The sequence below is a fragment of the Talpa europaea genome (genome assembly GCF_964194135.1).
Source record: "Talpa europaea genome assembly, chromosome: 9".
Classification (NCBI taxonomy): Eukaryota; Metazoa; Chordata; class Mammalia; order Eulipotyphla; family Talpidae; genus Talpa; species Talpa europaea.
Window position 1 is genome coordinate 99,515,707 of NC_140076.1, and position 144,179 is coordinate 99,659,885.

Here is a 144,179-nt window from a genome sequence, read left to right on the forward strand (position 1 = left end):
ACTGGAGACCCCCAGGTAGGACAGGGCATACTCAGGTCTCTTAATGCTCCTAGTTAATCTTCTATTTTAAAATAACTATTTTTAGCTTTTAGTCTTTGTTGCCAAATTTCAGTTGAGGTTGTTTTCTGTAATGGTGCTAAGCAATAATAACGCTATCATCTAGTGACTTTGTAGGCAAGGGAATTAATCCCATACAATTAACTTAGAGGATATAATTCAGGTTATATATTAACACTGATAATTAATAGGTGATTATTGTTTATAAACTCATATGACTATGATTTTTATAATTCAATATACAATTTTCTACTTTGTATAACACTGAATGTGTTAACTACTCTGCATTTAAACAAAATTCCTAAAATGTTTATAAATGTGGCAAGCACCTCAGGATCTCTTAATGCAAACTCTTGATTATTTGACTAATGACTTCTAAAAATTTTGATATAGTCACAAACAAGTATATGGCAGGCATCTTCGCAAGCAATTGATCATTGGACTCATTAATTACTATATAAGAAGACAGAAATAAGTAAAATGAGTTAATAAGTTATTTCAATATTTTAATAAGTAGGGAGATGTAACTGAATATTATATTTTGTAACATACAGGTATTTTAATAAGAAAAATATGTTATAAAAAGTATAAAATTTTGTTGAAAAGCATATAAATAATAAAGGCAGAAAGGTGATTTTCCAATAATTGATCTAATAGTCTTAAGCATCAACCCTTTCCAAATGTATGCACATTTAGTGTAATTAAATTACATTTGATGTAATCCTTAACAAATTTTTTGAACTGGACAAAATCATTCTAAAATTCATGGAAAAGAATAGTTATATGTGGGAATTTTCAAGGAAATTGCCTTATCAGAGAATAAATCTCAGTGAGAAATAATGGTGATCAAAAAAATACTAGTGAGCAAAAACCACAAAGAAACATGAGTGAAAGAGAACAGGAGTCTTAAAATTAGCAAACAATGATAACTTCACAAAGAAATGTGGGGCCTCCCCGGTGGCGCAGCGGTTGAGCACTGGGTTGCGAAGCTGCCTCTGCAGCGCTGGTTCGATCCCCGGCTGCTCCCCGGCCACCGGAGGAGGATCCTACGCGGCGCGCAGACCTCTCCTGCCGCCCGCTGCTCCCCTCAGCAGTGTACTTCGGTCCTTCTGCCTGCTCTGCTCCCCACTCTGGCTCTGGTGAATTCTCTCACCCTCCCGTGCTTCTGACTGTACCCAGTGCATGTATAAACAAAATAAATAAATAAATAAATAAACATGCCTCTATTAAAAAAAAAAACAAAAACAAAGAAATGTGGACTTAAGTTCATTGGTTAGTTATAGAGCAGTTCTTATGTGAAGAAGTATGCAGAAGCTTTTCTTCAAATAACAGAAGTTTTGAATTTCTATTGGTGGATCCTTCACCTCCAGGTAGCCCCCTCCTCTGTATTTGTTCCTCATAAGGGTTAGTGGATAAGCCTCCAGGACATGCTGTGTCTGTAATAGCAAGTCTCAGAGAAAAGTTTAGATAACTTTTCTTACCTTTGTACAATTTAACCATTTACCCCGAGGTTCACTAAGAGTGGATTCAAGAATATGTTTAAAAAATGAAATATGAAGAGTAAAAGAAAGAGCTGCTATTTTAGAACAATTGGTTCTCACTTTAAAAGAAAATGTATAACTATTCTACACCACACATAAAAATAAATTCCAAATTTAGTAAAGGTAAAAAAATAGAGACTAAAGTAATCAGGTATGAAAAATAGTATAGGCAAGTATATTTATAACCTTGAGTAAAGAAGATCTTCCTAAGAATTAAAGGAAATAATGAGCCATAAAGAAAAGTAATTCCTGATTTGAATATATAAAAATGAAGATGTATGTGTGATGAGATCATTACCAAAGTTTAAAAAGTAGGAAGAATGAATGGATGAAAGAGGTAAAGAGTTAATATTCCTAAAATAAATTTTAATGTGCAACAGAATAAAAATGAGCAATGATTATAAAAAGGCACTTGGCAAGCTAGGAAGTATAAGTGGTCATCAACCTGAAAAATGCCCTATTAGTAAGTATTCAGAGAAGGAAAACAGAAACCACTCTGCAATTTTAACAGGAAGGATTTATTAAGAAAATGAGGACTTACACAGTCATTGAAATAGCTGTGGGGGAAAGTCAGGAAAGGCCGCTGTGGCTCAAGTTGCCACTAGCTTCAGAGAACGGGGGTTGCTACTGTAACTCTGGTCAGGAGCTGTGGTCACCTGTCCCTGGTTGTCACAGGCAGGGGTGGCAAATTTGTGCAGGTTGCTGCAAATTTGCATTTTAGCTAAACCCCATGCTTTTGCTTAACATTGCGAGAAGAACAACTTCTGCTTATCTTCCACCTCCCAAATATGTATGAGGTTTCTAAATGACTGGAATGCCTTTTAATTTAATTAAGCTGGAATGTGTCTGGCAAGGGTTTCTGGAAAAGATTCAGAATTCCAGCCCAGTCTTATGGGAAGAAAATAGATGGAGGAATGGTACTAAGTACCAACATTCATTTTGTCTGACAGAGATGCTCAACCTTATAAATGCAAAATAAAACAAACCACATACTATTTTTTATCAGATCAATAAACATTTGAAAGATGAATAAACCCAGTACCAGCATATAATCTCAAACACAATTAGTGAGAGAGCCAATTTGTTAAAAAAAATAATAATTATTATTTGTAAAATAATTTGGCAACAAACACGTCGAAAACTTAGTGTATTTACTCTAGCAAGTTCTCCCTAAGAAATTCTCCATTCAAAAACTATTAAAATTATATGTAAGTAAGCCTAAGTATTTATTGTAATTGTATGCATATGATAAAAAAGATAAGCAATTCAACTCTTTTTTTTTTTTAAGATTTATTTATTTATTTATTTATACAAGCACAGGGTACAGTCAGAAGCACAGGAGGATGAGAGGATTCACCAGATCCAGAGCGGGGAACAAAACAGGCATACTGATGAAATAAACTGCTGAGGGGAGCAGTGGGCACAACAGGAGAGGTCTGTGTGCCATGTGGTATCCTCGCCAGTGGCCGGGGATCGAACTGGCGCTGCAGAGGCTGCGGGCAGCTTTGCAGCCCAGTGCTCAACCGCTGAGCCACTAGGGAAGGCCCAGCAATTCAACTCTTAAGAAGAAAGTAGTGCATATACTATGGAACATTCATTCTGTAAAATAGCATTCAGCTATTAAAAGCAATTAAATGGATATATAAATGACCTGTAAAGACAGACATATTTAGTTAAATGATCACTTTATACCATGTGTGTATAAACATATATATATATATATATATATATATATATATATATATATATATATCAATACATACCAGGGAAAACTTGAAAAGGTTGTATATCAAGTTGTCACCAGCAGTTACTTACACATGGATGAAACTATATGGCAAAATGGGTAAACTATTTCAATTATTACTCTGTAAATTCTTTTTAAAAGCCTATTGGGATTTCAGTGACTGGTTTGATTTATGGTGTAATGTGGTACTTTTACTATAACACAGACCCAGACTGATAGCATAATCAAAGAAAAAGCAAGCAAAATACTTTCAAGGTAACACTTTTCCTTATATGGCCTTCTTGATAATGATGAAGGGCATACATAGATTAAAGTCATGCTCCTTAAAATCTTCTTTTTCACTTCCTCAGAAGCAGATGACACCATTTTTCTTTCTTTCAAACTAACTGGAACCAAGCCAGTAGGCAAAAACCTTGAGCTTTTTACTCAAACAGCCACCCTCCCCGAATGAAAATTCTGTATAACCCAAACCCCAAATTATTAATCTTGCAAGTGTGGCTTGACTAAATGTAGGCTATTTATAAAATTTCCAAAATATTTACTTTACCCAACAGTTGCATGGAGGGATGTATTTTCTTGACATATTAACATTGTAGTTGGTTATGTGACTTTTTTGGCTAATGGAATAAGTGATGTCTTAAGTCTTGAGAACTATCCCCATGTTTCCACTTGTCCTTCTGAGTACTTCTGTCCTTGACTGTAACAAAAGCATCCCTGTAACAAGTGCTGTTCCTCAGTCTGGATCCCAATCCATCCACTGACTTGCTATGTTGTAGGTATTGTCCTAATTGCTTTACATGAGTTAAGCAAATTCTATTCTTGTAATATTCTTTGAGGTAGGTGAAATCATTACCTGATTTTACAGAGAGGAAGGTGAAACAAAAAGTACCTAAGTACTAGCAATTCATAGATTTAAATATAATCTACTGCCCTTCAACCACATGACATCTTTATTTAATAATGATTTCCTTTTCCCAAATGTTAAAAATGATCATTCTTTTGAATTTTTTTTTTCACTCAATGTTAACTTTTGCAGTCATCTCAGAAAAATGTGTATGGTGTGATGTAGACTTTTCTATTAACATGGAATGCTAATAAACCTCTCTCAGTGACTGGTACTTTGTTTTTCCATAGGAGACAATTTATTTAAATATTTGGAGAGGGCCTCCCCTGGTGATGCAGGCAGTTGAGCACTGTGCTGTGAGACTGTCCGCAACCTCTGCAGCACAGGTTCAATCCCAGCTGGCCGGCGAGATACCCACATGGCACTGCAGACCTCTCTGTTTGGCCCGCTACTCCCCTCAGCAGTGTAGTTCAGTATTTCTGCCTCTTCTGCTTCCCACTCTGTCTCTGGTGAGTCCTCTCACCCTCTGACTCATCTGGCCTTTACCCCAGTTCTTGTATAAATGAATAAATCTTAAATTAATTAATTAATTAATTAATTAATATTTGCAGAAGCAAAATTATTTTTCTTTTGCTGTTTCAGTTTATTCTTTTTTAGGATCATCATTTATAATTTAAACTAAAGCACATTGGCAGCTGCCTCCCCTTGATCCTGGGCCTCCATTCTCTTAATATGCACCCACATAAGAATAATATTTATAATAGAGAAACAGAAACATATTTACACCTGCTGAGGGGAGCAGTGGGCAAAACGAGAGGTCTGCTCTGCCATATGTGGGTTGTTCTTCTCTCAATGATAGGCAAAAACATGAGATTTAGCTAAAATGCAAATTTGCAGCAATCTTCACCAATTTGCCACCTCTGTCTGTGACAACCAGGGACAGGTGACCACAGTTCCTCTTAGCAGTGTGTTTCAGTAGACCTGCCTGTTCTGCTCCCCACTCTGGTGAAATCGCTTACCCCCTGCACCTCTTCCTACACCCCCAGTTCTTCTTGCAAAAATAAATAATTTTTTTAAAAAACGGTAACTAAAATTGCTGACTTTATCAGTGTGCTTTGTAAAACCCAATTACTAAAAGTTTGTATTCACCTATTTTATTTTTGGATGACAATATAAAAGATACAAAAGTATTATATGTAATAGAGCAGAATGAATTAATTCATTTATCACAGTCTTAAAAATATATAAAACAAGATTATAATATATGAAAAAACAGATGATCTTTTATTCTTTTGAAACTGAAAAGATTAGCTGAAATATAATTTAGCTAATTTTTAAAATCTTTATGAAGTGCTTTATATGCAACAAATCAGTGATATTTATTGTGTCCACTATATATCAATGATTAATGGGATTATTCATGGACTATTCAAGGCTTGAGGGAACACAGCTTTCAATGGAAGTATAAACTCAATATACTTTATGGATTATTTATTGTTCTCAGCTTTTCATAGCATTTTTCTAAAGTTGTATATTTTAGACACTATGCAATTGCTTCTAAATTTTGGTTCATCACTTACCAATGATCTGTCTCCATTTGATTGGAAGGAAATGTGGAGCTGAGATAAAATTAAGTGCTTTAGCTTCTTATTCAAAATTAGGAATGTGATAACTTTATTATTTTTAGCCTAAACCAAATTAAGAATGCCTGTCACTGAATTATAATTACTGAAATATATTGTGCTTCTTCTATTTGATTCTGGGTGTTTCTAACATTGGCATAGCATGTTGTCAAATGAAAATCTTATTTTAGTAAGAATATGTTAATAAATGAAGGTCAAATTATGCCTCTAAATTGTGTGTGTGTGTGTGTGTCTGTCCACCACCTATCACCCAAGGATTCTTAGGCTTGTTCAGCCATTAGTAGTACCTTTCCTAATATGACTACATTTTCTAGAACATAATGCAGGATATAATAACACATCATCTACTCTTTCTAATGATTGCTTCCTGGAAAGTGTAGTCTCCCGATGGGTGTACAACTAGCCTGGATGCTGGTGCAATAAGAGAGTAAAAGAAAGATAAAGATGAGATGTTGGTGTGGCAAAGGATTAAAGATGAGGGAAAGGCACTAACAGTGGTCTTTGCCTGGTGTTCTGATGGAATGACCTCTGCAGACAGTTAGATGCTATCTTTAGAGGTTATTCAGTCTTTTAAAGAGTTATATTATGTTTTCTATTGACCAATAATCCTAAAAACTGTAAACCGTAACCACTACTATTTTATTCTTATAAAAAATCCCTAATTATAATGCTGGTAGTGAAAAATTTCGAGTCTATTTTTACTCTTTCTTTTCAAGCACACATGCAGGGGTGTGTGTGTGTGTGTATGTGTGTGTGTGTACCTTCTCAGGATTTTTTTTTTGAAGATTTTATTTATTTATTTTTGCATAGAATAACTGAGGTGCAGGCCAGAGATGTGGGGTGGTGGGGAGAGGATTTACCAAAGACAGGAGGATTTACTAAAATACACTACTAAAGGTAGCAGCTGGCAAGACAGGAGAGGTCTGCTGCACCATATGTGGGTTAGCTCCCTGGCTGGGGATCGAACTCAGGCCATAGTGGTAACAGCACTGAGAGTTAAACCCCTAGCACAAGAGGGAGGCCCCTTTCTCAGGATATTTTATGGAGAGTTAAAGAAAGAGTTACAGGCAGCAAATCTACTGTTCAAATAATCCCTGTCCCCTAGGTTTTTGGCATTAGAAAGTGAGCTAAAAATGATATGTGAATATTCACCTAATTTCAGGGTCTGGGCTTTAGAAGGTAAAGTATGTCGGTGAACAATGTAAGGGTTATAAGAAATTGCATCTGTGTTGTCTGACAGCAAATGTAAGACCTACATAGATCTCTACTCTTTGAAAATCAGTAATGAGGAAACAACAGTAACGATTGGGGGCTTTGAAAACATTTTCCTGCCAAAGGAAAAGAAATCACTGAAGAAAAAAATGATCATTTTTAAAAACAATCATTTTCTTTAACATAGGAAAGTAAAATGTTATAAACATTTCATATCTTCTATAAACTCAATAGGCATATCTACCATGCTCCACAATCAAGGAATATTTGAAAATTAAGGCAGAAATTAAAAGGAATATGACTAAATGAAAAGATAATGCAAGGAAATGATAATGAATTAACAGAGATAGGTCTGTACGTAAAAAAGCAAAAACACACTGAACCTCTCCTAGTGGAGCAAGCGGTTGAGCACCACGCTGTGAAGCTGTTCTCAGCCTCTGCAGCACTGGTTTGATCCCAGCTGGCTAGCAAGAATCCCACATGGTGCGGCAGACCTCTCCTGTCTCGCCCACTGCTCCCCTCAGCAGTATATTTCATCAGTCTGCCGGTTCTGTTCCCCGCTCTGTCTCTGGTGAATCCTCTCACCCTCCAGAGCATCTCGCCTGTACCCCTGTTCTTGTATAAATAAATAAATCTTTTTAAAAAACACTATAAAAATAAATCATTGATACCAGGCAGATAAGGTACTGAGATAGTTGAGACAATACAAGGAACTACCAACTTCACAGAAATGAACTAGCAGAATGGGCAGGTGGAAATGAAATCATATGTGGCAGGAAAACTCGCTGCCTACCTTTCTGTCTCTGAAAGACTCAAGGCCAAATAGTCTAAAGCAAAAATACTTATACCAGATTTACCTGTGAGCTAGAGCTCCACCCACAGCAAATAAGGAGGGAAAATGCTCCCTTTGTTATTGTCCAAACCCAGCTTAACATAAGAAATCCAAAGATGAATAGTACCATTGAATATCATTGCTAAATAAAAGAATTGCAAATAGAATGAAAAGTATTTGTTAGCTATGATAAAACAGACTCTATGATAAAATAGTAGAAGAATGATTTAAAATAAACTGATTTTATTATGATCCACCATTTAGTAAGTCTAGAGAAAAGGGGAATTATTATCTTCATAGAGGAAAAGGTACCAGATAAAATTCAGAACATTTGTTCAAAAGATTCCCATTAAAGTAGGAACAGAGGTATCTCCTTATTCTGATCAATAAATATATATAGGTATTTGTATATAATGTAAAGCATTAAATGTCATTTGTGTGTATATATCAGTCCAAAGCTAATAGCTAAGTGAAGGTTCAGCCGTAGAAACATGCATATAAAAACCAGTTAAAAAAATCATCTTATTGCTATAATTAGTCTAGCAGATATAGCAAAGGTAAAGAGAAAGAAATAAGAGACATAAACATTTAAAAGAAGAATGCAGTATTTTTATTAATTCAGTTAGAGAGCCATTATTATATACCTAAAGATTCAAGAGAATAGTTTATTTAATTATTAAACCCTGCAAAAAAAGAAAATTCAGTAAAATATGCCAGATACATAAAAATTTATTGCATTTCTGTATACAGATAGTAACCTGGTAGAAAACTTGATGGAAACAAAAGTCAAATTTAAAAAGTTTCTATATAAGACACTCAAGGAAAAACTTAATGAGAAAGGTTGCATATTTATATAATAAAAAAATTACTTTTTTTTTAAAGATTTATTTGTACAAGAACTGGGCTACAGGCCAGAGGTGCGGGAGGGTGAGAGAATTCACCAGACAGAGCAGGGAGCAGAACAGGCAGATCGACTGAAGACACTGCTGAGGGGAGCAGCAGGAGAGGCAGGAGAGGTCTGCTGAGCCATGTGGGTATCTCCCTGGCCAGCCGGGAATCGAACCCATGCTGCAGAGGCTGCAGATAGCTTCACACCTGCTGGGCCACCGGGGAGGCCCTATAATAAAAAATTTTAAATACTACTAAAAGAAAAGAAAAATGATTTGAATAAATTCCAAAATGTATTGGCTTTTGGGATAAAAGAAGTCAGTTTTGTAAACATGACAGTTCTCTAGATTTTAAGGTAGGCAATTTACTCCTAAAGCGTATGTGGAAAAACAGATTAGTGTAAATAGCCAGCCAGTTTTGAAAAAGAAAAATCCTACCAGATGTTAGGTCACAGGAATTAAAGCTACACTGATCCAAAAGCATTTATGATAAAGATGGCAAAGTATGAGTAGATGAAAATAATCATACTGCATTCATCTTATCAAATTTATTGTATCAAATTAAGTTTGAAATAGCAATCATTTAATATTTATTTTCTCAATAATCTTAGAATTGGAAATGCTTTCTAAGACAAAAAACCCAGAAACCAGAAGGAAAAGATTAATGAATTTGACAATATAAAAAAATTAAAATATTTGCATAAAAACAAGGTTGAAAAATAAATTTCACAAATGACTTATTTAATCTGTGTCGAGGCATTTCAAATCAATAAGACAAACACTGGCAATAAAAAAAGGATAGAGGACAGTTCCAGAAAATGAAGAACAATAGGTGATAAAGTGTTTTTTAAAGGTTGCTTTATCTTATAAAGATATGCTAAATAAAATAAGTATATCACTTCTTAACCTATCATTTTAAGAAACAAGCAAAAAAAAATTGAAAGATCACACTGTGAGAAAAGGTGCCCTCAAATTCCTAAAATAGGAGTGCAAATTGTACAAAGGTTTTAGAGATCAATCTGGCAATTTCTGTAAGTCAGGAATCTAGACACTGATCTAGATATAACACTGTTAGCTGTAACAATTCAACTTTGAGTAATACAGGGTATACTGGCAGATTTTCCAAATGACATCTGTACACACTTATTTATTGAAGTTTTGTTATTAATACAAAAGTTTGGATCATATAAATGACCATCAAAAAATAAATAAGTGACCACCAATGATTTCTTAGTTCAGGTTGTGATAACCAAATACCATTTATGAGAGAGCTTAAATAGCAAACATTTATTTATTATTCTGGAGGCTGGAAAGGCCCAAAATCAGGATGCCCATTTGAATGGGTTCAGGTGAGGGCCCTGCTCCTAGTTTCCTCAAATGGCAAAGAGAGAGCTCTGGTCTCTTCATCCCTTTATAAGGGAACAGGTCTGATTATGGGTCCTTTACTTCCGCGTGTGTGAGCCTGTCCAAGCTTAATTACCTATCAATGGTTCCACCTCCAAATAACACCACAGTAGGGATAAAGGCTTCAGCATAAGAAGGCATGGGTGGGAGTGGTGCAAGGAGACACAAACATTTAGTCCTTAACAAGACTGAATTTATTTATGATTTCTCATACAATGACATGGTTTGTAGTAATGAAATTTTTTTTTCATCATTTTTATGTAGTATTTGCCTTGACTTACAGAACTAATTTTAATATCTGGTTTGCATGAATCTTTGACTAAAGAATTCTGGTTTACCCAAAATACATCAACTTCATCTTCATTTTTGAAAATTAATTTCATTGGTCAGCAATGGGATTCTTTTAGCACTTTAATACTCAGTTTCTTCCTTTGATTTCTAATCTTTGCCTTTGAAAGGAGTTGTAGCTCCTATTTTTCTATTTAGCATACAGCATGGTAACTATAACTCATTGCATATTTGAAAGTTGCTAAAGAATAAATTTTAAAAGTCCTCATCACAGGGCCTCCCCTGGTGGCACAGGATGCTGAGCACAGCACTGTGAAGCTGTCCGCAGCTTCGATCCCGGTCTGCCAGGCAAGGGTCCCGCATGGCGCAGCAGACTTCTCCTGTCTCGCTCGCTGCTCCCCTCAGCAGTGTATTTCGTCAGTCTGCCTGTTCTGATCGATACTCTGTATCTGGTGAATCATCTCACCCTCCCGCGAATCTGGCCTGTACCCCGTTTCTTGTATAAATAAATAAATAAATCTTTAAAAAAAAGTCCTCATCACAGAAAAATAAAGACAAAAATTGTAACTACAGTGATGGGTGTTAACTAGCTTATTGATGGTCATTTAGCAATATATACATATATTGAATCATCATGTTGTACATCTGAAACTAAATGATGTTACATGTTAATTAGACTACAATTTTAAAAATCCATCTATTGAGTCATTAATTTTAATTATTTTATTTGTCCATTCTAGGATATACAGTTTACTCTGCTTGTAGAGTTTAGTTATCTACTAAAAGTACAGATTTTGTCACCATTTAAAAATATATCAGTTATTTTAAAATCTAAATCTAGTAACTTCAATATATGTATCACCTGTGGGTCTATTTATATTATCTATTTTTCTCTTGCTTTCAATTATTTAATACTGAGTCCCCTTTATGGGAATTGGTCTTGTTTTATTATTAATGCCAGATAATGTATATGTACACATTGAGGCTAAAATAAGACTCTGGAGGACATCCTTTTTTTTCAGAGAATATTTAATTTGTTCTTGGCTATCAACCTGATATCGGAGTACATGACCTTACTCCAGTATGCATTAGACTGCGGAAAACTGGGTTTCTGTCTTTGTGAGGAATAATCTATTTTTTGTTTAATCCTTATTCTTAGAATATGACCTTTCAGGAATCCCAACTTAATGTCTAGAGTAATTTCCAGAGCCCTTATCCTTGGCAGGTCCTAAAATGAATTTTGTCTTCCTCACACCACAAGAGTGTTAAAATTCCTGCTATCTTTCTCACATTTTTAACTTCTACTTTCTGCTTGATTTTCAGACTCTTCTCTGCAACTTACAAACAACAAGCACTTTAAGGGGAATAGTGACACCAAATGTTAGACTAAGCTCAATGCATTTTTCTTTTTTCTTTTTTTAAAGATTTATTTATTTATGCATACAAGAACTGGGGCACAGGCCAGAGGTGTGGGAGGTGAGAAGATTCACCATAGACAGAATGGGGAACAGAACAGGCAGACTGACTGAAGTACACTGCTAAAGGGAGCAGCAGGCGAGACAGGAGAGTTCTGCTGCACCATGTGGGTAGCTCCCTGGTGGGGGAGCTGCAGTGGCTGTGAATAGTTTCATAGGCTGCATCTTAACCCCTTGTGCCCCCAGGGAGGCCCTCAATACATTTTTCTTATTTCAGACATCCTGGTCTCTCAAGTTCTGAAAGTTTTGGCTATTCCTTAATATTATGAACAGTTTTAATTTTTTTTATCTATAAAGCTTTTCAGTTGTTCATTGTGAGAACATGTCTGATATAAATTCTCTTATTGGCCCAAAATGGGAAGTCAGAAGTACTTATTTCCAAGATACTGGAATACTTATTACTATAATAATCACAAAATCAATAAATTCAGCTTATTTCACATATGTCTACTATACAAAATTCATTCCAGTTTTAGATATAAAAAGAATACATTTGTAGGTGACTTAAAAGAAAGACAGGAATAGAAGTCAAACAAAGAAAATGTGGAATAATGAAAGTCAGGGAGTATTATTGAAGAACTGTAAAAAAGACAAATTCATTGAGTGATACTAGGAGAAGATGAAGAAAAATGAGTGAAAATAGAAATATTCATTTCAGTTTTGACATGAGCCAGTAAGTTACAAATTTTTATGTGTGGTAAAAAGGTCAGATATATCAATTGAATAAAATAAAATGTCCATAAACACACAAAATTTATATAACAATAAAGGTTATTAATATGCTATAAATGCTGTGCTTTGAGTCAGTGAATAAAGAATGATTCATTAAATAAATATCATTACAACTCCTAAACATATTTAGAGGGGGAAAAGTTACATCTTAAATTCACACTTTATATCAAAACAAATTCCAGAAATATCAAAGATAGAAACCATATAAAATACCATATGGGAATAGAGAGGAATAGGCTTCAATTATTTTCTTACTTAACAATGAACAAATTTCACAAATACTCAGAAAGACTTTTTTTTAGTTTTATGAAGACTCTTTAGAAAAAATGCTTTAAAAGTGAATTAAGATTACAACATATATATTAAAATTAAGAATCAGGAAAACACTGAAATTACTGATTATTAAAAAGTATATTGATTTTGTATATTATATTTTATATATTTGTATATTCATTTTGGTTTTTAATTTATTATACTTATTTTTTTCCTGATCTCTTTTTTGGCTCCCCTATATTCCTCTTATAAGTGAAACCATCAATATTTTTTCTTTTTCCTTCTGGCTTATTTCACTGAGCATAATCCCTTCCAGCTTTATCCATGTTGCTGTGAATGGCATGAGTTTATCATCTTTGATTGCTGAGTAATATTCCATAGTGTATATGTACCACATCTTCTTGATACAGTCATCTATTTTTGGACATTTGGGTTGCTTCCATATCTTACCAATTATAAATAGTGCTGCAATAAACATACAATTACAGGTATCTTTTTGGATTAATGGTTTTGTGTACTCTGGATAGATTTTCAGGAGTGGAATTGCTGGGTCATATGGTAGCTCCATTTGTAGTTGTTTGAGGAACCTCCACACCTCTTCCCATAGAGATTTGGACCAGTTTGCATTCCCACCAGCAGTGTAGGAGAGTTCCTTTTTCTCAACATCCTCGCCAACATTCTCTGATGCCTATTTTTTTAATATGTACCATTCTCACTGTTGAAATGAGTAATTGAATAAATAACCCATAGTGCTTGAAACTATTAAAATTTCTTTTAAATATAATTTTACAATCAGTAAAATATTTTTGTTATATTAAGGAAATAGTTTTTAATCCATATTAAAGTATTTTAAAAGTTAAAAATGATTTTTGAATAATTTGGGTACCTGTTTAGTCAATATATATTGATTATAGAAAATTACTTTAAAATTGGATTGCAGAATTTCTTTTAAAAATAACTTAAGACAGTATTGAAAATCAATGTTACCTCAATAAAAATAAATAAATATTAAAAGTATGTGGCTATAAACTGGTATAAGATGGTTTTGATTTGCATTTCCCTGATTATAAGTGATGTTGAACATTTTTTTCATATATCTATTGGCCATTTGAAAAAGAAATAGTTGTCTATGAAGAAATTAAAAAATAATTGACACAGAAAGATCTCTACTAAATACACTATTGAGGAGAATTTGGGGGGAAAGTAATATATATATATATATAAATAACTGATCAAAAGGTTTTGGACCACATAGCTTTGTGGATGTGGGATTTCACATTTTTAAGAACAGATATTGCTGGTTCTTGAATATATTACTCTATTTTGAGAAAATTTATTAAAAAAAAAACCTGCCCCATTAATTTGATGGATCTAGGATGATTCTAAACTAAATCAATAAAGGATACAGAAAATAATTATGTAGACAATTTTATTAGCATAAAAATCCACATACTTTTAATATTTATTTATTTTTATTGAGGTAACATTGGTTTTCAAAACTGTCTTAAGTTATTTTTAAAGGAAATTCTGCAATCCAATTTTAAAGTAATTTTCTATAATCAATATATTTTGACTAAACAGGTACTCAAAATTATTCAAAAATCATTTTTAACTTTTAAAATACTTTAAAATGGATTAAAAACTATTTCCTTAATATAACAAAAATATTTTACTGATTGTAAAATTATATTTAAAAGTAATTTTAATAGTTTCAAGCACTATGGGTCATTTATTCAATTACTCATTTCAACAATGCTAGAAGGCAAGTTATTTAATTGATTTAAATTTTTTCTACTTTATACAAATGAAAAATGGAGGAATTAGGATGGTTAGCCTCCTAAATATTATAATGAAACAATTTATTGTATACAAAAAGAGTATTGCTTTATAAATGATAATCATCTCACAACAAAGAACACCAAAAGCAATAATGAATCATCAATGCATTGTGGGGGGGCGGATCTTGCAACTCATCAGATAGAAAATGGATTAATATCATTAAATAAAGTCAGGAATTTTACTTTTTAGTTTTTTTTTTTTTAATAGCTATTAACTCGAATCTTTACTTTGGATGCTATAACTGTTTCTCCCAGATAACAGTTTTAAATTTCTCTTCTTCCCTAAGTTCATTGTCTTTTCTGGAGAGGGAGAAAGAATAAACATTATAGAAATTTTTCATAGAAATCACTCTGTATTTAACTTCTATTAAAATGCATTATCTTGATGATTCAACCCACTTTGATTTAAAGGTACTTTAAAAATATTCCTGGCCTTCATTGTAAAACATTACCACCTTTGCATTTTTTCGCTTTTCCATACAAGCAATTAGGTTTTCTCACTTCCGTATTGATTTCATTCTTAACCTGAATATGTCCTAACTATATATTTCAGATTTTTTTCTTGAGTCATTGAAAATGTTTAATTTGCTTTGATAAGCTAACCAGCTCAAACAACTTCATCAAGAGATTAAATTTTAATTAACAAGGAGATGCTTTAGAACCAAAAATAAAAGTTGCTAAAATATAATAAAAGTTTAATTCAAAATATTATCCATTTTTAGTCATTTATGATTAAAATTCTGAGCACTTATCAGGTGTGAGACATTAACCACATTTTCATTTTTTACAGTCTTTGCCCACATCATTTATATCACACGAATTATTAGATAGAATTAAACTGTGCTTAATTTTTCAAGGAGATGTTCCTATATTATTTTCATTCTCGTTTTATGAAAATTAAATGTGAAATACCCAAACAGAAGTTTAAGGATTTCATGAAACAGTAGATCAATTTAACTTCTCTGTTCTCTCATCTCTTTAGATATAATCAAATACCTTGCAGTGGGCTGTCAGTTAGTTTTGTTTTTCTTTTTAATAGCTGTTAACTCGAATCTTTACTTTGGATATTATAACTATTTCTCCCAGATAACAGTTATAAATTTCTCTTCTTCCCTAAGTTCATTGTCTTTTCTGGAGAGGGAGAAAGAATATCCCTTCAGTTCTACCTGCAGCCTCAATGTCAAAAGAACTTTTTCTCATGGTCACTTAAAATTTGCTCTTGTGTTCTTTCTTCCTATGCCAGGCATTTGAAATTTAATGTCAAATGACTGTCCAGAAACACCATACCAGTTGACTGACATTGGTGATTATCATCTCCTAAGCAATTATATTATGGAAAAAAAAAATGTGTTATTTGAGCTCCTGAAGTTTCTGCCTGGGATTCCACAACTACTTCTTTTGCTGACTGCTCCCCTACATATTTAATGGTAAACTATAATCCTGTAGCCTCTCAGAGCTTATCACCATCTATATCATTTGTGTTCTGAATGATCCTTCATTTATTCCTTTGTTATTCAAGTATTTATTGAGTATTCACTAAGTGCCTGACTGACATTACATAAATTATTAGGGTTATATGAAAAAAATAAGGCATGATCCCCTGCCCGTATCTCTACACTTATCACTTCTCCCTTATTAGGTTGTACTTTATGCTCTGTTTTTATTTTAAGATTTATTTTTATTTATGCATACAAGAGCTGGGGCAAGGCCAGAGGTGTGGAGGGTGAGAGAACTCACCAGAGACAGAGTGGAGAACCTAACAAGTAGACTGACCAAAGTACACTGCTGAGGGGAGCTGCGGGCAAGCCAGGAGAGATTTGCTGTGCCATGTGGGCTGCTCCCTGGCCGGGGATCGAACCCATGCTGCAGTGGCTGTGGACAGCTCCATAGGTTTCATCTTAACCCCTTGTGCCACCAGGGAGGCCACTGCACTTTATGCTCTAATAAAACCACACTGCTCAGACTATTCACCTCTGCACTTCTCCTTATCTTTCAAGACTAAATTCAAGTCCCATGCAAGCATCCTTTTCTTGTGTCTTTTTATTATTCTGCCCTGCCAGAGGCTTGGCTAATTGCTTCCCTTCTGGGTCTTGTTTTGTTTGCTTCCTTTTATTGAAAAATGTCAGCTAATGACCCAAGATGATAAGAACAAAAATGCATCCTATTCATGTTTCTATCACTATCACCTGACTGGTTTGAATATAACAACCAGTCTTTATCCACGGAGATCCTGTAAACTGTACTGAACTGAGTCTAGTAAGTAATATATCCATATAGAGATACAATATGTGAAAAAAAATAGTAACTAGGTAGGAACAAAGTATTGCAGAACTAGGATACAAAGAAACTAATTTTGTAGGTGAGCTAAACTAAAACTAATTTTGTAGGTGAGCTATTTAGATACTTTCAGCTCTGAAATCACTTTTATACCTTCTTTGAGACTAAAAATGGAATTGCAGTTTGTCACAAGAAAAAAAAAATAAAAGAAGTACGAATCCCTATGTTGTATACAGTGTTATAAAGCTGTATATTCTTATTTCAAAAATTAATACAATTTCAAAATAAAAAAAGAAGAAGAAGAAATTAAAAGGAGATTGAGAGCAAGCAGAGGATTTGAGAGGTTTGCTCCTTTGTGCTCTGGGAGCTGATATTGACTATTTCTCAATTGTCAAGTGTTCTCACAGCAGCAGTTGATTCCAGCTTCCAGATTCTTTCAAGGTGCCCAGAACCATCCTCCTCTTGGTCCTTCTTTGGAGCTGGTCATGGCTTCCTCTTTTTAGGCCTCCAGTTCAGCTCTTTGGGACTGCACCCCTGAGCTTCTGGGTTCTGATGACCCCCCAACCTCTTCCCTTTGTTTCCTCAGCCTTCTCTGGTAGATTTTTCCTGTAGGTTTCATTTCTTGGCTACCCATGTCCTGTATTTTTGTCAACACTCTAATATCTATGTAACTAGTTCTTCCTGTTAAATTCACTTTAAGTTATACCTTATTTGGGTGGATTTTTTTTTAATGACTCTCCCCTGTGACTAATCTATTTTTCTTACAGAAGAAATGGTATTGTAGCTAATTTTTAAAGAATGGATAGGAAAGCTAGAAAAAAACGTTAGGTACCTTAAACAAAAATAGCTAAACCAACTCATTTTAATCAAGTTGCTAATGACTTATAATTATCTACTTCTATTGACAGTTCACGTCTTGAATATGTCACTTGAAAAAGCAATTCTTAGCTTAAAAAATAAATTTGAGAAGCACTATCCTAACTCAAAGATATAAACCTGTAAGGAACCATTGTATTCAGTCCCATAGATGATAGCATTCTTTGTGGTTCATATATATGATCTGTTTTGAGCTTTAAATAACCACTATAAAGTAGCCTGGGTAGGGATTTTAAATGTATTCCCCTAACTTAAGTCTTCATAAAAGACAGATTCCATTAGAGTCTGTATTTTCTTTTTTTTTTTAATTTTTTAATTTTAATTTTTATTTTTATTTTTTTAAAGATTTATTTATTTATTTATACAAGCACTGGGTACAGTCAGAAGCGCGGGAGGGTGAGAGAATTCACCAGAGCCAGAGCGGGGAGCAGAGCAGACAGAAGGACCGAAGTACACTGCTGAGGGGAGCAGCGGGCAGCAGGAGAGGTCTGCGCGCCATGTGGGACCCTCCTCCGGTGGCCGGGGAGCAGCCGGGGATCGAACCGGCGCTGCAGAGGCTGCGGCTTCACAACCCAGTGTTCAACCGCTGCGCCACCGGGGAGGCCCGAGTCTGTATTTTCTAAAGTACAATTCAACGTATTTTTCCCAACACCATCCATATGGTCTTTAATTGCAGAGAGGGTTAATAGTTCTGACAGATCATACTGCACTCCCACAGGGCCTCTAAACATAAGCATGGCATTCTTTTTCCTAGTAATAGCTGGTGCTCCTTTGGTATTCACTGTTGGCAAGGCATTTTACTGTTTTCTTTTTTTTTTTTTTTTTTTAAGATTTATTTATGTATACAAGAACTCGGGTACAGGACAGAGGTATGGGGGCAGGGTGAGAGGATTCACCAGAGACAGAGTGGGGAACAGAACAGTCAAAGGGACTGAAATGCACTGCTGAAGGGAGCAGTGGGTGAGTCAGGAGAGGTCTGCTGCGCCATGTGGGTTGCTCCCTGGCCTACTGGGGATCGAACTCATGTTGCAGAGGCTTTGGATTGCTTTATAGTGCGGTGCTTAACCCCTTGCGCCACCAGGGAGGCCCTAATAATTGTTTTCTCATGGGTTATTTCATTCAATTCCAACAACTAGTGCTTGGAGATATTAAAACATTATCACTTAGTTGGTTAAGAACAAAGTCAGAATTTTATGACCACCATTCTGAATCTAAAACTCCACATTCAATCATTATACCCCACTCTCTCCTAGATGGTAGATTTTTAAATAATATTGTGAAGAAGAATGTTTTTATGCAAAACATCCAAATGAATAAGTAACATTTTTATATTACACCTCAAAATCGAATGAATATAGTCAAACACATAACACTATAATTTTGAGATTAAATGAATTTATTGTAATAAAATGTTTTAAAGTTGGAAGAAACAATTGAATTCTAATACTAAATGAAATTAACTTATTTCAACATAATATTACCAAGTTGAAAGTGTCTACATATTAATCACTAAAATAGATAAACTTTCACAATTATTCTGAATAGTGATTTCTTTTGTGAATTTAAAATGTGATGGATGTTCAAAAGTAAATTCTGTTGAAATGGCAGCTATTATTTTTTAAAGTTTTTGATATTATTATATATTTACATAGTAAAGTTTGTCCCACCCTAATGTTCCCTTTTTTCCCATTTAAAGATACCAGTGAAAAGGGAAAAGTCATTCACTCTCTCTCCCACAAGCTGTCCATAATATTTCAATCCTAAGCATTCACATCAAATACTTTTTAAAAGCTACTCAATTGTCAACGATACTGACAAATAAAATCAAGGTAAAATATGAGTCACTGTTTTTGTAGTCCAAATTGATTTTTAAAAACACTAAAAAAGAAAACCCTTATGGAACATTTCTCTTTGAAACCTCAATGAATGCTTAGTAATTGCCTCAAGTAACAATGTAAGTCACGAAAATGTGTTTGATAAAGGTTTTTTAAGTCACAATAAAAATTGTCATATTTGAAATATGTTTATGCAGACACTTTAAAAGTTGGTGTTCTAGGACATGAGTGAAAATTTATGTACTTTATCACTGTGTTGACTTTTAGGTCAACCCACCACATGCTTTTTGGGTACCTTGTCTTTTAAGCCCAATGGCAATGCAGCAGCACAACCTATTAGAGTTGGTCCCACAGACTAGTAGCATTTGGAAATTGTCATCACTGTTTCTGATTTAGAGTCTAAAGCTTAAGCAAGTACATTGGCCGGTTCACCTAAAAAGTCCTAAGTGATAATGGTACTGTCTTGCTGGATTCTTTTCCCCAGACTTCTTAGATGTCTCTTGTTTCTTCACCCAGAGCTATAGGAGTTCCTATTTAGTACTTCCATTTTTTGATTGGATTTGTTTTCCTTCTGTTGAGTTGTATGAGTTCATTGTAGATATTGAATATCAGCCCTTTTTTTTTAAAGATTTATTTATTTTTATACAAGAACCGGGGTACAGGCCAGATACGCGGGAAGGTGAGAGGGTTCACCAGAGACAGAGAGGGGAACAAACAGGCAGACTGACGAAATACACCGCTGAGGGGAGCAGCGGGCGAGACAGGAGAGGTCTGCCATGCCACGTGGGATTCTCGCCAGCTGGCCAGGATCGAACCCATGCTGCAGACAGAGGCTGCAGACAGCTTCACAGTGCGATGCTCAACCGCCTGTGCCACCAGGGAGGCCCTGAATATAAGCCCTTTGTCAGAGGTGTGATGTACAAATATTTTCTCCCATTGAGTAGGGTGTCTTTCTGTTTTAATGACAATTTCTTTTTCTGTGCAAAAGCTTTGTAGTCTAATGTAATCCCATTTGTTTATATTATTTCTTGTTTCTCTTGCTGTTGGAGGCAAATCCACAAATATTATCAGTGAAGCCAATGTCATGGATTGCTTTGAATGTTTCCTCTGTATTTTATGATTTCAGATCTCACATCCAAGTCTTTACTCCTTTTTGAGTCAATTTTTGATTGAACTACATTTGTGTCCCTGGAATAAACTCCACTTGATCATGATATATGATCCTTGTAATGAATTGTTGAATTTGGCTTGCTGAGATTTTGTTGAGGAATTTTGCATCTTTGTTCATCATGGATTTTGGTCTGTAGTTTTCTTTTTTTGTTATATCTTTGCCTGCTTTTGGTATCAGCATAATGTTGACCTCATAAAATTTGTTGGCAAGCATTCCCTCACACTCAATTTTTTTTCAAGTGTTTGAGAAAGGTAGTTTGGTATTACTTTGGTCCTGAGTTTTTGTTCTGGGGGAGACTTTTCACCCTTGATGACTGTTTCTATTTACTTTCTTTTTTAAGTTTTTTTTTAAGATTTATTTTATTTATACAAGAACCGGGATACAGGCCAGGTGTTCAGGAGAGTAAGAGGATTCACCAGAGACAGAGCAGGTAACAGAACAGGCAGAATGACTGAAATACGTTGCTGAGGGGAGCAGTGGGCGAGGCAGGAGAGGTCTACCATGCCATGTGAGTTGCTCCTCCGTAGCCAAAGGGGATCAAACCGGCACTGCAGAGACCGTGGACAGCTGCACAGCACTGCACTCAACCACCTGTGCCACCAGAGAGGCCCTCTATTTACTTTCTTGTATGGTCTGTTCAGGCTTTCTTAGTTCTTCCTTATTCAGTCTCAGAAGGTTGTATATTTCTAAGAATTTTCTCATTTCTTATACGTTATTAAACTCAGGCAAAAAGGGGCCTTCCTGGTGGCACAGGGGTTAAGTCTCAGCACTCTCAAACTGTTGCCAGCCACTGAGTCATGAGTTCCATCCCCAACCAGGGAGCCAAACCACATGGTGTAGCAGACTCTTCTGTCTTGCCCGCTGCTCCCTTAGCAGTGTATTTCAGTAGATCTGCCTGTTCTGTTCCCCAATGTGTCTCTGGAGAATCCACTCACCTCTCCTGCACCTCTGGCCTACACCCCAGTTCTTGTATGCATAAATAAATCTTTATAAAACAATACTTTGGCATCTCTGCATTGCCTATAAGACATAGTCAAAAGTTCTGAGGATGGATGCATGCCAGGCTCTTGACAATTTGATCACAACCACTTCCACATCTCTTCCTCTTGTGCACAAACCCTATGCTATACTCTGAAGAGGCTCCGCATTTACAAACCTCTGTGTCCCTGAGCTTTTTGTCTCTGCTTGGGTACCATCTCTTTTTCTTCTCTACTTCCAAAACTTGCTCATGTTTTAAGAATCAGCTGATAGATCCACTAGAAATTTCTCAAGTGCCATCAAACAATGCTGTCTACTAAGGCACTGGATAAGACATGGACTAATAGGGATTTAGTGCCAAGTACTGTTCTAGGAGATGAAGACATCAGCAAATCCCTGCCCCACCTCCCAGAAATTATAAGTGATGTGATTTTATTACTAATGTCATGTTTTACATCATGCTGTAAATCAATGTCTTTTTCAATAAATAGTTACTTCTTTGAAGTTCTACAATTTATTTGTTTTTATGACTACATTAGTGCAGAATGCATTCACAGAATAAATAATAAATGAAAAATGTTTTTGTCAAAGGCAAATGCAGATTAATTCAGTTTAATAAACATCTCAGAATATTTAAAATATTTCAGTCTGGTATGTATATTTGGGTATAATATTAACTTGGAGACTGGAAAAAAAAAATGAATGACAGACTTTATAAAAGGCCCTGAGTGATTTGATGACAGTGCAGCTACATCTGAGTATATGTTACATTATCTTGAAATCTTAAGAGAAGATGAAAAATAGGCTCAGCTCTCTAAAAAAAACCTTTTCCTAGCTCTGACATCAAAACACATGCCAATTCTACTTTCATTTCCTGGAATGAAAAGTTTCTAGTCGTCTTTGTAAGTGACAATCCAAACCAAATTGATTTTGTATGGGCCTGCAATTATGACTTCTTTTGTTGTTTCTACTATCACTCTGATAATAGTTCTAGATAAAATCAGAATGTAAAAACCTGAGTACCTGAAACTCTTCATATATGTCTCCTCAGAGAACATATTGAGTTGAAAAGTTAGAAAAACTCAAGTTTCTCTCAAAAGGAGAATTTAGAAGACTGGTTAATTTTTTTATTTAATATTAGCTTTCCTGACTTTTAGATTTATTTTACTTCAGACTGTATTTTATCTGAAAAACTTTTTCAAATTTGCCTTAAAACTACTTAGCACATTTATATTAACTTATCCCAAACAATCAGAATGTTTCTACTTTTACAGAAGCAAAGATATAGACTTAGAATACATTTCTTCTTTTATGAAACTAAAATACTTGTTTTTCTGCTCATTCCATAGCAAATATTGCATAATTTCACCATATGGATTATTTATCCTCACAGTGCATATCTGTGTCTGAAAATTGTAAATGTTTTTAAATTATTATCTCTTAGCTCACTTACGTTTTTTTCTCAGTTTCTTTTGCTAGTTTCCTTTCTTCTTCCCAAACTCTAAACATTAGAGCACCACAGCCTTAGTCTTCAGATTGTCTCTCTAGCCCTACATATTTGGTGTGCTCATTAAATCTCAGAGTTTTAATCTACATATTCATCTACATACTCATGACTCACATGTTTTACCTCCTGCCTAGATTTTTGCTGAAACTCCATTCACAATTGCTAATTGCCTACTCAACATATTTACTTGATACTAAAAGGCCTCTCAAAGTTAACATGTCTAAATTTGAAATTCTGCTTTTTACCCTTCCCCAAACCTAACCATTATGCAATTTTTCTCATCTCCATAGCAATACTATTTAAATCACTTATTCCAAAAATTGTGGGTTCATCCTTGGCCCCTAGTCTCTTCATAATTAAATTAAAGGAGATTGAGCTTTCTTATGGCAATCTTGTTTTCCTTCTGTCTGCCATTGTCTTAGACATGAATCCCTGGCTGAATCAATGTGGCCTAAGAAGGAGGATCATATGACTCAAGTCCTAAAATCTTAAGTAAATGGGATGTCCATTTGGTTAATCTTCAGGATTTGTCTAGTAATCAACCCTTTCTTCCCCAGTTTAAACCATAATCATGTGTTGCAATAACCTCACTATAGGCATCCTTGCTTTTACTATGTCCTCCTAAATTATGTTCTCCACATAGCAGCCAGAGTGATTTTTTTTCCAAATGTATGATTTGAAAAAATTCTGCACAAAAACATTTCTCAATGTTCTTCTGTCTTCCTCAAGTAAAAAAGCAAATCTTTGCAAGCACATGCAAAGGCATCAGTGATGTAGTTCCCACCAGTTTTTCTGACCTAACATTTATAACACTTCTCCTTGTTTATGTCTATGGTCATGCCAAGAATCAATGTTACCAAGGGTCTTTGCTTCTGCTCTTTGTTTCTTTTACTTTCAATGTTGTTCTCCAAATGTGTTATTTTCTCCCTTTCAGTAGATATCTGCTCAAATATTACCTTCCCTGACCATTCCATAAAACAGTAACTTTCCCAACTCTCACTTCCTTCTTTTTTTTCCACAGATTGACATATTTATTCAAAGTATAGTCAGTCTTCATTGTATAAAATTAATGTGTGCTACTTTCATGTTCTCATTAACCAAAAATAGAATTGTACACAACTTCTTAGTTTTTAATTTTTAACATTTTCACCTTCTCTTTTCTTGTATATAAAGAGAAATTTTCTCTTATCTCTCATAAAATTATGACACTCTCTGTGATTTTAATAGTTGATTCATAATTATTCTCAAGGCTTTATCATACATTTTATTTTATAAATAACACAGTTTCCCATGTATGAATGCATTATAAACAATTCAATGAGAAACAACATTTAGATTTATATTGTTTTTATAATCTGTTGTGACACAAATATAAATTAATTGTGTTAGTTAACTTTGCTTTTTAATATACTTTAAAATATCGTTTTTAAAGAATATGCATTAATTTTTCATTGTGGTAAAATACATATAACATAAATTTACCACCTCAAACATTAAAACATTTTATTGAAGTAACACTGTATTTTTTTTAATTTATGTAAAACCTGATTTTTTATTTTATTTTATGTTATTTTATTTTTTAAATAGAGCTTCCATATGATCCAGCAATTCCACTCCTAGGTATTTACCCAAAGGACACAGAAACATCAATTCCAAAGAGCACCTGCACCCCTATGTTTATAGCAGCACTGTTTACAATAGCTAAGCTTTGGAAACAACCCAAATGCCCAAAAATAGATGACTGGATCAAGAAGATGTGGTACATATACACCATGGAATATTACTCAGCAATCAAAAAAGATAAACACATGCAATTTGCAGCAACATGGATGGCGCTGGAAGGAATCATGCTCAGCGAAATAAGCCAGAAAGAAAAATAAAAATACCGGGTGGTCTCACTCATAGCAGGAATCTAGAAAACTTAAATAAGGGACCAGGAAAATAAATAACTGTAAGAAAGTAAAAATCAAAATCAACAAACAACTATGAACCAGAGACACTCTATGAGGGGTGGGGGCGGGGAGGGGAGGGATTGGGGTCAAAATAAGGGGGTTGCAATTGTATGGGGAATATAAAAATAAAATCTCACTTCCTTCTTAACCATATAAGAACATATAAGCATATACACAAAACTGTATTCCTTTGAATAGTGTGAAATAGATGAAAGTTGCTAAAGGTTTTGTTTTGTTTACTGTAAAAACCCTAGTACTATAACTTCAGCCTGTCAACTACTAGATACTCAAGAAGTGTTTGTTGAAATTAAATCAATTTAAAAACAAATAATACTGATTTTATTTTTAATATTTACTAATATAATGAATGTTATCAGCAATTAAAGTTTCAACACATTTTTGCACTAATCTCTGTATTACGGACAAATTACTCTTAGACTATAGTACTAAATATTTCATGACTCATTAAGTGTCTGTTACACCTAGAGTTTTCTAAAGAAAACAGCCACAAGCCATTCTTTCTAAACAAAAACGTCCTCTTTTGGGTCATATTATTTTGTTTCCCAAATTAAACTTTGGATGTAAAGGAGAATAGAATTGACATAAAGAAAGTCAGTCTGCTTTGCTTTACTTATCAAAAGACTATGTCTTGATATTAGAAAGTAGCAAACTGTCCCCAACAGTTTGTGAAATTGAGATCTACCTTGAATAAACAAGCAAAAACAAATATACGCACATTAAAAACTCCAGAAGAGAGTAGAGTTGAGAGCTATTGAGCTAATAAAACATTTGCTATTCCCAGGATGGCTATGAACCCTTGATACTATATTTCCTGAAGGTGTATCTGCTTTTTGTTAGAAGTACTAGGACCTGACTGCTAAGATGATTTCTTCTGCTCCCTCAGCTCCCCAAGTGCATTTCTTTTAGAGATTTATTTTTATTTATTTATGCGTACAAGAACTGGGGTGTAGGCCAGAGGTGCAGGGGGTGAGAGGATTCACCAGAGACAGAGTGGGGAGCAGAACAGGCAGACTGACTGAAATACACTGCTGAGCGGAGCAGTGGGCAAGACAGGAGAGGTCTGCTGTGCCATATTGGTTAGCTCCCTGGCCAGGGATGGAACTCATGCCACAGTGGTTGGCGATAGCTTAATGGTGCTGAGCCTTTAACCCCTGAGCTTCCCAAGCACATTTTTTTTTAAATATTTATTTATTTATTTATACAAGCACTGGGTACAGTCAGGCATGGGAGGGTGAGAGAATTCACCAGAGCCAGAGCAGAGAGTAGAACAGGCAGACTGACGAAGTACACTGCTGAGGGGAGCAGCGGGCGGCAGGAGACGTCTTCGCGCCATTTGGTACCCTCGCCTGGTGGCTGGAGGGGATCAAACCAGAGCTGCAGAGGCTGCGGGCAGCTTCACAACCCAGTGCTCAACCACTGTGCCACCGGGGAGGCCCCCTAGCGCATTTTTAACAGCAGTATTTCCGTAAGTATTGTTGAAAAAATTTAGAGAACCAATTGGTTTTATTAAATGATTCATGAATCTGGCAGCATCCCATCTAGTAAATTGAAAAGCCCTGCAAAGAACTATACAAAAAGCATAGATTTTTATAGTCAGAAAGAGGGTGGAACAAGATCATTAGCAAAAGAAAAGACAAATTACTTCAGGCAAAGCTGCCCTCCCTTAAGGGAGAGCAGGTAGGCCTTATCCTATAGATTATCTCACAAATGCTGACCTGGAAACTCCAGATTTTTCTATTTAAATTTTCACTTTTGGGAGCAGCTGAAACTGTAATTAGTTTAAGTGATAAGTCTTAGTGTTGTTAGCGGGGAGAGGATGTCCTGAGCTAATTCCATACAGGCTTTGTGGACTCCACCCCAACTCCAGACCAAAGTTATCAAGACACTGGGAAAGACAAATCCCATCACCACCAAGGGAAGGTTGCTGGGACCTGAGGGTGGAGTTAAGCAGCCAGGTTTGGTATAAAAACCAGACACATGGGCCTTGGGGTCTCTCTCTCCTCTTGGCTTCATGGCTCGTGGCTTGTGGCCAGCTCTCAGAGCGACAATGGGATTCCAGGGCAGCAGAAAGGGTAGGATGCATTTAAGACTCTATTTCCCTCTTTTCTCCCTGAGTTGTGCATTTCCTCATTTCCCCTTCCCTTGTAAATAAACCTTTTATTAACCTTTTGGTGTGCCTGTGGTAGAGTATTAATAAGTCCTTTTTAAGTGTGCGAGTGAGGACCCACAGTCAGGCAACCCGTTTTATATCGGGGCTGCCCTGTAACAGTGGGACTTGTCATGAACCCCCCTTTTTGGGCCTGTCTCTATTTTGCAGTCATTTCACAAGTGTTAGAAATAAACTGCCAATAAAGTGTTTAACAAACACTACAAATAAACTGTTTCCCCAAATATGTTGGAGAAAAATTCCAAAGTTAATATAATAAAATATAATTCTTTACTACCAAGTAAGGAGAAAATACAGCACATATATTAATTAAAAGCACAGAGTTTTGTGTTTTTTTAAAAATTTATTTATTTATGCATACAAGAGCTGGGTTACAGGCCAGAGATGCAGGGGGTGAGAGGATTCACCAGAGACAGAGTGGGGAGCAGAACAGGCAGACTGACTGAAATACACTGCTGAGGGGAGCAGCGGGCGAGACAGGAGAGGTCTGCGGTACCATGTGTGTTGCTCCCTGGCCTGCCGGGGATCGAACCCGAAAAGCACAGAGTTTTTGATCCATACTGCTCAGGAATGAACTCCTGACCCTGTTGCTTACTAGCTGTGTGATCTTGGACAGTTATTTAACTTTAGCCTGGTCAATCCCAGTTTTAAAATTCAAAACTTTCATAGAAATTATTCTGGACTGGGCCTCCCCGGTGGTGCAGCGGTGGAGCACTGGGTTGTGAAGCTGCCCGCAGCCTCTGCAGTGCCGGTTCGAACCCCGGCTGCTCCCCAGCCACCGGAGGAGTGTCCCTCATGGCGCACAGAACTCTCCTGCTGCCCGCTGCTCCCCTCAGCAGTGTACTTTGGTCCTTCTCCCTGCTCTGCTGCCTGCTCTAGCTCTGGTGAATTCTCTCACCCTCCCACGCTTCTGACTGTACCCAGTGCTTGTATAAATAAATAAATAAATCTTTAAAAAAAACATTATTCTGGACTTACTGCTTTCTTTCATTTTACTCCAGCTCCCTACCAGACAAGGTCCAGGATCCAGTCCACACACAGTCTCTCTTAACCTACATGGTCAGTTCACACCACTAAGGATGAAATTGCAAAAAATGAAACAAGGTAAGGAGAATGACACTGATGTATAAAGCAAGTAGGTTGGCATCGACACATCTTTTATTGAACGATGGTTAAGTTCCTATCAGGTAGTTTCAATTATTTTTGATAAAATAGGTACCAGTTACTAGTTTTTAAGTCAAGCATAAGGACAGACTGTCAGCAATGTAAATTTAAGAAGAAAGAGAAAACATGATTAGAATTGTAGGCGGCAGGTAGAGGTTTACTCAGGGAACACATAAAGGGGATTCCCAAACATGTGGGTTCTGGGAAGCCTTCCTGGAAGAAATAGCATCACCATTGTATCTTCCATACCAAGTATATTATATGGCTTATAGTATGCACTAAACCCATGGTTTTGGACTGATGGATACACAGACACACACACACACACACAATCATGCCCTAAGCAGAGCTTATCTTTTTAAAGAACTTATTGTACATTTTAAATTCCATCCTGGCACCATAATCATTTAGTTCACATGCCCATTACATAGGGAATGCAGTGATTGGGGAAAGGATGCAGACAGTCCTGGAGTCTATATTTTTGTCCATCTGATCATTAAGAATTTCCTCCCTGGTGGCGCAGGTAGTTAAGCGAAGCACTGTGAAGGTGTCCGCATCCTCAGCAGTGCCGGTTCCATCCGCACCTGCCACAGAGGAACGCACATGGCGAGCAGCCCTCTCCTGTCTCACCCACTGCTCCCCTCAGCAGTGTATTTAGTCAGTCTGCCTGTTCTGCTCCCTGCTCTGTCTCTGGTGAATCCTCTCACCCTCCTGCACATCTGTACCCCAGCTCTTGTATGCATAAATAAATAAATCCTAAAAAAATTAAAAATAAAAAAAAAGAATTTCCTCTGCAGTCATGGCCCATTGATGCACATTTCTTATTCACTAATATCTTCACAGTCTGTGTCCATCCTGAAAAGTCCATCAGCATACTTTTTCCTGAAGCTCCCTTTTCACCATTTTTCCAATGTTTCCTTCCAAGGCCTTGACCATCAAACCAAACCATTTGAAACTATCCATGAATTAATATAGTCATTTACTTCTGGCTATTTTCACACTCCAGACATAGTGGACAATCAAATGTCACACTCGAAGTTCTGACCATTTGGAGGATTTTCTGTCACCGCTGTTTTTGGGTTTGTCCTTGAGTGATGCTATAGAATCAGCTGCACTTTCAAGTGGTACTGTTGTAGAGCAACCCCGATACAAAACGGGGTGCCTGACTGTGGGTCCTCACCCGCGCGCTTAAAAGGACTTATCAATGCTCTACTGCAGGCACACGTGAAAGGTTAATAAAAGGTTTATTTACAAGGGAAGGGGAAATGAAGAAATGTACAGCTCTGGGAGAAAAGCGGGAGACAAAGTTTTAAATGAGTCCTACCCGATCCGCCGATCAGGAATCCCAAAATGGCGCTCTGAGAGCTGGCCGCCAGCCAGGAGCGGTGAAGCCGGGAGGCGAGCGATCGCGAGCCAGAGAGCCCAAGGCCCACGTGTTTGGTTTTTTTATCCAACCTGGCTGCCCAACTCCACCCTCAGGTCCCAGCCACCCTCCCTTGGTGGTGATGGGATTTGTCTTTCCCAGAGTCTTGATGGCTTTAGTCTGGAGTGGGGGTGGAGTCCACAAAGCCTGTATGGGATTAACTCAGGACATCACTTCCCCCTAACAGTACCAGCATATTATGAAAATTCATCTATAAGCCAGGCTCAAGGTTAGTCTTTTTCAGTCAGCTGGTTGTAAGGACATTCCCAGAATTCCATTTTATAGGTGTATGTGCTGGGATCATCACTGCTACCAATTCTATCATGTTTGAAGTTCAGTCAGGAGATAGAACCAAGGTCATTTGAATGGGGAATATTTATTAACTGAGGGCTGAAACAAGGAAGAATTACTTTGTGAGGATCAGAAAAACTATTCTAAATGATATGAAAATAAAAGGTATAAAATGTAAATACTATTTTTAAGACAGAGAAAGATTCCAAGGAAAAGCCTTTCCCTGTTATGGTTTAAATCCAGATGTCGGGGCTCTCCAGTGGTGCAAGGGGTTAAGCACCGCGCTATGAAGCACTCCACAGCCTCTGCAGCACCAGTTCGATCCCCAGCCAGACAGGGAGAAATCCACATGGTGAGGTAGACCTCTCCTGTCTTGCCCGCTGCTCCCCTCAACAGTGTATTTCAGTCAGTCTGCCTGTTCTGTTACCTGCTCTGTCTCTGGTGGATCTTCTCACCTCCCGCATCTCTAGCCTATACCCCAGCTCTTGTATGCATAAATAAATAAATCTTTTAAAATAAATAAATAAATCCAGATGTCTTTGGAGTGAGTACCACCTTAAGTTCCTGAATGGTGGAGAAATCAGTGAAGGACCTCATTGGTGACACCAGGAAATCTTTCCTCTGGGAGGTGCTCTAATTTAAAACTTATTAGGGCCTCCTTGGTGGTATAGGGGTTAGGTCTCAGCTGTATCACCTTGATAGCCTGAGTTCAATTCCCAGCCAGGGAGCTAGCCCACATATGGGGCAACAGACCTCTCTAGTTTCACCTGTTGCTCCCCATAACAATTTATGTCAGTAGATCTGCCTGTTCTGCTCCTCAATCTCTCTGTGGTTTTATATCATGGCCACACTCTCTGAAATGAGTTGAGACATTGTGTGTGGAGTTAGGGGGGGGCAGGCACTCACATGCACATGCACACATGTGTTGTGCCAGAGATTCCAGGTAAATATCACTAATTCAGGAAAACGTGCAGTATTTTGATTTATGACTTCCTGGACTATGTATAGGTTTTGGGGGGAATTTATCTTTCCCATATGGAGCCTTGTAACAGAGTAATTCTCATGGAAGGGGGGTTCAGGTTCCCTGCCACACCCTACAAAAGGGTAGAACTGAACAGGGAGGAGAAGCTCTAGAAGACTGGGAGAAGTAAGGAAGGAGATCAAGAAGAGGACCTAAAGGAGGCATGTGGCGAGAAGAGACATGTGAAGAAGCTGTGCTTGCTTGACCTTGGACTTGTACAAAGGACTTGGGGAACATGGAGGAGGCACTTGAAAGAGATGTAAGTGAGAGAATCATGGTGAGGCTGACAGTGGCAGCCTTTATCTTTATATGGTTTTTCATTTTTCTCCTTTCCTTCTAGATTTGCCTGGCTCCTGCTGCCCCTTTTCAATGGGTCTCCACCAGAAGGTGCCTTAGACTTCTGACAAGCTTTTGGGACTCAGTGGTCTTGCTTTGGGCCAACCCTGTTTTGTGGGAATTTATCCATGAACAGATGGGTAACTTTGGATGATTAATTGGAAACTATTTTAACTATATTCTTTCTCTCCTTTTTATTGCACACTAATTGCATTAAAATTATTTTCTACTAAAAGTCTTATGCACTAAAGTATGTTTTCTTGATGCAGTGAATGACAACACATTTAGAGCAGCAGTTTGGGAGCTCCCAGGGTACCCCTCCTTCTACCCTGTAACATCCTGATATAATTCAAAAGAGTTTTAGTGTTGAGTGAATATCTTACATTTTACACTTCTGTTATTCCTTCCTGATCATTCAAGCTTTTAGATTATTGAGGCCAAACCTTCCAGTCCACCCTGAGGGCAGTCAGAGTATCAGCTCAAATGTTTAGTCTCATTCTCTTAAAATTACTTTGTTTCTTGCACCTAGAAGTTAATTACTTTCTTTACAAGCTCAGTCAAACATTAAAAGGAGTGTTGTTATACTTGATGGGGGTTTATAATGGGAGGATTTTAGATTTATCTATTCTCCTAAATTCTAGTTATAAGAATTCCCAAATATCCTTATGAATCCTCTTTTTTAAAAGATAACATATAATACTTTTTTCAATGAGCAGTAAATTATTTACACTTACATTTAATTTGGGCAAGTTACTAAACATCTCTGCTTATCATTTTCCTCATCTATAATCTGGGAATGCTAAAAATAGCAGCTACATCATAAGGTGTTTGCAAGATGTAAATGAGTGAACACATAAAATATACTTATGAAATTATCTGACTCAAATTCACCACCAATTAGCTATTCCCAATAATATTATTGATGAGTCAGTGGAAATAATGATGTTCTCTGGGGCCTATGACAAATTCTGAAACATTAAAAAGTTTTAAAGCAGGGGCCTCTCTGTTGGCGCAAGGGGTTAAGCACCACACTATGAAGCAATCCACCGCCTCTGCAGCACGAGTACGATCCCCGGCCAGGGAGCAACCCATATGGCGTAGCAGACCTCTCCTGCCTCACCCACTGCACCCCTCAGCAGTGTGTTTCAGTCAGTCTGCCAGTTCTTTTTCCCACTCTGTCTCTGGTGAATCCTCTCATCCCCCTCATGTCTGGCCTGTACCCCAGCTCTTGTATGCATAAATAAATAAATCTTAAAAAAATACAAAAAAATAAAGTTTTAAAGCAAAATATGCCCTCTTTTCCACACTTAACAAACCAGCAAAGCTTTGATTTGTTACAGAGTTCTGGCAAGGATCAAATATTTAGACATGGGACATCAGAATGTCCTGAAGAGTTCATCATGAAACAGGTACTATATTATTTTAAAAATCATTAAATTGGGTAAGCCTTCAGCATACCATATGGTCATGGAAACAGAATATATGAAAATGGTCCCCAAAGCATTATTGTATCAGCATTTGTCTCTCCAGATAGGAGTGATCATAGGGAGTACCACAAAATATTCAAAATATTCAAAACCAGTTTGCACATAGTCCTTTATGATGTGTGGGGATCATCTAGAAGTATACTGTTGTGGGAAAGGGCAATAAAAAAGAGAAATCCGGGCCTCCCCGGTGGCACAGTGGTTGTGAAGCTGCCCGCAGCCTCTGCAGCGCTGGTTCGATCCCCGGCTGCTCCCCGGCCACCGGAGGAGGGTCCCACATGGCGCGCAGACCTCTCCTGCCGCCCGCTGCTCCCCTCAGCAGTGTGCTTCAGTCCTTCTGCCTGCTCTGCTCCCTGCTCTGGCTCTGGTGAATTCTCTCACCCTCCCGCGCTTCTGACTGTACCCAGTGCTTGTATAAATAAATAAGTAAATCTTAAAAAAAAGAAAAAGAAAAAGAGAAATCCTCTCCACAGTACATAACTGCCCACTTTGCAGGAGTGATAGACTAGGGTGAGTATTCTACATTGTCTCAAGGACAAGGGCTAGAGATTGCAATTGATGTGACTCAGAAGAAACATCTAGCGGTAGCACCTAGGAGTTAAGCAGGTTTGGGACAATGTATATGATGGGCTCCTTGCATTAATCCTAGAATAAAAGCACATTTTTGGTCCATGGCAATGCTTTCCAAAAAGCTCCACCTGGTGAATTTATATGATCACATAGAAGTTTAATAAGAATTCTTTTTCTATAAATGCTAATGCTACTTCTCTCTCAGTTCTTGTTCCATGGCCTCACATATCAAGCAACCAAGGTGTTAACATAGTTAATATATTCATGGCTTGAATGTAGCCCAAATAGAATAGACACAACTTTTGTTGGAGGTGGAGAAGTTTATTGCTTGTACAGGTAGTGAAGGAAAAAGAATGTGAATGCCCCACTGACTGCCTCTCTGGGTAAGAGCTGGAAAAGGGGGGCCTCCCTGGTGGCTCAGGGGTTAAGTGTCAGCACTATCAAGCTATCACCAATCACTGCAGCATGAGTTTCATCCCCACCCAGGGAGCTAACCCACATGGCACAGCAGACCTCTCCTGTCTCACCAGCTACTCCCCTCAGCAGTGTATTTCAGTAGATCCACCTGTTCTGCTCCCCACTCTGTTTCTGGTGAATCCTCTCATCCCCTTTACCTCTGGCTTACACCCCAGTTCTTGTATGCATAAATAAATAAAAATTTTAAAAATCTTTTTAGAAAGAAGCTAGGAAGGGTTTTAAAAGAAAAGGAGGGTAGGAGAAGATGAGGGAGTCTTGGCTGGGTGTCGAAGATATTGGCAGCCCTGCTCATCTGAGTATGAGCAGAAAAGTGCATGCTTCTCCATCTCACGTTCAGAAAATGGCAGCTCAATTTCTCCTCTAGGGGGGCTTTTAGTATGTTAATGAGACTGATGTAAATTTCAGCTCCAGAAGGAAGCAACTATGGATGCCATGGATTCTTTATGGACTAATGGGCTGTTTAAACTGAATAGGGATGGTTGCAAACTGCTTATCAAAATAAATTGGTTTTGTTAGGCATTTTTACCCCTGAGTAAAGCAAACTGGGGCTAGGGGTGAGGGGCTAGTCAGAGACATCATTGTCCAAGAGCAAATCAGAAGGGGACTCAAATGCCCTTAAGGAGTCCATTTAACATACATTAATCAAATAGTATGCTTTCAGCAAATCAACCTTGCATCCTAACCTCCTGCTGAGAGTTAGCAATTCGTATCCTTAATTAACTCTTGGCTTCCTGGATTCTGAGGCCCTACAATTAACTGTCTTAATCATTTGTTACCTGGTCCTTTGAGGTCCTGCCTCCACAACTGTCGTGGGAGGGCTATGTGTCTGCATTGGCTCAACAACATGGACTTCCCCCTCTGTAAAGGGGAACCAGTTCTCACAAGGCTAAGAACTCAACTTGCCATAGCAGCAACTGTCAGGGGCCTGCTTGCCACACAATCTGGAGGAAACCATGATTTATACTGCGACAGGCAGTAGGATAAGCACCCAGTAGGTTTCTAGTGGCCAGAGACCCCAGACCAAATTTAGATTCAGAGAAAACATCTGCTGGCCAAGAAGAAAGCAATAATGAGAAAAAACAACAGCTGGAAATGAAGCAAGAGACTTTGGCAATGCCTGATGAAGCCAGAAAGAATATATAAAGTAGCCTAATAAACTATCTCACCAGTATCTCCTTGGAGATCCCCTCCCCTGAGGGGGTTGTACTCTACTCTCCTTCCCCTAATAAATTCCTAACTTCTTTACATCACTCTGAGTTTCTTGCTGATGTTCCTTACTGATAGCGGTGGTAGCTCACTTCATACTTTGAAGTTTGAGCTTCCAAGAATTCATTTAGGCAGGTTTGTGAACCTTCCAGTGTTTCAACACTTTGTGGAAAAGACATATTGAGTTTGCTCTTCTGCTCAGCAAGTTTCCCCCAGCATGACAATTTATGAGTTTACTAATTGGCATTTTCCATCATATTTTGTACACACCATTATAAAAAGACAGTTCAATCATGTTCCAGCAAAAGGCACAAAGGGGTGACTTACCTTAGCTTGAATTCCACTAAATGGCACATTAAAGACTCGGTTTTGGTCTCAGCAGGTTCCACTGGGAATGTGTGAGGCTGGGGGAGAGGGAACTTTTTGGATAGATATATATTCTCAGAATCAAAAATAATACACTACTCTTATAATAAGAACCAGAAATCAAGGGACAGGAATGGGTGGGGCTCCTCTTGATATTATAATTGTACTTATTTGGACTCTGTTGGTTTAAAGGTTTTAGTACCCAAATAATAATTTTTTACTAATGAACAGAATTTTGATCCCATTTAATGGGAAGCTGAGACTGCTAACGTGCAATGTAGATTTTTCATGGTAATGAGTAAGCAGGTTGGTGATTAAGCTAAAAAGGTAGTCCAAAAGTTACAAAATATTAACCAGATTACAGTGAAATTACAGGCAGAATAGACTTGGATCTGTATCAATAATGAGTAGCCTTGGGTTTTCTCCCTTTGGGGACTGTATTCCCAGGTGCTTGAGGAAAAGAATGTAAGTAAACAAAATTATTTCTTTTGGGTAGTCAAAATTATTACTTTCGGGTGATTTCTAGTAGAAGTAAATCTTTTCTTTATTTGCCTGACCAGCATCAATATAGCTTTTCTATGTCTAGAAAATTCTCTACTTTAGGTAGCTCTGTGCACTTGGTGAAGTGGGCCAAGCAGATCTGCTCTCTAGGGGTTCAAAACTAAAATTATTAACACAGGAAACAGGAATGCATGTCATTTTTGTGGGAGTAAAAGCTGTGGCAGTTATCAAAGCGGCTGTGCTACCAATACTGATGATCACAGAGGAGACACAGGCAGTGGTGTCTGCACATGATTTTTCTGTGGCACAGTTTCGATTGTGGTGTAGTCTTGGTTTGCTCTGCCCATTTTCTGCATGTGTTTCCTATGCTTTCTGGCATTTCTGTGAATCACATTATCCTTAAGAATTTCCTGGTTCAGATGACAATTCGAAAACCTCAGCAAGATGAACTTAGAGACAAAAAAAAATCTTTTAATAACTTGTATTCCTTATGGATCTTAGCAGAAAGCTTTTTAAAGTGAGTGCACCTGATATTGTGTTGTATTAATAAACAATGTGATCCCAAACCTTAAAAGGTTATACTTTACTAAGGAATGTAAAGCACTTATCTGTAAGAAATACAGTCTATAAGATAGAATAAAATTAATGCTAAATTAAGAAATTTAAATTGGAAAGTCTTTCTCAATGAGATAGGACAACAGCTAATTCCTGAAGGGTGGGCAGGAGATGACATTTGGTACAAACCATAAAGCACAGGAAGGAGACTTCCTATTCCTGGTGTAGGAAGACCAGCATGACTGAAAAATTCATGTATGCACCAAAATCGATGGAAGCTACATTGGAGTACTCAGGAGGGGACGTATAAGGCCATATTCTCTAATCAGACACAGAGAAATTCTCTGTTTCCATGCTCCATAGATACAGATCTTCTACTATTTTTAAAAATTCATTTAAAAATTGGCTACATATTTTTCCAAAAGAGGCTTTTGAAATCAAGTCTTCCTTAGTCTTCTCCCTAGTTATGCAAACTTCTTATACATTACTTCCAGGCCTGATGGGAGAAAAGAGCTTGGGGTGAAAAGAGTAAGAAAACATGAGGATAGTTTAAGAATCTCTAAGTTTGCTTTCAACTATCATTATTTTTGGAATGTAGATTTTTTGTTATTTTTAAGCAGTGAACAGCTAATTAATTAGTTTTGTATTGGCGTTTATTTCTTGCTGGCAACGTCTAGTCCTGCTCAGTGTCCTCAGTTCTTGGTAAGCCTCTTGCTCATTAACTTCAGGAAGACTTCCAGAAGTAAAGGTACATTTGAAAGTGGCTGAAAGTAGCTTTTAAATCTGACTCCTCTGGTTTAACAGTGAAATGACCACAGAGTCCGGTCCCTGGGTTAAAAATCAATGACAAAGCAAAGGAGCTTTTCACGTCTTTCACTTTTGCATTAACCTTTAGTCGAACACACACTGGAAAACCCAGAAGGAAGGTAACCATTAAAATGCAGGAAATACAGTATTGGCTTTTCCTCTTGGCGGGATGGGTGGGCTCGGCTGCCTTCCAATCCCCGCAGTGAACCCCGCTCCCCCAGCCCCCCCAAGTTCAAGGATCTCTGCTGCTGCTGCTTCCCAGACCCCTGTCCCCTGGAAACTGTCCGCAGCTCTCCAGCCAGAGCCAGAGCCAGGCCAGTGCGGGGACGCCCTGCTCCTACCTCCCAGCGCCCCACTCTCCCCCCAAGGGACTGCCCCTCCCTGCACCCCACCCGGAGCCCGCGCGCCCCGCTCGCGCGTCCCCAGCAGGCCCAGGCCAGGTGGCGAGGAGCGGGCCCCGCGCTCGCGCCGGCAGTTCCGCGTCTGCGCAGCGGGCCAGGGGCTGGAGCTGGGCCGGCCGGGGAGGTGCAGGATGCGCGGGAGCCAATGGGCACGCTCGGGGGAGCCGGGCTGGCGGCGGCGGCGGGCCGGGCGCGCACTCTCGGGATGGAGGGCGAGCGCCGGGCATCTCAGGCGCGCTCCTCCGGGCTCCCGGCTGGGGGCGCCGGCGGGGAGAGCCCCGGGGGAGGCGCCCCCCTCCCGGGCGGCAGCGGCTGCCCCGTCCTGCTGCAGGCCGAGGTGCTGGACCTGGACGAGGACGAGGAGGACCTGGAGGTGTTCAGCAAGGTGAGGGCGGCGGCGCGTCCCGGGAAAGTTCCAAGTCAACTCGGGGAGTTGGCCCCGCCGTGCAGGAGCCGCCTCTGCGCGCTTGCGGGGCGGGTGCAGGCTCCAAGCTGGAGGTGGGTGCGGTCTCCCCCGATTGCCCGAGCCCGCCGGGCAGCTCGCCGCGCCCCGGGCTGCGTCCGGGCGGGGCCCTGACCCGCAGCCGCTCCCTCCTTTGCACTTTGACCTTCCGCTCCGCAGAGCTGGGGCTTCGTGGAGTTTGCAAAGTTGTGATTCCCCCCACCTCCCGCACCCCGCACCCCCTTTCACCTCTTCTCTGGCGCGACATCTCTGGACGGAGCCCAAAGCGCGGAGCCTGGTGGCCCGAAGTACCCCCGACCCTAGCAGCAGCTTTTCGGGAGCAGCCGGCGCTGAACTCTGGGAGAGGGATCCCCGAGGCTAGAAAAATCATTCTTAGTGTTGTGGTTATGGGCTTGAGACTTGGGTGACCCCCGAGATGTGTCTCCACTCCAGTCCACTGGGAATGGGTGGGAGAGATTTCCCTTTTCAGGAGAAAAATGCTCGCGTGTCTAACAGGAAGCTCTTCTGCAGCAGAGCTATGGATTTTTCAAGAGTCAGCTCCTGCCTCCCAGCCCCCCAGCTCCTCAACCCCCCAGCCCCCCAGCCCCCCAGCCCACTGGGACCAGATGCCCCTTGTAACTTGTTATAGTTGGCGGGAAATTGACTCGGGTTAGTGGTGGGCGTAGACCATGGTGCCTGTAAATTGGTGGTTGTAATTTCTTAAAGGATTTCGGTAAAGAAAAACACCTTTCTTGCAGGCAGCTGAATGTCACTACTGTTTCTCAGGTTGCAGCTGCTAGAAGACTTGAGATAAGCGCATTGTATTAATTACTGAAAAGACTGCAGTAGGTACCTGTTACCTTGAGGTATTAGGTAAAGCGGGACACTTAAGTTCTGCATTATCCTGGAAGTTACAAAGTGAGCAAGCATACTATGATCCCACGAAGAACCACCTTCGCCCCCACCCCCCCACCCCACCCCCTTTTTTTTAGGATTAAATGAAATGGCAGGCACAGTTGTATTCTGCATGGTGTGTCTCAGTTTTGTGCTCTTGATAAAGTTACTTGATCTGTCAATGGATTAAATAGTATAACAGTGGAATCATATAGTTTATATTTGCTTGTAAAAAGTTGACACTGACTTTGCATATTCTGTGCACACTTTATGTTCAGATCAATTGCAATTGGCCAGTTTTTCTCTACCTTACCATTAATCGGTGACTATTGGTGTATGGACTCTGCATTGTGAGGCTTCCACTGTGGGAGATGGGAGGGTTGGGAGTGGCAATTGTCTATCAGAATCATCTGGGATTATTTTAAATTTGTCAGATGTTTCTCTTTCCCCAGATTCTGAGTGCCCCAGCCCCCTCTGCAGAATCAGAATTTGAATGAGTTTCAGGGGTAGATCTAAGGTGAAGTTAATGACATTTAAACTTCAGAGCTCTTTAATTTAGCCCTCTGGGAAGGTTGGGGTTACTGGGAGTTGTAGGTGTTCCCAGTATCCCAGATGCTCGCAGATGGGAAGGAAATGGAGTTTGCAACCTCAGATATTTCTACTTAAGCACTTATGGCCTACAGCTATCTCAGAAGAAAGGCATCTAGATCTCCATGGTTTCAGTCATTTGTTGAGATTTCTTTCCTCATTTTAAATTCAGTTTTCCACATTTCCACATACTGCTTGTATTTGTAATTTTGCATTTTTAAAATGTAAACTTTAACCCACACACCTGGATCCACTCAGCTTGTTGGTTCTAAGGGTGCAGGACACCACTTATAAGTGGTTCAGAACCACTTATGTAGAACCGGCCACATAGATTTAAGTAAAATGTGACATTCACTAAAGTCTGAAACAAATACTTGGAAAAAGTTTTAGCTAACTACCTGTTTATGTTTTTGTAAGTTGCATATTTCAACCAATAGTCACAGTTAAAACAAGCAAACTGAAAGTCCTCTCTGGCCTGCTCTCTCCACTCTCCTATCCTCTACTCATCTGTCAAGTCTAAGGCTCCCTAGCCTAGGACCATATGGACAGTGGCTTCTCATGGACACCATTGTTCCCTGGAGTACTTTGACTTCAACTACTTTCATGTTCAGTTTATATTTACATTTGTAATCCCCTATTACCTTAGATTGCTTATGAATAAATACATATTGCCTCCCTCCAGAAGCTTTTCAAAGAGAAGAATTGGTGGTTTATTATGGTTTCTTTTCTTCCCACAACATATTACAAGTACTTGACAAGTACATGTTAAATATGACTGGGTAAGATGCTTTGTTAAGTATACTTTAGACAAAAGAAATGCAAGATTTAGATCTTACTATCACAGCTTTGGAGTTCAGGTGACAGAAACTGTAACTGGCAATATAAATTAAAAGAGATAGTGGGCCTCCCTGGTGGTGCAAGGGGTTAAGCACCACACTATGAAGCAATCTGCAGCCTCTATAGCACGAGTGACTCCCGTGGTGCAGCAGACCTCTCCTGTCTCGCCCACTGCTCCCCTCAGCAGTGCATTTCATCAGTCTGCCTGTTCTGTTCCCCGCTCTGTCTCTGGTGAATCCGCTCACCCTCCCGCACATCTGGCCTGTACCCCAGTTCTTGTATAAATAAATAAATAAATCTTTAAAAAAAAAAAAAAGAAATAGGTCACAGTTAAGTTGAGATGTTTTAACTGGTATTCAAAATGTGGTAGCTTTTTTTTTTTTTTTTTTTTTTTTTTCTTTTTTTTTTTTTTTTTTTTTTCTTTTTTTTGTTAAAAAAAATGTGGTAGCTTTTCTTATTAGTCTTTTTAAAGATATTTAGGACCATAAAGTGAGATCTGTATCACCTAAGGTAATCAGGGAATTTACAGACATAAATTAACTTCATTGGCACTAGTCATCTTTGAGAAGTCATGGACTTCAGACGTAGTAGCTCCAAACTAGGAGACAGGTAAGCATTCCTTTTAAAAATAACTGGTGAAAAGGGTATTTTGGAAGCTTAGACAAGCAGGCTTAATTTCAGTCTCCAATGAAGCTATAAAAGCTGTTAAACTACTATGTTGTTTATAAACATCTTGAAAAGAGGTGAACATGTTTCATAAGAATGATAGAAACTAGGATTGTTTTAATGGTAAATCGGAAATATAACAATGAACATGTTTATTTGATCAAGGGTTTAAGGGATTACCCATATTTTTTGTGAAAAAGATTATTTTCAGAAGAGTAATAGGATATAGTTATTGTGCTATCCCGCTCCTATATATATATATATATATATATATATATATATATATATAAAATCTCTGTCATTTTCCATGGAGGGACCTAGTTATAGTCTTCAACACTTTATCAAATATTGAGAAATTATTGGAAGTCTGGTTATTACTTTTTCACATTGTTCTCTGAATCTTTATTTGGTTTCCATCCTGTGCCTGTATCAATCACGGTCCTGGTAATAAGAATTCTCAATTATTTAAATGAAGAGATTTTGATGCAGAACTGCTTATAGGCTTTGTGGCAGGGTTCAGGATTAAACAAGGCATATTCAGGCACTGAAACTGGCAGTAGCAAAAGCCATTATCACCCCCAGCTTTAAAGGAAAGAGAAGTAGAAGTCATCTTGCTAGAACCCAGTGAGAGCTGGAGCTATGGGGAAAGGGTCACTTTCATGTGAGCTAAAGTTACATAGTAATGTGATGTAGTTAGAAATGTGTCACATGGTGCAGGGAGGAAACAGGGGGTATATTCTCTGAGCCCCTGGCTCTTGGATCTCCTGCTTGTGACCCCTACAGGACAAGCTACTAAGGTCAGAGAGGGGAGCAGAACAGGCAGACTGACGAAGTACACTGCTGAGGGGAGCAGCGGGCGCTGCAGGAGAGGTCTTTTGCGCCATGTGGGACCCTCGCCTGTGGCCGGGGATCAAACCAGTGCTGCAGAGGCTTTGGGCATCTTCGCAGCCCAGCAATCAACCGCTGTGCCACCTGTGGAGGCCCTATCCCATCTGCTCTTCTGAAGTGTGATCTGCCACCTTCCGTGAAGAGTGGGATCTATGCCCTTCTGCTTGAATCTGGGTGCAGTTGAGACTGCTTTGACCAATAGGGTATGGTGGAAGTGATGTTGTGCAGCATCCAGGGCTAGATCATAAAAAGAAATGCAGACTTGCTTTGAGCAGTGGAATGTTGTGTTTTTTCTCAGACTTGTAACCTAAGTCCCCCATGCTGCAAGGAAGCCCAGGTTACCTCGGAGACCACATGTAAATGCTCAGATTCACTGCTGGCTAGCGAGTGATAATATGTACAGTTTTTCTTGCTATCTGAAAGTAGAATGATCCTATTGGTATGATTTGGTAAATTACCTTTTGGGTCTGTGAACACTCCAAAAATTCTCCACGTAAGTTAATAGTAGTAGTGCTAATATACAAAAAGGCTATGATGGTAGAGAGTGAAGTTTCTAGTGAAAACAACATAAGTGGTCCTAGATTTTCCCAATTTTTCTTTGCCTTACTGGTTCTTTTATTTTTTGAAATGGTTTTGTTTAAAAGATGTATGTATTTATGCATACAAGAGCTGGGGTACAGGCCAGAGGTGCGGAGAGGTGAGAGGATTCACCAGAGACAGAGTGGGGAACAGAACAGGTGGATTGACTGAAATACACTGCTGAGGGGAGCAGTGGGCAAGTCCTGAGAGGTCTGCTGCACCATGTGGGCAGCTCCCCGGCTGCGGACGGCTTCATAGGTTGCGTCTCAACCCCTTGCATGACCAAGGAGGCCCGGTTCCTCTTTTTTTTTTTAACCACCAAAATAGTAAGACCTATTGAAGCAGCATCGGGATATAGTTCAGGAAAAGGGGAACATGAGACCTGCTTGCAGCTTTCTAGATTTTAAGTGAGTTAAACAATTGAGAATGTATTCACACATATTCTGCATATGTGTGCATGCACACATTATATACACACATACACATTCATATATGCACACATATATATGAGTGTACAGTGTGTGTTTCATATATTTCAGTCTGGATTACCAAGTAGGAAACCATTATTCATTTAAGGATTGCTCGTGAGAAGCCATAGCTCAAGCTAAAAATAAAATAATTGGTTTTTTAGTTCTGTACTACTCAAACTGTCTAGCTGCAGGTGGCTATTTCTGTTTAAATGTAAATTATTAAAATTAGATACCTTTGAAGTTCAGTTCCCAGACACATTGCAAGGGCACAAAAGTCACTAGTGACTGCCATGCTAGACAGACAGATATAGAACATGCCCTGCATTGCAGTTCTTTTTGGCTAGCAGGAGCCTCCTAGAGAAGGAGGGGGTGAGGGAAGAGGAAGATGAAAAGCCCTCAAGTTCTTATGAGTCGAATATATGGTCATGAATAGAATTAAAACAATAAGGAAATTTCAGAATTAGCTTGTGAGCCCTTGTGAAGGAACTCTGTACAACATTCATAGTGTTCAGTGGCTAAAAGATCAGTATACAAATGACAAACCATTGAATTTAAGTAAACACCATCTTTTCAAGGTCACTGTGGAGTATTGAATTGTAATCTGAACTGTCCATGCCACTTCTGAAGTTCCATTCCATCCTCTGTGTTAAAGAAGTGACAGTCAGTGTCAGACAATGGGAAAGGGATTGTCTTTCTCATGTGCAGGTGTCAGTGTCCTGTAATTGATTCTTTGGAATACCGATGAGATAGACCTTGAGGGCTAGTCTGGCCTCAGTAGAGAAGGCTGGAGTACATCAGCACTGTCTTCCCTTGCCGCAGGCAGTGGGGAGGCCTGTAGTAGCAACAGTCATGCCGCGTTTTGCCAACCTGAAGGAGAATGGTATGTTCTGGTAACAGAAAGGCTGAGGAAGAACAAAAATTAGTTACATTTTTGAAAAAATGTAGGTTATTTCTATCACCAATTTTGTTTAAAAAAATTGTGGGTTAATTCTAGCGACAATTTTATGAAGGGTCATTACGCCCTGTGTAGATGGACTAAATTTAGACTTGACAGGCAAAACTAGAACCACTAGGTAAAAATATGTGGAGACAAATTTTAGATCAATTTAAGGAAGTTTTTTTTTTTTTTTTTTCCCTAATTGAAGGTTCAAAAACAAAAGGGATTACTCAGCCTGGTCATGTATTCTGTCCCTCAAAGTGTTCTAGACAAACTGGATGACTAACTGTCCCAGGGGAGAGGCAGGCACAGCAGTGGAGCAGTCCCTTCCCACTAGTAAGAGACTGTTACAGATGGAATTGTGACTTACTAAATTTAACTACAAGAGCAGTGGAAAGTCTTAATTAGATGGTCCTACTCATCCCTTCAACTTAATCCCTAAATTGAACTGTGTTCCACCATTCTCTAATTCTTTTTTTTTTAAGTTTATTTTTTTATTTTTATTTTTTATAGAGGCATGTTTTATTTATTTGTTTGTTTGTTTGCTTGTTTATACATGCACTGGGTACAGTCAGAAGCGCGGGAGGGTGAGAGAATTCACCAGAGCCAGAGCGAGGAGCAGAGCAGGCAGAAGCGAAGTACACTGCTGAGGGGAGCAGCGGGTGGCAGGAGAGGTCTGCGCCATGTGGGACCCTCCTCTGGTGGCCGGGGAGCAGCCGGGGATTGAACTGGCGCTGCAGAGGCCGCGGGCAGCTTCGCAACCCAGCGCTCAACCGCTGCGCCACCGGGGATGCCCCATTCTCTAATTCTTATATGCATCTTCTTATCCATTAAATTTTCCATTTGGTTCTGTGCTAATGATGTGACAATTCCTCAGGCATCCAGGATAAAATAGTTTGTGTTATTGTCTGTTTATCCCGTTCATCCCTACATGCTTCAAAAGTCTCCTTTGGCTTTATCTGCTTATTGTCTCTAGTATTAGTGCCTTCTCCCATACCCACTGCTACAGAGTGTTTATAGGTAACTAACCTCTGAGGACTGTGAAAATGGTTTTATAAGGTCTTCATTCTTCTAATCTTCTGCCTCTAGTTTATCCTATGTACTTATGCAAATTGATGTGTCCAGAGTACACAGCTCTGATCTTATGTTAACAGACTCTCTCTTCTAGAGTCTTACTACTCAAAGAATGTTCCAGAAGTCTTATCACATCACCAGGGCACCTGTTTGAAATACAGTGAATCAGAATCTGCATTTTAACAGAATACCCCAGTGATTCATTCACACCTTACTATTTGAAAAGCCCTGATGTGGCAGCACTGTCTAGATTGTTCCACTTGCCTCTATGTGAGATTACTGCATATTTTTCTACTTTCATGTAATTGTTGTTGGGTCAACAAAACAAAATCATTTCCATTGTTCATGGTTCCTTTTAAGGCTGCCTCTTCCCTAAGACTGCTGTTCATTTCCCAGATAAAACAGTTTTTCTCTACTCTGTGCTCCCTAGAGTGTTTTGAATCTTATAACTTTTAATATATATTGCCTTATATTCAGAATATTTATTTTTACTCTTTAGACCTTCATTGCTTTCCTATCCCAAATAGATTAAACTCCTAAAAAGCAGAATAGTAGGAACTGGCACATTAATGAACGGCATGGCCTGTGGCTTCTTTTCTCTGTATATACCCTATTATCACAGTAATTTACTAATGATGTTTGTATTATATTGGCCTTTCCTATCTAAACCAAATAGATACTAAACCAAATAGAATTAAAACAAATTGGTCTTAATAAATGGGGAGTAGATGTTATTACCAGATTATGCAGGGTGATGTTGATCATCAATCCTGGATAAAATCTCCTATTTAAGATTGTAGTAGAAGACATAAACAAAAAACATTAAAAAAAAAAAAACAAGGGAATCCCTTGGAGACCTTCTTTTACTTAGAAAATAAATCCTTTTAAGCTATTAGCACCTGTCTCATTCAGGGGTTGGTTACAAGCAATAATTGAAGCCAACTCCATCAAGAAAGGAATGAAATGGTGAATATTAGGTGTCTGACAAAATAGATTTGAGGGCAGGAAATGCAGAAGCAGAAAGGAATGGGCACTGCAGAAACTATAACCAACATTACCAGTATATTTGGAAAGGGATCATTTAGGCAAAACAGAAGAACATCCATGGGGCCCTATAGGAAAGGGAAGTACTGTTCTTTTATGCAGACAACAGTATTTCATTTATTTATCGCTCAATTGCAAAATTATTGCAAACAGTTTAGGGAAATGATGTTAAGAACACCAAATTTGAGTTTATTTTAGCCTTAAAAATATATTCCATTCTGTCCTAATGGTGGAATTTTATTTTCCCATACTTAAAGTTCTGATAGGATGTTATGGTATAACCAATTATGCTCATTGCTATGGCTTTATACATGGCTAATGTGATCAAAAGGAACCAGATTCGACAGCTATGCAGTTTTAGTATTTAAACTTTATTTTATTCATGAACGTATTTGTTACCTGAACTTTTCCAAAGAGGGATCTAAGACTCAAAGTGAAACATTCTAAGATTTTAAGGTTTTCTCCATAAACAAGTGAAAAGTTCCATACTTTTACTATTCGTATACTATATAATAGAATGTATTTTATTCTATTTGAAATGGAATATTAGATTAACTTTGGTACTGTATATCAATCATGCCGGTTATAATGTTATCTGTAGTGTTAATAAACAAGGATACAGTTACAGAGTCAAAAGTTGTAACAGATATATAAAAATTAGTAAACATACTTAGGGTAGAGCAGAAGATTAAACCAGTAGTTTTTAACATTGAAGCAAATAATTCTATCCTTTTTTTTTTTTTACTGTGAGAAATACTTTGCTATGACATACTTTTAAATTGTTTTAAACTAACTTTATTGAGGTATAAATTCTAGGTCATAAAAGTTACTCATTTGGGGTGATTTTTTAGTAAATTTACTGAGTTGTACTACCAGTTTTAGAACATTTTCATTTTCCCTCAAATATCTGTCATGTCATTTATAGATAATTTTTCCTCCCAGGGATTAGCAACCACTAATTTATTTTCTGTATCTTTAGATCAGTCATTTCAGTACTTTTCATCTGAATGGAATCATATCGTCTTCTGTGTCTATGGTTTTTCTGTCAGCACCATATTTTTGAGATTGATTTTTGTTGTAATTTTATTCATTTTCTGATATAAGAAATCATTTTTAAAGTGAAAAATAGAATTCAATCATTTGAAATGAAATTTTAGGAGTTGAAATTTAACAGAATTTTAATTCTCTTAAGAATTAAAATGAAAACCTTATGTGTCACCAAAAACAAATGATACAATCTTAGTCTATAAATCTTCAAAATTAGAAAAAACTTTAATGTGTTCTTTTATATGGCTTACTTGATTAACAAGATTTTTCTTGTTACCTGTCAGCTGAGTGGAGTATAGTCCGGGCTTTCACTCCACTTTGTGTGTCTTCTTTTGAGGATCAAGACTGAGGAACTACCCCTACTCGAGGCATGCTATTCCTGTGGCATAGGGAAAAGAACATGAACACTGATGAAAACAGCAATCAATGTTCCCAAATCTGCCGCCACATATGCCACTGTCCAGAGCAAGTCACTGATCGAATCCATTGCTCTGGGCAACTATTTTCTTTACATAAGGAGGCACTGAAAGTCATCTGACAGTTGACCTGTCATCAGCAGACAAGAGGTTCATGGGAGGAACCCTGCTGTCTCCCTTATGGTTTTGTGGCAAATGGCACAGAGTTTTGGGCAGATGGCATACTGGCCTTTTCTGAATAAGGAAAACTAATTTTTTCTAAAGACTGTTAAAAACAGAGTGTTTTTCAATAGGCAAAAATTTACCCAAGTATAATTGAGGTAAGTGGAAAGGCATCAGTCATGATTGATAACCCCTGTTTGCCCAATGCTTATGAGTATGAGCATATAAATCCCTAAAAATCTCTGGTTGTGCAACAATGTCTTACTTTGGGATTTTCAGGTGTAAGATTCATTTATCATTGAGTTCTTACCTCTGTGTTTTCAAGAAATGTGAATACTTGCAGTTTGGACACAGATGAGTTTTGTTGGCTATACCTTCCTCCAAACCTGATCCTTTCTGGTCCTGCACATTCTAAGACCTTCCCTGCCTTAGACCATGTTGGTTCTCGTGACTGGAATTCTTTTCCTCAGTGTTTTTTGTGGTCAACTCCTTTTCACATTACCTCCATAAAGACAACTCCTCTAGTGGCTCTGTCAAAAGCATTCCTCTTGCTCCTTGCCTTAGCCCTTTAACCCAGCAACCCACACACTACTGTCTTTGGAACTTAATCCTTACTTATCAACATTTAATCATCTCTACAATTATCTTTTTTAGTCTTTCTTTTTTTTTTAATTACCTATTACCCTCTCCCTCAACTTCACAAGCACATGCTTCCTGATAACAGGAGCCATGTGGGTTGTCACCCTGTGGTATCCCAGCCCAGTCCCTGACACGTGGTTGACATTCAGTGGCCATTTGATAAGTGAAATAAAACTGCTACAGTAGGTGTTTCTTGTGTGTGCATATGAATGCGGTAGTGATAGTGTGGTTGAGTCTGCTCTGATTTTGAGAGCATTGTTGTCATCTCCATAGCACAGGTTTATTTATCTGTAAAATGTAGACAATGTTCACTGTGTTGTTTCTATGAGGTTGTCAAGTCAATTAAAGGAAATGATGTAAGTATATGGTGTAGGCACAGTTCTTGGCACTTAGAAAACTCTTAAGTATTTGCTAATATGTAAGATTAGTGTTTTTAACTTGTTTTGAAAGTGTGGGGGGAAATTTAAGAGGTACAATACTTTTCATTTGAATTAACTAAAGCATGTGCTTTGCATTTATTGTTGTTAAAAGAATCTTACCATTGTTACCATTATCCTCTTCAGTGGTACATTATGCATGTGGCTTTCCCCCTTTGAATGAGTCATTATGTTACAGGGCCACCTCAAAAGGAAATGGGATGGTTTGAGTGTGAATCCTCATCTCTTAGCTAGAAAAATAACTTAGAACAAGACTCACCTGCAGCCACACAGAGGAAGGTTAGTACAAGGTTTGTTTACAAAGGGGAAAGGAAAAGATGGGGCACGTTGGAAAAAAGGAGAGAGAGATTAGTGGATGAATGCATCCTGCTGGTAACACTCTGAGCTGGCACCCCAAAGAACACAGCTCACATGTGTTCAGTTTTATACCAAGCTTGGCTGCTTAACTCCTTAGTTCCCAGCAGTCTGCCCCTCTTCAGGAAACCAAGAGTCATGGCAAATTCATGGCATGATGGGATTTGTAATCCTTGGCACCTGGGATCTCTTTGGCATGGTAGTGGGGACGGAGCCCATAAAACATTAGTGTGTGGAGTTCATTCAGGACATACTCTCCCCCCAACAATTACATGTATCTCTACCAATCTATTTAGAAATACTAGGCTATAAGAATATTCTTAGTACAGTTGCTTTATTGGCCATTAGTACTTCTGATATATTATAACCATATGTTAAGTCTCTTCAGAAATGTTCTGTAAGTTTGTTGGCTGGGCTAGATATCAACGCAATTCAGAATATCTACACAGTCAGCACTTTCTATTAGGGAGTAGTCTTAATTTGCTGTAGGCCAGAATACATTTTAGTATTGCTTAATAAATATACTACTAACTGGTTGTACTCCTTAGAAGCCATTTCTTAGTATATTCCTGAGTTGGGTCTGGAGTGTTACTCCCCATAGAACATACATTCAACCTCTGCAGTGTTCTGGTTAGAATAATTATTTTTCCTGGCTTTCTCTGCTTCTAGGCAATCATCACTAAATCCACAATAAGTGCTTAACTGAGGTTATGTTTCATATCTGTATCCAGTATCCAAAACTTATTTTTTCCAAAATTTTCTTCTCTTTTTCCCCACTCACCACATCCCTTATATCCCCATGGTTCTTTCTCCCTACCCAGCCACCCCCAAACCTCAGAAAACTCATTATGTTTATTGTGTCCTTTAGTTTTTACAGGTATTTTACTTCGTTGAATCATCTGCTATGTAAATATCGGATATTTGTCTTTGTCATTCTGACTTCCTTTACTACACATTTTGCTAGCAATGGCAGCATTTTTGTCTTTGCATGTGTCTGAATAGTATTCCATTGTGTCACATACCACATTTTCTTGATCCAGTTGTCTATCAATGGAGATTTAGGTTGTTTCCCTGCCCTAGCTGTTGTAAGTAGTGCTGCATCCCAAAATTTATTTTCAGACAATTTCAGTTGTCCCTTGTGAATTTAACCGTCATGGTTTTAAATATCTTCGATGTGCAATAACATTACATATTACTGAGGCACACATATAAACTGTAGCAATGGTTTGGAGGATACAGAGTACCGACTTTTGTCTTTTAACCTTCGCATTTTACCTGATTTATTTGTCCTTGCTTGCATGTGCAATAGCTTTCACTGTTGCAGTTAAACACATTAATGGTGAATGTGTGTGTATCTGTATATCTGAGTATATAATAATGGACCTAAAAATGCAAATGCTAAGAATCTGAAATGTACATATTTTCTCCTATATCTGCCAATGGTACTTTATTTGTATTTCTGTTATTTAAAGTTTCATGAAAATCCTGAAAATATCAATGGACAATTTTCATAATCAAGAGTATAACTTTTCTATCTGAACATGCCTTTTTAAAACTTTTATAATTATTTTTGCTATAAGAATCTGAAATGTACATATTTTCTCCTATATCTGCCAATGGTTCTTTATTTGTATTTCTGTTATTTAAAGTTTCATGAAAATCCTGAAAATATCAATGGACAATTTTCATAATCAAGAATATAACTATTCTATCTGAACATACCTTTTTAAAACTTTTAAAATTATTTTTGCTATAAAATAAATTCATGTATACAAACGTATACCTGCCTATGTACTTTATCTGTTGCTAAATATTATACAACTCTCTGTGAAATATCTGTAGCATAAACAGGGGCAACAAACAACCTCTGGCCAAATATGATCAGCCTAATTTTTTACAAATGTAGTTTTGTTGGCATATAGCCAACTTACATATTGTCCATTACTGCTTTCACATTACAGTCAGATGGGTAATTGTGACAGAGACCAGATTACCTTAAATCCCAAATTTGCAGTCTAATCCTTCACAGGAAATATTTGCAGACCCCTGATAATAGAATATTACAATCTGTATATCTGCATCCACCACTCAACTTAAAATAAAACAACCCAAAATTTTACATTCCCCGTATGCCCCTCCTCAACTCTCTTTCTGTCTCCTTAAGATAATGAGAATTTTGTATTTATCATGTTTGTTTATTATAAAAGTTTATATATATGCAAATATTTTAAGGATTGATGCATATTTGGACTTTATAAGTTTAAGGACCTTTTAAAAATGATACCATCCTGTGTGATCCTTCTCTGATTTGCTTTTTTCCCTGCTAATTAGTTTATGTGATTTGTTCACTATTCTTGCAGTTACTGTTGTGTCATTGCTGTGCAACATGTGGAAACTTGTATATACAAGTCTTAAGTATTCATTTTTCTGTTTCCAGTGTTCTGTTTCCATCAACGATGTCTTGAATGTGCTTGTACGTCCTCAGATTTTGTGTACTAAAATAACTATATAGTAACTACAGAAATTGATTTATTCTTGCTTTAGATTTCTATTTAGCTTCATGGGATACTGTATAAAGTGACTACTCTCAGGGACCAGGATCATCATATCATATCTTGATGTACATCTGACTTAATGGCAATCAGGAGGTCAGATGTTGGGTCCTCTACTTAACAGCAATATAGTTGGAATGAGTAATTTTACCTCTGTATTTTCTTATCTAAAAATAGGAGATAAAGCGTAGCCTCACAATAGTATTGCTACCTGATTAAAAAAAAGGGAGGGGGAAGAAGTAGAACATACTCTCTAGGGTTTTGTAAGATTTATTTAAGATAATTTCCATAATGCCTTCAAGCAGCCAGTGTGTACATCATATTTATTATTGTCTTTTTATCATTTTGATTCTTTTTGATCCGAGGTGAAATATAGCCTCTCTGATGGATTACAAGTGTGAAACTGAATCTTAGAAAAGTGACCACGTTTCACACAACTGATGTACATGAAAATGTAAATTAAGTTTAACCCTGCCTGACCACAGGAACGTTTTCCTCTTAATATACCACAGCCTTTTTTTCTGCCAGAAGGAAAAAGTATATCAAAATTACATAAAAAATTTCTGTGGTCACTATATAGCTTTGTGGTGGTATATACTGAGGAAGTTCAAGTACATTTGAGGCCATACTGCTGGAAAATAGAAAACACTAGAAACGAAAAATGAATGAATAAATTATGGTATATGCATACAAGGGTATATATTCTGCATAGCACTGGAAATTATGTCAAACAAGATTAGGGTGTTGTATACCCATTTATAGAACATCACACAGGCTGGCTTTTCCCCCAATCACATTTTCAAGTTCCATGGAAGGCCTTTCTAATTTTTTATTATTATTATAAGCAGGCAGATTGGAAGGAGTTGTAAACCAAAACACAGCTGCTGAGTCTAAATTTAGGCCCATCAAGATGAGTGTCCCTCATAACGACATGGTTTCTCAAACTCTTTCCACTTTAAGTTGCTTTTTTACCAGATGTCTGTTGGTGTACGTGTTTCTTGTGCATCAGCAATTTTATTTGCATGGCCTTTTCATGCCAGTATTCTGATTTATCACACTTCTCACATTGATTTTTTCCCCCTCTACTTGTGAAAAGAAAATAGCTGTTTGTGCACAGATGGTAGATGCAATTTAGTATTATCAGAGTAATTCATGTTATATTTATGAGATGCTCCTGCGTAGCATTTTAGTGAGGGATATTAATGGAGGATACTCTTAGAGAGGTGACATCTCACCTTTTAACCTACTGTTTTTTGGTGTTTATCTCTGGAATTACTCAAATATTGGCAAGCAGTTGTTTTAAATTTTAGCTATATATTTTATTTCTTTCAGTGGTGGAACTTTGGAACCATCTAATAGCACTAAAGACAGGAGGCAAAAATTGTTTTCAGAAATGACGAGTTTATTGGTAACCAGTTTAAAAGAAAAAATGAATGGTGCAAGGGTGGAATATTCCTTCTTTCCTACTCGTTTCCTTCCTTTTTTAATTGTATACAACTCTATGTATAGACATACTGCTAGTTTGCCAAGGCTCCCATGGCCAAGCACCACAGATTAGGTGTCTGAAACAGAAATTCATTATCTCACTTCTGGAAGGTACAAGTCTGAAATTAAGGTGTTAGCAGGATTGGCTCTTTCTAAGGGCTGTGAAAGAAGGAACTGTTCCAGCCATTTCAACATGGCGTAGAGATGGTCATGCCTCCCTGTGTCCCTTAACATGGTCTTCCCTCTGCAATGTCTCTGTGCCCTTTTTATAAGAACACTGGTCATACTGCATTAGGCCTTATTCCAGTGACTGCATTGTTTTGTTTTGTTTTGTTTTTTTTCCAGTGACTGCACTGTAACTTGATTATAGAGACCCTATCTCTAAATAAAGTTATATTCTGAGGACCTGGGCTTAGGACTTTAGCATATTTGAGGAAGACACAGTTCAACCCATAACATATCCTGACAATAAACCAAAATTATCAACAACAAAAAAAAAGCCTTGCATTTAATTTGAAAGTGAGTTTGCAGTAAATTTCAATATCATGTTAATAATTATAATGTCCATTTATTTCAGCAAAATAGCAAGTAATTTTATAGTGGATGTGTTGTTGGTTTGGAGTAAGGATAAAAGATAGTAATTCTTGAGTAATTTAACTTCTCTGTTACATAAATTAAAATCTCAGCCTGAAATCATCCCAACATTTTTTGTTGCATAAAAGAGAGAGAGAGAGAGAGAGAGAGAGAGAGAGAGAGAGAGAGAGAGAGAGAGAGAGAGTTTATTTTCATTATGCAAGGTATTGGAAAAGGTATTCAGTATTATTTAAGAAGTAGAGATTTACTACATAGATGATCAGCCTTTTGCTTTAATCTCTTAAACAAAAAGATGTATTTTCGTGATGTAAAAGAGCATAAGATAATGGACATAAATCCAAATGCTAAGAATGCATAAATGAGACAGAGTGCGACAGAACTAGCAGGAGAGTGAGGCAAACATATTGTGGAAGGGAGACCTTTGTTCTGAAAGAACACATTTCAGTGATCTGTTACTCCTAAAAAGCATCAACCACAAAAGGTTATATGGAATTTTTTTTGTTGTTGTTAATTGCTTCTTTGGATCTTGTTAAACATTTATTTTCTTCACTTATTCCTGTCCAAATGTAAATCTTTTAACTATTGTCAGTATATTTTCTTTCCCTTTTTTAAGTGAATATAAAACACTTTGGATAGTCAGTGTTATTGAGGTTTTAAGAATGTTTTTGAGTGATTCATAGTAATTTCAATCCTTCTAACTGAAATCTTGGATGTTGCTAAATTTCAGCCTGTAATTTTCTTCCTTTGCAGGATATTGAAGCGTATTTCTATGACACCACACTACACTCATTGGAATTGTGAGCCTTTGTAAATTCATGCAGATCTTTCCACTCTACAAAAGGATGCATTTTAAGTAGAAGAAATAGAATGCTAAATTATGTAGTAGGTAAAAGAAGTGGGTTGTGGTGAGTTAAGAGGTTGACAACAAAGAATGCCAAAGCACATGGTTGTATTCAATGCCAGTGAAATTTAAAAGTACATTTGCCCATCAAATTAAAGTTTGTCAGCTTAAAAAACTAGTATTTATATGAAATGGTTATTGAGAGACTTTTGTACATGCTAATTGCACATTTAGTTGGATCCTCTAAATTCTGTTTCTAATGGCTGCTTGGTATTCCATTGTGTTAGCATCTCATAATTTATTTTGACAAGCCCATTTTAATGTGATTTCAGACATCCTTTAAAATTTTCTATTTAACTGTGCAGCTTTGATGAATTTTTAAAAAAGTCAAATGTAATCCAGAGTCTTCTGCCAGAACGGTCTAGACAACTCTTTTTGCTTATCACAATAGTTCTACTGTCTCTGAAACATTGTGTACAGTGTTGACTAACAATTTCAACATTTTTTTCAAAATAATGTATTCTTATTTTAGAATATTTACAAATACAGAAACTCACATGGGAAAATATTAAGCTCAAATAGCAGTCCCAACATCTGGAATAACTTCTGTTAACTTTTTGTGTGTGTCACTTCTAAGTTTTAACATCTGCACTTTTCTTTCTTTGCTCTCCCCACACCAAAACTTTTTCTCCTACCTTCTTGTCCCTATCATACACATACGTAAGTACACTTATACACATTAGAATCTTGTGTATACAAATTTTATAAACTGCAACTTTCTCTTAGTAAAGTACTGTGAACCTTTGTTCAAGTTACTATATATTTTTCTAAAACATTAGCTTTAATCTCTTTTTTGTAGTCTAACATATGGATAGCCTTTAATGTATCTATCAGTAAAGGCTTTTGTTGCAACCATTTGTTGCCTCTCTGTTTTGTGTATCTAATTAATCCAACTGTAATTTGTCTTCTAGTGCTTGATCCAATTCATGCCTGTATGTTTCCTTTTAGAAGTCACTTTGTAATCACAATAATCTGAACCCTCTAATCTAAATAATCATTGATATTATTGTTGCTTCCTTTGTCTACCATAATATCTTTTGTATTATTGCATTGAAGAGGATTACCAATTGCTATATGACAGTTCACCAACTAACTTTTTAAAATACAAGATTTATTTTATTTATTTATGCATAAAAGAACTGGTGTTGTAGTTCAGAGGTGCAGGGGGTGAGAGGATTTACCAGAGACACAGTAAGGAGCACAACAGGCGGATCTACTGAAATACACTGCTGAGGGGAGCAGCGGGCAAGACAAGAGAGGTCTCCTGTGCCATGTGGGTTAGTTCCCTGGCCAGGAATCGAACTCAGGCCACAGTGGCTGGCAATAGTGCTGAGATTTTAACCCCTGCGCCTCCAGGGAGGACCCTCATAAACTAACTTTTGTATGGGATTTTTTTTTTTTTTGCAAAAAAAAAAGAGAGTTCATATTATGATTAAATCCTTTTCCATTTATAGTACCATAAGAAAGCACCCTTTCTTAAAATATCAGAATTTTGCTATATTATGCTTATTTGCTTATACTATGCTTGATACATTTGGAAGTTGTGTTACTTTAGCCTTTGAACTGGAAGAGATTTTTGGAGATTTTCAAGTTCAACTCCTTAATTTAAGCTAGAAAGACTGAATTAATTGTTCAAGGTTACCTATTTAGTCAATGGTAGAGAGAGGACTAAAACCCATTTTTCACTGTCAACCAGAGAATTTTATTTAGTTCTCCTTTCATTTAAATTACTGTTTTTAGATCCTATTTCTTCCTTCATAGCATATGCCTATATTTTGGAAAAGTAAAGAAGTTTCCAAAGAATGGGTGCCTAGGAAGTCAGTTTTTAAAATCCTTCATATCTGAAATGACTTTGTTCTACTTAAAATTAGAATTTACCTGGCTGTATATTATAGAAGTCTGCATGGAAATATTTTCTTCCCAAGATTGTGAGATATTATTTTATTGTCTTTCAGTTTCCGGTGGTGTTACCATTGAGATGCCATTCTGATTTCTATGATTCCTATTGTATTTTACCTATTTGTAGTCTTTGTGGACTTTAAGAATTTGAAAAAATCTCTGCTACCATGATGTGCTGTGGTGATGGATGCTTGTAGAAGTACTGTCTGCTGTAGAAGTATTGTTCCATTCATTTTGAGGAGGTTTAATAATCCCTATCAACCTGGAAATACTCCAGTTGCAAGAACAACTTTCTTCTTAGTTTTTTTAATTCCTTTTATTTAGGAACTGTCTACTTAGGTTGTTTAATTTTTTTTTTTTAGAATTTATTTATGTATACAAGAGCTGGGGTGCAGACCAGAGGTGCGGGGGAAGAGGGGGTAAGAGGATTCACCAGAGACAGAGTGGGGAGCAGAACAGGTGGATCTACTGAAATGCACTGCTGAGGGGAACAGCAGGCAAGACAGGAGAGGTCTGCTGCACCATATTAGCTCCCTGGGTTATCTCCTGGCTGGGGATTGAACTTGTGCTGCAGTGACTGCAGATAGCTTCATAGTACTGATACTTAACCCCTTGTACCACCAGGGGGGCCCTAGATCATTTAGTTTTCAAATACTTTCTCAAAGCATTTGCACATCATACATCTGATAAGTGGCTTATATCCCAAATGTACAAAGAATTGATGCAGCTGAATGACAAGAAAACACATATCTCAGTCAAAATATGGGCAGAATAGCTAACTAGACACTTCTTCAAAGAAGACATACAGATGGCCAATTGACACATAAAAAATGTGCTTCATCACTTATCATCAGGGACATGCAAATCAAAACCACAAAGAGATACCGCCTTATACCCTTGAGAATGGCCCGTATCAACCAGACCAGAAACAACAAGTGTTGATGAGGAGGTTGAGAAAAAATAACTCTCATACAACTGTTGGTGGGAATGTAGACTGGTCCAGCCTCTATGGAAAACAGTATGGAAGTTTCTCAAATTTTTAAAATTGATCCAGCTGTGATTCAGCAATTCTATTCCTAGGTATATAAAGAGTGCAAAAATGTCGATTTGAAGGGAAATATGCACTGCTATGTTCATTGCAAGTGTTTTTTACAATATCCTAAGTCTGGAAACAACCTAAGTGACCGATAAAAGATGATTGGATTAAGAAGATGGGCTCTGTATGCTCAGTAGAATCCTGCTTAATTGTAAAAGAAGATGAATTTTGCCATTTGTGACAACATGAATGGAACTCTCCATTTTGCTTTGCACACTCGAGCTCAGAAACACCTCAGAAAGTATTCTTTGGGTTTTCTACAAAATTGGGGATGATACATCACCTGATTGCTTGGGTTTGGTGATGGAATCTGCGGTTCTGGCTCTTTTGTTTTGTTAGCTTTTCAACATCCTCCAGATTCAGTTCTTCTAAAACCCAATGTCCACAGGTTTCTGGTGCTTCTAATTCTTACTTCTCTCTGGGGATTTTCTGTCATAAATACACCTTCATCTTTCTAGTTTATCCTTATTTCCTAGGTTTATTTTTCAGCTAACTCTTCATTTCCATTTTATTTTTTTCATTTTTTTAAAGATTTATTTATTTATTTATACAAGAGCTGGGGTACAGGCCAGATGCACGGGAGGGTGAGAGGATTCACCAGAGCCAGAGCAAGGAGCAGAACCGGCAGACTGATGAAATATACTGCTGAGGGGAGCAGCGGGCGACAGGAGAGGTCTAAGCGCCATGTGGGACCCTCGCCGGTGGCCGGGGATCAAGCCAGCACCCAGCGCTCAACCACTGTGCCACTAGGGGAGGCCCTTTATTTCCATTTTATTAATAGCTACCTGTTGGTAATCAGATTTTCAGTTTCCAAAAGGAAGTTCACTCTGCTCTCTCTCTTCTTTTTATCTTGACCTTTTATCCCATTTTTTTGTTGCATTTGTTTCTTTGATATTATTTTTTTAAGTGAGATTTTAAGATGAAGCTGAGATAGAAATATGGGTTCAACATACCCTATTTAACCAGAAGTCCACTTATCCTTCTTTGTTCTTAACATTTTATTACTATTGGTGGTGTCTAGAAAAGGAGGATTTTAACTTTTTTTTCTATTGACAATAATTTTTGAATGTGTTATTCTCAGGATGCCTCATTTATGGACATAAATTCATTCAGCCCTACAATGCCAACATCCCCTTTATCCATGATCAACCAAATCAAGTTTGAAGATGAGCAGGATATGAAAGATATCTTCATTACAGTCGATGAACCTGAAAGCCATGTCACTACAATTGAAACTTTTATTACTTACAGGATTATTACTAAGGTAAATATTTAATGATTATTTTCTTGACTATAGGTGTTGTCTTTGATTGCAAAAAATAATTTCATAAAAGCAAACAGCTTATATGTGAGATAAAGTGGCTTATGAAATACATGCATTGTCTAATAATTCAAGGACCTAATAGTTCTAGAACCCAAGTATCCTTAATCCTAGAACAAGTCTAGAAAAAGGCAGTTTACTGAAAAAATAAAACAACTATATAGTATAGTTATTGGATTTTTCATAAACATTTATGTAATAGCAGCCTGTAAAAATTCTACTTATATGCTATAAAGTTTTCTTTATGAAACCTCATCCTATATCTCTTTTGTAGTACATTTCTTTTGTAGCTAAAAGGTTTGAATCATCTTCCTGTAAACATTTCTTCTAATGTAGCCTCCACACTTAGCTAGTTGTGTTTCATAAATATATTGATATGTTTTTGGGTGTGTGAGTGTATACACCGAATCTCTTTACTTAAATTTTTTAAATTCTTCCTAGGCTTCTCATTTCCTACAGAATAAAGTACGAACTCCTTGTATGACATATAAAGAACATCTCTTACTCCCTACTTTTAATTCTGACCCCTTCTTGTAGAACTGCTTCTGTTTCCTGAGTATTCTAGGATATTTCTTCCTCATGACTTTGCATATGTTCTTCCATTTGTGTGGTATGTCCTTCCCCTTCTTTGACAGATGAACTACTATTTATTCGTCAAGACACAACTCAAAAAGATGCCTTGTGAAGTCTTCTCTGGTTGATCACTGCCTGCTTCCTCCTGCCCCTGCTGGCTAAAAAGTCCTTTTCTGTTTTCTCATACTTTTCTAACGAACTCTTCAAGAATGTAAAACATTGGAGTTGGTGTACAAAGACATTAAAAGCATGTATTTCATCCTTCTAAGCCTCAGGATTTTTTTTTTTAATCTGTAAAACTGGAATGATAATAGAACTTGGTTTTGTAGTTTTCTATAAGAATCGATTTAGTATAGCTGATCAATGGGAAACACTCAGCGAACACTTAGCCTGATACATAGTAAGTGTTCAATAATTGCCACCTACCTGTATGTGAGAACTATGTCTTTATTTGTATTTATTCCCAATATATCTGTGATCTTCTCAAGAAAGGTAATTGTATCTTAAGTTATCTGTAATTTCCAATGCAATCCTTAGAGTATTGTAAGTAAGCAATTTCACTTTTGGGTGAATAGAGTGTAAAAGTTTTAGTATTACAGTCATATCAAGAGACTGTAAAATAGTATAATATAGAGTTAAATCTTGATTCTTCCTCTTCTTTACTAAGTACCTTTAATTTAATTAACATTTTATGTTTAGTTTCCTCATTTGTGAATGTATCTAACAGTAATAACGTCATAGGGTCTTTGAATTAAAAAAATAATTGAAATAGCTTTGGTTTATAACTTTAGATAGGTTTCAGGTATACAACATTATAATTTGACTGCTGTACCTAGTACATTAGGAATAACAGAAAAATTTTATTTCCTTCCACCACCGTACAGTTGATCCCCTATCTCTGATTTACCCACCCACCATCCCAGCATTTTGTTCTCATTATCTAATAATAATAATAATAACCAGCATTTTGTTCTCATTATCTAACATACTGATTTTATTTCTTTATGTTCCACATCTGAGTAAAGTCATACAGTATTTAACTTGCTCCATCTGACATTCCATTTGGCAATGCCCTCTAAGTATACCCATATTGTTGCAAATGAAAGATTTCATTTTTTAAATAGCTGAGTACTATTCCATTGTGTATATACCACATCTTCTTTATCCACTCATTCGCTGTTTCCAAATCTTAACAATTGAAACTAATGCTATAGTGAATATAAGGATGCGTAAAATTGATTTGAATTAGTAACTATTGAATCTGTTAATACAGACATAAGAATAAAAACCAGATTTCTTCTGTTACTACTATTACAGTCATCTATCGTCATCATCCTTCCTATCAAAGAATTTATAAAACTGAATTATTTTCTCATTGTTTATCTCAGAGAGATACCCTTTATAAACCATCATAAGAATTTCATCCTCATCATGCACATACAATTACTATGAGTTATTCATATTAACATCATACTTTAAATGTACTGCTCTTATAGTAGTTACAGCAGTAATAAAAGTATTAATATTACAGTGTGTTAAATTAACACTTGGGATTACTTTGTACCAGACAATGGTCTGATCACTTTATTCATATTAACTCATATAAAATAACAATCCTAGCGCCTAGATGCTGTGATTTACTACTGTTTTCATGAATGAGGACACTGAAACTTAGTTATGTGCCCATTTGCACAACATAGTGATTGAGCTAAGGACTTAAACCCAGACAGTTGACTTTCATGCTATACATGTTTACTTTTTGATTTTTGTGCATCTGTGTGTGGTTGTGGCAAACTATTTTCCAATTTAACTATTATAAATATAAACTAAATTCTGCTGTTCTTCTTCCAATCACTTACACTGTGTTCTAATATAAAGACTATACCTATATGTGCTAAAATATGAATTTCAGACACATACAAACATTTAGTATATGTATATTATCAGTCATAGTCTTATTCACTTACCATAATTTTTTTTATTCCACAAAGTTTTATTGAGTGCCAATTATATCCCAGGTACTATATATTTTGAGACTACATCAGTAATTTAGATGAATGTACCCTCTGCCTTCATGGACCTATTAATCTGGGGGGTGATGTATTAAATAATTATATGTTTAATTATTTAATTATAGTTATGTATCCTATGAAGGAAAAATAAAGAATTTTATGAGCATAGGATATCCCATTTTATTGGAGACTCAGAGAAGGCTTCCCTGGGAAAGTTTTAATTTTATAAAAATTTATATTCATGGACATTAAGATTAAAAGGCAAATGACAATCTTCTGCATAGGACTGCTTAAGTATAACTTGATGGCAAATAATTATGAATATCAGGAAGCTCATGTTCTTGGCATCTTTCCTCCTTATGAAATTTGCCCTTTATTCGTTAGGTCAAAGTGTTTGAAGAAGACTGCTCTAAAAAGTACTTTGCCTTTTGAAGATGTAGAGATTTTCCTTCCCTTGGTGCATATAGAAATAAAACTGAAGACTTAACAAGCGTCTTTCCTCCCACATGCTCATCGTGAAGACAAACCCCTAAGTATCTGTCACTGTGCAGTAAAGGTTAAAGTCCATCCCTGATTCTAAGATGCAGTTTCTAAATCCTCAGTTCAGAATAGCTGTTTACATTTCACCAAAGGTTGGTGCTTGTGGAATGAATGCATTTAGGGGTGTAGGTAAATCCATAAGTCCCCAAATTCCCAACCTTTGTGGTTGGACATGAAAAAGTAATCACCATTTACAATATTGTTTCCATGGAAAACTAACTCCAGATTAACAGCACTGTTCTGTGTGCCACATGAACTTCTGAGAACATATGTTCTCTTTATAAGTTGGAGATCTGTCATCAAATTCACTTATTCCTAGAGTTAGATGCTTTTATGTATCTTCTTAATGACCAAATTTGGTCACATCTAATGGGACAATAATTATAATATCCGCAGTGGGGAAATAAGTAATGATCTGAGCAGACTTAGAAATACTCTCATTCATATATGTAACATATATACATGAATACATTTCTTATATCTTTGAAGGAAAAATTCTTATAGTAGGAAAAAAAGAACATACTGTCCTTGAGATTTGTACTTATCCTTTGTTTTATTCCTCTGTTATTGTAGTATATTAAAGAACACTTAACACCAGAGTGATGTGGCCAGAATCACCCAGTTTGACTTGATTTTATAAGTTTCTTTTGCTAGAATTTATATCAGATTGTTTTATGTTTGCTTAAATTGGAAACTGATGGGCCTCCCCGGTGGCGCAGCGGTTGAGCGCTGGGTTGCGAAGCTGCCCGCGGCCTCTGCGGTGTCGGTTCGATCCCCGGCTGCTCCCCGGCCACCGGAGGAGGGTCCCACATGGCGCGCAGACCTCTCCTGCCGCCCGCTGCTCCCCTCAGCAGTGTACTTCGGTCCTTCTGCCTGCTCTGCTCCCTGCTCTGGCTCTGGTGAATTCTCTCACCCTCCCGTGCTTCTGACTGTACCCAGTGCATGTATAAACAAAACAAACAAACAAATAAATAAAACATGCCTCTATTTAAAAAAAAAAAAAATTAAAAAAAAAAAAAATTGGAAACTGATGGTGAACCTGTTCATATGTACCTGACACAAGGACATATTCAATAGTATTTTTAATGAATGACACTAAACTGTGTTTGCATGCACACATATACATATCTAGGACTCATGTTTATGTTGTTAAATTGTGCTTCTATTAAATTTAGTTTGCCTAGTTCTAGCATTTCTGTAACTTCTATCATTTTCCTGATAGTTAAGATTTTATATTTTGTGAGCATCTAGTTTCTTAATCTTCTGTATCTTATTTATTTTCACCTTTTTCCCACAAAAATAGTAATGTTTTACTAAAGTTTATAGTATAATATTCTAAACATTCATTTGAAATAATGAACATAGGAAGGTATAACTTTTGTGATTAATTTAAATTGCATCTTTGACTTGAACTGCTTAATTTTACAATTGTGTTTATCCATGTGGGTAATCAGTTTCTGCTGAATGTGAACTATGTATGCAGTGCATTAGTCCAACTTTGCTTCTCCAGTAAAATTTCAATTTTAATGTTCCTGCATATAATTTTTAATATGCAAAGGCTCAGTTAAAATAAGGGTGGGACTAACTATTTTCTTATGAGACGTGAATGTACATTAGGTAATCTGCTTTTGTATTTGCCTTGGGATCCAGGCAAAGGAAGTGAGTTGATATTGTACTCGTGTTCTTCTTGTCATATGTCTTGGCATAGATTGTTAGTTTGTTGAGAACAGATATTTTAATATATTTGCTTAATTTGGGGGAGTTTAGGCATATAACTCAAAATAAAATTCCTTGAGAAATGACAGGAACATTTTCTTTTCACATCAGATATCCATTAATAACATTTTAAAAAACAGTGGTAAAATCATTCTGTGAAATTTTCATATACTAAAAGCAAATTTTAGCAAAGCAATTCATTTGGACCAATTCCAGGAAAACATTTTTTCTCAGTTACGTTCAGGTTATTTTCCAAATTGCAAAAATAGGACTTTCCTCAAATTCTGAATTCTCATGAACTTGAAAAAAGAAATATATTTGAAGCCTAAATTCAGAACACACTTTCTTTTTAACAAGAAAGTCATGCCAAAGATAATAGTAGTTAAAATCTTGTGGAAAGCAGATGGTTGCTCTAAGACAGATTTTTCAGTTTGGATTTGAAATTTGAGCATGGTGTTTGCTTTCTTTCTGGAAATACTGGAAAGTTTGCTTTGTTTCATCTGCTACATGAATTGATGATAGCAAAAAAAAAAAAAAAAGCAAAGGCTGACAAACACTGAATAATTAGAATTTGTTAATTTTTCTTAGAGACACATTTATTTCAGAATGTCTAAAATAACGTTAGGCAAATGTCTTATGTTGCATGTGCTGTTATTTTCTCCTTTCCTTAGACATCTCGTGGAGAATTTGACTCCAGCGAATTTGAAGTTAGAAGGCGTTATCAAGATTTCATTTGGTTGAAGGGGAAACTTGAAGAAGCACACCCCACTCTAATTATTCCAGTAAGTTTACACTTTTTTTCATAGAATAACTGCCATTTTTGTCTTGTGAATTGTTAAATGCCAATAACCTAATTTCAGGCCTTTTAATTTAATGTGATTCATTAACTTAGAAACTTATTTCAAAAATTTTCAAATCATTTCATTTTGTTAAAAACTATCATTAGGAGGTTAAAATAGATTTGTGGGGTTTTTTTTGTTTTTAAAGATTTATTTTTATTTATTTATGCATACAAGAACTGGGGTGCAGGCCAGAGGTATGGGGGTGAGAAGGATTCACCAGAGACAGAGTGGGGAGCAGAATAGGCAGACCTACTGAAATACATGGCTAAGGGGAGCAGCGGGTGAGACAGGAGAGGTCTGCTGTGCCATGTAGGTTACCTCCCTGGCCAGGGTTGAACTCATGTTGCAGTGACTGGTGATAGCTTGATAGAGCTGAGATTTTAACCCCTGCATCAATAGGAAGACCTCTAGATTTGGTTTTTAAATACTATTGTAATATGTTAAAATTCTGTAGTTTTTGATTCTAGTATTGTGGATTTTTTAAAATTTGTTTTATGAGAAAGGAACACGTGTTTAAATAGTCTCTGAAAAAAGGAAAGTAGAATCTTTATAATCTTGTGTCACATAATGCTCAGGTAACCTAAAATACTTTTATTGCCTCAGCCTTTGCCAGAAAAATTTATAGTCAAAGGGATGGTGGAACGCTTTAATGATGACTTCATTGAGACACGCAGGAAGGCATTGCATAAGTTTTTGAACCGAATTGCTGATCACCCAACTTTAACATTTAATGAAGACTTCAAAATTTTTCTTACTGCGCAAGCTTGGGTAGGAAATTTTGATTTATTCTCATGTAATCTTTTAGTATTTATGTGTATTGTAGGTCATATGCTTCCTCTAGTTTACTTTTATAAATGAGTCAGTGGGCTCTTGAATTTAAATTGATCTTTAAAAAAGTTGGCGAGATATCCATCAGATATAACCCTCTGGCAAACCTACATATAAACATTACGAAAGTCTTATATTTTCTTCACTAACACACACTCACATTTCTCTTGATAGCTTTTTGAAAAATGTCAGGGTACTCCTGGCGTATATTGCAAGTACTGAACATATACAATGTGTTTTTTTTTTTAATTGACACTGTTTTGAATAATATTGAGTCAGAGTTTTTTAGGTTAGAGTAAGAGTTTATTAACTGGATGGATGGATGATAGAATTTCCTTTTATTTCCTTCCAGAAGCTACCTACCTGCAAGTCTAAAATCTAGTAAAAGAATAAAAACTTTATATCTTCCTGTTTTGTTTTGTTTTGCTTTTTCTTTTCTCCTATGAAGGTAGACCTCAAGGAGGATATTGGGTGGGACAAATGGTCCATATGGAACAATAACTGAGCAGCATTGAGTTTTATAATCTCCACTGTTGCCAAAGTGACAGAAGCTAAGAAGTTCATCTCAATCTTGCAAATAGTCTTGACGTTTGGAAGTCCTTTATGACTTTTGCAAAATGAATTTGTGTACTGACTCTGGAACCATAGAAACTGTTAGAAATATTCTGCACAGTCAAGAGTTATAGTAACAGCTTTCCAGTGACTTGTCGTCTGATAATATTTACTCTATCAAATGTGCACACAAAATCATATTGACTTGGAAATAAGTGTACTACATATATGTATATATATTACATATACTTATTTTCTCTAAGACCTTTTGGAAAGATATATTATTTAATATTTGGGTAAATAATACACAGTATTATTGATAGTCAATGTTGTTTATAGATTGTGTGTGAGACTCTTCACTTTTGTTTGATTAAAACCTATTTTTCAACATATGCTACAACTATTATCAAAACCCATTGTCCTTTTTTTTTTTCCTGTTTAAAATGTCATACTTTTGAAGGTAACCTTTTGTGTAGTGTGACCTCTTATAGCATTTCTTCTGTTTTGCCAGTCTGTAGCTATCTCTTCTAGGCTAACTGTAAAACAGCTAGTTACATAACATTAAAAATCTACGTTCAATTTTCTAGTGGGGGTAGTGTCACAGTTTACCCACTTTAGTTGGTCAAAAAACTGTAGTCAGAAGTATCTATTTGCAAACTATCCTTGTGACTTTAAGAAAACAAAGCAGCCTAGTCTTAGATGTGCATTCTCTGTGATCAGACTGAGTCTCTGATCCTTGCCACCACTTAACTGCTCTTGGCCTTAAACACATTCCTTAACCTTCTTGTGCTGCCCTTCTGTAAAATAAGGATAGTAACCCTACCCGACAGTGTTGTATGAATTGTTGTATATGTGTATACACACATATATACGTATATGCATGCATATACGTATATATGTGTGTATATGTGTCTGTGTACATATATATGGGTATGGTGACTGGAACATATCAATAACAAGTCTTGAATAAATATTAACTACTATTATAACTGAAGTTAATGAAATTTTTCAGTTTTTCAGGAAGTAGCTTAGACTCTCAGGTACCTTCTCTCAATTATTTTTTCATAAAAATTTCAATAAAATAATTTTGTTTTGAAATATAGTCTGCATCTTATATCATCCTCTTATCTTCACCAGTGTGTCCTTAAGCACTTTTCCTTTTCTTAAACCATATTCTTTTAAAGATCCATGTTCTGAGAAAGCTTGTCTACATGTTTAACACAAGTACTTTGAAAAGAAGTATTGACAAGGAGATTGAGACCTTGCGAAACTCACCTGCTTCAAGCTAACATACTTGAAACATTTTATTATTCTTATAATTCAGGATTTTTTTGATAGGTCTTGGAATATTGTTTGCTTCAGCACAAACATTTCTCTTTTTTTGTTTCTAGGAACTCTTGTCTCATAAGAAGCAAGGGCCTGGATTGCTCAGCAGAATGGGCCAGACCGTCAGAGCTGTCGCGTCGTCTATGAGAGGAGTTAAAAGCCGCCCGGAGGAGTTCATGGAAATGAACAACTTTATTGAAATATTTAGCCAGAAAATAAATTTGATAGATAAAATATCTCAAAGAATTTACAAGGAAGAAAGAGGTGTGTGGAATCACTGCAGTGGGATTTCAAGGCTGCCCAATCTCTTACAGATCGTCACATTTGCTGGTATAGCGAGGCAACATGGACTTAGCACTTTGTTTTCCTTCATTATTAGGATTTCACCCCTCTGCCCTTGCACTATTTCTGTTTTACCCATAAGAGCCCTTAGCTTTTTTTTTTTTAAAGATTTATTTATTTGTTTATGCAAGCACTGGGTACAGTCAAGCGCTGGAGGGTGAGAGAATTCACCAGAGCCGGGAGCAGAACAGGCAGACTGAGGAAATACACTGCTGAGGGGAGCAGCAGACGTGGCAGGAGAGGTCTGCTAACCATGTGGGACCCTCGCTGGCAGCTGGGGATCCAACCAGTGCTGTAGAGGCTGCAGGCAGCTTCGCAGCCCAGTGCTCAACCACTGTGCCACCAGGGGAGGCCCAAAACCCCTTACCTTTTTTTTGTTTTTTTTTTTGAAGGAGTAGAGATGCTTTTTTTTTTTTTTTTTTTTAAGATTGATTGATTTATTTATACAAGCACTGGGTACAGTCAGAAGCGTGGGAGGGTGATAGAATTCACCAGAGCCAGAGCGGGGAGCAGAGCAGGCAGAAGGACCGAAGTACACTGCTGAGGGGAGCAGCGGGCGGCAGGAGAGGTCTGCGTGCCATGCAGGACCCTCCTCCGGTGGCAGGGGAGCTGCCAGAGATCGAACTGGCACTGCAGAGGCTGCGGGCAGCTTCGCAACCCAGCGCTCAACTGTTATGCCACCGGGGAGGCCCACCCTTACCTTTTTAATCATACTTGTTTTAAATTCCTGGTCTGATAATTCCAACTTCCTACTAAGGTTTGATGCTGATGTTTGCTTTGTCTTTTTAGATTGGGTTTTTTGCCTTGTGGTATGCCTTGTAATTTTCCTCTAATTTTTTTAAAAAGATTTTATTATGCATACAAGAATTGGGGTACAGGGCAGAGGTGCGAGGGTAGAGCAAGAGGATTCACCATAGACAGAGTGGGGAACAGAACAGGCACATCTACTGAAATACACTGCTGAGGGGAGCAGCGGGAGAGACAGGAGAGGTCTGCTGCACCATGTGGGTCAGCTCCCTGGCTGGTCAGGGATCGAACTCATGCTGCAGAGGTTGCAGATAGCTTCACAGTGCTGTGCTTTATCCCTTGCTCCACCAGGGAGGCCCTAATTTTCTTCTTGATAGCCAGACTTATTACTGGGGAAAAAGGAACTTCTGTAAATAGTAATGTGATGATGAGGTGTGGGTGGAGGGCAAGTGTTCTCTGATCTTGTATGTGCTCTAAACTGTGAACTTCAGGAGTGTTTCAGTTTCTATCAATGTTTCAAGAAATAGGATTTCCATATTTCCTGGGGATTATTTTTGGCACAGGTACTCTACATTAGAATCTATCTACATATGGCAGAGAGATTTATCTCTGGAAAACAGGTCCCTTTCCCTATATTTTTATTAGTACTTCTTTCCCCTATTTTCTATTTTTTGGGTAACTACAGTGGACTGGAGTTGAATATCTTAATTTCCCTAGATCAGTTAGGTTCTGGAATACTCTAGCAGGTTAGACTCTGCTTAGCTCCTTCCCCCTGAGGGCTGGCCTTGTTAAGAAGACAGAGTATTCTGGTTATTTTAAAATGATTTGTTTCTCTTCTTCCTGTCAGAAACGTGTCAGAGTGATTTTTCTTGGATATTTACTGGGGAACACAGAGAGGTGGGGCTGGGTAAATTCTACAATATTGGGGGATTCCCACTATGACAAGGTCACCTAGGAATTTTACATCTCAGAGCTGTCCACACTGAGTTTCCTTCAGTTTGTCAATTACAATTTGGGTTTTACTACCTGGCACTGGTTCCTGAGCTGATTTCTGTGTGTGAATCTCAGCGACCATAGGCAGTGATTCCTTGCATTCCCCTGTAATGTCACCCCAGTGGGAGAGTAGTAGGTTGTCTTGTTTCTTGTCCTCTCTTATAGATGAAAGAAGAGTTGATTTTTGTGTTCAACATTTTACTTATTTGGATGCAATAGAGACTTCCAAACTCATTACATTAACTTAATATCTTACCTTCAAAGTTTGGCTTTGAAATTACACATTAACGTAATATTTTACCTTAGAGTTTGGCTTCTGCCCATGCATAATGTGAAAATTTCTGATTGATAAATGATTTTGAAGGTAGTCATAGCCTTTCCCTTTTTTGCTTTAATCAATCACTTTTTTAAAAAAACATTTACAGGGCCTCCCCCGTGGCACAGCGGTTGAGCACTGGGTTGAGAAGCTGCCCCGCAGCCTCTGCAGTGCCGGTTCAATCCCCGGCCGCTGGTGAGGGTCCCACATGGCGCGCAGACCTCTCCTGCCATGCCCGCTGCTCCCCTCAGCAGTGTACTTCGTCAGTCTGTCTGTTCTGCTCCTTGCTCTGGCTCTGGTGAATTCTCTCACCCTCCCGTGATTCTAACTGTACCCAGTGCTTGTATAAATAAATATATAAATAAATCTTAAAAAAAAAATTACAAATAATAGTGGTAGAGTAAGCCTCCTGAGCTTAAGATATTGGATGTAGTTGTAGAATGTTGATTTTAAATATCTAACATGGTCTTAGCTTATTCAAAGAAGGAAATATTTCAAGAAATAGGATTTCCATATTTCCTGGGGATTATTTTTGGCACAGGTATTCTACCTTAGAATCTATCTACATATGGCAGAGAGATTTATCTCTGGAAAACAGGTTCCTTTCCCTATATTTTTATTAGTACTTCTTTCCCCTATTTTCTATTTTTTTAAGTTCATAAGTTAGATTTTATCCCATGAGTTTTTCTAATTTTATGATTTTTTTGCTGATTGATTGCATTACCCTACATTAAATATAAGTGACTGAGTCAAGAAATATATTTCCTAATGTAAATTGGTTTTACAGATGAAAAATTACTTAAAATTCTTTCATTGATGGTTTATCATTTTGTCTGTGTCTCCACTAAATTTTAAGTTCCATCATGATAAAAAGAGACAACCTGTTTGTTTTATTTCTAGTATCTATGAATAGCTAGCACTTAACACATAGTACGTCCTCAATTGAAATCTGTTCGGTGGTTGAAAAATAAATGAACATATGATTTGGTGTTAGGAAAATTTTCCTTATCAAGAATTGATTGATTTTAAAAGAGATAAAGAAAAAATGGTTGTGACTAGATATATTTTGCTATATCTGTACCTTTTTCATGTATTTACATTTGAGGTCATTGCAGTAACAATATAATTTAATGATTTCTTTTGACCCTTTTTGGCCTGCTTATGTTTAAACTAGTCTCTCTTTTAAATCTCAGTAAGTAATTCTTTTAACTAGGTTCTATGGGTCCAGTCCTGTTATGTGGATTCTTGATGCATAGTTTAGTGAGGGAGCCATTCAAAGATGCCCCTGGAACCTATTGACACAAGAGATATGTAGAATAACAATATGCCTTATCATTGTTGCTACAAAGGAATAATTTTATAATTGTAGGTACACTCTTTATGAAACCCTCAGAGAGAAAACTGGATTTTGCAATACTTTATAAATTTGAACTCTCATTTTCAGATAGTGAATGCGACTAGCCAAAAACTGAGGGATATTTTTGGTCTTTAGAACCTGAAACTCACTTGACAAGATCCCATTCAGAATGATGAATAGCTTTCTTTTTAGCTTTGGGAATCTGAACTACATAGGGTAATTCCTTCATAGTCATGTATTGAAGACTTTAGTGTTCATAACTGGTGATTTTTTTTTCTGTATACTCAATCATTTCATTTTATTTTATTTTGTGTTCTCAGTTTATTTAGCACATTTGTTTTGATGACATGGTGTGCTACTTCTTCTTGAGTTTAAAGGAGAATTAAGTTGGTACCTCTTCTTCAGCTCAAACTAATCGGGGAAATAAATGATACTAACAGACACATTATAGTGCAGCTAATTCAGTCTGAATCAACTGTGATTTGAATGCTGTTTCAGCACATTTTATATTACTAAGGAAGTACAGCATAAAAATAAATTATTACATAGGTTTAATGACATTAACATCTGTGTATCTATAAGCTCTGTCTAGTTATAGATATATGCATCTGCCTACTTATCTACAAGGATTGACCAGTTAATTTAATGAAAGATAATTTTTCTTTGTTCATGTCTAAAAATATTTTTACGATGAGAAAAATGAGGTGATTTCTTTGTTGTCTATAATAGTGGAATTTTGAAAACTTCTATAAATTGGGTGACATTAATTTTTTTCAGAGTATTATGATGAAATGAAAGAATATGGACCAATTCATATTCTGTGGTCAGCATCAGAAGAGGATCTGGTTGATTCTTTAAAAGGTGTTGCCAGCTGTATTGACAAATGCTGTAAGGCCACTGAAAGACGGATGTCTGGACTCTCAGAAGCCCTACTTCCTGTCGTACATGAGTATGTGCTTTACAGTGAAATGTTAATGGTAAGAATACATAATTGTTTTTATACCTTGGTCCCTGACCTGATTCTAACCTTTTTAAGGGCAGTTTCTGTTTTTTCACCACGATTTCCTATTCTAGCAAGATCCTTTGCATGTAGATGCTCAATAAATATTTGTTCACTGCATGACTGAATTGATGAGAAGAATACATTAATAAGGTAAGAGACAGGACTATTCAACCATGGTAATAATTTATAAGATTATACACAGGTTTGAAGCATCCTCAGTTAAGACTTAAGTAAGGAATATGACCAAGTTAGCTAACTTTTTAAAATTTTACTTTAAAAATGCTTAGCACTTTTATAATTTCTTTTCATGAAAAAGCTGTTTTCCCTTTTTTTGATTAGATTTGTATTTAGTAGCATTGTTTAGAAAGAACTTGAGTAGGATCTTGATATTTGTTCTGCCTTCCAGATGTGTCTAAAAAGAAATCCTTCAAGTTAAAATGTTTTTATTCCTCTTACATCAAATTTTTGCATTTAACCTCCTCAAGTTTTCCAGATATTTGGGATTTTAGCAGTGGTATCTGAAAAATGAAGATTTTTCATCCAGTATTATCCTCGCTCACACTACCTAGCACAAACAGATATCCTCAGGTGTTTTGGGATGTTGGTGGGAGGAGAGGTCAGCATACTTTCAAATATAGCCCAATTCTTCTGTTACTTTAGTGACATTGGAGTCATATCTGGTTTCTGGTTTCTTGATTTTTAGGGCTATAAAAAATTTTGTTTCAGTCTTGGTAAGAAAAGCTCAGTCTTTCAGCATGTGATCCACTGCTTTCATTTTTATGATGTCCATGTTTTCCTTTCACAGAGTCCTTAAAAACTTTGTGGATGTTTCAGGATTTTACTGTTATTTGACTTTATTGGGGTCTTCCTTAAAGTCTTCTTGTTTTTCTGAGGCCTCTAATGTTTTACTGCTGAGACATCACCTCCTTGTCTCCATCAACTTCCTTGGCTACATCCCATTGTTTTACTTCATTATTGATCTTCTCCTTGTGTGGCTCTTCAAAGAGATTTGATGTCAGTCATTAAAAATAGTCTATACTTTTGCATTTCCTCTTTGAAGAAGTTTCTTTTTAGCTCTTCTGCCCATTTTTTGACTGGATTATTTTCTTTGTTTTTGTTGAGTCTTCTCAGCTTTGTGTAGATTTTTGTGATCAGTCCTTTATCATTAGTGTTGTGTGCAAAAATTTTCTCCCAGTTGGTGAGGTTTCTCTTTATTTTGGTTATTGTCTCTTTTGTTGTGCAGAAGCTCTTTAATTTGATGTAATCCCAGCTGTTTATCTTTGCCTTCACTATCACTGCTTTGGGTGAAAAATACCGGATGGTCTCACTCATAGCAGGAATCTAGAAAACCTAAATAAGGGACCAGGAAAAAGAATAACTATAAGAAAGAAAAAATCAAAATCAACAAACAACTATAAACCAGAGACACACTATGGGGGGGGTGGGGAAAGGAGGGATTGGGGCCAAAATAAGAGGGGTGCAATTGTATGGGGAATATAAAAATAGAATTAAAAAAAAATAGTCTGCCCTTTATCCTTAACTAGATGTTTTGCTGTTTATTATGGCAGGATGGAAATTATGCAATTAAAAGATGCATGATTAAAGATGTGGAAAATTTGTAATAGCAACCAGAAATAATTATTTCATAGATCCTCATATGATTGTATTGTTTTACACACTCGTAGGATATAATCAGTAGTATTTATATTGCAGTTCTGGCTTTGTTTTATATTAGAATATTTTCTTCAGTGTGACCTAAATGATTAAACTTCTCTGATTTTTTACTAATTGTTTTTGAAGCAACCTCTTATTTAAAATATTTCTACCTATAAAAAACACAGTACTTCATATTTATGGAAGCACCTTAAATAAATGGGCCTAATTGCAGTAGGAGTCATTTGGGTTAGAGAAAGGAAGAGGTTTCTGACATCAATGGCAATTAAATCTTGAAGTCTAAATATAAAGGAAGTTGTGATAATAAGTTGAATTTTCTATTGATTTCTTTGAAAATAGGAAAAATGTAAATCTCTTTTGAATGTTGTAATAGCAATTCCACCAGACACAAAACTAGACTGAGTGGTTTTCAGGATGCTTTTTACCTTAATACTTCTCAGTTCTCACTCAGATTCTACAGTCATACATATCCTCTAGCCTCCATGTAGCTGACTTGTGTCTCATTTCCTCCCTTCTCTGAAAACCTGTACCTCATTAAGGCCCTTCTCTTGTGTGTCCTGTATTTCCACTCACCCTGGTTGAATTGTTCGCTTACCTACAATTAGTTTTTATTTTTCCTTCAGCTCTTCAGGCCACTTGCATTTATTATTATAAATTTATGATTCAATAAGTGCAGTGAAAGCTAGTGAAAACTGGGTATGATAAAAACAGTCCTTGTGTCTATGAAGCTTAGATAGGGTGTCTTCAGAGACATGTGAGACACTAGGGAAAGACACTGTAATAAAAGAGTGGCAAACATTATAAAAGAGGTAGATGGATTCTGCGCTTAAGTTGCTTCACAAGGGTGAAGTGTAAAGGCACTGAGACATAAAATCATGACGATTCATGGAAAAAGTGCAGTCCTATCAGTCAGAGAAGAACCCTTGATTTCTCACCAAAGCTTAGCTACTTGATTAATATTTATATATTTGAAACTAAAATGAAAAGCTTAAGATGTGAATGCACCCTTCAATTTTTTCATTCCCTGTTATAATTGACAATTTGATTAAGTATCCTTTTGGAGTCAGATAGGAGGGCTGTCTCAGATTGTAGGTATTTTCAGGTGAGTGGCCTGTATGAACTCCCAAGGGCCAGAAGTTTGCATTGTAGCATACATTTCAATTCCTGCTGACTTTTTGTTTGATTATATGCTTCAGTCTTTTAGAAAAACTGTATATGCCTAGAGTGCACTATCAAAAGTTGTACAGGAAATGTTTGAACAAATAAAATGTGCACTGGGAAAGCTAATAAAAGATTTATGAAAAAAATCCTCTAAAATAGGTGCTTTCAAATTAGCTATTAGAATTTGAAAAAAAAAAAATTTAAGGCATTACATTCCTTAAGTGAAAGACTAGGGGATAGATACTACTTATATTCTTAAATGTATTTTTAGATGATTCAAACTAAGTACCATTTATTTCACCCTTATGTTTTATCACGAAGGGTGTTATGAAAAGAAGAGACCAAATACAAGCAGAATTGGATTCCAAAGTTGAAGCATTAACCTATAAAAAGGGAGACACTGATCTGGTAAGTTTTTGCTTTTCTTGATATAATCATATAAAATTCATTGTCTAAATTTTTTTATTAGAAGTATAGGGCTTGATTGTTTCTAAGCATTCATCAAGTGATACTAAGGTTTCTTCTAAAAATCTATTATACATTGAGGACCAAATGAGTCTTCAAGCTTAACAGTGGTGTTTTTCTGCTTTTGACTTCTATTGTCTCTTAGAATGAGAAAAGTATGAAGTTAATTTTTAAAAATTAGGATGCTAGAAGAAGGTAAGGACCTGACACTTTTCAGAAGGTAGGTACTCAGTACATCAATCCAGGTTTTGCTAGTTTTCTTGGATATTTAAGCAAAATAAGTTGGTCATAAAAACACAAAGTGTCTTTTGCTTACAAGTTTAATCCTTAAAATGTTTAAGGAAATTTTCAAATATAGTAAAACGTTGGTAAAATAACATACTTTCATTTACCCATCACTGGTCTTCATTAATTGCCAACATTATCCCCAATGTTTTTAATCTCTTTCCTCCTCTTGTCCCTGAAATATTCTGAAGCAAATTCCAGATGTTATCACCCACAGTATTTTAGTGTGTGTATTTTAATACCTTTCATATTTTGGGGGAGTAGCTAGCTGATCAGAATTATTCTCATTTTAAAATTGAGGAAGTGGCTTGGAAGTTGCAGTAACTTGCCTATGTTTATAGAGTTTATAGAGGTTAGTTTATATAGAGCTGATGGTTTCCAGGTCACCTGCCTCCCTCTGACCATGCTGCCTCTCAGCAAATATAAAAGTAGGAGAAAAGGGTTATTACTTTAGTTAACTTCTATTGAGTGTTATATGATACTTTCTTAATTGTTTCAGCTTAAGGATTTAGATTAGTGAGGAGAGTATAATATCGAATCTACCTTTTTAAGTGAGTGGCAGAGGTCATAAAGCCTACCTTGGTAATAACAATATTACAATCCAATCACAACCTGACTTGAGACTTTGCTTCCTTTTCCTCCCAGCCTCATTTTCTCTTTATCGTTAATCATTTTGAAGCATATTATGTGTTTTCCTTACTGCCTTTCTTTTTATTATCTTTCTCTCTCTATTCTTAATCAAAGCATCTTGCAGGCAGAAATTCTTAATTTGTTTCTGGATGTGTTCTCAGCCTCTTGAATAGTGTCTGGACTTGGTAGTCACTTGGTAAATATTAGTGAATGATTGAATGAAAACTGTAGTGCCTGTTCTGATTTGTGTGTGTGTGTGTGTGTGTGTGTGTGGGTGTGAGAGAGAGAGAGAGAAAGGCTTAAAACTATAAGTGTCTATGAAATTGAACATCACGATAAATATTGAAACTTCACTAAAAAGTGACTGAGTTAGCCTCATCTTTCTTGACTTTGCCTATTTTTCAAACTCTACTTCATTCCCTGAATTTCTGGACTGTGAGTGGGAAGTGGGGAATTATTGTGGACTGCTAGGAGAATGGAATCTGAGTGAGTACAACAGAAAGTTACAGAACTGGTGGAACTTAGGCTCAAGGGAAAACATTATCCCTGTTTTTTGACGAGAAGGAAAAGAGAAAATCTGTGATTAATCTTTTACATACAAGAAGGATTATATAAAAATTTGTTTTTAAAGAGTCGATTGGAATGAACAAAAAAGGCACATACAGAATTGTTATTGCATCTTTTAAAATTTGGAATTTTCATATATTAAGTAATTTTAATGATATTTAAATTAGTGATTATATAAAATTTTGCTCTTGACTAAATGCTAGAAAAAGTACAGTATTTTAAAGTTTTAAGAGAATAGTAAAATGGCTGAAAAACCAAGCATCTGTTCAAAATGGTCTATATTCATATTGTAAATGGAAAGAAAGAGGAGCTGGGATTGTTCCAGTTACAAAAGTACAGGGGAAAAAAATAGCTTGGGTCCAAATATGGTTAGGCTTTTCTAACTTAACCCAAAAAATACTTTTTTTTTCATTTGACTTGCAAATATTTTATCTTTTGCACTAAAAATTTCCTTGATAACTCATTATAATCTAATAATCCATATGTATTCATGGTTTCATTTTGAGTGTCTGTGGGATGTCCACTACAAAGTATTTTTGTCTAGTTAGCTGCTGTGAGAGTGGAGAAATTTTAGACTTTTATTATTTATAATATATTTTGTAGGATACTTTTAATGTATTAAGATTTAAAACAGGCACTTTTAACAAAAACACAGCAATTAATTTTTGTTACTTATCAAAACAGATCTCTCTAAAATGTGTAGGGACTAAATGATTAATGCATGGAACTTTTGCATTTTTAAGCAGTTTGTTTAGGGAGACCTCACTTCCAAATCCCCAAGTGTTACGATGTTATCCTTGGGAGAAACCTTTCCAGGGTTACTCTCAAAATGAACCTGCCATGACTGGTCATAGAACAACTGAAGGAAGTTGCTTGGAAATATGCAGGCTAGGGTCACCATGGAAACGCGCCCTTTTGAGGTCCTTCTAAGAAGCCGTCCTTTGCAGTCACCATGGCGACCCTGGCAGAGAACTGAATATAGCTGTTTAGCCTGGTTGTTTACCATGGCAACTCAAGCAGGGCCACTTTGGAGACAAACCTGGGGGCCATTACTATGGAAACCTGCTGGGACTTCCTTCAGCGGTGCCATCAAACTCACCTTTGGGTGGGATTGTGTTTGCTAATCTAGCAAAGCAACTCAAGCTAAAAAACTCAGTGAAATGAAGTTCTACCAAGAAGTGCAGAACCTGGAGGAGTTATAATTATTGGGTCAGAATATGGCAGTGATGTAATGTTCCCTAAGTCATATTGGATAGATCAGGTGACATTTAGTGGGCTTTGTGGCATGGAAATACAAGGCTCTGGTGTTTTTTCCTTGCCTATAAATATGTATATGCTACACTTTGGCAATAATAGCACTGTTACTACTATTTCTCATTTAACAACTATGCTTACAAAAGTTAATGTGTTTTTCTAAAAACCAAAATAATGTCTTAGCATGAATTCTTGGATTTATTATCTGGATATCTGTAAAATGACTGCTTCTTAGAGTTTATGGTTTTTAGTTTTCATTGCACAACAGTAAAATTAATCATCTCAAAATGACCTAAACTCAGTATAAGAGATTCTTCCTATTCATTTGAAGGTCAGTTCAGCATTCACTTGAGAGTTTTGTCATTTAGGCTTTGGAATCAGATAGAACTAGGCTCAAATCCTAGCTCATCTGCTTATTAATTTTGGGAGCTGGGATACTTTTCCTAACTTCTATTAGCCTACTTTTAGCATCCGTAATTTGGGGAAATTACTAGGACTGTTCTAACAGCCTTGTTTAATGATTATTTGATAATGATTATTTGTTTGGATCAGAGAAACATTCAGTACTTGTTCACTGCTGTTATTTTGATGTTTTTATAGAAGTGATATTTGAAATGGGTCCTGTAAAACCACGAAGGAGTTGTTCATTGAAGAGCAGAGGGAATATTTTCAGCTAGTGCAGATATTAACAAAAGTAGTAAAAGTCAAAGAGCATTTTTTTAAAGGAAACCAGATTAGTGTATAGAGAGCAAGGTGCAGGGGGACGTGTGGGTATGTGGCTGTAGTGGATGGACTGTAGTCAGGTGGAAAGGAGTCTCTTATTACTTGTCAGGTTGAACAATATAGACTTTGTCCTTTGAACAATATGGATCCAGTGAGATCCTGAAAGGAAGAAGTGGTAGTCGAGTTGCAGAGGGGAGTAAATTTAAGAGAAGTATAGATGGAAGATAGAACCCATAATCCTTAAAGAATGAGGGACCATCAATGTTTCAGGTTGTTAGTGACTCTTAATATTTCTTGCTTCTAGGGAAGGCAGACAGTGGTTCCATACACTAAGCTTTAATATATAAATGGAAGAAGAAAGTTGGATCTATGTCATGATATGATAACATATAAGGTGGTGGTGGTCCACAAAAATCTTTCAATAAATTTTATTGAGTACCTACTATGTAAGAGACACTATTCCAAGTACTGGGGAAATAGAGCTCAAGAAGACATGCCCTCCTGAGGTTTACATTCCAGTGGATAGAGAGAGAAAAAATGAGTAATTAATTATAGCATTTAAGATACTGCCACATAGTAGTAAGAGTGGAATAGAGAGAGCCTTGGAGAGCAGGACAACTTGAAATTAGAGATTAGAGAAGTTCTTACCAAGAAGGTGACATTTAAGTGAAATCTGAAAGGGACTAGGTCTTGAACCAAAAGGATACCAGGGAGAAAATCATTTCAGGCAGAGGGGATGCTACATACAAAGTAGAGTAAGCCTACATATTCCAGAAAGCTAGGCAACCCATGTTGCTGGAAGCAGAGAAATTGTGGGTAATGAGACCAGAGAGGTAGCTGTGTGTCAGATCAGATAGGTCCTTAGAAAGTAGAGGGACACAGTTAAGTTGTAAAATGTTTACTCTGCTTAGGAAAGACCAAAGCTGGCTGACGTGTGGTTTGTACTTGGGATGGGAGAACACAAAGGCTGGAGAATAGGTCTTAGAATCCCAGGGATAGGTGAGTGTTTGCAACTGGCTGGTAGTGGTCAGGTTCTGAGTATATTTTGATAAAAGTCATTTTCAATTTGGTGGATTGTGGACTGTAAGAGGGTGAGGGGGGTCAAGGATGACACCTAAGTTTTTGGACTGAACAACGAAAAGGCGAGAGTTGACATTAATTGAGACAGGGAAAACTTTTGGAAGAACAGATTTATGGGGATGATGATGAAATCAGATTTGAAAATGTAAAGTTAATGTACCTATCAGACAGCTATATAGAAGTGTTGAGTATAGAGTTATATATAAATATTCATGTAAAATTTAAATATATACATGTGTAAATATATACATATGTATATGTGTATATGTATTTGGAGTTGCTAGAAGGTAGTATTTAAAGCCATCACTAAAGAATGAGAAAAAAAGATGTTCAGGTCACTGAAGAATGAGAAAACAGATATCTTGGGATTGAGCTTTGTCTTACTTCCAACACCAAAAAAAAAAAAAAAATCAAAGGAATGGCTGATTCGGAGACCAAAAGGCAATTTATAAATAGCTTTGGTTGGTGGTAGAAAATTGGACCAATAAGATGAACTAAACAGATTTGTTTAGCGTCATTTAGCTTTCTAAACTGCTTTTCCGTTCATGAGGCATTTATGAAAGTTTGATATGGAATAATGAACATAGGTATAGATAATAAAATATTTCAAGAGAAATTGAGAATTATATTATGTGAGCCAACATAGGAGCTGTTCAATGAAATAGGCAGATGTTATTCTGTCAAAGAGATTTCTGACTGTGGAGGAAAAGGTATAGTATAACTGAGATTATGAGGAAAACTCAGATATTTAGAGGAACTTGTGGTTTTTGCAGTTTAGTATAAGTTTTCAGAGTCAGAGCTTCTGTTTGAAAATGCTTATTCACTTCACTTCTTAACTGTAAGATAAATAAGGTTCATCTGTGGTGCTAAATAATGCTGCATATCCATTTTATTTTTATTTTTGAATGGATGATTTATAGTTTTCCACTCAAAGCAGCATTCAAATATAAATGAATATGAATACATTTGACATTTAGCAATATGTGCACAGAATCTGAGTTGGATCTAGATCTAATGCCATAGCTGTTTAGCAATATATTTATGTGAGCAAAAAAAAAATTGCATTTTCATAATATCATTATAGTCTGGATCTACATATAAGCCACATTCAGTGGATATAAACAGATACCAAATTTATTCAAGCTGGTCTTTGCTCTGTTTGACTTGCTATTTTTGAAGCAGTGTTTTACTCTCTTCCTCAAATAGTGGTTATTAATCTTCAAATGTTCTTGATAGTGTACTAAATGCTGCAGAGAGCAAAATTGCCTTCTCTTTAAGCTTTAAGAAAATGTAATATTGAAATAATTTGGGGGGGAGGTAGAGGGCAGAGCATTGCTTCTTCCTTTTCTCAGATGGTTGCTGGCTTATCTCTTCCCTGAAAAATTTCATTTTCATTTTCTGTATCGTACTTCTTAATGTAACCTGTTTTCTTCTCTGAGCTTTTTTGTCTGTTTGCATCTGCTGTGTCTCTCTCTCACTCACACAGAAACACATGCTTACACATGTGTACATACTCGTATACTCATACTGCAGTGAAGGACACACCACATTCCAGTGGATGGAGAAGGGACATTTTTTCCTGTATCCTTCCTTTGATCAGTTTATCCTGAAAGGCATCCGGCAGACTTACCCCTCACATTTCATTTGCCAGAGTTGTGAAAATACCATAATCAAACCAGTCACTTAAGAGTGGGAAAGTGACTGTTAGAACTGACTTAGACTAGCTACAACATGCCCCTTGTTGCAGGCAGGTGAAAAAAGCTGGGCCCTTTCAGATAGAAAAAAAAGGGAGTGACGAATGGATTCTGGGTAAACAACTAATAACTGTGTGCTACTCACACCCAGTGTGCCAGCATGATGGAGCTGCACATGCGCAGCTAGGAAGTAGTTTGGGATGTGTCCAGTGAGTGATGCTGTAATCCCAAGGTCCCCAGTAACCCCTCCTGCACCTATAGTTCCTGCCTTTACTGTCATGTGTCTCACTCAGAGAAGCAGTATTTTGAGTGGAAAGGGGGAAAAGTCAATCTTATAAAAGTTAATAAATCAATAAATAATTAAATAGCAAAAACAAATCATTTATCCTAGGAACACATGTCTCTTGAGCCTAGGGTCTCTATCTAGAATTTTACCATATCATCTTTTCCCTCTGTAATTTACTTGTATGCCCCTGGAACTTTCAAGTAGAGAAGTCACTGAAAAAGTTCTTAAGACAGTCACAGAGTTTCGTGTGATTTCAGCCACAGAATTATGTGCCTTGGTAGTTTGGGGCAAGTTACTTATATTCTCTTTGCTTTCATTGTTTAACTATAATTCTCCTGAAGTGTTTTTAAGTCAGTTTTTGACAACCCTTTACCACTGGCTAACTAGTATTAGATTGCAAATATTTTACAAACAATATTAAAGGAATTCTTTTGAGGAAGTGTATATTGGATCAAAGTTTGGAAATAGTAGCTATAATCATGCTTGTTTTGTTGTTTATTTTTAAATGAGGCAGCAGTGGGGTTGAGTGGAATAGTAAGTGCCCTCCCCCGCCATCCCTCAACACTTTGCCAAACAGTTGAATATTTTTAAATGTTTTTGAATTTATATAGACTCTCAAAATGTGAATCAGTTCCCATATAACAACATAGGGTACTTGGTATTGTACTTTTTTTTTTTTTAAGATTTATTTATTTATACAAGCACTGGGTACAGTCAAAAGCATGGGAGGGTGAGAGAATTCACCAGAGCCAGAGCGGGCAGCAGAACAGGCAGACTGACGAAGTACACTGCTGAGGGGAGCAGCGGGCATGGCAGGAGAGGTCTTCGCGCCATGTGGGACCCTCGCCCTGCGGCCGGGGATCGAACCCGTGCTGCAGAGGCTGCGGGCAGCTTCGCAACCCAGCGCTCAACTGCTGCGCCACTGGGGATTGTACTTATTGATCAATAATGAAACACATTTTAAGGAGAACCATAAATCTCTTTATTATAAGTATCAGCAACACTAAGCACTATATTTTTCCTTTCTAAGAACTCTTAAGAGCTGTTTCACTTATGTCTCAGACCAGCAATAGGATTTAATTTATCCTGATGATTTAATTTCTTATCAGCATACACACTTCTTATGTTTTATACCTGATCCTGTTTCACTCTTTATGCTAGTTCCAAAACTCTTATGTTAACTGCTGTGCCATTGAGAACTCAGTTCTGATCCACCTGGCAGTGTCACCCTCACCTGGCTTAGCTTTATCCCACTCTGACTTTTCTGTGCACTGATGTCTTCATCTACTTAATATCTTTTTTTTTTAAGATTTATTTATTTATTTATACAAGCACTGGGTACAGTCAGAAGCATGGGAGGGTGAGAGAATGCACCAGAGACAGAGTGGGGAACAGAACAGACAGACTGACGAAATACACTGCTGAGGGGAGCAGCAGGCGAGAAGGAGAGGTCTTTCCCCCCATGTGGGACCCTCACCGGCGGCCAGGGATCAAACCGGTGCTGCAGAGGCTGGGGGCAGCTTCACAGCCCAGCACTCAACCGCTGTGCCACCAGGGGATGCCCATACTTAATATCTTTAAGCTAGTTGTAGAGAATCATTTTAAAAAGTCATCTTATGAAACAAATTAATAAGTGAGAACTAGAGGGAAAGTATTCCAAATCATCTCAGAGATCTTTATATTTTTGCAACATATATGTGACAAAAGTGTCTTTTTGTTATTTCTTTGGAAATCCACAAACACCAGCATGTCTGTTATGAACACAAACTTGGACACTTCACTAACTCACATGAGCAGTTATCCAGAAAACTAGGAGATATTAGAGGATGAGGTGAAAACATTACCCTCTTGCAGAATTTTTACCCATGAAATTTGTTCAGGAAATTTATTGCATAGTAAGGCTTACAGATTTGAAAAAAAGAACACATAAACTATAGTCTCAATGAATAAGGCCTGTGTGTATTTGTGGTGGGTGAGGGCGGAGGGGGGGCTGGACCATGAGACTGTAGAAATAGAGAAGCACTGTAATATTGTTGTAGATGATTTTCTAAAAGAGATTCTAAGTCTGTGTCTTTCTCTAGCAACATCTCCCCCACCTCCCTTAACTGCAACAGAAAAAGTAACAGATGGATAAGTAAAAGGGGTAGTTTAAAATTCCAGTCATTTCTTCCCAGGATTTAAGAAATTCTGCTTATGGTGTCCTTGCAGACTTGTGGTCTGGTTTATGGAATTCTATCCAGCAAAGATGTAATAGTTTAAACATCTGCCCCACATAGAAAGTCAAAATAGATTCAATTTCCTTTTAATTTAGACTTTTTGTTAATAAGAAATGTGTCCTAAGGTTCTATCTTACATATCTCTTTCACTCCCAGCCCTGTCTTGGCACTCAATAAATATTTGATTATGCTTAGAGCAATAACACACTGGGAGTTTGAGGCCTGGAGAAGGCTTTGATTCACTTTTACTTAATGTGTGACCTTAATCAGACATTAATTATTCCTTATCCATGAACATGCAGAAATAATGCTTACTTTGAAGAAACATTTTTTGAAGATGTATTAATGTTTATAAATCTAGAGTTTGTGTCAGTAAAAATTTTGGTGAGTTATAGGAAGAAAGTATAAGAACAATAAATTAGTGAATGTATGGTGATATAAAACATTTTTAAAGTGAATAGTTTAACCAGTACTTCTAAGAATAAAAAATTGTATTTCCACAAAGAATAGAGCTGGTAGTTTTTCTTCTAGCACAGTGCCATATCATTAAATTAAACACATTTTGCTTCATTGTATTTATAGGCTTTGGAGAGTAAGTTTTCTCTCCACTGAATCATAGTCAATAGGAGAGTAAATCTAGGGAAGAAATGTCCCTATGAAAATACCATTCAATTTTCATAGATGTTCTAGACCCAATTAATGCTTTCATTTCTGTAAACATATTGTGTACATTTCATATGCCAGGTGCTTTGCTAATTGTTTGCATATATTATCCATTGAGTAATCTTATAAGGAATGTAGCAGTTCATTCCCATTTTTGTAAATGAGAAAAGCAAGGTCTAGATTATCAATCAGCCAATAGTTCTTAGATCTCTCCATGTCTAAGCACTGGTGGTGGGGAAGACCACAGTGACCAAGAGTGACCATACCTCAAAGAGCTTATACTGGGGACATACTATAACAATCATTTTATTTTATTTATGCATACAAGAACTGGGGTGTGAGCCAGAGGTGGAGTGGGGTGAGAGGATTCACCAGAGACAGAGTGGGGAACAGAACAGGCAGATAGACTGAAATGCACTGCTGAGGGGAGCAGCAGGTGAAACTGGAGAGGTGTGCTGCTCCCTGTGCCAGGGATCAAATTAATGCTGCAATGGCTAGCAATAATAGCTTGATAGCACTGAGACTTTAACCTCTGCACCACTCGGGGCCCCTGATTATGATCATTTTAGTTAGCAATTAGTGCTATGAAGAAAATAAAATGGTAATGAAATAGAATATACCAGTAAGGGAAAAGAACTCTGACTCAAGTTATCAAAGAAAGCCTTTCTGAGGTATTGAGCAGGGAGAGCTGAGTGCTGACAGGAGTAGTGACTCTAAAGTGTGGACACAAGAATTCTAAGAACGAATAATCCACATCTGAAATGGGATGAGCCCCACATGTCCCAGTTCAGTCTAGTATATTAAGGAAGGGAGGAGTTGAGGCTGGAGTGAGGAATGAAAACAAGCAGTGTCAGAACATGTGGGTCTTATCAATCAGCCAATAGTTCTTAGATCTCTCCATGTCTAAGCACTGGTGGTGGGGAGACCACAGTGACCAAGAGTGACCACTTTTGTTGCATTGGGAGATCACTGAAGAGTTTCAAGCAAGGAAGAGTTATGATTTGATATATTGTATGTTTTAAATATGGTGTTTTTTAACCTTGAAATGACAAATATACAGAAAATTTCTAAGTACAGCTCAAAAATCCTTTTCCCCCAGTACCATTGAAAAGTAAATTGCAGACTTTGTGCATATAACCCTTTGATGTGTCAAAAATTACCACTGTTATGAGGGAAATGCAAAGCTAAACAACAGTGAGGTATCACTTCACACCTGTCAGAATATTCTTTCCTTTTTCCAAAAGAAAAGAAGCGACAAGTGTTCGAAAGGATGTGAAGGGAAGGAAACCCTTGTACATTGTTGGTGGGCATGTAAATTGGTGCAGTCATTACGGAAAGCAGTTGGAAATTCTTCAGGAAATTAAACATAGAAATTCTATATGATCTATTTATCCATCTTCTGGATACTTACCAAAAATACAAAAACTGTTATCTTATGCTCAGACTCCATTTTGGTTCTTGGCAGTTCTTTAATGCTTGACAGCTTGGGAACAGTTCTTTTATCTTTCTAATATCTTTTATCTTTCTAATATCTAATAACAGTTCTAATATCTTTCCTCAAGGAAAGATACTTCCTTATGATTGGATTAAAATGATCAATCTTTGAATATTGATCATCATTTCAATGTTGGTCAAATGGTGCTGTGATCTTTTTATTGATCCCTGTTAAGTAACACGTAATTTTATTTGTCCCATTAAAGGTGATATATTCTTTGATCACTAATTGATGAGGATGATACTAATATTTCTTAAGTTATAGCACATGCCAAGAGAATTCTAAGTGTTCCATGTGTATTAACTCATTTAAGTCTCTCACAGTGCAGTGTTGTGGAGTTACTATTATTTTCCTTATTTTATAAATACAAAGGCTGAGGTACAAAGTATTACGGCTCAGGAGAACGTATAGGAATTGTTGCAGAGAAACTCTAGAAATGGTGCTAATAACTATATTCCAGGATGCAACACCTGCATTCCAGGATAACACCTGAAGATACTTACCAAAATGTTTCAGATAACTAATAGCAATGAATTAAAGTATGCCGTCGTGATAAATTATGTTTGTCATTCCTGCTGCAAAACATCCTTGGTGACTTGAAATATTCTGTCATAGTGAACTGGCACTGTTCATTTTAGAGTAAATTGACCTGCCTTGCTTATCTTTCGGTAAAAAGAGGGTGTGAAATGAGAGAATGTATGATCATGGTTTTCATAACACTGTGAATTTGGGAGAGATAAAAGTTAAGATTAAGTAGGTGCACTCTTAAAATGTAAGATATAATTTCCTGCATTTGTTTCTGAAGAAAAGCTCATCTTAGAAAAGCAATATACTATGTTATCATTAGGATTTGCCAAACTTAGAAATTATTTCAAAGCCAAAATCTAAACTTACTTTACAGACCATCACAGGCTATATAAATGTTATTTTCCCTATTCTTTTTCACAAGGAAAGTAAGTTTAATGAGTCTTAAGTGAGGTTTTTTTTTTTGTTTTTTTTTTTTTGTTTTTTTTTTTGTTTTGCAGCAAGGTTCTCTAATTTGGGATCCAATCCCACCATACTACAAAGGTCCTCAACAGGGCATATGAACTTCAGGGCACATATAAGACTGTTTAGGGTTGCACAAAGAAACATAATATATTGAGTTTAATATTTTTATACTGAGCTCTTATTCAATGTTTTTAATTTATGTGCACAGTTTATAAAACAGATAAAATATATCAATATAGCAGAGCAAGTAATTTCTAAATTAAAAATGCACACGTGTATGTGTGTGTGTATATATATATATGGGAGGTATGTTAACAATATTTAGGTGCAGAGTATTATTCATTATGATTCTGTTTGATTCCAAATGATTATTCCTTACAATTACAGAGTATGTAATCAAAGTGTTTAGTGACTACCATGATATCTTTGTTGAAGTTACTGTGTGCCTTATACTTTAATCAACTGAATTCTCTTGATGTTTCTTTCAGACATTAATTTCTTCTCTATGAATTTTTACCAAAATTGTAACCTCCATTAGAAATGACTGCTCTTTGATTCAGTCGATACCACTAGCATACTTCAAAAACAGCTCTTAAAATTACAACTTATTCTTTTTTGAAAAAATATTTATTTATGCATACAAGAGCTGGCTGTAGGCTAGAGAGAGGTATGGGGGTGTGAGTGGGGAGTAGAACAGGAGGATCTACTGAAATACTCTGCTGAGGGGAGCAGCGGGTGAGACAGGAGAGGTCTGCTGCACCCTGTGGGTTAGCTCCCTGGCTGGGGATTAAATTTGTGCTGCAGTGGCTGGATAGCTTCATAGTACTGAGACTTAACCTCTTTTGCCACCAGGGAGGCCCAAAATTACAACTTGTTCTTAACCAGAATTAGTCAATAGAACTTCTGTGATGATAGAAGTGTTCAATTCTAGAATATCCAAAGCCACAGTCCTTTGACTGTGCAACTGAGAAGCTAAATTTTTAATTGTGTTTAATTTAAAAAAAATTCCAATTTAAATGTAAGCAGTCATATGTGGCTAAGAAGCTGCCTTGCTAAATAGAACAGTTCTAGAAATCTGTGATCAATATAACTGGAATAGCCTGTGTACTCAACTATATAAGTTAGGGATTCTCCTCACTTTTTTTTTTTTTAATTAAAGATTTATTTATTTATGCATATAAGGCCAGAGATACGGGGGCTGAGAGGATTCACCAGAGATGGAGTGGGGAACAGACAAGCAGACCTACTGAAACACAATGCTGAGGGGAGCAGCGGGCAGACAGGAGAGGTCTACCATGCCATGTGGGTTTGCTCCCTGGCCGGCCCGGGATCAAACCTGTGCTGCAGAGGCTGTGGTCTGCCTCATAGTGCAGTGCTTAACCCCTTGCCCCAGCAGGGAGGCCCCTCATTTTTTTTTTAAGATTTCTTTATTTATGCATACAAGAACTGGGGTACAGGTCAGAGTTGTGGGGAGTAAGAGGATTCACTAGAGATAGTGTGGGGAACAGAACAGGTGGATTGACTGAAATACAGTGCTGAGGGGAGCAGTGGGTGAGTGAGGAGAGGTCTGCTGTGCCATGTGGATATTTCCCTGGCCTGGGATCGAACCCATGGTGTAGTAGGTGCAGATAGCTTCATAGGTTGTGTCTTAACCCCTTGCGCCAGCAGGGAGGCCTGATTCTCCTCGCTTTTAAGAGACCTCGATTTTTAAAAAAGTTTTTTAAGTCTACATCATTGCTGTTCAAAAGTTTTATATTAATAGGACACATCTCAGTGGAAGCACTGGAAGAAAATGTATCCTTTTCAGTCCAAGGTATATTTATTGTGCCCCTGTTACAGAGGATTCTAAGGAGATAACCACATTTCCTAAATGGGGCTGTTTAAATAATTGGCTTTCTGTTGCCTCCAGTGTCACATGAAATCATGATTATTCTTCATTTGAGAGATGTTAATGGTACTGGAAGTGCTGAAAGGTGATGCATCAACTACATTTGTGGGTGTTTTATGACTCAATTTGTCATTTTTAGAAAATGCATTGTGTTTTACTGAACAAGTTACATTTGGATAGCAAAATTGGCAATGGGTTTCAGAGAGAGAGGTTTCTACTTTTTAAGAAAAGTGTGTATTGTAAAGTATATAAAAAAGGTACTACTTAGTAATCACATGTATGCCTGAGCAGCATTGTATAATCAAGCATTTAATTTCTTCAGACACATCTTACCTCTCTCACAAATCAGAAAATAATATAATTTTATTGTTAAGAGCCCTCTTATCTCTCCCCTGCAATTTAATTAATACTTGTTAAGAAGAGGTAGCTGTCAGATTAGAACTGAATTTTTGAATTTTCTATTGTCTTCTGATGGAGTGGCAATCTAAATCTTTTTATTTAGGTATATTATTTTCAAGAACTTTTTAAAATGACAATTTCCAAGCTTTTCTGATTATGAAGAGAAATTTTTTAGCATTTGAATAAATAGATTGAATGGTTGATTTTTTTTCCATAAAAGGAAATAATAGGGAAGCCATTTTAAAAAGACAACAATGAAGACATTTTAAAGTCAGAATAGCTATTATCCTCAAGTTGTATTGTTTTGCTCCAAAATGTTGGTGATAGATGCCTTTAGGGTTAGATACAGGCTCATAATACATTTCTGTAGTATTTAAAACTACAAAGAAATAGTCATCGGAAAGGCCATAGGGAAACCAGCCTGGATTAATCAATCATATTTCACTTTGCTGAAATCATTTATACCTTGTACAAATAATTATCCAATGCCCATACAGTGTAAGCACTGGGGATCTACTGGTCAAAAGACGGACATATGGCTCCCAGTGGTAGAATTTGGATTCTAACAGTAGAGTGCATGCATGCATACATACATACATGCAATCATACATTGCATGCATGCATATATGCATACATACAATGATTGTTCTAATGAATGTTAAGGAAATGAACAGTGGACTGAAATAGAAAATAATAAAACTTACTCTTTATAATATTATTCTGAGAATTATCTGAGGAATTAGTATATAAGATGAAAGAAAACTAGAAGATTTAATATAGAATACTTTATCATTCATATACCTTATCATTTATTTATCTTCTTTGATACTTCTCAATAAAAGTTTTTAAAAATTTTCCCAAAAGGTCTTCAATCTTTTTTTTATAAATTTGTTTCTAAGTAACTTAATTTTTTGTTTGTATTTATCGTAATTTAAATAATTTAAAATTTTCTCTTTCTGACTTTATGTACAGAGTATTGAAATGCAATTAACTTTTGCATATTTATCTTACATCCAGCAAATTTCTAAAATACTTCTATATTAATTATTTTAATTATACTCTATGGATTTTCTTTTTTTTTTTAAAGATTTATGCATACAAGAGCTGGGGTATAGGCCAGAGGTGCGGGGGATGAGAGAATTCACCAGAGACAGAGTGGGGAACAGAACATGTGGATTGAATGAAATACACTGCTGAGGGGAGCAGTGAGTGAGTCAGGAGAGGTCTGCGCCATGCGGGTTGTTCCCTGGCTGGCCGGGGATTGAACTCCTGCTGTAGAGTCTGCAGATTGCTTCATAGTGCTGTGCTTAATCCCTTGCGCCACCAAGGAGGCCCCGCAATTTTCTTTTTTTTAAGAATTTCTTTTTATTTTTTTATGCATACAAGTACTGGGGTGTAGGCCAGATGTGCCGGAGGTGAGAGGATTCACCAGAGACTATCAGGAGCAGAACAGGCAGATTTATGAAATACACTGCTGAGGGGAGCAGCAGGCAAGATAGGAGAGATCTGCTGTGCCATGTGGGTAGCTCCCTGGCCAAAGATTGAATTCATGCCTCAGTGGCTGGTGATAGCTTGATAGTGCTGAGACTTTAGTTCCAGCACCACCAGGGAGGCCCCTTTATGGCATTTTCTATATAGAAGCCTTTGTCAGGTCAGGAAAAAGACAAAACTTGCAAGCTGATCATAGATTTGAGTCAAACAGCAAGGGAAGGGGAGGAAGACAGGTCAGAAGAGGGCAAGGAAGAGCACAAGGGTCTATGGTGATGGTTCACAGGTGCTGTAGTGATGGGAGACCTGCAGGACTCCACTTGAGGGAAGAATAATGAATAAGGGGGGGGAATGCTTCAATCCACCATAGACCATATATACAACCGTGGTCACAACAGGCTATACATTAGGGCCTAGTGTAAGTATACTCTACAACATGTGCATAATGATAAAGCTGCCTAATGATGCATTTCTCAGAATATATTCCCTTCATTAAACAACACTGGCTGTATCTATACAATGGAACATTATTCAGTCATTAAAAAGAAAAACAGTGTATAGTATCAATGCATGCTACAAATTGGATAAACCTTGAAAACATTGTTAAGTAAAAGAGTCCAGCACAAAGGTCAGATGTTATATGATTCCATTTATATGAAATGTCTAGAATAAACTTGCAAAAATGAAAAAAAGAAACCCTTGTAATGGGTACATATTGATAGTTTTGATTCATTGATTCCATCTTCACACTTTTTATTTATATTTTTATTTCTTGTTAAACTGGCTATAAATGCATTTTATTATTAGTGATGGTAGTTACATTTTTCCTAATTCTAAAGTAAATGCTTCAGGATTTTTTTTTTCAGTAATCATGTTTGCTATAGTTTTTTTCTATGTATTTTTAATCAGGTTAAAGCAGTTCTTACCTACACCTGTGTGATAATAAGTTGATTTATGAAAGGGTTTTGAATTTTATTGACTGCTATTCTACAACCCATTCATATAACTCTATTATTTTCCTCTATTATTTACTTAATGTGGTGCTTCACACTAAGGTTGGATCCCTGGGGTAACAATTCATTATGACCATTGCTGCTTTGGGCTTGCATAGTTTTGTGGGGCTTCTAAATCTATGTTTCTGAATAACAGTGATTTCTCATCTTATTGTACATTCTTTAAACATTCACAGTTTTAACTTTTCAGTTATACTTTAGTAAAGCTGGGAAGAAAAAGAATTTTTTTATAATTTAATTTAATTTTATATATATTTTATTTTTTTAAAATAATAAATTTTATTTTTATATTCCCCATACAATTGCAACCCCCCCCATTCTGACCCCAATCCCTCCCCTCCCGCCCTCCACCCCCCAAAAAGTGTCTCTGGTTCATAGTTTTTTGTTGATTTTGATTTCACTTTCTTATAGTTATTCATTTTCCTGGTCCCTTATTTAAGTTTTCTAGATATATATATATATATATATTTATATCATTCTTCCTTTTTGCACAATGCATGCTTTATCCTCTCAGGTGTAGTCCCACAAAATTCCCATCACCAAATTCACCCCTGCACCATCACCATAGTCCCTTGTGTAAGAACATATTCCCTCCTGTTTTGATCCCTCTCCCTCCCGCTCCCCTGCTGAGTGTCTCTCATTAATAGTTGCCTGTTAATTTTGTTTTTTAACTTGCTACAATCACTTTTTTCCCAGTCCCTTATTTGGTTCCCCTACATTCCTCCTATAGGTAAAACCATCTGATAGTTTTCTTTTTCCTGCTGGCTTATTTCACTGAGCATAATCCCTTCCACACCATCTCTAATGCTATGAATGACATGAGTTTATCTGAAAAAGAATGGTTTTTAATTACCATTGAACATACCAGAAATGCCAGTTTTTATATCTAGGTTGTACTAGCCTCATAAATGTCTACACACTAGATTAATTTGTGTGAGATTGTCATCATATGTTAATGAAGAATACACTGTTCTAATAATGCCCTAGGAGCAGACTCTTGTAAGCTCTTTAAGTGTTAGGGGCTCAGTTGCATTGGAGAGATGCCACATTTTAAAGACTGATTGATTGATACAAGAACTGGGGTACAGGCCAGAGGTGCAGGAGGGTGAGAGACAGAGCAGGGAACAGAACAGACAGACACAGATGGACAGAAAACACTGCTGAGGGGAGCAGTGGACGAGACAGGAGAGGTATGCCATGCCATGTGGGTAGATCCCTGGCCAGGGAGTCGAACCTTCACTGCAGAGGCTGTGGACAGCTTCACAGCGCTGTGTTCAACGTGCTGTGCCACCGAGGAGGCCTGAGATGCTACATTTTAATAGTGCTGCCCTCTTGCCCTTAACTGTCCTTATAACTGGAGACAACCACCGGGTGAGGACGAGCGATGCTTACTTGCCCAGAGTTACAGATTTTAGTATCAGGAAAAAATGATGAAGGGTGGATGATTAATCAGCAAGTGTGGCTCTTTCTTGTGAAATTCCATGTAGATTGCTTTTTAGTGGTGATAGATCACAGTTTTGAAAATACGGTTTTTTTTCTTTCTGAGAGCTATTCATAGAAAAAATGGATTGTGAGCAAGCTGCTTTTTTCAATCTGTATTTTTATAAATGATACTTTGACACAACTGTTGGTAATCATGGCAGTTAACTCCCGGGAACTGTCATGCCAACGTGTATTAATTATTTATTAGCTATACAGTTTAGCAGTCAAGCAGATTTGCTTTGAACACATATTTTAATGCAGAGTTTAGTTCAAATACCTTTACCAAAAGTGCTTCTGTTGTCTTTGCTGTGGGAAATTTGGAACTATATATACTACCTAGTCTAAGAGAGGGGTCAGTGCAAACTCAGTTTTTTAAAGGTCTTCCGTTTTAAAGTTGTTGACACTCACTGCTCTATACTATCTTTATTTTAATATTAACTTAAAAATTTCTTATTGTGGGCCTCCCTGGTGGCGCAAGGGATGAAGCACAGCACTGTGAAGCTATTCACAGCCTCTATAGGACAAGTTCGATCCCCAGCGGGCCAGGGAGCTACTCACATGGTGCAGCAGACCTCTCCTGTCTCACCCACTGCTCCCCTCAGCAGTGTATTTCAGTACACCTCCCTGTTCTGCTCCCCACTCTGTCTTTGGTGAATCCTCTCACTCCCCCCTTCACCTCTGGCCTGTACCCCAGTTCTTGTATGCATAAATAAAAAAACCTTTTCTAAAAAATTCTTATTGTTATCTCCATAAAATGAAATCAGAGATTAAGTCATGTTTAGTCATTACTTTGGTTAAGTCTCTAGACATCCCAGTTTTAGAGACATGCATTAAAATGTTCATATTGGCCTCACTGTGAAACTATCAGAATTCAGATGACTTTCATATTAAGTAAATTGCCTTTATGGAATCAGTATGTCAGAAGTTGAATGAGAAAAGAAGGAAAATATTTTGTATAGGGGCACTCTGCCAGTGTGATACTTGGCACACAGTAAACATTTAACAAATAGTTGTTGAATGAACTAATATGTTTTTTAAAAGGAATCTTTTTTTTTTAAAGATTTATTTATTCATGCATACAGGAGCTGGGGTACAGGCCAGAGATGTGGGGGGTGAGAGGATTCACCAGAGACAGTGGGGAACAGAACAGGCAGACTGACTGAAGTACACTGCTGAGGGGAGCAATGGGAGAGTCAAAAGAGTTCTGCTGCACCATGTGGGTGGGGATTGAACTGGTGCTGCAGAGGCTGTGGATTGCTTCATAGTGTGGTGCTTAACCCCTTGCGCCACCAGGGAGGCCCTAAAAAGGAATCTTAATAAATGAGAAAAACTGATCGCCTAAGAGTGTGTTTGGAAGACTAGGGGTCTTCTTAAGTTTCTGGACAGATTTTATTTTTTAGTTATGAGGAAGTATATTCAAAGTACCTTCAGATTCAGGGAGGAAATGTCTAATTGTTTTTTGCATGCATGTTAGGGTTTTATTAATTCATGATTAGTGAGATACTGATATTCCTTGGATGAGCATGGAGTTATCGATGTGTTGTGGCAAAAAAAAAAAAAAAAAAAAAAAAAGAACATTCCAGTTCCTTAAAATGAAGAGAATTTCTGGACTCTCTGGCCCTACCCATAATTGCTAACCTTCCATAGACTTTTTAGCCTGACCATATTGTCCATTCCACCAAGCAGGTCTTTCAGGGATTTGGGATTCTCTGAGCTACTAATAAAATGTCTCCTTTCTTTCTTTCTGTCTGTTGTTCCTTTTTTATGCACATGCTAGATGTTTCCTAGCATAGGACAAGTGAGTGAGAGGGCAGATTAGGTCAAGACATTTCTGAGACTCCAAGAATAACACTTTCATAATCTCTTCAAAGTGCCTCTCTAAGTCTACAAGTATTAAATGCTCACATCCCACGTGCTTTGCTAACACATTATTCAAAGCAGACTTCTGAAGTAGATTCTTTCTTTCTCCTCATCTTACAGATGAGGAAACTGTGGCCTTTCAAGGAAGTGAACTTGTTTTTAATATCACACAACAGGATTTGCACCCAGGGACTTCAGATTCCAGACTATAGATCACTGACCTGTGAATGTGTGTGATTATGAGATATTTAAGTTCTAAAAAAAGGAGAGGAAGTCCCCAAAACAAACATACTATACCCTAAGGCAACTGAGAACGGTGAAATGTTAGTTCTTCAGTGTCAAGCCTCCTAAGTAGACAGTGTATTTGGAGTCCAAGTCTTGATCTTGGGCCAAAGAGCACCTATCAGTAGGACACATGGAGCTTGTCACTAAGGCAGGTGCTGTCCTCATTATAACAGGCACACATCTTACTCCCCACATGCAACAGACACTGGATTTGTACAGATGTCCTGGAAATGCAAATGTTACCCCATCTGTGATGATTGCAGTTTGATTGTTTATTTGTTTATATCAATGCTTAGCTTAATTTCATCACATGAATATTTTGTGCAATTGGGATATTTCTTAGATATAAAGATACATGTCCTTTTTTAGAAGAATTTTTTAATCTAATTATTCTGGATTTCTTAAAATTTAGTTTGCAAGGTACGTCCTTATTTTATGAAAAGAGAAAAAAAATCAAGAAAAGACTGAGGCAGTTGGTAAGGTGAAATAAGTGGGGGAGACCCCAGTGTGTAATGTGGTTCTTAAATTTCTTTGGGTCATGATCATAAGCTCCCAATGGTGGGACTTTCCCTCTATATTCACCCCTGTGGCCTTGGTCATGTGCCTGAGTCATTGGCTAGCACATAGTAAGCTCTTAGGAATAAAGATTTGTTGAATAAATATTTACTTTTATACCCCATTTCTTCTTCCATCTTATTAATAGAAACTCTGTTTTGGAGGGGGAAAGAGATTTAAGGAATGCAAATAAATATAATGAAATGTTTGGGGGGGCAAGAATATAAAACAAAGAAATAACAAATAAGCAAATCCTTGGATTAAGTTGGCCAGCATTTTAGAAGAAAAACAATTAAGAACTGGCCTACAGATGTGGAAATATACCGTCATAGGGACCCACATCTTGTTCAAATTCTGCTTTTGCTCACATTACTGAAAGCTTGGGCCAGCTACATTGGTGCAAGCACAACTTCCCTGTGACATAATGAAGTTGAAATGGGAGCCACATGAGATATAACAGCACAAGACCTGGTTGGAGAAGGTCCACATTTGAAATATTAGCCAGCAGATGATAAGAATCTACAGTGTGCTGCATACATGCAGGAACGTAGCCCTGCCTCTCATCATAAATTCAGGGCACTTAATGTGAGTCCCCCACTTTTTCTGACTGTTAGTCCATCTTTGGCAGTACTATCAACAAAGAAAAATGAGACAAAAGACTGTGAAGCAAAAATATAAAGAGATCAGCGCTGTTTGTCCTTTCCTTAATAACTGAGGTTATTTCACTGATCTGGCAGGGTAGGTAGTTACTCATTTTTTATGCTCATCCCTCCAAAAGATGACTGTTCTCCCCTATAGTCCTTGCCAAAGCCAGAACTCTTCTAAAGTAATTCCTAAATAGTTGCACTTTCCTACCAGAAAGTCCAAAAAAATACCTTGTGATGTCCATTTGTAGGAGGGCATGGAGTAGAAAAAAATTCAGTGGAATAATTGTTATTTCTGTTAGCATATTTGAAAGTTCTTGCCTCTGTGATGGAAATGCATTGAGAGAAATACATCAAAAGATCAGACAACTCTGAAAAGCATAAGCCTACATAGTCATCTTTAAGCACACTTTAATCTCTAAGAAGAAAAGCCCAATTATGTCCTACTGTCTGTTGTTAGATCAAATATATGCACTCTGGATGTATCTGTTTACTGCGTATAGTTAATGAGTATAAAGTGAAACCTCCAAATTTCATTTATAATCAAATATTTTTAGAGATTTTTATTTGGAGTGTGTTCTTTCAAGCAATATCTTTAATGTTTTTTTTAATATTTTGCTACCCTATCATCATGAGAATATAATTCACATCTCTAGTATTTATTTATGGACAAATCGATACTTGTCATGTAATTTTCAAGATCAAATTTTGTCACAAAAATATTATAGAATTGAAAGTGCATTCATAAATCATTTGATAAATTAATACCATATTAGTTTTCTTTGAAAAAATTTTTTAAGATTTATTTATGCATAGAAGAACTGGGGTGTAGGCCAGAGGTGTGGGGGGTGAGAGGATTCACCAGAGACAGAGTGGGGAGCAGAACTACTGAAATGCACTGCTGAGGGAAGCATTGGGTGAGACAAGAGAGGTCTGCACCATGTGGGTCAGCTCCCAGGCCTGGGATCAAACTCATGCCACAGTGGCTAGCAATAGCTTGATAGCCCTGAGTCTTAACCCCTACACCACCAGGGAGACCCATTCTTTGCAAAAATTTTTCTTCATATTTTAGTTAATTATTTGGTTATAAAATGTTATAAATAAGCCATGTTTGTAGGGATTTATATAACTTTAATAGCAGGGCTATTTCTGATATTTATACTTACATGAAAATATGCTCCTGCAAATTTAAATTGTAAAAGTAGAAAATTAAAATATCTTAATGCATTTTAATAAAAGTCATTGAAATACTGTAGGTTTGCTGGATTGGTTTACTTCGTCAGCCTTGAGGGTATAAGGAGGGGAAAACTATATAGTCAAATCGGATTGAGGAATTGAGTGCACCTGTTGATCACATAACATCCATGTGCTTCAAAACATGAATGAACTGTTAAATATGGCTGTATGGCCTGTAATTGTCAAAACGGTCCATAGGCCTATGTGAGTAGAGTGTAGGTCTTGTTTTCTAGCGATAAAAAATAGATTATTGCATAGATTCACCCGAGTATTTTCCCCAGCTTCCCACATGACTTGTAACAAATATGCACAGGGTGATGACCAGGGCTCAGAGCTCAATTTGGTGTCAATGTAACCCAGTGCACCTGTTCTTGGCCCTTTTCATCACCAAGCCATTCTCCAGTTAAGATTGAAATGAATCAAAGAAACACGGCAAGAAGGAGACAGGTTCTGATGGTATCATTCCCACGTGGAATATAGAGAAACAAAACAAAGCCAGAGAACACTAAAAAAAACACAACAAACCCTGGGAATTTGACTGAAAATTAAGGGTACCAAGGGGGCAGGGGAGGGGCCCAGTGGACGATGGTAGATGACTGTGGATGCCTTGGTGGTGGGTGTGGTAACATATACCAGTAGAGGAGTGATCCTATATCCCATATACAGTGTTGTAAATAGAAGTTACCTTAATAAAAAGCAAAAAGAAAACACAGCAAGCCCAACCTTAGAAATAAAGGAGGGAGTTCCCTTCAGCTGAATCCAGGGACATTACATGAATATAATTTGCCTTTTTTTCTTCAACTTAACCCCTTCCTCTTAGCTTCTACTTATCATGGATGAGAAATAATAGCTATAGTAATTAAATATCACTGTAACCTTCTGTATGTTGACATTATGGTGTACTTACTGTTTCAGTGTGATGATTGCTTTATTATTTCCCTTTAATTTTTCTTCTGTCCTCAGAAGTCAGCACATTTATTTTTGACATTTGTCAGAAATGTAGTAAGAATTTTTATTGAAATTTGTCACAAGTTTACCACAGTTTGGTTGTGTTCCCCTTTCAGGAAAAATAGTGGTTAACTGAAAAGGAGTGTAGAGTTTAATCCTAACTTCTTTCTAGAACAAAGGGAAACTCTAAAATGTAAGACTTGCTGTTTTCTAAGATTTATTTAGCCCTTGATTCCTCAAGAAATGAAGCGTTCCTTGCACCAAGTCTCTCATATGCTGCCGTGTGCCTTCCCCTTAGTAGAAAAGAATTGAACCAGCTTTATTAACTCTAAGTGAACAAAGTTTGTCATTATCTTTTTTGTATATAACTCTTGCAAGGTGGTTTTCTTCATGAGTATGAACTGCTTCTAAATTTTCTATTGTTGCTATCTTTTTCTTTGTTCTTTTGTGGAAAAATTGAGTTACTTTTTACACCCATTTTCCCACAACCCAGTCACTATAAATATTAAATGTCCTGGGTCTGTTTGCATTCCTCACTGTGAATTCATTCTCTTATGGATATACTAAACTGGAAGTTTCTATGTAATAAAATGTGAATGACATTTGAATTACTTGGAAACAGCAAAATGTTTTACAGCTTTCAGAGAATTCTGACAGCATAGTGCTATGAAACAATATTATTGATTATATCTGAAGAGGTCTCAGGCAACAAATAGCACCACTTTTATCAGTTTATCTATTTTAATGAGTTGGATTAGGTATTCCTTTTATAGAACCAAGTGTTTCAACAGTTTTCAAGTGAGCCTAGTTTTTGTTCTAGAAGGAATTCTTTGATAATGGAAGTGTCCTTAGACTATCAAAGTAAAATCCTTATATTGAAGAGGTCTCTACTGAAAGATTAGCATTGTGCATCAGCTACTCTGAGATGCAAAACATTTTTCTGGTTAGTTTTCCTAGAGTTTTCCTTCTCTTTCCCAGCTATCGCTCTCTAATTTCTCATTATTTGAAATATTCAGTGTACTTCGTTGCAATTGGTATGTCCTTATCACTTCCCACCTTACCCAAACTTAGCCAAATTACTATAACAAAATCACTTCAGAAATTTCAAAGTTTAAGGGTGACCTTGACACCTATTGATCTCCAAAAATTATCTGATATTTCATATGCCACTGAGCGACTTTGAGTATTTACTTCGCAGTGTACCTCACCCTATAAAACTATTTGAGGTAGTAAATGTCTATTAATGCTACCTTTAGGCGTTCATCTCCTGTCTCACCCTACCCCACCTGTTCTTCCAGTTTACCTTAGCAACAATACACTTTTCTCCCAGTGCTCAAATACAGTCTGTTGCCACATCCTGCTGATTTTGGCCCCTCCCAACCCCCCACCCCCACCCCCCCACCCCACCCCCGGTTTTTTTATTTTCCTCTCAGTATCTCTGATCCAGTCTTGGCCCTGACAGTAGGTTAGACTGACCTCAGATTAAGTTCCACTTCTATCTGTTACAAGTTATGTGACATTAGGTAGAACTGTCCAGTTCTCTTTGCTCAAACTCCTTCAGGGGTTCACCTTGTCTTCTGTTAAAATCTAAACACATCCAAGAGAAACCCCTTTAGGACCTGGAAATGGACTGTCTCTCTTTAGTCATCTTTGCATTTCCCTACTCACATTCTAGGTACCAACCTGAATGAACTACCTACTTTTTTTTTTAGAAACTTCAAAGTAAATATGCTTCTGGAATGTAATACCTGCTGTTTTTGCTTGACATAAAATGCCTTTCATACTTCTTTATCTGGTTGCCTTTTTTTTCCCTTCCCTTAGGCATGAGTTCCTGAGGGAAAGATTTATTTCTTCACTCTCCATTTTCATTCCATACACAGAGTAGTCAAGAGTGAACACTACTGTATGAGTGAGTCAATAGGAATGAACCAAACCCTCCTTATATTGTTTCATTTGTCATTGTTTCCTTAATCCTAATGCAAATCAACTGTTTTCCTTCCTTCCTCTCCACCCTCCTTCCTCTTTTAGCTGTTGCTGTGTGTTTCCGATTCAGGAATCTATCTGAAAGTATAGCTCTGCCCTGGAAAAAAATCTCCAGTGACTTCCCATTTCCTGCACAATTCACGTTGTGCTCATATCTTATAAACCCCCTAGTGGTCAGTCTCCCCTCAGCCTCTTCAGCTGCACTCCACTTCTTTGCATGCCCAGCTTCCAGACTCCAGACCTGTCTCTTACCCATTCTTTGTCACGTCCTGTAGCCTACCATCTCTGTGCTTTGACTTATGGCATATCATCATTTAGTTGTTTCCTTCCCAGTTATGACCCAGTGAATTAAGTCAAGATAGCCCTACCCAGTCCACACTAAGCTTCATTTTCTCTCTCTCTCTCTCTCTCTCTCTCTCTCTCTCCTTTTCCCCCTCCTTTATGATATATATCACATTCTGCCTTTGTGTTACAGCTTTTGGTTTTGTTTTATTTTTGCTCAACTGTACTCATACATTACAAACTCTTGGAAGTAAGCTGAATCAGTTCAACCTTGAAAGACACAGAGAGTTAGCTGGGTCCTATTTAGTCATATAGAAAGCTTGAGCTTTGACCTAAGCAGATCTTTCCTTTGAATCACTATTATGCCACAAATAGCTATGTAATCTTTTTCATTTCTTTCTTCCAGTCTCCCAGCTTGTAAAAGGGAGATAATAATACCAAATTTGCAATATGTATATGAAAATTAAATGAAATACTATATGTAAAATGCATAGTTTAACGCAATAGCCCATGGCAGAAATGTAGTAAGATGTTATTATTGTAACAGCTGTTACTGGTACTAAGGTAGGTATTCACCATTAGAGGATAGTACTTGTTTGCCTGAGTTCTTATTACTCATGGTTTTTCATTTAATTGTGTGGCTAATTTCTAATTCAAAATAGCTGAAGCTAGAAATTGCCTAGTAGCCTTCCTGGTAAATATACTTTTTTTTTGCTATCTTACAATCTTTTATACTTACTCTGGCATTACGACATTTTCCTGGCAAAATGCACTGCTTTCTTTTTCAGTTTTTCCACCAACAGAGGGCCGGATCACTTCAAGTATTTGTAAAAAGAATTATTCAAACTTTTATCTTTTTCAACTCTTCTTTTTTCATGCCACTTTACAGTAGAGTATGTGAACTGAATTCCTACTTTTAGGTTTATTGAAACCTATGGTTCGAGGGCACCAAAGTACTTAAGGGGCTTCTTTGGACCACCAGGTTTCAAACACAGCTTACTCTGGCATTTTAGTTAACTTTAATTCACTATCTATGTTCAGCGCCTGGTGACATCATTTGAATGCATAATCCCTTGTATCAAAGAACTTGCTAAAATTGATGTCAACTAAGGGAACTTCAAAAATTATGCTTTCATAAATTGTCAGGGAAGATAGAATGCAGAGCATTCTTAATTTGAATTAAATGTTTTGCACTTAATGTCAGTTAAATCTTCTTAGAATTAAAATTATAAGAAAATGATTCAGTATGGGAAATACATAATGTTGTTTCAGGGAAGCCCCTGGAGAAATGGGGTGACCTGGGTGTGAGTCCTCACTGTTCACTTAAGAATTCAGGACAGGGGGCCTCCCCTGGTGGCACAGCGGTTGAGCATTGGGCTGCAAAGCTGCCCGCAGCCTCTGCAGTGCCAGTTCGGTCCCTGGCCGCTGGCGAGGGTCCCACATGGCGCACAGACCTCTCCTGCCGTGCCCACTGCTCCCCTCAGCAGTGTACTTCGTCAGTCTGCCTGTTATGTTCCCTGCTCTGGCTCTCATGAATTCTCTTACCCTCCCGCGCTTCTGGCAGTACCCAGTGCTTATATAAATAAATCTTTAAAAAAAAAAAAAAAAAGAATTCGGGACAGAGGACAGAACTCAAAAGTGGACATGAAAAGATAAATGAAGGAAAAAAAAGTACTGTTTACAATGGCAGCTAGAAGAGGGAGAACAGAATGAGAGAGAGAGAGAGAGAGAGTTAATTGACTAACACATGGTCATGCAATCTATCCTGCTACAAGCAGTACCAGGGTACACGTTAGGGCCACAGAAACAAGAAGTCCTGAGCTGGCATATGTTCATTACATACCAGGCATGGCTGCTTAGCTCCACCCCTAGTTCCAGTAACTCCCCCTTCAGGAAGTCTGGTTTATGGCTTACTGGAATGTATAGTCCAAGGCAGCTTCATGTAAATGGGGGTAGGAAAAATAGTCCCTCCCTTTAACAATGTCTTTTTTATCCTTTTTCAAGAAAAAAATCATGATGAGCTCATCAAAGAAAAAATGCATATAGCAACCAAAAATCACAAGAATTGATTATATAGATTTAAAGAATATATGTCATTTTCTACATTGGTAAGAGCAAATTAAGAAATTGATTTAAGACCTAGATCCTGAAATAACAACGGGATATTTCCAGAAGCTAAAATACTAGATGTAGAAATGGAATCAGCCTCAGTTTCGCCAACTCTGATGATGGTGATAATGCTACTAGTGGTGGTGAGGGCACTGGCATCGGGCAAATTGTCAATGTGCAGATCAACTAAGATCCTTTTTCTCATGCAATTTTCTTTAAAAATCCCAATGAGGGGCCTCCCTTGTGGCACAGGGGGTTAAGGTGCAGCACTATGAAGCAGTCCGCAGCCACTGCAGCACGAGTTCCATCCCCAGCCAGGGAAATCATCCACATAGCACAGCAGACCTCTCCTGTCTCTCCCGCTGCTCCCCTCAGCAGTGTATTCCACTCGATCCACCTGTTCTGTTCTCCACTCCATCTCTGGTGAATCCTCTTAACCCCCCCCCATACCTCTGGCCTGTATCCCATTTCTTGTATGCATAAATAAATAAATCTTTAAAAAAAAATCCCAATGAGATAGAATGAGATAGGTATTATTTTTATATTCATTTTAAGGATATAGAGACCAGGCCTTCAATGGATAGTTTTACCCAATGTCATATCACTTGTTACAGACAGAAGTGAGACTTAAACTGAGGTTGGTCTAACCCTAACCCATTGTCAATTTTCTTAACTCTGATGCTTTGCTGATAAAGTGAAAGACCTTTTTTCTGTTGGTGAGTGTGAGGTCAGGATCCTTCCCTAGTATTCAGTAGCTCTTGACCAGAGCAGAACCACCAGCCATCCCTAATACCACTTCAAGGACATGTCTGAGGGGAAGTAACAGACTGACAAAAGAAAAACTCTTTATTGTAAGTTCCTTATGGTAGTGACACCGTTCTAAGCTCTCTCTCCAAAGGGGGAAAAGAGAGAATATATGACTTAGATATTGTGTTTGTTAAGTCAGTTTCACTTGGGAACTCTGCCAGTAATCCCACACCTGTGCATAGCAATGTTTGACTGCAGACTTAACTAGAGGATAGTAAGAGTGCTTTTGCAGTTGGTACAGGTAACTTTTGATAGTAGAGTAAGAGACACATTTTGCTTATACTCTCCATCTGGCTGTGAAATTGGCAAGGTTTCCTTTAACAACCCAGAGGAGCTAAGTTCTCTAACTAGCCCCTGGGCTTCTTCCAGCAAACCCAGATCTTGTTTGAGTTTGGCCTTTCATCAAGTTTACTCTTGGCTTATTCCCAGCATTCACAAGCTACCATTATTGTTTGTTCAAGTAATATCCTATGAGACAAATTCTCTAAGATTGAACAAACAAATTACCCCAAGGAGTGCACATACTCATAAACTAATAAATGACCTCACAGAGATAGTTTAAAAACAAAACAAGAATGTAAAAACTATAAATACACAAAAAATGGAAGTCTACTAACTACTGGATTAGATCTCCCATAGGTAATAAAAAATTTATGTAATACCAAATGAGTCCTAGATGCAGAATAGCAAAGATGACTGACTACAAGAAAATAAGAATAGAGAGGTGAAATTCCATAGCAAAAAAAAAATAATAATAAAAAGTAATAATTGAAACAACCACTGTATACAAAAATAACTTTGATACTAAGGCATACAATTTTACATTTTAACATCTCTGAAATCAGGTCTCTTCTTTCAAATACATTCAGTCACACAACAGTGGTAATATATAATGTCTAATGCCCTTTTAAAACTTGAAAGAGGTGTTGTAATTTCCCCTTGAATCTCAGTGGCTTTGGATCTTATTCAGAAAAATCCAAGAACTGTAGCATGGACTACATGACTCAGTAAGATCAGGTCACTCATTAACTTATTGACCTCATCTTCTGGGAACTTCCTTCCTTTTTTTTTTTTTTTTTTTTTCCAACTCTGCTACTTGCTATAGTCATGCTCACCTGTTGTTCTTCTTGGACCACCAAGTATCTTTCAACCTCCAGGCCATTTTTCTTGCCAGGGATGCTTCCCTACTGAGAATTCCAGGTTCACTCTCATGATGACTTAACATATTTATTCGAATGACTCTTATTTAGACATTCTCTGATGGTCATCTTATCTAAAATTTCATTATCTTAGCATTTGTGGTCTATTTTTTGTTTCAATGTTCTTTTTTATCATTTTCTATCAACTAATAGTTCATATTTTATTTATTTTGTTTATGGTTTGTCTCTTCCCAATAGAGTATAAACTCTAGAAAAGCAGGCATTTTTATCTATGGCCTTCACTACTGAATCTCCAACTCCTAGGAGAATGCCTGGTTCAGAGAAGGAATTTAATAAATATATACTGAATATATGAGTGGATATGTGTATATAAACTATGTAACTATAAATATTTATGTAACTGCACCAAAGGTAAAATAATAAATTGGTGGGAGAGAAGGTGAAAGTATCTCATGTAGACTCCCCACTAGGGCGTGGAATGGGTGTGAAGTGTCTGGTGATATAAACCAGACTCTAGTACAAGATATTTGACTAAATTTGACAAGTTAATTCCCTGTACCTGCAGGTGGGGCTAGTCAATTCGTATGGATGTTATAACATGTCAGTTAATCAAACCTTCTGTTAGAACAATTGAAAAATGAAAACCCAGAGTGGGAGGTGAAGCAAACAAAACCATATTTCTAATGTAAATATTATCACCACAAACAATTGTTTCAGTAGTGTGTTGATGTAAAAGAGTTCTGATATTATTTGTAGTTTAATTTTCTTTATTTTTTAAAGAGTGAAACTGAAGCCCAAGGCTTTAGAAAATTAGCCAAGGTCAAGTGTTAATTAGTAGCAGACCTTGGAACTCTCTTAAACATCTCTGAGTGAATCCAGTGTTTTTAACTAGTTCATACACATGGTAAATACTGGTGACTTTTCCGGAAAAAGGATTATTTTTAAGTAGTTTTGATATAATGTTCAGTGTAAATGTTTTGATCTCAACAAAAATACATAGATTTATCTGTCTTTGTGATCTAACTCAGTTTACAGAAGAAATTGAAAAACTTGAAGATAAAGTGGCATGTGCAAATAATGCCCTGAAAGCAGATTGGGAAAGATGGAAACAAAATATGCAAAATGATATCAAGTCAGCATTTACAGATACAGCTGAGGAGAATATCCACTATTATGAACAGGTAATTCACCATTTCTGATATTGCTTCATTTTTTATATGTTGCCTTCTCTTTTACTTTCTATCTGTCCAGTATTATTGAAAGAGTCTATTAAGGAACCAAGTATCACATTCAAAAGCCTTTTTGGTGGCTCAGTGCCAATGGAGTTGCCAATTACTAGGGTAATGCAAAACCTACCCACTAAAGCAAATGCGCTTATGTGGAGGAAGGATGAGTTTTCCTTCTTACACAGCATGCCCTTAGTGCCTAATTTGGGCTGTACTAAATGTGAGAAAGAATTATGCTACAATTTTGTTTTGTTTTCCCCTCAAGATTTGAACTCTTCAGAAGCACTTGATAGTGCTTCCCAATGATTCTGTCATCTCAATTCTTTTTCCTCGCCCTTACAATGTTTGCAAAATGAGCAAAGGAACAGAGGTTTGAGTGAGCAGAAAATCAGTTCAGGGTTTGCACCCCGTATTCCTGCCATCCCCACTTTGTATTCCTTCGCTGTTAAAAGAAAATCAACAAAGGAACAGGCAATTCTGTTTACAATAGAGTACCAATATTGCTTTAATTCAGGAACTAGCTTAGTATCATTTTTTTAACAACAGTTCTTCCAGGTAGTTACTGTTTTTGAATAAGTTTTATAATATTGTCTCCATCTAAAATATTGTAAATTTACTTTCTCTAGAAGTAAATTTTTTTCTCTAGAAGGTATATTTTTAAACATAGATCTTTAATCTTTTCTCTGGCTGCATTAATAAATATGTGAAAGTGATGCAATAAGAAAATTATTGTATGCTTTATCATCTATAGTACTTGTCAGTTCAAAGGTACTTTAAAACATTGTATATTTTGAAAGATTAATTGATATTGATATTTTCATTCAACAAGAATTCCTTAATCTCCTACCAGCAGACATGTGCTGAGCGATGGAGAGAAACACAGTGCATGACAAACGCAGTCCCTTCCTCACGTAGTCAACTCCATAAGGGAAATGATCAATTCAAACAAAAGCTTATAATAAAATGGGATGAATTCCAGAACGGAAAGACAGTGCAGGCAAATCTAACTTAGTGTAGAAGCAATGAGGAAGAGTCTGCAGAGGGTATGTTTAAGTTGACTCCAGAATGACACAGAAGAGGTAGCCAAGGAAAGAGTGTTCTAAGAGAGCATATGTGCAAAAGCCTAGACATGAGCAAGAAGATGCTTGATTATCTCGTTCCTTTTTGGGAATGGCTTCGTGGAGGTCATGTTAAGTTGAAAATGAAGCTTGTAGGGGAGGAAATAGTTTTCCCTGATCCTCCTAGGATCTCTGACTGAATCTGAAAATTAAATGACAAAAATGGATTAACAGGAGAAAAACATGCACATTGATTTAATTGAAGTTCCTCATGACACAGGAACTTCATAATGAAGACTGGAAGGGACAATTAGATCTGAGTATTTTTATACTGGACTTGATGAAGAGTGGACAGTCATGTAGAAATCTGAAAGATTGAGTATGAGGGAACTTGGCAGGCCCTGTTGATTTGAAAATATCTTGGTTTTCCTTTATTTTTGGAGGTCAGGATGTCCTTTCCTCTGGGAGTAGAGCAGCAGGTGTCTCCTCTCACCTGGTGGTTTTATGACCTATGGGGGGGGGGGCAGGAAGGACCAGGGACTTGACCTTCCTGCTTCTGCCTTTTTTGTCAAATACCTTAAACTTAAAATATTCAGTATGCCAGTGAGTGAGTCAGATTTTAGTGTAGCATGTCCTGATCCTCATCGGGCTGAAGAGGACCTTATAAGTTTAGTTTATCTTTTATTTACAGGAGAAAGGGAGCCATTGAGTTTCCACAAGGAAGTTTTGGGGCGTGCATTTTAGGCAGATCTCTCTGGCTGTGTGTGGGTCAGAATGGAGAACTGGACATATTGGAACTAGTTGGGAGGTTACTGCAACAACAAAGGCTAAAGTGTGAACTGACCTAGGGGTTTCATAGTTGTGGGCTGGAGACTGATGGACAGATTCAAATTATTTTTTTTTTTTTGTATGTGTAGGTGGGATTGGAACCTTTACTTTCTCTCTCTCCTTATTCTACATTCACAACCTTAAGTACATTCAAGTATCTAAAAGGAATTTTCCACCCATCTCAGATTTCAAAATGATATAAAATATGTGTGTTTAAGAAAACACTTTTCCCACCATAGGTTTTAATACCAGCCTTCACTGTTTAAATGCGCAGAAAAAATAGTACTTCTCCTTTGCAATACATCCTGTCCACACTGACATTGCAGGATCATTATGACAATAAACTGAAATAATTGATAAGAGAAGATCTTGCTAATTAGAATATGTGATAACTAGTAGTGATTATGGTTACAAAACAAATATATGAGAGTATGAAAATCACCCTGACAAGTACACTACTGTCATTTCCTTTAAAAGATAAAGTCTGCAAACTTTTCTAAGTTTGGACTTTTTTAGGTTTTTGAGAAAAAATGTTCATAGCATTTTTGATGCTACCTCAAACATAAATACATATTTTTGTCATTCCCCTAGATTTAATTCAGTTTTTATAAAATACTGCTTTCTTAGAAACAGTTAAATTAGCATTAGTGTGCCATATGCCATATTGCAAATTTTGTTCTTCACAGCAGTTTATATCAGTGTGTTATGTTTTTAACTCTTTCCTCAAAGTGAAGTATATTTCGAAATGTTACTAAAAATATGTCAAGTATATTGCATCTAGTGTACATAAATGTGGAGGAATCTTTGGTTTTCTTTATTATAACATTGAAGCACCCCTCCAGATCTAGTTATTTGTTGTTGTTTTTTTGTTTCCTGAGGGAATAACTTTTAACTGATTTGGCACATCAGTTGAAGCATAATCAGGAAGTTGGATCCCTTAAATAATCAAAGCTTCCTAATTAGCACACAGCTTGTGAGGCCTGAAACAGCAACAGTCTGTTTTTATCTGTTAATTTCAGAATATCTCAGATACACAGAGAAGTGAAATATTCCAGAATCTTTCCATTCCCTTTTTTTTAAAACTTAATCACATTCTTATGGAAATACTTCTTTTTCATCAACATTTGTAAAATTAATTCCGCCAAAGAGATTTGCTCCTGGTTGTCAGTGAAATGGGGTATATACATTTGCTTTTGGCCTTATTTTTGTTAAGTGAATTGGCCACAAGTTGTTTATGACTTAAAATTTAAATATCAAAATGATGGGAAAATCAGATTAAATTATAGGTTGTTATCAGATGCTAATTATTGTCATATTAAAATGTACTGAGATGTGTGGTTTTACTTGGAGATAATTGACAACAAATATAAAAAAGTTATCTCTAAGTAAACACTGACCAGGTATAATGTATTTGTTCCCATTTTTGTTCTTTAAGACCAATAATTAAGTATAAAGTTATTGAGTCTTACTTAAAAAAAAAAAGAATAAGAAAGCAGTAAAATCAAAAATCCAGTTGAACATGGGTGAATAATTTCAAAGTGTATTGAAATAACTAAAGAATCTCCTGTTAATTTCCTGCTAACATATGGAATGATATGAAAGTATATAACATTATATTGAATGTTGAAAAAAGCGCATAATGGTTTTCTCGTTGTTCCTTAGTTGTCCATAGCAGGTACGAAAGATTATTTTTGTTCTTGATACTAATGATATTGATGATGTTTATAAAGATTGTGATGGTGGAAACATTTCAAAGGATGCAGAAGAGTATTGTCACCATGTAAACTGTTAGTGTACTTTGTAGAAGTCAATTCATTTAATTTATTGTTTTGGTAATAATTTTGAAATTTGCTTTTTTTCAAAATTTAAGTTTTATGGGAGTCATAGTAAGCTCTTGTTCTGTTAGAAGACACTTATTACTGAAAAAATATTTGAGCAAAGTGATTATCTCCATTCTTTACTAGCGATCAAAACACTGAATTCAGTCCTGGAGATGTGTTTTCAGTATAACACATGATCAGAATAATGTAGTCATTTATGATAAAGGTTTTACCAATGCATTTTCATGAAAGGAATTAAAAGAGAATAAAGGTATTTGTAGGGTAGTTACAGAAGAAGGAGGAGTGCATGTTCTATTGTTGATTCACAAAACATTGAGAACCATTATCAAGTATGCTTGAAAACCAAGAATCTTGGAAACCATATAATATGAACTCACACAAAAAGTATTCCTTGCATTAAGTTTTTTTAAATTATATTAAATTGCATTGTAAAGAAATAAGTTCCCTGACCCTGGATGTTTTAAGCAATTGTTGAATGATATAAATAAATGAGCAATTCTATCTAGAATCTCTGGATACAGCTTATAGAAAATTAATTTTTGTAATGTTAATAAGTGTTAAACTTAAAAGAAAAGATTTTATAGTAATGTAAGTTTGGATTAAATGAACAGTTTTATTTACTAGAATTGTCAGTCTTTTATATGTTTATATGGTTTGTGAATTGAAACATAATTTTATTTTTTTTTTGGTGGGACCCTCGCTGGTGGCCGGGGAACGAACTGGCGCTGCAGAGGCTGCGGACAGCCTTGCAGCCCAGCGCTCAACCGCTGTACCACCGGGGGAGGCCCTGGAACATAATTTTCTTAACCTGTGTCAGGATTGTATGATCAGTGTGCCAGAAGGCACAATTTGGGAAATATTGGATTTATGTTGCTCTCCAAATTAATACTACTTAAAGTGAGCCTTATCCTCAGTCATAAGTGGTTTATTACAGATTCACAACAAGTTAAATTCTGAAATTGAAAGTTATAAGTTAAAGCTTTTATAACAATTAGACATTGTTAGGAGACCCAAGTAGGTGACTAATAGATTTGTTTTGCTGTATAAGGTAAAAGCCAGTTTAGGTATTATCCAGCTTTTGTGGTAATTTCAGGTGGTATGAAATGCAAATTAGTTGTGCACACTTGTATCACAATTCTTAGCAGACAGAAAATATTATGTGTTCTTCATCACAGATAACTTGAGAAGTACTGCTTTAAACTCCTTTCTGCTTTCTAAGACTCTGTTCATCTCTTACGTTTTTTATAGGTATTGTTCATTCTTTCATTAAAAGTGCATGGTATATGTAATATTCAAGTATTATCTTTTTTTAAAAGATTTTATTTATACAAGAGCCGGGGTGCAGGCTGATATCACTTCTTATGTTTCCTATCTCTTAAGAAATTTTGTTTTTAGGGTTTTACTTGCTTAAAACATCCATAAAAATATTCTCACCAATTTTTCATGTTCTTCAGTATCATTATTTCTCAATTACCTATACAAATAACATTGCATTTGGGTGTGAAACACACAATTATGCCATCAAATAGGCAATCAGTACCTTTCCATCCTTTGGACTAGTTGTTTTTCAGTAGTTAAGTTAATCAGAGATTTAAACAGATTATATATCTATAATTAAATAATATATATGGTTTATAAAAATACATAGTTTCTGAATCAAAAACTTTCATCTTATTGTGTTTTATAAATGATAGAATATATACTGTGGGCCAATATAATAGTTCCTGTAAAAAAAAGGAAAAAATGATTTAAAGTATGTATGTGCACATACACACATTACATGATATAAAACCTTAAAGAAAGAAAACAGATTTACTAATAAAAAAATTAAAGTTGAGTATCAGGGTGCCTATCACTAGCTAATTATAAAATCTTAATCATGCCCTATCTATACCCAGTTTGCTAATCTGTCATACAGAAGTACTGATACTCTTCCCCCTGTATCTTCACCCTCCCATCCATACACATCTCACATGTCCTTAGGAAAGTAAATTTATATATGGGATATGCTTTTTATGGAAAATGCTTTCACAGTTACTTAAGCATCCTAACTGTGCTTTGGTAGTTTTCCAGTAATCAAGAGGTAAATGTACTCTTCTGTCTAGTATGCTGTACTTCATTGTATGATGAACATGATAAGCTTGGTGATTGAAGTCCTAACACTAAACTTGATAAACTTCATGTTTGCTTGTTATAAGCATAAACAATTATAAGGTCTAGACGAAGAATGAGTTGAAAGGAATCTTGTATTAATTCTGACAATAAATACTGCTACTGTATTAAGTCTTTTGGGGTCCCAATTTTTCCATGTGTGAAAATGAGAGATATGAAATAAATATTATCGACGACTTTATCATAAGCAAATCTTGATTTAGAACTCTGCAGACTAGTTCTACAAATAATTTTAAAATGGACCACAAGGTGGCGTTTGTAGCTAGAGTCTTTTGGGTTAACTGTTGCAGTACATTAAATATTTACAGTGTTTACAAATGCAGGCTTATTACTTATGTTCTTAAGAGAAATGTAAAAGTAACTTTCAGGGAAAAATTTGAAAAATTTTATTTTAAAGTTTCTCATGTTTCTAGATATATAAATTGGCCAGTGATTTTTCGTGATTTAAAAAAAAAATAATGAAATGTAATGGCCAGTGATTATTAGTCATAATAAAAAAAAGTTTTAGTGAAATATAATGACTAATTCTGAAATATTGCAAAATAATAGAAATAATCTCAGAATATCAGATATAAATTGTTTTCATATTGATTGTACTTCAGAATTTTTAAATATGCAGCATCTCACAGTGTCCTTCCTCTTCTGCATTGAATCTTAGGTTTAGATGATAAAAAAACAATTTCTAAAATGTCATACATCCTATTTCCCTCATTTTAGGGCTAAGCTAAAATTTTTATAATATCATTTATTTTTCAATGATATTGGCCTAGTGTAGAGATGTTTTGAAGTACAAATTTGAACTTCAGTGTTTTCTCAAATATGTATGGTATTTCTACCCAAGATCATTTAAGGCAGTATTAAAATACTTAGAGAACTCTCAGTCATATTTCTCATTTTTTGTTTTCTAGGAGAGATTCAATTATGATGGTACTCTCTAAAAGGTACATTTTAGGTTAGTTGGACAATCTAGAGACGTAGCAAGTTTTGGCTTAATATGGGAACTTCTGGTTTTATAGTAACAGGTATCATTGTTATTAAAGGCAAGTTTGTAGTTATTTTACTTTGTCATCATAGTTACATAGATAATACTTAATTTGGCAAATATAATTTGAAGGAAACTAAATGTTTGATTAGCTGGCTCCATGAACAGGCCTGTAACATAACTTATAGAGATATCAAACTTCAAGTTGGATTTTGGACAGGCAGTGCCTGTCACATAACTTGTGACTTTTAGCTGGGAGAGCTATAAGACTTTATGTATGTGAGCACCAGTATCCTTATCTATAAAGTACCGAGAATAATAGTACCTATATCATAGATTTGTTTACGGGCAAAATGTGTGTATCTATGTATGCATGTAATGGATAAAGATGAAAGAAGAGTCCTAGAAACAAAATTTCATATTCCTAATAAGTCACTAAAAATATTTTAAAGCTTTCATACTCATAAATTCTGTAGAGGAGCCTCAACCAGCTTACTTCTTAAACCATCACTTATTTTACTTTAACCTGAAATAGCCAATATAAAAAATATTTCAAAGCTGCTAAATAAATGATAGATGAATAAAATATTTGTAAAGTTCCTAAATCAGTGCTTGCTACATAATAAGGTTTCAGTAAATGTAGACTACTAGTAGTAATAAAATTAATTGAAAAATATTCCTTATTCACTTATGAATCTTACCTCTGGAAATGCTTTTTATCAATTTTATTGATAAAATTTTGTGCATTTCCACTCTTATCAAGCTGAGCAAAGCAAGGCATATTTATCAATGATATGTGATCTCATTGCTAATTCTTTTTGGTCAGTTAGCCCCTGGAAACCTTCGCTGTTAATTCTAGAATGAAACTTAATGGACACATATTCTAAAGCCCATTTTCAATGAATTTATGTGTAAAGAGGCCCAGAGAAGTAAGAGATCTGCCTGAAGTCACACTGTGAAACAGAACCTTCAGTCACCAGTTTGAAAAATTATGGACTCCTTTGGAAGCTGGATTGTGTTCTAGAAACATCCCTTTTGTCATCATTCATTCTTTAGAAATCTTGGGTACATTTGCTTATGGGATTAGTGCCCAATTAGGAGAAGGGAAGAGACATTTATCTTTTCCAGTGGCAAAAAGCCATCACCATCTTTGCTGAAGTAGCAAGGTGTTTACTTTCAAAATTAGTTTGAGAATTAAATTCCTAAATATTGTCTGTGCATTTGAGAAGATTTTATGCATGGGTGTAGGAACAAAAGATCTTTAACTTACCTGTTGGGTCAGCTTCCCCTCACCCAGGCTCATCTTCCTAACCATAAAACGTGGTTCCCCAGGCCTGCCTTTCAAGGACAAGCTACAGTTTTTGATCTTTAACTGGAGTTATTTGGGGGAAACATGCACTGGATTCTCAATTAAATAGCGTTATTGATAAACTTGCTTTCTGGTCACCCAGCCTCCTGCCTGATAGAATGGCCAGCATATTTATTGACTTTTACGCAGCAAGAAGCATGTAGCACTGGAAAGAGCAAAATAGTGAACTCCATCAATCACAGTTTTCTTATCTGTAAGAGGCAACACCTGATTTCATCAAAATATATTGTACCTGGGCCTTCCTGGTGGCCTAGGGATTAAGTCTCAGCACTATCACTGCTAAGGCCTGAGTGCCATCCCCAGCCAAAGAGCTAACCCACATATGGTGCAGCAGACCTCTCCTGTCTTGCCCACTGCTCCCCTTAGCAGTGTATTTCAGTAAATCCACCTGCTGGGCTTCCGTGTGTCTCTAGTGAATCCTCTCACCCCCGCACCTTTGGTATGCACCCCACTTATTCTATACAATTATAGTCTTTAAAAATACATATTGTATCAAATAATGTATGTGAAAAATGATGACACTTAATTCCACTAAAAAAGTGGAATTCCTGTTGATTCTCCCATGATAATCTAAGAGTCTAAAACTAGAATGAGCTGATAGTTAGGTACTCTTAAAGGTGAGGCCGACAGTATTGCTAGATATTTTTGTTGTTGTTACTCTCATTTTGATAGATACCAGCTTGTTTTACTTATTGTAGTGATATGAAAGAAAAAATAATTGTTCGGTAGAAAATAATGAAAAGCCAATTATTAATAAAATTAAGTAAAAAATAGAAATATCTTTTTTTTAAGATTTATTTATTTATGCATATAAGAGATGGGGTACAGGCCAGAGATGTGGGAATGAGAGGATCCATCAGAGACAGAGTGGGCACAGAACAGGCAGACTGACTGAAATATACTGCTGAGGGGAGCACTGGGCAAGTCAGGAGAGGTCTGCTGCGCCATGTGGGTTGCTCCCTGGCAGGCTGGGGACCAAACTCCTGCTACAGAGGCTGCGGATTGTTTCATAGTGCAGTGCTTAACCCCTTGCACCACCAGGGAGGCCCAAAAAATAGAAATATATTTTTTAAAAAGAAAATTTATGATTGTAAACCAAGTCTCATACTAGGCTTTGAGATTTGATTTTGAAGATTCTTTAAATCTTCCAATTATGCCTTCTGGACATAGATTCTGAATTATGCTGAATTATTTAACTATGTGGTTAAAACAATTAATGTCTTAAGTTTTTAATAGCCAAAGAAAGCAAGAAAGAGTAGATTTAAGGAGTATTCGACATCATTTATTATTTTAGAATGTGTATATAAATATATATATAAACTGAATAATTGTACAATTTATTAGGTTCCAGGTTAATGTTAAGCACTGGCAAGAGGGGCCAGTTACCATTTATTTAGTACAATGCATGCTATCAAAACTCTAAGAGAGGATTGGCAGTATCAGGAACTGTACACTTTGGGGTCAAACCCTCTGCTTTACAGACCCAGAAACCAGAGTGGGGTCACACTTTCATAGCACAACTTAACATTAACACGATTACAGAGCAGCAGAAACCAGGATGTCAACTGATTCATATTTAGATTGGAAAAATGCAGTTTTTATGAGGACCAGCATCTTTGCATCAGAAATTCAATGCATTCCTTTTCAACAGACATCTACATTTACTGAACTCTTTTGTATGCCTGGCATGTATTAACTCAATCATCTTCAAAGGTATTGTGTTCCTGGAACTTCCAAGAAGTATGATAGGCAATCCACTTCTAAACCCTCAACTTCCATATATATTTTCCTAAAATTTGATCAGCCTGATGGCCCTGCAGTCATATATTTTCTTATCCTCCTTCCATTATCTAAAAGAAAGCTATCTTATCTTAATGACTCAGTGGCTTATTAAACACCTTGGTGGTCATTGAAGAGATTATTTTCCATTTGCTGATGAATATACCACTTTTCAGATTTGTAATATCCTTATATCCTGAACCTTTGGGGCTCAGATACCTCACCTGTAAAATATTCATAAAGTTTCATTATGAAATTTAAAGAAGGTAATATGTAAAGCAACTGTTAATGCCTGGCCAAGTATTTATATCGACATGCAGCAGTTGCCATGTTCTTCTGCTGTTCCTCTATGTTAATGTCTTCTAATCTATATTTCAAAATACATAAATTATTTTGCTGCCTCTGCTACTATGGATGCTAAGGAAATAGTTAAATAGCTAATTAGCCTCTTTCACTAATCTTCAATTTTAGGATTTATTTCAGAAATTAAAAAAATAAAAATTCACAACACTAATCAGCATGGATAACTACTGAATATCTTCCTTACACACTATTAAACTAGAGTAGTTGGAGCAGAATAGTGTGATTGAAATTTGTTCACTTGAGGACTAATCTTTGGTGCAGTTTGGATCATGCATTTGACAGGAATTCTAAATAGAGCAGACTGCTCAAAATTACATTTTGAGTTTTACCTTGAGGTCGCTCAGAAGTTTATTTAAATGTTAGCTTGGCAGAGTTATGAAAAAGATAAGATATCTCCTGAAAGCAGTAATTGCTTTGGGCTGCCCTGCAGGGTAACCAGATAGTAGATTGTGTATGGATTTGCAGAAAGAAGGCCAGAGAGCTTGAGTAGAAATGACATTTATAGGGAAATGGAGCTATCCCCAAATGTGAAGTTTGGGTCTACTCTCTTTTTTGTCAACCTTCAGTCCCAGTTTATAGTCTGGTTTTGTTTTTTTTTAATATTTATGTATTATTTATAACTCTGTTTTATTATTTTAGTAGTTACTTTGGTTCATTATATATATCAAATAGTCTACCTGTAAGTAATATACAGTTTCACCTGTCATTTAGAAACTACAATTATAATTTTCACTCCCTTTCTCCTGGTCTCTATGATCATTTTTGCTTTATATTTTACTTACACATATACGCCCTACAAGATCTTGTTGGTGTTATTAAGTAGTCAATTATATCTTAAATAATTTAAGTAATAGGAAAAAAATAAATACCTATGTAGTTACCATGTCCAGTTCATTCTTTGACCACCTTAAAAATGTTGCACTGTGATCTTGCTTACATTATTTCAGCTGAAAAATAGTCACTTATCTTTCTTTCTCTGTATGTAAAATGCAAACTATTATAATTATTTTGAGGATTAAGTTTATACAGATGACTGACACAGAACTATTATGAGGATCGGCTCTAAGCAAAATCATGATGTAGATCCCATTATTGTTTTTGTGTCTGAATCACCTTCACCTCCGTCTGGCCCATTTTCATCTCCTATGACACATTAATGGCCCAGTCTCACCGCCTAGTCAAAACAGACTACCATAATATAATAATTACTAGTTGTTTTAGCTGACTTTGTGCCAGATATTTTGCATAGAGGTTTATACAGATTATGTAAATTTAATTTTCGCAATTGCTTTGGTGGTATGTACTATCATTAACCTAATTTATAACTGACGAAACATAATAGAGATTAATCAACTTGTGAAAAATCACACCTGATGTAGTAGGATTCAGATGTGATTAAGACATTTGTATCACCACTCCTCAATCAAGATACCTAATTCCTTCCTCCTCAAATCCATCTCTCCTGTGCTTACCTGTTTTCTCTCCTGATAATGGGATAATAATGGGTTGTCTCATACTATTTAGCAGTAGTAACACTCTTTAATAAGTAAAATAGATAGGAAATGGCAATGATTCTGGGAAACTGATGGGAGAGAGTAGGGTAGATTGCTCTAGGAATAAATATGTGAGGATTTGTTTATCCTTTTAACACCAAAAATGAACCGTTGTTAATCTGCTCATGGTGTGTTTCCATTATTCAGTGCCTTGCTACCTGGGAATCCTTTCTTTCATCACAGTCCAGCCTTCACTTGGAAGAAGCTTCTGAAGATAAACCTTAATTCCGTTGAAGACTTCCCGTGTGATCATTGGGAAATAGCATCAGTTAACCAAAATTATTTTTTTCTGAATGGGCTGTGTCCTTTATTAAGTAGATGAAAAATGTTTCACACTATCTGGAAAACCAACAACTTGAAACTCAGGTATTCCAGATTATTGATAAGATTATATACATAATGTATAATATATATATAGTTTAGATTTTTGTTCTCAAATTTTTGTGCCAATAATTGCATATAGAAAATCTTTTAAAAGTATTTGTTTGTGAAACACATCATTTTAAATATATTGTAAAGATTCAGTTTTAATAAAAAGTTTAATATGAAATGGCTAGCTGTGTTCTTTTTTGACTAAAGTCGCTCAGGCCTCTGAAACAGATTCTAACATGAATTCATACTGCTGTCCACAATGACTGCACCATTTACATTCCCACCAACAGTGTGTATGTGTTCCCTTCTCTCAATATCCCCTCTTTTTTTTTTTTTAATAGGGTATTAGGCTTTCTCAAAGGTTTGAGTTGATAGCTGATAGTTCACTATGGTTTTAATTTCAATTTCCCTGAAAATAAGAGTTGATGAACATCTTTTCATGTGCCTGCCTGTTTGCCCTCTGTATGGACATTCCTCAAAAAAACTAAAAATTCCATATGAATCAGTTATCCCATTACTTTGGGTATTTGCCCCCCAAATCAAAAACACTAATTTGAAGATATATGTGCACCTTTATGTTTATTGCAGCATTATTTACAATAGCCAAGAATTGGAAACAACCTAGGTGCTGATTGACAGACAATTAGATAAAGAAGATATGGTTTTGATACACAATGGAATACTATTCAGCTATGAAAAAGATGAAATTCTGCCATTTGCAACAGCATGGATGGACCTAAAAGGTATTATGTTTAGTGAAATAAGTCAGAATAAGACAACATTTTGATTTCACTCTTATGCGGTATATAGAGAAGCAAATGAATGACACAAAACAAAAATAAACTTTGAGACTATAAGAGTAGTTGTTACCAAAAGTGTGGGAGGAAAGATGATTGGCAAAAGGGGTCAGTTGTATGCTGAAAGATAGAATTGGACTTAGATAGAATTGGACTTTTAGTGTGAACTTAATGTGTATATATACATGTTGAATTTAAAAAGTATATATTCAAATTCCTAATATCAAAGTAATAGTATTGCAGAGAAACTCACAATGCAGTAAAAATGAATATATAGTATACTTGTTAACATATGCTGAAGTTATACTTTTTAAATACAGTAACATTGCATTGTAATATTACCTGTTTCAATTATATATATTAGTATATAATATGTAAATATATACATACATAAATATATAAATATAATATATAAATATATACAATATAAATATATAATATAAATATATAAAATTATATATATAATTTAATTGGTTCACAGTTAAATTGCAACAAAGGAGCCAGGAGCATACAACAGCAAAAAGGAAGCAACTGATGTTGGGAAAATCAAATTTCTGATTTATTTAAACTTAGTAGAGGTTTTTTTGGTCCACATCAAATGAGAAAAGTAAGGATAATGTATTTTAGTGCTCATACAGCCAAATATTTCTATGAATTGTTTTCACTTTATGTCCTTTGAAATTTCCATTTGAAGTCATGAACATGCCTCTTGTTTTAAGAGGTAGTGATCATTGCAATGACCTTACTGATAAAATAAAAATTGAATCATCTGTGATCATTAATTTTATGTATCAATGTGACTGGGTCAGGGAGTTCCCAGATACTTGGTTAAGGACTGTTCTGGGTATTTCCATGAGAATGTTTTTGGAGGACATTTTATTTTATTTTATTTTTTTAAATGTGAAACTTTTATTTTTTTAAGATTTATTTATTTATCTATACAAGCACTGGGTACAGTCAGAGGCATGGGAGGGTTAGAGAATTCACCAGAGCTAGAGCGGGGAGCAGAACAGACAGACTGATGAAATACTCTGCTGAGGGGAGCAGTGGGCACGGCAGGAGAGGGCTGCGGGCAGCTTCGCAGCCCAGCGCTCAACCGCTGCACCACCAGGGAGGCCCTGGAGGACATTTTAAACCCATAGATGGAGTAACACAGGTTGTCCTCCTTAATGTGGGTGAGACTCATCCAATCACTTGAAGACCTGGACAGAACAAAAAGGCTGAGTAAGAGAACTCTTGCTTCCTGACTGCCTTTGAACTGGAATACTGGCTTTTTTCCTGCCTTTGGACTCAAACTGAAGCATTGGCTCTTTGTAGGTCTCTGGCTTGCCAACTACAGAATTTATGGGTTTTGTCAGCTTATGAATCAATTCCTTATAATAAACAACACACGCACACCCCTCTGTTGGTTCTGTTTCTTTGCAGAACCCTGACTAATGCATCATCATTTTGTTCTCCCACATTTCTTTTGAAGTTGCATTGATTGGTGAGACCCCAAATTTCAGAATCTATCCTTCATCCTTCTTGATCAATTTATTGTTTGTGCTTAAAGACCTCAGAATTTAAACTTTTGAATCTCAGTTTTCTCTGCTTGCTGATTGTGTAATGTCACTTTTCAGGACATCAGTGCTTCTAAAGTCTAAATGAATTTGGGAAGCATTTAAAGAAACACTTTGATTGTTATTTCAGTATATTGTTCCACATACAATTAAATTATTTTTAAAAAGTCATCTTTTCCAGGTACTCTAAACCTATCCGATACATAAACAGAATACTATTTTAGAGGTTTTTAGTATCTATCAATTATTAAGTCCCTTTTATGCGCCTACTAGGCTTAATTGTGATTTCCTTGCATTTTCTTTTTTTTTTTTAAGAAAGTTTTTTTTTTTTTTTAAAGATTTATTTATTTATTTATTTATACAAGCATTGGGTACAGTCAGAAGCACAGGAGGGTGAGAATATTCACCAGAGCCAGAGCGGGGAACAGAACAGGCAGACTGATGAAATACACTGCTGAAGGGCACAGCGGGCGGCAGGAGAGGTCTGTGCGTGTGGGACCCTGCCTGTGGCCAGGGATCGAACCGGCGCTGCAGAGGCTGCGGGCAGCTTCTCAGCCCAGTGTTTAACTGCTGCGCCACCAGGGGAGGCCCTACTTGCATTTTCTTAAGTAAACTATCTACTAGTCCAGAAACAAGTATTATTTTCTCTATAGTATGTTCATGAGAAAATTGGATATTAGGAAAATTAATTTACTCCTTATGATCAATGAGAAAATAATGGGGCAAGGATCATTTGGGTCTCCTTCCAATATGCATGTGTCCTCTACCATTGCTTCTCCAACATTAATATGTTTTTTAACTAAGAATTTTGTTAACATGCAGACTCTGATTCACTAGGTTTGAATGGAGCCTGGAGTCCAGCATTTCTAACAAGTTCCCAGGGGATGTTGATGCTTCCACCCCAAAGGCTGCATTTTGAATAACAAGGTTATATCACTACTGGGAATACACAGCCTATAAGAATATATTAAATGATGTAAATATATCAAAATCCTCTGTTAATTTGAGCTTAGACACTTAGACTTATGTTCTGATAGTTCTGTAGCCTTAGGAAAATTACTTAATTTCCTTTACCTGTTCTATTAAAAAAAAATTAATGATAGTACCTAATTACTATAGTGCTACATATAATAATAAATGTAAAGATTTGTACATGTCAAATGCACAGGTTAATCCTAAAAAATAGAGTATTTTAGAAGGATGTAATTGTTTTTCACATAGAAACATCACATCATAGGCTACTTTCTAGATAGAAAAATCAGTTTGATTGCTACATAAACTGAATAGAAATATGCAACTATTAGGCACTGATAAATTCATTGGCCATATACTAATCAAGAAACTTTCCTAATTTCTAGTTTTTGAAAAAGCAGCTGTTGGTTTACAAAAACATGAATCATGAGCATCTAACTTCAGAGTTTAGCTGAAAATATTCTGGAGAGTTTTCTGGAAACTTCTTTTTGGCAACCCAATTCTGACATCTAGCTTAGAAATGCAGAAATAATGTTCCTGTGTGTCTAATAATGGCTTTGGATAAACTCAGAGTCATTAGAGGTAGAGTTAAATTCTGAGCATACTGTAAAAAAAAGAAAAAAACATTTTAGCATTTGAAATTCCAAGCTTGTTAAGAATTCTAGGCCCCAATTTCCCATCTGTGGAAAGGGGGAATTAATCTGCCAACTCTACATTGCTGGGAAGTATAAGAATAAATTATACACAACTGACTTTGACTACTTACTTTGACTTTTAAAAAAAAAAAGCGTTAAATTCTGCATCAGCTTCCCCTTGTTACCCCTTAAATACTAGAGACTTCCAGTCTGTTCATGAATTTAGGATATTCTGAGATAAGGCAAACTAAGCCATAGTTACTAAGATATGGTAAGAAAGGCTCAGAATGTGATGCATATATGTGAATAGAAATAGATACAGGTAAATATTTAAGGTCATATTTATATATATGGGGGGTGTGTACATGTGGTATGTGAATGTGTGTAGTAACCAGTGAAAAGACATGAATTAAAAATCAGTGGAGCAGGGCCTCCCTGGTGGCATAAGGGGTTAAGTCTCAGAACTATCAAGCCATCACCAGCCACTGCAGCCTGAGTTTGATCCCTGGCCAGGTAACTAACCCATGTGGTGCAACAGATCTCTCCTGTCTAGCCACCTTACCCACAGCAGTATATTTCAGTAGATCTGCCTGTTCTGCTCCCCACTCTGTCTCTGGTGAATCCTTACACTACCCTCCCCCCACATCTCTGGTCTATTCCCCAATTCCTATATGCATAAATAAATAAAATAAATTTTTAAAATTTATTAAAAAAAATCAGTGGAGCAGAAAAAAAAATCAGTGGAGCAGAAAGCCAACCACATGCATACGATTGTTACATTTGACCCTCCTTTTCATGTATTAAAATTCCCCCAAGAAAATGTATTTATGCTTAAGTTCATGAGATTATGAACTATGAGCAATGAGATACTTTCAAACGGGACAGTTAGTTGTGTGTTTGCCCCTACCTTAACTTGTGTAATTCTTTAAAGCTATACTTACATATGTTGAGAAGGAAAAGAATTGAACTTCTACTCTTGTTTATATTTTTTAATGTAAGTCATAAAGATTGAAGAGACTTATTTTTTTTTAATTTTAAAATATGACATGACAATCTTTAAGATCAGAAGAATACTCTCTCATTTTAAAGGAAGTCATCCCAGAACATGCAATTTAAATAGCTAATCATAATCTGGTTACATGAGGCATTTGATAATTATACATAAAAGCTTTTCTTTTCCTACTTGAAGTTTTATGATACGATATCTGATTTTAAAATTACATGACTATTGTTTTTATGTGGTTTATTTGCACAATCTGAGATTCTAAAATCTTTGAAATGTGTTCACATGCATTTTGTATTCATCCTTCATGAATTCCCTGTGCAGTAATTCAATAATTCCACAAATACTCCACTGCTAATAGGTGCCAGACACCTTCATCTATTGTTAGTAAACAATAACATTAAATAAAATAAGCATAACCTGCAAGTCAGTCAGTCCAGTGAGGAAACCACCATATGTAAATAATAAATGTCAGGGCTGCCATAACAAAGTACTAAAAAACAGGTGGCTTAGCACAACTCATTCAGTTCTAGAAGCTAGAGGTCTGAAATCAAGGTTCCACAGGACCATCCTCTTTTTGATAATTCTAGGGGAAAATCCTTCTTCCCTCTTCTAGCTTCTGGTGTTTGCTGGAAAATTCTTGATACTTGTGTTCCCTGCTATCTTCTCCTTGTGTGTCTTCACACTGTCTTCCCTTATGAGGGTCTCTATCCACATTTCTCCCTTTCACCAGGACATTAGTCATGATGGATTAGGATCTTCTCCACTGACCTCATTTCAACTTAATGACCTCTATAAAGACCGTATTTTGTGCTTTTATTTATATAATTTTTACATTATTGTTCATTTTTAAACAATGTTTGCTTCCCTTCCTCAGGTGTAGTTCCCACAGGATTTTCTTCACCAAGGCACCTGTGCACCATCACCACAGTCCCCTGTGCTCCTCCCTCCCTCCCTCTGATCCCTCTCCCTCCTCCTCCCCTGCAGGATGTCTCTGGTTTATAATTGTTTGTTTTGGTTTCCTATATTCCTCCTACACGTGAAACCATCTGATGTTTTTCTTTTTCCTTCTGACTTATTTCACTGAGCATAACTCCTTCTAGCTCCATCCATGTTGCTACGAATGGCATGAGTTTACCTTTTTGATTGCTGAATAGTATTCCATTGTGTATATATACCACATCTTCTTGATCCAGTCATCTATTTTTGGGCATTTGGGTGGTTTTCAGGTTTTGTCTATTATAAATAGTGCTGCAGTAAACATAGGGGTACAAATGTTCTGTTGAATAAAACCCTATTTTGAAATAATGGCACAGTGAGGAACTGTTGGAACTGAGGTACTGTTGGAACTTCAACATTTTTCAATCCATAATAACACATAGTACGAATTGCAACAAAAGCTATGAAGCAGACTCCTAACATAATATGGAGCATCTGCTTAAAATGGAGTAAACAGGGCAAGGCTACTGGACCCAGAAAATAAGCATGAACCAAATAGACAAAGGGGAATGGATTGTGACTAAGTAAAATAGCACATGCAAAGATCCTGCAGTGGGGAAAATCTAGATGCACAGGAAGAAAGGGAAAAAATAATCAGGGTCTATGGAGTGTGCTGAATGAGAGACAAGTGGTCCCAAGATAAGTTGTTTAATTTTAGTAGAATTATGTTTGTTTGCTCTTAGGAATTGCGAGTAATTTCCAGGACCTGACTGCAGATAGATCTATAGGCTCACAAAGAGTGCAATCAATATGGTTTTATGACTGCCTTGATAGTAAGTGAAAAAGGTGGGGACACTGGAGGATTTTAGCAAGCTAGGAACAGCAGAAGAACAGGGAGAAGGAAAAGGCTAAATATAAGGAAGAATATCACTGACTATGTAGGAGTGATAATCACTGACTACTCAAGGGGACAGGCTGCAAATTGTCCATAACCAGTATTGATATCAGGGTGATTTGAACTGGTACAGCCATACTGATTATTAAAACACATAAATACTTTGACAGCCATCATAGACTTCGAATCTTCATGCCAGCTCTCCTGGAAACTTCCCTAGGCTGCCACCATACTTTGGAAAGGAAAGCATTAGCTCAAGAGACAGCCAAGACCCAGAAGACCCCTGCACTAGATCTATCACTTGCTGTTGTTCATTCTCATTGGCCTACCCATAATGTACTGGAGATATAGAAAGAAAGGCTCAGATGTGATACACAGATATAAATAAATGTTTATGTGTATATACACGAATAGGTCTACAACAACATATGTATTTATGTTTATACACATGAATGTATTTGTGAAAATTAACTAGCAGAATAAACTTACTTAAAAGTTACTTATTTCATATACCTATTTTATCCATAATCTCTGAAGTCTAAACCATCTACTGACCCTGGAAGTTGTTGTGTGATAGTTAAGTTGTAGAAGCTTGAGACAGAGACAGAGTTGGCAAAATGAACTTGCAGCAAGAAATCCAGCAGACAGTCTCCAACCTGGCTTTGACTCAGGCTGGGTATCCACATCCAAATTGGTCTCATTCCACAGAGGAAGTATCAGAAGAGAGGCTTCAGGCAAAAGTAACACTCAAAATCCACAGAAATAACTGCATGACAATTTAGGAACACAGGGGAGGTATGAGGGACAGGATCCACACCATGTGGGAGAGAACTAGCCTGAACTGGATTCAGGACAGGTTTTCAACATAAGTGGACAAATGGAAACTAACATTGACAAAATAAGTAGGCAGCATTTGGCTGTAATTCATAGGAAACTGACTCTGTAGGTGTCAACAAGAGGAATTGTATCCTCTTTGAACTAGCAGATCCAGAAAAAGGAGGGGTTTTAAGATCAGTTTCATAAGAACACCCCACTTCTGCCTCTCTGCACCCCACTTGTCAGGGAGCACTGTGCTGGCTGGCCTTTTCTTGCTTACTGTACTCACAGAACCAAACGATAGCTGTGGGTCTTATAGCCACACACCTGATATTGAGAGGAAGGAGAAGACACTGTCTTCCAATGGTGACTGAATGAGAAGTTACTTATTTCATATACCTATTTTATCCATAATCTCTGAAGTCTAAACCATCTACTGACCCTGGAAGATGTTGGGTGATAGTTAAGTTGTAGAAGCTTGAGACAGTTCAAGGTTTATCTGAGTTCCACAACTATTATTAATAATTAGTTTCCTTCAGCTATAATTACTTCCTTCAACTATAATCCCAGAAGTGAAATTGCTGTATCACATGGGAGTTTTATTTTTAACAATTTAACATTTTTAACAATAGAAAACTCCCAGTATACCAACCTACTTCTTGTGTCTTATTTCTCCAGACTGAATTTATTCCCATCTTGAACCAATTGCTATAACTGGTGTAGATCATTGTGCTTTCATCTGAGTTCCACAACTAATCCTGAACATGGAGAATGAAATTACTCCTACTCTGTTTAACCCACTCCTGGATTTATTACCCAATTTTATTTTTTTTTAGTTTTTTAGCAGTGGACCATGATTAGAGTCAACCTTTTTAGAAAGCAAAGAATAGTAAAAGGATTTGATGCACTAGTATTAGATTGTATCAGATAGGGAACACAGATTCTAAGACAAAATTAGAAATGCAAAGATTTGGGAATATATAGGCACAAAGGTAAGAGGGAGGAAGAGAGGAAAGCTTTAGATTGCATTGCAGATCTGAACCTCAGAGAGGAGAGGAGGAAAGAAATGAATTAGGTTGAAGCGCAGTCCTGAGAAACTCTTTGGCCAAGAGGGAGGCCAAGGGCAAGGATGGCAGGAGAGTCTTGGATTTGGCAAAAATGGGGGAGCTCTAACCCCTCTGCCAGGCTCAGTCCCTGCCTAGAAGCATTTCTGGGAGAGCCTGGCCTCTATGTAAACAGCACTATGGACTCAAAGAAATAGCAGCTGGAGGCAACCTGCCAACTGTGACTTCTCACCACAGCTTTTTTCCTGGAAGGAGATCCGTGTCATTTTTACCTGCTGCCTGAATGACTACCGCATGGAATCTTTCCTCACTTTTCAATTTCTGGAAAGTATAGAAACTAGGTTTCACTAAAACGTGCTCAAAGATTATTCGTATTCTTTTACTCTTTCATGTCGAGGCATCTTATTAAACAGGAAGGTTTGGCAAAACTTAAATATTACTAATTATAACTTTTGTCATTAAAATAAGATGTGATTTTAAATTTTAAATTTGTGTATTTAAAAAAATTTTTGGTCAAAATTCTGCAGCTATAGATTAGCTCTTTCAGTTTATAGAAAGCTACTACTGCCTAATGACCAAATTGGCAAAACCAACCCTCATTGTCAAATCAACTTTCTTTTCAATTCAAATAAACATTTAAATTCATATTTTCATGACAATAATCACCCTTTTAAATTCTAAGGTTATGATATGGAGAGATAAGTGAGGGCACACAGACAGCTAAATAGATCAGTCTTGCTACTAGTTTGTCATTTGGATAAAATAAAGCATCACAACCTTCAGCACTTTTGTAATACACTCTTTACTCTCAGGAGACACAGTCACTAGACCAACTCATACTTTCATGGTCTTACAGAGATGGATGAGATGAGGTCATTAAATAAAAGTTAAATAATCTTGTTTTATCCAAAATTCTGAACACTGCACCATTTTCAAGATTACAGCATTTTTAATATGCACATACCTACACCATATATATGGATACATACAAGTGTATGAGTGCGTGTGTATATACACACGCATCAGTCACATTTTCTTTATCCATCTGTTGGTGCACATGCATAGATTGTTTTTGTGTCTTGGATATTGTAAATAATACTACAGTGAGCATGGAGAAACAAATAACTCTTCAGATATAATTATTTTCTTCAGCTATAAACCCAGAAGTGAAATTGCTGTATCGCATGGGAGTTTTATTTGTAATATTTTTAGGAAGGTCCATACTGTTTTCCATTGTGGCTGTACCAGTTAACATTCCACCAATAATCAGCGTTTCCTTTACCCCACATCTTCTTTAGCTTTTGTTAACTCTTGTCTTTTGGAGTGGCCATCCTAATAGGTATGAAATGATATCTTATTGTGGTCTTGATTTGCATTTTCTTGTTGTAAATTGAGTATCTTTCCGTATATATGTTAGCCTTTTTATGTCTTCTTTGGCAAAATGATTATTTGGGTCCTTTGCCTATTTTTAAGTCAGGTTGTTTGTTTTACTAATTAGGTGTAGGAGTTCCTTATATCATTTTGATATTAACCCCTTATCAGATATGCAGTTTACACATATTTTCTTCCATTCCATTGTTTGCCTTTTCATTTTGTTGAGTTTCCTTTGCAGCACAGAAGTTTATTAGTTTGATATAATCTCACTTGTTTAATTTTGCTTTTATTGCCTTTGCTTTTGGTATCAGATTGAAAAAATCATTGCCAAGACCTGTGTCCAAAAATTTACTCTTAGAACTTTTAGTATCTCTACTGTTTCCAGTCTCAGTTCAAGTCTTTAATCCCTTTTGAACTGGTTTTTGTGCACGGGTATAAATAAGAGAGTGGTCTAGTTTCACTCTTTTGTATGTGGGCATCCAGCTTGCCCACGCCATTAATTGAAGAGACACCCCTCTCCCCATTGTGAATTCTTCACCCCTTGTTGAAAGGTAATTGACCACATGTACTTAAGTTTAAAGACTTATTTATTGTATCATGCCCTGCTGTTCCTGAAATCTGCCTGTCTGTATCATCCTGGGAATTATATAGTCACAGGAATAGTTATTCTTGCCTCATACTCAGAGTCTCAAACTGTGATAGCTCAAAGCCATTGGAGAAAATGTGATTCTATGCACACAAACCGAATAACTAACTTTTAATTTGAGCCTGGGAGATTAATTAAGCATTTGTTACTATAGCACATACTAGAAAGATTACTGAGATTATAATTAAAGTAGTGGCAGTAGAAGTTTGAAAAGAGGTGTTAAAATGTTGGGGGCCGGGGGAAACCAGAATTGTGTTTTCAAAGCTAAGGAAGAACAGTTTCAGGAGCAAAAGAAAACAAAATAAAATAAAGTGAATTGCTTCAGAGCCAACATATAGAAAATGAAACTACTAAACTTGGCAATTAGGAAATCAATACCAACCATAATAAATAGTTTTGCTTGCATCTTAAAGGCCTAAATTTATCACAACTCAATGGACAGTAAGATACCACATTTAGCTTCAAGGGAGACTGGAGACTAATATTTATTTGTATACACAACTTTCATAGAATAAAACCAAATTTCTATTTCTGACAAAAAAAAGGAGGACTAGATATGTGGCAGATGACCATTATTATCTGAAATAAGTAAGAACCTAAAGTGGACAACATTAAATTCCATTTCTCACAACCCAAAAGTTAACTGCAGTGAACAGAGCTACTCTTGAAAATGGCATATAGTCTTTCTCCATTATTTTTCTGTTTTAATTTATCATTGTAGTCACTTAATTTGCTTTCTGAATTTTTTTCTCATAAAATATGGACAACATCACAGTAATTCACCTGGTTTCTCCTACTTTACGTGTTTATTTCCTTTCTTTCTGACACGTGTTCCTTTTATTGATGTTTCATGCGCCTACATATTTCTGTCACATTGAGTACATCCCACCCTATGGAATTCAGATTCTAACATTTCAAGAGAGGGAGAATTGTGTTAAAATCAGTATTATTTTAGAGGGAGATTTAAGAAAAATTACTATATAACAAAAACCTAAAGTGCTCAAGATGATTTGATGGCATAATTTGCATCCTTCAGTGAACTTTAACATTCTAAAATGGAAAATGTAAGCTGAAGAATTGTAATTATCCACTTCTAAACTTTAAGATAGAAAATAAGTACTAGCTGTATTTCTTTCTTTCCTTTTTTTTCCTCTGCAGGTCTTAAGATGATCCTTTCTAACAAGTGAGATTAGTTGAGTGTTCTTTTAGAAGTATGTGATAAAATTCATGACAAATTCCATTTAGGAGCTCAGTGTTTGGGGCCTTTAAGATAAGGCTACAAATAAAAGATTTTTTGATAACTCCTTTTAGAAAAAAGAGTTTAGGGGCCTTCTTGGTGGCCTAAGGGTTAAGTCTCAGTGCTGTTACTGTTCAGGCCTGCATTTGATCCCCATCCCCGGCCAGGGAGCTACCCACATAGCACAGCAGACCTCTTCTGTCTCGCCCACTGCTCCCTTCAGCAGTGTATTTCAGTACATCTGCCTGTTCTGCTCCCCACTCTGTGTCTGGTGAATCCTCTCACTCCCTGCACTTCTGGCCTGCACCCCACTTCTATGCAAAAATAAAGAATTCACAAAATTCTGCTGTAAGTGAACATGATAATCTTTTATCTATGAAGCATGAAGTATTATATAGTCATAACATTGAATCCTAAAAATTGTAAGAGACTATGGAGATAAATTGAGATTCCACAAAGAAATTGTGAGCCAGGGCCTCAGTCAGGACCAGCTTCACTATGTGTGACCTGGGAGTACTGTGAAGTGTATGAAGGGCCCAGTACTGGGCTTAATGCTCTGTTATCTCTATCTTGGAAGTCTTAAGAACTTTTGAATGAGGAACCTCACATTTTTATTTGTGCCCATCCCCCCAGATTGTGTAGTGGGTTCTGGTTTCAGTTATTTGAAAACCAGCAGAATTATAGTAGTTTATCTCCTTTTTCCTCACTGTCATCTCCTTAGTGGAATAATTCTAATTCTTTTGGATAGTTTCATTCCTAATACACAGTGTCTTGCTAACTTTACTGCAATTTGCATACAAGCATTGAATGTGGCCTTCCTCAGTTAAGTAAGTGACTGACTGCTTCTCTGCAGTTCTCTGGAGCAGTCTGTCCTATACCTTTGATTCTTGTTCATCAGCAAAAGTTCAGTCAAAATACTCATTGCCCCAGAAAAATTCTTAAGATTGAGGGAACAGCTAGTTTGACAATAAATAAGAAACTTGATTTTTTTAATAAAAAATTAAAATCATTATGAAAATTAAAGATTTTATAAAGAAATTAAAATTTTTAATTTTTTATAATTTAAAGCATTTTTCAATGTTAACTTATCTCGATCTACAAAAAAAATGAGACAAAGAGGGATAAATTCAATAATAAATTCATTAAAGGTCTCCATATCTGGAAAACATATTTATAGCATTATAAATTTGATTGCTCTATAAACAATATAGAGAGAACATGATAATTTAGGAAGAAATAATGCCTCTTTTTTTTTTCTCCTTCCCACTCATTTTTTTACATTTTACATTCTGAATTGAATGAAGATGCTTCTCTTTTTTTATTTTTTTGACAGCTCTCTGTCTGTTTTGAGTATATTACAGGCTCAAACTTTATTGAAACAAAGAGTTTCCCAAGGAAGCATTTGCCAAATCTAAATAGAACCTTCCTCAGAGGAGACAAATGTACAAAGTTGCCCAGACATCAGCTGAGAAGCCTGCTAACCACCTGCTCTGGTCAGGTGTATCTGCACTTCTGGGCCAGCTTTTTACTTTGTTGTTTAGGAGCTGAACCTAAGTTTCACGTGCAGTTTCAGCTTGCATGAATTAGTCACTGGAAGTTTCGAAAATATTCTCATAAAGAATTTCTCAAAAAATGTTCTTACACATTAATGTCACTCAAGAAAGGTCCCATGTTCTTTTTGCTTCTTAAATTTAGAGCAATTATTTCCCTCAAGACCTGGTACACCCTAGATATTAATTTATTTGACACTTCCTAAAGAGACTGATCAACGAATTTTTCACCAGTTATTAATCTTTGACCTCCTGGTGTGCTGAACACAGTAAAAACCTCAGCAGTAGTTGATGTGTGGTTATTACTCAGGTGAGAGAACCAATCTCTCTTCAAGAGTGACTAACAGCAAGGTTACTGCAGTTAAAATCTGGATTTGAATCATCATTTGTTATCTGTGTCCCCTGGGGCAAACTTACAAACATCTCTGAGCCTCAGAGGTATTTTATTTTTATCACTTCTATAGAAATAGTGTACGATAGCATACTAGTTTATTACAGTTGCTAAAACAAAATACTTTAAACTGGGTAAATTTATATGAGAAATTTATTTTCTCATAATTCTGGAAGCTAGAAGCTTTTAAGATCAAGGAGACAATGTGTTTGGTTTCTTCTGGGGCTTCCCTCCTTGACTTGCAAATGGCTGCATTTTGGCTGTGTCCTCACATGGTCCACTGTTTCTCACCATCATGAGGCAGCCTGCTTGAAAGAACAGTAAATGGCCTTTTATGACAGTTACAGGGTCTTGTAGGTTGCATAACTTGTAAGGCTGGGAAAGGTTCCCAGGAGGCTGCATCTGAATCAGTGAGTCAGCCAGGGTGCTCTTTTACCCAGGAATTCACAGACCCAAGAAACAACTGGTGGGAATGGAGGTAGTATCATTTATTATTACCCTTCATGATCCATTGGAAACATATTTGCTTCATGTGTCCACCACTTCATGCTTTGCTGCCTAGAGGTCTCAGTTCCAAAGGGAAGAATGTTCCCACTAGGGAATACACAATAATTCCACTGAATTGGAAGCGGAACCTGCCGCCTAACCACTCTTGGCTCAACAGACAAAGGAGTTACTATGTTGGCAGTGGTGACTGATCCTGAGTACCAAGGAGAATTGGACGGCCGCTCCTCAATGCAGGTAGGAATACAAGAGCTCTCCTGGGGCATTTTGGAATCGCCATACCCTGCCGTAAAGGTCAATGGAAAACTATGTCAACTCGATCCAGGTGAGGTACAGAACCACAAAGAGTTGAGGTGCTTGCTAAAGACAAAGGGAGTATGAAATGTTTAGTGGAAGAAGGTAGTTATAAATACCAGCTTCAACCACATCCATGTGAATAGTTACAAAAACTGCTTTTGTCATGTGTGTATGTGTGTATATGACAAATATCTTTGTTTTCTTCCCTTTTTAATATTCTTATCATGTAATATAAAGTGTAATGATTGTATATATAGTATTTGAGTATTAATTTTATATCAGAGTATTTAACTCATAGTATATCAAGGAGAAGAGTAAGCATTATTTAAGGACTTTTCTTCCTCTTCTTGCACCACAAGAGATACAACACAGATAGTTGTATTATGCGAGACAGAAGTATAACCTACTCATTTCTTTATTTGAGATTAGTATGCTTGTGGATGCCAACTGGACAAAGGGTGGACTTATCGTGGTTAATTTTGAGTCGACCTGGTTGAGCCACAGTGCCCAAGTATCCTGGATATTTTTCTGTGATGAGAGTATTTTGGAATGAGATTTACATTTATATCAGTTGCCTTTGAGAAAAGCAGATTGCCATTCATGATGGAGACCTCAAGAGAACAAAAGACTGAACTCCCTTTAGCAAGAGGGAGACTGCCTTTGGACTTCACCTGCAACTTCAGCTGTCTCCTCCTTCATCTCCAGCCTGAAGACCTTTGGACTTGAACTGTAACATCAGCCTCAGGTCAGTAACACCAGTTCTCCAGGCTACTGGCCCATCCTTCAAAGTCTGGACTTACAAGTCTGCATAATCATGAACCAATTCCTTAAACTAATCACTCTGCTCCTGCCTCCTGCTGCCCCAACCCCCTCTACTACCTCCCCACATCTCTCCAGACACACACAAACACATACACACTATTGATTCTCTTTCTCTAGAGAATCCTTGGTCTATATGTTGTCCTTTGGTCCTAATCTCTCCCTTTAAGGAAACCAGTCATATTGGATTAAGGTCCATGTATAGACATCATTTCACCTTAATTACCTCTTTAAAGTCCACATCTCTAAATGCAGTCACATCTTAAAAAGAATTGAGCTTAAGACTTCAACATGTGAATTTTGAAGCAGGCACAATCCAGCCCATAATAAATAGCACAATAATATTTTCTCAGAGGGTTCTTCTGAGGTGATGTTAAATAACTTTGTACATGTCAAGAACTGATTCCAGAGCCTGTTACATAGCAACAGGAACATAGCAAACAGGATTTCATGATTTGTTTCAAGGGTTTTTGTTTGTTTATTTTGTTAATAACCTCTGTGAGTTCACTAAAATTTTTTACAAAATTTAGATGGCCAATGTGTGTTGAAACTGTGGTTCTAAACAGATCAGCATTTCCTGGGTTATATTAGCATAATAAACTTAAACACCACTTTTTTCTTAGGCAATTCTATAACAGTAATAAGCACTGGTGGACATTTTTGCAAAATAGTTTCAAAATAATGTCTCAAGTTAGCCAGAATTAGGCAGAACATGTTGGGGGCTGTTTTCACTCTATAAAGAACTAAGAAAGTCCAAAGTAATTTATTCTTAATGCACATACCATTTTTTTTAAATAAACAAAGGCAGGCAATTGAGTCATTTATTTAAGACACACCTACTTGATCACTGTGATGCACGTGTCAGTCACTGTTCTAGTCACTAAGAACTCAGTAGTGGAAAAAAACAATCTGTTTTCTCAGAGCTTACAGTATAGTGAAGGGAAAGCAAATGGACAAATAGATATCTACTCTGGTGGCACAGTACAAGGATGAAAACTATAACAAGACAGATAGATAGAGTAGAGCTATTTGACACTGGAAGGCGAGTTACCACCTCTGAGATCATGAAAAGGAGCAGAGAGCTGAACTAGAGATGAGGCAGCCTTGTAGATGGGAATAGGGGAAGGGAAGCCAGAGGGAACAGAAAATGCAAATGCCCTGAGGTGTAATTGCACTGGGCATTCTCAAGAACCAAGGGGACTGGTACAGTGAGTGAAGGAGGGGAGAAGTACTGACTGAGCTGAGGGTGGAATTGGAGAGGTTGCAGGTGACATGGGAGCTTCACAGGCCCAGATGAGACTCCAGGTTTTGTTGTTGTTGTTTTGATCAAAGAGCTGGGGTATAGATCAGAGGTGTGGGGGATGAGAAAGTTCATCAGAGTTCCCTCAGAGTGGGGAGCAGAACAGGTGGAATTATTGGAATACACTGCTAAGGGGAGCAGCAGAAGAGACAGGAGAGGTCTGCTGTACCATATGTAGGTTAGCTCCTTGGCTGGGGATCCAACTCAGGCCACAGCAATAATAGCACCGAGACTTTAACTTCTAGGCCACCAGAGAGGCCCAAGAATTCTAGGTGTTATTCTAAGATAAAAAGGGAGTAATTAAAATGTTCTGAGCAGAGAAGAGAGATATTCTCATTCATGTTGCAGAGGGCTCCATAGCAGGAAGTCAAGGAGGAAAGCCAGGAAGTACCTTATGAAGCTACTGAATTAATATATTGAGAAATTATGGTGGTATAATGGCAACTGGTCAGATACTATACAAAAGGATACATCCCCTGTCTTCTACATTAATTATGTCAAATTAAATTGTTTTGAAATTGAAGGTTTAAAAGTAGACGATGTATTTAAAGTGTCTGCTCACCCTCACAACCATCATGAAAACAACTTATCCTGTGCTTATGATTTTACAAGGATAGAATGCACAAGAAGCAACCACACAGTGTAGTTGTTATTTTTACTTAAACTTTACATCAAGCTCAATATTCTACAGTTTCCAATGTATGGACTTTTATTCAAAATAGACATGTATCCATTGAATATCTATTTGTGCCATCCACTCTTATCAGTGGCAGTGGTAATGATGAAAAAGACCTCACTTACTCACGCATTTTTGCAATGCACAGCACAGGAATGTTAAGACTAAAATACCACTTGGAAAAAACTTCCGTGTGAGAGCATTAAATTCTGAAAAAAATAAATAAAAAGATTATATTTGATTTCACATTTCTGGTTTATGTTTTCATTACATTTGGGAAAAATGTATTCTAATAATTAATTTGCAGCTTGCTATTAAATCCTGGCACATTATTTAGGCTAAAGCAAATATATGTATGAGCTCCACCAACAAGTATGCTATCTAACTTTTTAGTGTCATCCTTTTAAGATAATGTAAATGGTCCCTTCCTTGATTAACTGTACAATCATGGGAAGATTATTAACAATCAGCAAGAGAAAGATTTAGCACAGATTTGGTAGAGTTAATTTATTCCTTCTAGCTTTCAGAAATCTTTCATAAAACTAGATAACAAAGAGTCTAATGTATAATCTTGTTGTGAGTGGGTGGTTATACATTGAGATATCTGACACCCAGTTGTTAGAGGATCAGAAAAATGCAGAGCCCCCCTGAAAGGCTAATTGTGTTTTGTGTCACGTGTGCACAGCAGTGAAAGAGGCACACTGCGCGTGAGAGTGCTTGAGGGGGAGAGCCACTCATCCCACATGGTGTCCAAACAACTCTCATAGAGAGGAGCAGATCTGTTCCGTCTTCCTTATCTTCATTCATTAATTCAATAATTCATTCATCAAAAGATCTTTAAAAGTATATAAGAGGCCAATAAAGGCAGGTACAGAGCGAGTATTGGGGGTGTGTAAAGATGTTGAAGAGATGGGCAAAGCCATGTCACCCCATTCCTGATACTTAGGGGTTCTGGCTATCTCCAGCATGCTGGCTTTGAAACTTCATTGTTGCCATATTGCCAAACCCACAAATCTTTGAAAGCCTGTGTTCAGATAAATCTGAAAGAGAACTTAATAACAATATGGTAATGATTCTGATAGGGTGTGTTCACAATAGTTTACATTTGGTACATGGTAACACCTTCATGGTTGCCCCAACAAATGTGTAGGCTATAAAAATATCGTTCTTCCATTGAGAATTATAGGGATGAGGCAATGCTATTTGATTCTCTACTAATGATGGAAAATGTTTTTTGACAGATATTTTGTCAAACTCTTGTTATGTTATTAGTTTTGACTTGATATTCATGGCCAAAAACAATTACTACACCTTTTTAGATAAAGAAAGTAAAGCTTGGAGAAAAGGGGAAGAAAAGCTTGCTAATCTCATACAAAGATCAGTATGATATACTCTTAAGTGCGTGCTCTTAAAACTGGTAAATTGGATTCCCCTATCTAAGAACTACAGAGAAAATAAATAAATAAATAAATAAATAAATAAGCACACGCCACTTTGCATTTCCCTGAAGAGTTACAAAGTGTCTTGGAAAAGATAGTGTCAACCCCAATATGTAGAGGAAGGAAGAGGCACTAATGCCAGCCACAGCCAGTGCCATTCACCTTTAGAAATTCTGTTCGGTGGCAAAGAGTAGAACATATCAGTGCCAACAAGTTTGGTTATCTACCAGGGAAGACTTTGAGAACTAACAAAGATCTGCTTGGATGAGTTTTATCTTTTTTTTTTTTTTTTTTATGCAAGCACTGGGTACAGTCAGAAGCACAGGAGGGTGAGAGAATTCACCAGAGCCAGAGTGGAGAGCAGAGCAGGCAGACTGACGAAGTACACTGCTGAGTGGAGCAGCGGGTGGCAGGAGAGGTCTGCGCACCTGTGGGACCCTCGACCGGTGGCCAGGGATCGAAACGGTGCTGCAGAGGCTGCGGGCAGCTTTGCAACCCAGAGCTCAACCGCTGCGCCACCAGGGAGGCCCTTGGATGGGTTTTAATCCTATATCTGTGTCAAGTCACTGTGTTTCTTGGATTATTTGCCAAATGAAGAAATATATTATTTGGCTATTGAAGTATTTTATTTCTTTTTCTTTTTGGAAAGATTTATTTTACTTATTTTATGCATACAAGAGCTAGGGTGTAGGCCAGATGTGCGGGGGCAAGGGGTGAGAGGATTCACCAGAGACAGAGTGGGGTGCAGAACAGGCAGATTGACCAAAGTACACTGCCGAGGGGGGCAGCGGGCGAGTTAGGAGAGGTCTGCTGCACCATGTGGGTAGCTCACTGGCTGGGATAGAACTTGTGCTGCAGTGGCTGCTGATCGTTTCACAGTATTGAGACTTAAACCCTTGCACCACCAGGGAGGCCCAGTTGAAATATTTTCTAACTCTGAAGTTATGTGAGTCTAGGAGCTATTGTGTCCACCATCTTAGACAATGTTACTTCCTTTCTAATGCTCATTTCAGCCTGTATATATTTTAACAACAGCAACAACAACAACAAAATATTAAGCCATAGAAATTAGAACAGTGACAGTGAAACTATTAACACCACTTTAATCTACCAAATTTCGAAGAGATTGTTCTTCCAAGCTAATATTTGTAGGAGTCTTTTTATCTACAAAATAACATTCTAAGCAAAAACCTCAGTTATTGCTATGAGGAAGGTTTTTAGGAAGATTTTAATCAGGCCTTTTGGTATCATAATTCTTACTGAAATCTCATTGACAGATAGTTCCAATATATACTTTGTAAATTCAGCACAATGTATTAATCTATTCATTGAATATCATTTGAGATTTCTACTTCAGCTTTGAGTGGTTCAGGCAAATATTATGTGAGTTTAGTTGATTAAGTTAATATGAGTGTGGTTTTGCTTTCTTCCCTTGTACTGTTATGTGAAAAATGCATGCTATTGACTGTTTGCAACCATGAATATTTTCCTCAAATAAAAAAGGCACTTTAGATCTAAATACCTTTAATACTGTTGTAACTTTAAAGTCCTTTGATAAAAAATCCTTTGATAAAAACATTACTATAAAAGAAAGAATTCATAATTTGAGATCCCAGATTGGTTTATCACTCCTCAGACAACCAGTTCAACCATTTTTGATTGACTTGATAAGTCAGTTCAATGAAACAACCTGCCAGTTTTCTATTATATAATGGTCCAACCAATTTAGCTGAATTTACAGGTGCTTTGAAACAACCAGGAAATGAAATCAGGCAAAGCAGTAAAAGTCATTTTACCTATAGGCATAATCTAAGCAGTTGATATGAATTCCAGTAAGTCGGTCTGTTTATCCACACAAATATCTTTTCTTTATCGTAAAATATCCCTTTTTTATTATGTTTTAACTTGCATTTTCTTCTAAAAGTAAGTGTACATGGAAACATCCTAAGTTTTTAAAAAAGAAAGAAATGTAAAATGAATAATTTCTAGATTTATCTCTAGAGATTATTGATAAGAGCATCATGTTGGCAATGAAAAAAAATTTACACAGGACACTTTAACATCTATGGTTACTAAAGAATAGCATGAATTTTTTTAATTTAAAAATGTCTAAGTACAAACTATTGACTGAAATCCATGTCTATTAAACATCAACAACAATTCTGCTCAAAGTCACCTAATTACAACATGTATTTAGGATCAGATTAAGTCCCTTAGAAAGATCCACTTGCAACTAAGATGGAGTAACAAGAACAAAATTACCACTGGACTTGAAAAAATAAACAAAGGTATTCAATACATGAGAAAAGAGTTATCAAGACCTTAGCATCAGATAGGATAAGACAGTGATTGCTGAAAGATTGCGGGAATGTGCACCCTGATTTCCTTAGGTACTGCCTCGAGAGTTTCTAGGCATAGAATACAGAGGCAGAACATAGGCAAAAAGATGCCTAGAATTTACCTTTCCAAAGTACTAGAGAGGAGAACCCCAGAGATGAGAGCAGTTCTCTTCCTGTCGTTAGCGTGCCTAATAGTGGGTGGTTGTGGGGAAAAGACCCGAGGCCAGGGAATAACTCCCTGAATAGACAATGCCTAGCAGTGACACAGGGCTGAAAACAGCAACTTTACCCACAACCGGACTGGAAAGCCTCCTCATTTCACAGGGCATCAGGTAGAGCTCATTGAAGTGTCTTTGTCAATAATAGCAATAATTCTTTTAAACATTTCTTCAGTTTTGCCTAACAAATCTTTAAAGCAAGACAGAATAATGTGCATGATGACCCAGAACAAAGCTCAAGAATATTCATGACAGTACAAAATACCTAACAAAGTAACTTTCATTATGCCTGGAATTCAATAAAAATGATAAATAGGCAAAGTGATAGAAAAACATCATTCATAATGAGGGAAAATCAATTTAAATTCAGAGCTGATGCAAATGTTAGAATTAGCAGATGAAAACATTAAACTAGTTAGCATAGCTCAAAAGTTACTATAGATGTAGAAACTATTTTTAAAATCATTTCTACAAGTACAAACAAACATGTTTGACATGAGTAATGCACTAGTTGGAATTAATGACAAATGCAATGTTGCAGATGTAAAAATTAGTAAGCATGAAGACTTGATAGATGAACAAAAACTGGTATTAAGATGAGCAATAGATATGAAGGAGAATTTTGGAAAATGAACAGAGCATCAGTGAGATATGGGACAATTTCTGGTGGTTAATATACATGCAATTGGAGTCCAAAGAAAAGGAATAGGGATAAGAAAATTTATTTGAAGAAAGAAAAATTTGAACTGTCCAAATTTGACGAAAACTGTAAATCCGTATTTACAAACCCAAATCTTATTAACCCTCAAGCACAAGAAACAGGAAAACAATCTAATTATTGAAAACTAGTGATAGAGAAAATTCTTAAAATCTTTTATATGATGAAGAATTTATATGCAGAACTACTAAAACCTTTCAACATGAAAACCTTTCTTTTTAAAGGAAAACAACTCATTTTTTTTAAATGAGCAGAAGATTTTAATAGATCACAGAAATATATTATTGTGACAGATAAACAAAACAATTCACACACCACTAGTCACTAAAGAATAGTAGACTAAAACTACAATGAGATACCCCCTCTATTAGAATGACTAAAACTAAAAGGACAAAGGACGGAGCATCCCAAGTGCTGACAGGGACATGGAGGATTGAACACTCATCTATATGTGGCTTGTGAGAAAATAAAATAGTACAACCATTTTGGAAAAAAAGTTAGGCAGTTTTTTAAAAGATTACATGTGACCGCTACTCTCTGATCCAGTCATTTGACTCCTAGCTATTTACACAAGAGAAATAAAATCTATACAAAGATTTGCACAGGGCTATTCATAGAAGTTCTTTGTCTAATTGCCAAAATCTCTAAACAAATCAAATGTCTGTAAGCAGGTGGATAAACAAACATACTATTAAATTTTATACATGCTTATAATATAAACATTAGATGATTATTATTTTGCATAAAATGCAAAATATGACACAAGCATAATTGTATACATGTGTGTACTATAATTATTCCAATCAAAATTCATATAATGGAATATTGTTTCAGAAAAAAATGAATAAACTATTGATGCAGTCTACAGCATGAGTTAATCTCTAAGCAATTATGCTGAGTGAATGAAGCAAGTGAAAAGACTACTCAAAATAGTTCTATGCATATCAAATTATAGGAAAGGCAGGCCAGTTAATAGTGACAGATTAATCTATACTCTATAGTAGCACACTAATTTGGAGACAGTGTATGTGGGTTGAGTGAGAAGGGGTATAGAAGACCTTTGATAGCGATGGATATGTTCTTTACCTTGATTGTGTTACTGCCTTCATGGGTGTATACAGATGTCAAAACTCATCAAATTGTTCATTTCAAATATGTGCAGTTTGTTGTGTATTAATTTTACATCAATAAATCAGTTTTTAAAATAAGCACACTTAGGAATGCATAGCTTTTCTATCCCTTAGCGCCCCTGTTCACAATCTAACTTAGAGTGTACTGTCTTATAAAGTGAACTCTTCAGATTTACAGCAGCAAAATAAACAATGTGCATTTTCCCTTGACATCACTATCATATTCTATGCTAGAAATTATTGCCTAATATCTTTGTATATAAATATTTTAATCATTTTGGAAGCCTTTCCAGTGGAATGTTTCTGCTGGGACTCTGTTTTGCCAATAACTAGACATGTAGCCCCTCTTGGTTTCAGCCCTGGAGGCTAATAGAAGCAAAGACTGTGTGATGACTCACCAATTGGCCTTTCACTGTGTAGCTAACTCTGCAGCACTGGAATCATTTCACCCATGCTACTTACAAAAGAAATTATTCTTAATTTGGGGAAGGTAATAACTTTCTGTTGAAAAAAAATGTTCTAATTTAAAAAGCAATTCAGATTTATTATAGAAAAGGGTAGAAAATACCCAAATAAGAAAAAGCATGTTTATAAGTATAATCCATATTTATAACCAGTATTAATATTTAACATAATTTACCTTCATTTTTGATGAAAAATCAAATTTACATGTAGTAATAATATTATATAAAATAATGTACTTGGCTTTTTTCACTTGTTATTAAAAACATTTAGTACAATGCTTTGTACTAAGCACTGACTTTAATTAGTCATAAATTCAATCCTTTCGACCCACCATACTTAACCACACATCTCCTATTGATAAACACTTATGCAGCTTTAACTGGTTTACCGTTGTAAGTGATAATAGAGTACAGATTATTTTTTTATTTTTATTTATTTTTTAAAGATTTTATTTATTTATGCATACAAGAACTGGAGTACAGGCCAGAGGTGCGGGAGGTGAGAGGATTCACCAGAGACAGAGTGGGGAACAGAACAGGCAGATTGACCGAAGTACACTTCTGAGGGGAGCAGCGGACGAGTCAGGAGAGGTCTGCTGCTCCATGTGGGTTGCTCCCTGCCCAGCTGGCTGGGGGCTCAAACTCGTGCTGCAGAGGTTGCAGACAGCTTCATAGGTTACATCTTAACCCCTTGCACCACCAGGGAGGCCCCTAGAGTATAGATTATTTTAAAAATTATAAATAATAATCATGAAGCAATTACTACCTTTTCCAGAAAACTTTGGGAGAAGTCTCTCTGAGATGGAATTATTTACTCAGCATATCTATAACCTAAAAATTCCTCTTTCCAATCATAAACTCATTATCTACTGAGCATATGCTGTGCAAGATACCATCTAAGAGAGGA

At 36.6% G+C, this 144,179-nt stretch overlaps 1 protein-coding gene across 2 annotated transcripts; it reads left to right on the top strand.

Moving 5' to 3' along the window:
* Positions 1–38,346: 38,346 nt before the first annotated feature.
* On the top strand, positions 38,347–119,343 carry SNX7 (sorting nexin 7; the record flags this gene model as incomplete). 2 transcript variants are annotated; one of them, XM_084243507.1, is made up of 9 exons in its annotated part: positions 38,347–38,541; positions 59,239–59,421; positions 64,991–65,101; positions 65,765–65,929; positions 67,933–68,131; positions 72,400–72,599; positions 75,782–75,868; positions 106,976–107,128; positions 119,266–119,343. In XM_084243507.1, 9 exons carry the CDS (start codon positions 38,362–38,364, stop codon positions 119,341–119,343), a joined length of 1,356 nt encoding a protein of 451 aa, XP_084099633.1. The 2 variants fall into 2 exon arrangements, with proteins under 2 accessions (XP_084099633.1, XP_084099634.1); XM_084243508.1 differs by lacking the exon at positions 65,765–65,929 and having other exon boundaries at positions 38,362–38,541.
* Between the last annotated feature and the right edge of the window lie 24,836 nt (positions 119,344–144,179).